The sequence below is a fragment of the Momordica charantia genome, assembly GCF_013281855.1.
Source record: "Momordica charantia cultivar OHB3-1 chromosome 7 unlocalized genomic scaffold, Mcharantia_2.0 BLBB01000007.1, whole genome shotgun sequence".
Lineage (NCBI taxonomy): Eukaryota > Viridiplantae > Streptophyta > Magnoliopsida > Cucurbitales > Cucurbitaceae > Momordica > Momordica charantia.
This window is the reverse complement of record NW_028275165.1, coordinates 1,806,795-1,950,973: the sequence shown is the minus strand read 5'-3', so window position 1 is coordinate 1,950,973 and position 144,179 is coordinate 1,806,795. Positions and strand designations below refer to the sequence as shown.

Genomic DNA, 144,179 nt, shown 5'->3' with positions numbered 1-144,179 from the left:
GGCTTCATGATATATTATTTTCCTCCGTTAGAACTTGACTCATGAGAATCAATCTAGTATTATCTATATGATGGAGATAATATGGATTTGTAGCAGCCTTAGATGCAGATTGAGGCATAGTGACAGAAACTTCCGGTGAATCGATAGGAACGTCGAAGGCCATGGAGACGAAGAAGAATCGCGAAAGGAAAAGGCTCGAAAATCAAAGAAATGGTCCAAATAAATGGCACGAAGTCAAAATTCATCTGATACCATTTTAGTAATGCGAAATGCGTGACGAATTCTCATTAACTTGATAAAATAATACATCCAGAAGTCTTTATATACAAAAGACTAAGCACACTAAATACAATGTGAGCATAACTAAATACGTAATTGATCAACCAATCTAGGTAACAGTAATAATAAGTTTAACCTCTAATAACCGAAATAATTTAATTTTTGGTCGAGAATATATGTCATAACCGTTAAGTCATATTCATAGTTATTTATTTATTTATTATTTTTTTGTCATTGGATTTTGAAAAATAGAAAAGAATTATATTTCATATAGCAACATTGAAATAAAAAAATAAAAAAACCTTTTCTTTTGGTGCTTAAATCGAGAAAATTGTCCATTGGTGCTTAAATCGAGAAAATGTAGATGACAATAAATATATATAACGAACCATATGGACGTGTACAAGTGCTTATAAATTGAGCAAACATTTTTTTGTTGGTGCTTAAATCAAGCAAATTAGAAAAAAAAAATTGTGCTTTTTGAATAGGTACATTTAAACTAAAGCGTTTGATAACTATTTCTATTTTTTATTTTTTATTTTTCTATTTTTTTTTTAATTTTCAAAACCATATATGTTTGATAAGTGTTTTTGTTTTTTAAAATGTGAAAACTAAGATATGTTTGAAAACCATGTCTTTAAAAACTTAGAAAATTGAGAAGGTAGGTTATATATAGAAATATCAATGTAAAATATTAGAGATGACAATAGTGTGGGGTAGAAGTTGGGATGCCTCTTCCACAAAATTTTTAATTCTCATCTCCAACCTGTTCTTTGATTTCGGAAATCAATGTCCAGATTTAGCATCCTTATTTGGAGGTAATGATCTTCATCAGAAAAATTATTGTTTTAATAATTAATTTAAATTATTTTTAGAATTTAAAAAATAAAAAGTAATAAAGATATATAATTTATATTATTTTACTAAAAAATTATTATTTACTAGAATAAATAATTAGATTAATATTTATTCATAATTTAGTAAAATAATCAATAAAATATATATTAATTATTTAAAAAATAACATGGTAGATGGGACACAATGAGAAATTCATTCTTTGTTCATAAAGTGAGAACTCGACCCTACGAGAATTTTTGTCGTCCATACATGAAATAAAAATTTAGAGAGATAAAAAAAACTATTAAAAGAGAAATTTGACAGAGAATAAATTTTACAGAGTTAGACAAATGTTAGAAAAACAAATTAGCGAGATAAAAGTTAAAGTAAAAAATATAAAATTCCAACATGTTAAAGAAAGAAAAAAAATTAGAATGAGAAAGAAAAATTATAGTGAGAACAAAATTGTATTAAAAAAGTTCAAAATATATTTGTTACAAAAGGTAAATAAATAAAAAGAGAAGGAAAAATGATAAGTGAAAGAAAATCGAATTAGAAAACATTTAGAAACAGAAAATTTGAAAATATATATATTAGAAAAAAAAATGGACTAGATAGATAAAGAAAAATTGTAAAATGGGAAATTTGAGAATGATAAAGGTTCGGAAAAAGTATTAAATTGTTTAAAAGAGAAAAAAAGAGAATAATATGTTAGAAAAAAGGAAAGAAATATAAATATATACCAATGAAAATTTTGGGGAGAGAAAAATATTTTAGAGATGAAAATTTTAAAGAGAGAGAATTTTTTTTAGAGAAAGAAATTTACTAAGGATTTAAAAACGATTATAAAATACAGAAACATAAAATTGAATCGGTTATAAACAAGTTGTTTTCAAAAACTAAAAACTGAAAACGAATTGATTATCAAACTCTTAATTATAAATTTTTTAGTAAAAAAATGTTTAGTAACAAATCATTCCAATAGTTAATTGGTTAAATAATAAATTTGGTCGGCTAATATAGAAATCAAAATATATTAGAGATTAAATTAAAATTAAGCTCAAGCTAGTATACCAACCAAATTTAATTTAACCTTGAACTTATTTTCAATAAGTTATTAAAGAATGTATTTTAACGTAAAATCTTTATTTTACCAATAAATCTTACGTTTTATAATAATATTTTTATTAATAAAAAAATCTAATAAACTAAGAATTAAACAAAATTCGTAAAAGATTAAGAGAATAAAATTATATTTAACCCACAAAATATATAATTACAAAATGTTTGACAAAGAGCCCCCGTGGTTACTTTTTACTTCTTTTTAATTTCTATTATTAAATCTAGTTTCCTTTTCAATTATAAGTGAAGTAAAATCCCTGTTAAAAAAAAGGAAAAATAAGTAAAATAAAATCAAAGAACCCATTAATCATAATCCATTCTTAAACAAAAAAATATATAAAAATATAAAAAAATATTAAGAAATAATAAATTAGCAAAACTTATTATTTTAATCTATCAAAATTAGTGTTTCAAATATCGCTCCGTCGACGCGTGGACCCATATAAGTATATATATCTTACTTTTTCGTTTTTTCTGTTTTTTGTTTTTAATTTCTATTATTAAATCTGTTTTTCTTTTCAATTTTGTACATAATTTTTCAAATATTCCTCCAACCTACCAAATTTCAAAAAGTGGCAGTTTTGTCTAGAAAATAGTTCTAGTTTCTCAAGTAAAAAAATGTTGATGTGGCAATGATGAGTTGGATATTTTATAAATTTTATATTATTTTTATTTATATGGAATTTTTTTATACAGTAATTTTTCCCCCTCTTTCTCTCTCTTCCCCTTCTCTGTTTTCCCTCCCCTGTTTTTCCCTCTCTCCACAAAAATATGATTCCATGACTTCTATTTGTAAATTTTAAGTTTAAGTTGGTTCAATCCTTGATTCACTTGCATATAATAACTTATAAAATGATAAAATGATTCATTGTTAATTTGTTGTCATCTACCTTAAAATCCTTTCCAAGATAATCCATCCTGTTTATGCAAGAATATGCACAACAGTGTTTGTTCTGATCATAGCTCGAACTCGGTCTCCGGACCGATCTGAACACTTGGGCGAACCTACACAAAAAGGTGAACACTCCGACGATCAAGTCAGTATAGGTCGGATTCCCAGTTTAGTTTGAGGTCAAAAACCATACCTGAGGGTGGAGTGAGGTCCTCTACTTATGGGTGTTAGTCTCGTTGATCTCGCTACGGTTACACCTGCTGATCTCGGGACCGACGGTTACACCCGGTAATCTCGGGACCGACGGTTACACCCGGTAATCTCGGGACCGACGGTTACACCCGATAATCACGCCACTGACAGTTGCTCACATCGGACCTGCTGAGCTTCCCGGTAGATTGGACCTTGACCAGGTCGCACCTCGGCCCTTATATTTAGCACCTGTCAATGCTAGTGGTGGTAATTTCGGTGGTTCGAGTTGGGCATGACTCATGAGTCACCTTGAAACACCAATAGCCGTCCTCCACGTGTCCAGGGTATTTTCTCCCCCAAACATCGGCCCCCTCTCTGTCCGGTTCGATCTCGACCTGGCAGAGAAGTTCATTCGATTCGCTTTGGACACGTGGCGACTTCCTATTCGTGGAAAAATACAACTGTTGCGGTAGATTTATCGTCGGAATATTCAAATATTCCGACGCTTCGGATTTTGGGAAGATCCCAGCCGCTCGTTGATTACACGTGTACGGTGGGGAAAGTTTTCCGATGAGTATAAATACCCCCAATCCCTCAGGTCATACCTTACGCTTCCTGAATTTTTGGAGTTCGATCTGAAGGCAGCTCGAACCCTTGGTAGGTCGGTCTCTTCCCTCTCACTCTCTTTCGAACATAGTTTCCATGTCGTCCTCTTTTAGTAGCGACTTAGGATCCGATGAGGATTTAGCTCGTAGGTTAGAGTCCGAGCTCGAGGAGATAGAAAACTTTAGGTTCTCCGACGACGGGGAGGATAGTGATGCTTCCACCTCGGGTCAGGGTTTGGAATACCCTTCTAGGTTACCTGAGCACTACTTTGGACCCCTTCGTAGGGGGTTCGCTATCCCTGAAAACATCCTCCTTAGGATCCTGGAGGAGGGGGAGAGAGCTGACAATCCTCCAGATGGATGGGTCACTCTCTACTTCAAAATGTTTGAGTACGGCCTCAGACTTCCCCTTCACCCTTTCGTCCAAGAGTTTCTTTTCCGAACTGGGCTGGCTCCGGCTCAAGTGGCCCCCAATGGGTGGGGTGTCATTTTTGCTTTGGCCATTTTTTTTTGGTTACGAGCTCGGGACAATGAAGAGGCCGAGCTATTGGATGTTGACCAGCTCCTCGCGTGCTTCGAAGCGAAAAGGATAGCCAAGAAGCCTGGTCGGTACTATATATGCGCAAGGAAAGGCGCAGGAGGTATAGTTAAGGGGCCGACCCCATCAAAGGATGGGTGAGGAAGTGGTTCTACGCTTCTGGGGAATGGCTAGCAAAGGACGAGTCAGGTCGTTCCTTCTTTGATGTTCCCACTAGGTTTGGGAACCTAGGTACGGAGTAGTCCTTGCTTTGTATGATAAGCCTCCTTTCTTGTTATTCAGGTCTAACTCGGATTTTGTCTCGTGCAGTATCAATCAGGCCAGTTCCCGAGCTTACTCAAGCCTCCTTCGACACGCTGAAATATTACAAGGAGCACTTTCCGAGGGGCATGAAGGTCGGAACCTTGGTGACCGACAAGCTGCTGCTCGAGTCCGGGCTGTTAGATTACAACCCTGCAGTTCGTCCCATTGAAGCTTCAAGGCCGAACTCCGAACTAGGTATGCCGAGCTCACTACCCCCCTTTTCCTCTAACATTGTGCTGACTTTCTGTTCTTTGTTTCGCAGCCATGGTTTGCGGATTTGCGAGTAACGTAAAGCGCAAGTCAAAGGGCCGAGCCCATGCTCTCGAGGCCGCCCAGAGTTCGGAACCTGCAACTCCTGCTGTGGCAGGGCCAGCCTCAGAAGATCCAATCCCAGTGATCGAGCTGGAGGTCCTTCACGGGAGAAGCGCCCAAGAGGTCAGACCGAGGCGGTGGACGCCTCGCCCTTGGGCGAGGAAGTGGGGGAGGGGGCCCCTCTAAAGCAGAGGAAGAAGAAGAAGAAAACCACCTCCCCCTTGGAGGTCGGAGCTTGTGGGGTCCTGCCCGCGAGCTTCGCAGACCGGGTGGACGATCCTAAAGCCAGGATGGGCGGGACGTCCGACGTGACGGCACGGTTCAGAATTGAACCGTCAAGTTCTGGGGTGAGGGACCAGGTGTCCCGCATTTCAGCTGCAAGCTTGGACCGCTCTCAGAAGAGCGTCCAAGTTTGTAAGTGACCCGGGGTTCGTTCTGCAGAGGACCATTGACTACGCTGCTGAGGTGAGATCGGTCACTTTATTTTGCTCAATTTACCTAACAGATAACTCGGTCTAAGTTTCTTCTTGGTGTTTTTCTCAGGCGTTTGTTGCTTCCATTCAATCGGCCCTAGCTGTAAAGGCCGAGCTGGATGGGAGGGAAGTTCTGGCAGCGAGGGAGAAAGAGGAATTCTCTGCTGCCTTGGAGGCTGCTTCCTCCACCATGAAGGATGAGCTGCTAAGGGCTCACTCTGAGGTGGACATTCTGAAGGCCGAGGTGGAGGCCAAGGCCGAGCTGTTGAAGAAAGAAGAGGACAGACGCAAGGCCCAGCTCCGAGCTGCCCACGCTATCACCAAGGGCCTGGAGAAGGAGAAGTTCCAACTCCTCAAGGAGAAGGACGACATGCTTCAGGCGCTTGAAGCGAAGGACGAGGAGCTGAAGCGTGCGACTGCCGAGCTGGAGACGGCGAAGGAGCGTCTCGGCAACGGAGCCCTGCTGGAGGAGTCTTTCAGGCAACATCCTGACTTCGACGGATTTGCCAAAGACTTTTTTGACGCGGGCTTCAAGTTCCTCATGAAGGGCATTACTTCCGACATGCCTGACCTTCAGATCGATCTCAGTGATCTGAAGAAGAGGTATGCCGAGCAGTGGGCTTCTGGGCCTAACGGCACCCCTGGCCCCCAAGCGTTGGTGAATAAGTATGTCAGAGATCTGGACTCTGACTACTCCGATCTCGAAGAGGACCAGGTCGGCACCACTCAGGAGGGCGCTCAAACAGGCTCTTAGGAGATCACCCTCTTGGGGTCGCAAGGCGAACGGTCCCTTCACCTCGGGAGTAGCTGAGGCCTTTCTCTGTCTTTCTTCTCTTCTCTTTTTGTTTATAAGTGTTAGGGCAGAGCTGCAAGGTCTATAAGCCTTGGCTCTGCTCTCTATTCAATGAAGAAGCTCTTATTCATTTTTACTTTGGTGTTGGAAACATCGCTCCTTTCTTTGCTTTTTCTTTAAACTTTGTAGCCAACGTCACCTCGCACCTCTTACCTTTGAGGTTGCGCCTTCCATTAAAATTATTAAACATTTGAATTCGAATCCCTGTCTAGTATTCAATGCATTGCACCAACTCTGGACTTTTAACATCGCACCCTTAACTTAAAAACGTTAAAAGGCTAAAATCCTAAGTCCGTAGCTGTCCTTCATATCGCACCTCGTACCCTTAGGTTTTGGAAGATTGAATTTTAAGTTCATCAGTGGTTTTGACATCGCACCTCGTACCCTTAGGTTTTGGAGGATTGAATTTTAATTTCATCAGTGGTTTTGACATCGCACCTCGTACCCTTAGGTTTTGGAGGATTGAATTTTAAGCGATTGCTGGAATTTGATCGTGTGGGAGTCCGTGGCCCCCATTTAATTTCTGGTCGAACTCGGAATCATGAAATTAAATCATCTCATCTATTCCGACAATAATCCTATTGAAAAAGTTTGTACATGTCCATTGAGAACCATTTTGTCATTTCACGGGTAATAACGCTTCAGGTGCTCCGCGTTCCATGGGTGCTCCAAGACGTCTCCTTTCAGATCGGCCAATATGTATGTCCCAGGTCAGACTATTCCCTTGACTTCAAACGGCCCCTCTCAGTTCGGGTCAAGGGTACCCACATGGGTTTGGACCTTCCTTAAGACCAGATGTCCGACTCGGAAGGTGCGAGGTCGAACGCGGGCGTTGTAATGTCTGGCCATTCTGCCTTGATATTCCGCCAAGCGTAGCTGGGCCATTTCTCTTCTTTCCTCCAATAAGTCGAGGTTGAGGAGCAGCTCTTCCCCATTTGCTGTGGGCTCGTAATGCTCTACTCTGTCAGATGGCATGCTGATCTCAACTGGGACTACAGCTTCGGAGCCGAAGGCCAGGGAGAATGGGGTCTCACCCGTCGACACTCTTTGGGTGGTCCGGTATGACCATAGAACCTCTGGCAGCTCTTCGGCCCACCTGCCTTTCTTGGAATCCAGTCTAAGTTTGATGCCTCGCTTGATGATCTTATTGACTGCCTCCACCTGCCCATTCGCTTCCGGATGTGCAGGGGAGGAGCTAAGGTGACTTATGCTAAGCTTGCTGCAAAAATCTTTGAACTTTGCCTTGTCAAATTGCTTCCCATTGTTTGTTACAATGTCTTTCGGTATACCAAAGTGACATATGATATTTGTCCATACAAAGGACGTGACTTTAGATTCCGTTATGTGGGAGAGCGCCTCGGCCTCGGCCCACTTTGTGAAGTAGTTCACAGCAACCACAGCGAACTTGGTCTGGCCTTTGCCCAAAGGGAAATGACCAATAATGTCTACCCCCCACTGCGCGAATGGCCACAGGGCCGAGATGGGGGTGAGCAGCTCGGGAGGTTGGTGGATTACGTTTCCGTAGCATTGGCAATTGTCGCAAGTTCTAACGAACTTCTTGGCGTCCTGGCTGAGAGTCGGCCAATAGTATCCTTGTCGGACCACCTTGGCCGACAGCGACCGAGCGCCTTAGTGATTGCCGCATACTCCCTCGTGGATTTCTCTGAGGACGTATAGGCCCTCTTCAGGGGTTAGGCATCTCAGTAGAGGCAGGGAAAAACCGCGTCGGTACAACGCTCCATCTCGGACTACGAACCGAGCTGCCTTCCTTGCCAACTTTCTGCGCTCCTTGGGGTCTTGTGGTGAATTGCCCCTAATGAAGTCCATAATCGGGTCCATCCATGAGGGCTCTGGAACGCCAATCTCCATCAGATCTGGCTCCAAGATCGAGGGATTATCCAAGATCTCAACAGGAACCGCCGTGGCCAGGTCGGTCTCGTATGCTGATGCTAATTTGGCCAAGGCATCAGCATTAGAATTTTCTGCTCGAGGAACCCGGCTTACTTCGTAAGTTCGGAACTGGGCGAGGTACGATCTGACCTTGCCCAAATACTTCTCCATTCGGGAGTCCTTGGCTTGGTACTTTTCCTTGATCTGGCTCACAACCAGCTGGGAGTCGCTGAAGACCTTAATACAAGAGGCCCCCAACGCTCTAGCGATTCGAAGGCCGGCAATAAGTGCCTCGTACTCGGCCTCGTTATTAGAAGTCCGGAAGCCAAACTGCAAGAAATATTCAAATCGCTCGCCTCCTGGTGCGAGCAAGAGGACCCCGGCCCCGCACCCTCTCTCGTTGGAGGATCCGTCGACATAGATTGTCCACGCGAGGTCGGACTCGCTCAGCTCGGAAGGTGGCGTTAGCTCGGCTATGAAGTCTGCCACTGCTTGTCCCTTCATTGCAGTTCTGGGCTCGAACTGGATGTCGTACTCGCTCAATTCCAATGCCCACTTCATCAGACGCCCTGATGTTTCGGGCTTAAGGAAGATATTCTTCAGGGTCAAGTTTGTAAGTACTACGACCGTGTGCGCTTGGAAGTACGGCCTAAGTCTTCGGGCCGAGGTGACTAAAGCGAGGGCCAGCTTCTCCATTTGGGGATATCTGGTCTCGGCCTCGGTCATGGCCTTACTGGTGTAATAAACGGGGCTCTGGCTTGCACCCTCCTGCTTGATCAGTGCCGAGCTGACGGCGCTAGCAGATACCGCTAGGTACAAATGGAGTTTTTCCCCTGGTAATGGCTTCGCGAGTAGAGGTGCCGAGCAGAGATAGTCTTTTAACTGTCCCAGCGCTTGTTCACACTCTTCTGTCCATTCGAACGATCCCTTCTTTCTAAGAACTTTGAAAAACAGAAGACACTTGTCCGTCGATCTTGACACGAACCTATTCAAGGCTGCAATCCTGCCATTGAGGCACTGAAGTTGCTTTAGAGTCTTTATTTTCTCTGGGTTAGCCTCAATCCTACGGTTATTTACCATAAAACCAAGGAATTTTCCCGAGGAGACTCCGGAAGCGCATTTGGTCGGATTGAGCTTCATTTGGTACTTGCGTAGCACTCCAAAAGCTTCGGTCAGATCGGAAAGATGCGACTCTGACTGCTTGCTCTTGACAAGCATGTCGTCCACATACACTTCCATATTCCGACCGATCTGCTTGGCAAACATTTTGTTTACCATCATTTGGTAGGTTGCACCCGCATTTTTTAGGCCAAAAGGCATCACCTTGTAGCAGTACAGACCTTGGTCTGTTATGAACGCGGTGTGATCTTGGTCTGGCAAATGCATTTTAATTTGGTTGTATCCGGAGTAGGCATCCATGAAAGTGAGTAGCTCGTGCCCGGCTGTTGCGTCCACGAGATGGTCGATCCTCGGAAGGGGAAAGCAATCTTTTGGACATGCCTTATTTAGATTTGTAAAGTCCACGCACATCCTCCACTTCCCGTAGGATTTTTTAACTAATACCACGTTAGAGAGCCACTCAGGATACATAATTTCTCGTATATATTCAGCTCTCAAGAGTTTGTTTACTTCCTCAACAATTACATCACTCCTCTCTTTATTTACAGGTCTTCTTTTTTGCTTTATAAGTCGGAATGATGGGTCTATGTTGAGGCGATGCACCATGATCTTCGGGTCGATACCAGGCATATCCTCGTGAGACCACGTGAAGACGTCCGAGTTAGACCTGAGGAAGTTGATCAGTTCTTCGCTGTCAGTGGCCCCCAGCTTGGTTCCTATACTTACTTGTTTTTCGGGACTAAGTAAAGGAACGAGCTCGAGCTCCTCTATTGGCGGGGAGAACTGCCTTTTGCTTTCCTTTGGCAGGTCGGCCTCTGACTCCTGCAGCTTGCCACGATTCGTTTGTTCTTCCAGGGCGCATACGGCCGACCCCTTGAGCGCGGATGCATAACACTCCCGTGAGGTTTTCTACTCACCTCGGACCGTGCCCACCCCATTCGGGGTTGAGTATTTCAAGACTTGATGCAGTGTGGAGGGGACGGCCCGAAATGAGTGGATGACGGGTCTCCCGAAAATGGTGTTATAGGCTGATCTGCCGTCGATCACTACGAACTCGGCCATCTGCATTACTTGGGTATCATCTTGCCCGATAGTTACCGGCAAGTTGATGCACCCTTCGGGGGAGACCGATTCTCCAGAGAATCCGACCAAGGGTGTTGGACTCCTTTTCAATTGTGACCTGGTCCATCCTAATGCCAGATATGTTGGGAGGGACAAGATGTTGGCAGATGCGCCTTCATCGACCAACACTCTTCGGACCAGGACGTGATCAATCAGAGGGGCGATCACCAATGCATCGTTGTGAGGCAAGTGGACCCCCTCCAGGTTGGCGTTGCCAAAAGTGATGGAGCAAGTGGGCTTCTGCTCTCTGATGATGCATACCTCGCGTCTGGCCTCGCGAGCTAGCTCTTTCCTCTTGTTTCCAGACTGGCCCCCGCTCGGACCCCCAAAAATAGTATTGATGACCACAGGTCGGCCATCCCGGCGAGGCGGCGTTCTTGAACGCTTCCTTTCCTCTTTCTTTTCGACCGAGTTCACTCTCGGTTTGCCCACAAATTTTTTGAAGTAGCCGTCCTGAATGAGTTCTTCAATCTGGCGCTTCAATTCCCAGCAACCTGTCGTATCGTGGTCGTGATCTCGATGAAAGCGGCAGTACTTGTCTTTGCTAAGTTTTTCTAGGTCTCCTCGGAGCTTCTCAGGTCGCTTGAGGAGTTTTTCCATCCCGCTCTCTTCGATGTTCGTGAGTATCTCGGAGATGGGGATGGTGGTTGGGGTGTACCGTTCATAAGGTCGGCTCCGGGTAGGGCCGCTCTCCGTCCTACGGTACTCTGTTCTGCTACTGAAGGAGGATGGACCCTTATCCTTGGACTTGACATCAGGCCTCCTCGTCTCCTGGTTCAACTTCTTTTGGTCGATCTGCTTCTCAGGTCGGCCAGTTTTGGTTCGGAGTAGCTCCTGTCCATCAATGACTTTTTTCGCCTTCTGCAATACTTCGGCGAAGGTGGTTGGAGCCTCCTCTCCAAGTTTTACTGTCAAGGTCTCATCGGCCAGGCCGGTGAGGAAGTAGCATATGGCCGAATAATCGGAGCAGTGCGAGACCTTAAGTTGCTCCTCCTGGAACCGTGTGACATATTCTCTCAGCGTCTCTCCTTCCCTCTGCCTGATGGTGGCAAGGTGAGTCGCTGTCTTTCTGTCATAATGCCGAGAGGAGAACTGACTGATGAACTCCTTCCTTAGCTGGGAGTAGGTCGAGATCGACCTGGCCGGCAGTCTTCGGTACCACAAGCGCGCGCTGCCGGTAAGCGCGATCTGGAAGGCGCGACATTTGATCGCATCTGTCGCCGTTTGAAAGTCCATGAGGCCCTCGAAGACCTCAACATAGTCTTTAGGGTCCTTAGACCCGTCATAGGGCTTCATGGCGAGAGTCTTGAACTTCGGAGGGATTGGAGCCTCCAGGATGTCCGCGGTGAATGGCGATTCTCCCAAGTCGCCATCGTCGAACGAACAGTCTTTCTTCTCGCACCTGGCCTTAAGCGCCTCGACCTGCTCATCAAACTTGTGCTTCATCAGGTCGAACTCTTCCCTAGTGACCACAGCTTCTGGTGCAAGAGGCTTGTATTTTGATTGAGCCTTTAGGTTCGAATTGGAGAATTCTCGGGAGTAGGAAGAAGAGTCTTCCGGCTCCCAAGATGCTCTCTTCTTCTTTTCAGTGAGATGCTTTCTTAGATCGTTATCCCGCAAGCTGTAATCCACTCCTCCATCGTTGGGAATGGGCTCGCGATCGCCAGGTTGGATAGATGGAGCTCCCTTTTCTCCGGGTGCGCCCGGGGCCATAGAGGGAGACGCAGTTCGGTTAGCACGCTTTGCCTCGGCGTACATTTCTTCCATTGTGCGCAATCGATGGCGCATATCATCCAACTCGCGCTGGAGAGTAGACAGAGCTTCGGGGTCTGCTCCCTGACTGGCCCTTTGGGAGGTTTTTCTCGACGTCCTTCCTCGGCCTCTGTTGGCCTTTGAGGGTTTCGGGTGAGCAGGTGGTAGCTCTTGATTCGCATGACGGGCAGATCTGCGCGGCAGATCATCCTCTTGCCCTGCTCGGACCTGGTCCTCGACTACTCTCGCACCAAGGTCTCGCTGAGGGCCATTGTCAGCGTTCACACCCCTCTGTTCTGTCGTATTGGCAGAGTTTGCTGGATGCACCATCTTTACGTATGTTTTTAGGTCGGGATGACTTCGGATGTCCTTCCCACAGACGGCGCCAAATGTTTATGCAAGAATATGCACAACAGTGTTTGTTCTGATCGTAGCTCGAACTCGGTCTCCGGACCGATCTGAACACTTGGGCGGACCTGCACAAAAAGGTGAACACTCCGACGATCAAGTCAGTATAGGTCGGATTCCCAGTTTAGTTCGAGGTCAAAAACCATACCTGAGGGTGGAGTGAGGTCCTCTACTTATGGGTGTTAGTCCCGTTGATCTCGCTACGGTTACACCCGGTGATCTCGGGACCGACGGTTACACCCGATAATCACGCCACTGACAGTTGCTCACATCGGACCTGCCGAGCTTCCCGAAAGATCGGACCTTGACCAGGTCGCACCTCGGCCCTTTATACTTAGCACCTGTCAATGCTAGTGGTGGTAATTTCGGCGGTTCGAGTTGGGCATGACTCATGAGTCATCTTGAAACGCCATAGCCGTCCTCCACGTGTCCAAGGTATTTTCTCCCCCAAACACATCCCTTCACGAACCATAAAAAATTGATGAGTAAGTTGAATGAAAGAGAAGTTTCCGAGTATAGTTTGATTATTGAACGGTGTAGAGATCGGAGAAGAAAGAAAGGAAGTTGGTTTTCATGCACTACACAAGTTGGTTTTCATTGAAAGATATTTTATAAAGAGAGAAGGAGAGATCGGGGGAGGGAAAACGATGGGGAGAATGAAGGGGGAAGAGAGAAAGATGAAAAAAATAGATAGAAAAATGAGGAGGAAAAATGATTAAAATTTTATATATAATTAAAAAATAATATAAAATTTATAAAATATCAAACTCACCATTACCACGTCAGCATTCAACTGAAGTTTAACCCAAACCTTTTAGAACTATTTTTTAGAGGTCCGAAATTGAAACCTATCCTCAAACTCAGGGATCAAAAACCTTTTATACAACTCCCAAACACATTTTTAATATAATTTTTTACCTACTTTTCTTTTCAAAATTAAATATGCACCATTTCAAACATATTTCTAAATCAATTGAGGAACCAATATATAACCATGTGCAACTTTTGTAATGTTCTATTATCTTGGTATGGTCAAATAGAATACTCAAACCTATGGCAACCTTAACCGAATGTTTGTGTCATTCATCCCAATTATCTACCAGTAAGATCTATATGTGTATCTTTTGCACATTTGAGCAACTACCTTAAATGCTTTTAGTTTAGGATGATCCGAGGAACTATTGAAATTTATATTAAACTTATCAAGATACTACATTAGATCCTTTTTTTGGTATTAAATAAGTTACTCGTTTTACTTCATACACCACTACCTATTGTTTCGTGTTTATAAAGATTTTCAGTTTAGGTCGGAGCTGGTTGAAGTAAGTGACAGGAACGAGCTTGAGTGTTACTCAATGAGGAAAAACATGCATAAGAGAGATAAATACTCTGATGATCAAGTCAGTATTAGTTTGACGTTAATATTAAGAACGAGTTAGGATGAGATACTTGATTATAGAATATTGAGGTCATCTATTTATATATTGATCATCCAACAAAGTATTTGATGACGGTTTCTACTGTCAACCTAAAATCTAAGATATGTAGCTTAACTACTGGCTTGGTTTAACCTTCACTCGTTTTGAAACAAAATTTCCTAATTTTTTTACTCCAACAAGATTTTAGAAGATGATTATTGACTGTTGGAAAACTTTTTCAAAAGTCTAACGATGTAAACAAAATCTTCAAAATATCTTCACTCTCATTCTGTTTCACAACTAAATGTTCCGTAAAATTATATCCAAATCCAAATCAAATGTTAAACAGTTCCAGTTGGACTCATTCTTTTAGGATACAAATAATTAGTTCGAGTACCAAAAGGAAATAAATAAAAATCAATTTATCATGTGAGGGGGAAACAAAACATCATTATCTTGATTTTCTTTGAAGCAAACAAAATATTAAAAATTAAAAAAGAAAAATTCATATAATTATTGGTGGGCCCCATTGACAAACCAAAATTTTAAATATCTCAAAAAGAAAAAACAAAAACTCAACGAATATATATATATATATATATATATATATATATATTTTTTTTTTTTGGCAGAAAAATTAATTTCTATTAAATCTGTTTACAATTAGAATACGGATTACCTTTTCCTTTTTCTTTTCCTGATAATTCAAATTATCCTTTTATTTATTTAATTAATTAATTAAATCCGTTTTATAGATTTTTCCTACTCCTCTTACGACTACGCTTCGTTTTTTTCCTTCTATAAATACCGTCTTCCCAATCTTCGATCTCCATATCCAATTCCTCTCTCTCTCTCTCTCTCTAATTCTCCGATCAGATTCGTTAATTACTTTCTCTCTCTAGAATTTTTTCTTCGATGGCTCCCAACAATGGCGGCTTGATCGTGAGTTTCGGCGAGATGTTGATCGATTTCGTTCCGACGGTTTCCGGCGTTTCCTTGGCGGAGGCGCCGGGATTCCTCAAGGCTCCCGGCGGCGCTCCGGCCAACGTCGCGATCGCCGTCAGCCGCCTCGGCGGACGCGCCGCCTTCGTCGGAAAGCTCGGCGATGATGAGTTCGGGCATATGCTGGCCGGAATCGTGAAGGAGAACGGCGTCTCCGGCGACGGAATCTGCTTCGATCAGGGCGCCAGAACCGCCCTGGCCTTCGTGACTCTACGCGCCGACGGGGAGCGTGAGTTCATGTTCTACCGGAACCCTAGCGCCGATATGCTGCTCAAGCCGGAGGAACTCAATCTCGAACTCATCAGATCCGTAAGAATCTCTCTCACTTTCCTTCACATTCCTTCGCCATAAATTTTCTCATTGATTGAATTTTCCCGGAAAATTTCCCAGTTCTTAAAGAAATTGACTGAATCGAGCGTTTTAATCTCACGCGCCAGTTTTCAGTCTCATTAGTTTGCCACGTCAGCTATAATAAAGTAGGGCCCCTTGGATCAATGGCCCTACTCATAGATCTAGAATAGCAGTGATATGATCTCAATGATGGGTAATTTCGGGATTTCGTCATAACCTGACTGAAATTCCAAATTTACCCGTCTATGTGATGACGTGGGCGCCCCCTCACGTGCTTGCTGGACTTTATTCTCACGTGTTGTTGTTGCTGGCGGAGGGCTCTCTTATCTGTCACATATTTTGCATATGAATTGAATTTAAAACATTGAAATTTCGATTATTTGATCTTATTGGAAAAGAAAAGTATTGACTCTGTATTTTAGAAATTGGGGTTTTATGATATTGAAATTGATGTTGTGAATTACCAATACGAATTAAATGAATTAATGATCATGCCCATAAAAAGATAATTGGTTTTATGGAAATTAAGTTGTTAGTTCGTCAACCATATGATATATCATAATGATATAATTTTCCTCTTTCTTTTTGTTTTTTTTTTTCTTTTCTGCATTTCTGGATTGATTTATTATTTCCTTGCCGTATTCGGGGCGTGATATGGAAAAAAGTGAAATTTTGATTTAAGAAATGATTTGAGGGTGGGGACTCTGATTATTTAGTAACGTCACCGACAAAAAAAAGTCTTAATCTTCGCTCATAAAGATAGTGGTTCCTAGCAAGCCGCCGTGACGAGGGGGTGCGTTGGGTATTATTTTTCTGTTAATTATTTTATGGCGTTTTTGAACTCTTCAAAAATTTAAATCTTCTGACTTTGATTGAAAGCTAATCTTAGATTATTTTATTTATTTTGTCTTCTGTAATCCATGCGTCACGTGCAGATTTATTAAATGCCTTAGTATGATATTTCTGATAATTCATTGATATAAAGTTTTTCTCAATTTGAGAAATTATTCTAAATTGTAATATGGGTTGCTTCTAGTATGATAGATCTCATTGGGTGTTTCATCTAAAATTTGAGGAATTGTTGTAAATCAAAGATTCAAAATGTATGACTTTTGCATTTGGGTTCGTGCAGGCGAAAATATTCCACTATGGATCGATAAGTTTGATCGTGGAGCCGTGTAGATCGGCCCATATGAAGGCAATGGAAGAGGCAAAGAAAGCAGGTGTTCTTCTCTCGTACGACCCAAATCTGAGGCTGCCACTGTGGCCCTCTGAGGATGAGGCCCGAAAGCAGATCAAGAGCATTTGGGACAAAGCCGATCTCATCAAGGTCAGCGATGTGGAGCTCGAATTCCTCACCAAGAGCAACAAGATCGACGATGAATCCGCCATGTCTCTGTGGCATGACAAGTTGAAGCTCCTCCTCGTCACTCTCGGCGAGAAGGGCTGCAAATACTATACCAAGGTACGCTCATTTTGATCTCTTTAAAATGTACTTATTGAACTTAGTTCATCAATACATCTTGAAAGAAATAGTCCACGCAAGGAATTTGAGAGGCATATTCATATGATATTGTTTGCTTAGTTGGTGGAAATTAACATAAAAACTATGATGGTATGAGCTCTGAGCTATACATGGGTTATAGTTCGATGGACATTTTGGACTAAAAGGGGAGTTTCAAAAGTATAGGGGCAAAATGGTAACTTAATCTTACTTTAAAATTCACTCATCGTTAGTTGAAATTGTGGACTACTGGTTGAAAACTTGCAATGGGTTGGTGACAATTCTGTTCAAATTTCACTGTCCCTGTTTGTGTTTGTCTAACTACCCCCAATGCTTTGAAACCAAGAGTATTTGATTTCTTTTTTCTGAAATTTAATGTGAATTAGATGAATGTATTTTAATTGATATGTTGGTTTTGGTTTGGTTTTTAAATTTACTTCTGCTCTGTTTTGATCCTGTCATATATTTAAGATCAAATTCAGTATGGTAACTTGAGCCAATGGAACTCAAAGCGCTGTCAAGCTTTTGGTAAATTTTGTCTTCATCTTCATAGAATATTTCTTACAACAAAAGCCTGGTGATTGGCTTCTAGTGGTGGTTGGATCAAGGAATTGCATAGCTGTTTCCTGATAATCCCTGTGTTCTGATAACGTCAACAGAACTTTTTGCACAGATCTGTTAGAGTTTTAGTTTTGGCATCTTTATCCATCTCAATATTTCTCTTTCCACTTTCCCGAGAAAATTTCACATACTTTCCCATGAAAATTTTTACACCTACCAAGTTTAGATTCCTGAGTAACGCACCTTTTTCATATGGTGGACATTAATTACTGTGGAGCCATAGAGTTGTAGGCCAGGTGTGGTTTTTGATCCGTAGGGTCATTGTGTCCATAATTTCTTCCTGGAAAATTACCATTTTTTCTTTCTAATCTCTTACCTGTCATTATCATGTCTTGCCCATTGTTTCTTTGTCGAAAAACAGCCCAATTGCCAAATACTTGTCTACTGCTAGTTCTAGCATAGTTCAATCCGTCAAAATAGTTACTTTCTCTAAGATCATTACTTACCTCTCTGCAGATTAAAAATTTGAATCACCAACTATCAAATCACCAACTCCTATCTTAGTCGAAACAAAACGCAATTGTGAATGTTGAATCAGAATGTAAAGTTTGAAATGTTTTTTTGCAAAGTGCTTTATGAAGCAAATACTTCAATAGCATTGGTAGATAAGTGTTGAGATGAGTTTGGCATAGACTTTTGAATGATAAAAAGTATTCTTCTAATCAAGTAGAATAGAGAGGCAAACTATCGTTCTAATTCTCGTTTCACTTTGGCAAAAAATACAGAACTTCCGTGGCACGGTGGATGCCTTCCAAGTAAAAGCAGTGGACACAACTGGAGCAGGCGACTCATTCGTCGGCGCCCTTCTTTGCAAGATTGTAGACGACCAATCAATTCTCGAGGTACTATATCTTTTATAGTTATCAATCAAACGGGGTCTTAGAGTTGGTTTTGTTTGCTCGGGTTTTGAGAATGATATTGCGTTGCAGGACGAGAAGAGGCTGAGGGAGGTGCTGAGATTTGCAAATGCATGTGGAGCCATAACCACAACAAAGAAGGGAGCAATCCCAGCTCTTCCATCAGAGGCTGATGCCACAGCTTTGATCAAGGCTTCTTCTAAGTAGAAATCAGTTTCTTCTTTTAGCTTTTTTTTTTTTTTCTTTCCTTTTGGTTTGGTTTAGTCTTTTAGATTCTCATTCGCTTTTTGGTATTGAATTAAAAGAAAGGGAAGTGAAAACCCTTTCAATTTTCCCCCGTTAGAGTCTTGTGCTTAAGGTATTTACTAAATAAAAGTCTCTATATTTTGACTTTTTATTTTTATTTATTTCCCCAAGTTATGCATATCATTCTGGTTCCATTATATTTCAACTTTATTTTCACCAATGGGTCATTTTAGACTCTTAGGTTTTTCTGATTATTTAAACCAATAAAAAGGTATGAAAAAGTATTAGAGAATAAATGATGGAACGTAATAAAAAATATATTATGCAGACTAAGGCTCGGTTGATTAATAATTTTAGAAATATAATTTTAAATGTAACAAAATCAAATTGATTGTGTTTATGTTTCTAGCCTTCTTACTAAATATAAATAAAAGCACTATTATATTTTATCATTCTTAGACATACAAGATGCATCATGAATATTTAATTTGAAAATTAATTTTCATATAAAACTTTTTCTTTTTATTTTAACTTAAAAATTTTACTGAACAAAAAAATAGGTTTCTTTTATCAATAATAAAAAAAAGAATAATTACCGAATTTTTTTTTGACTGCTTTCAACAAATGAGGTGGAGATATGCAATGTCTGTTTCTATTCATCTCTTGTGGAAATGATGGGAACTTTACACTAAACCGGTCACAATTTACGAATTTCTCGTAAAATTCATGAATCCAACTCTTTATTTCTTTTTTCTAGAACAGCAAAATGTGGAACCCGTTGAAATAGGCTTAGGTTGTTAATTGGAATTGGAATGCAGTGAGATTGATTTAGAAAATTTTCATCTAGTAAAAAATTTAATTATTCAAGATATATGGATGTGACATTATTATAAAAATATGAAAATTGGTAGATCCAAGGTGAAAAGTGAATATAAACTATATATTATCACGTCTCATCTTATAGCCTATCAAATGGAAAGTGAAGGAAAAGTTTTTGGTTATTTTTAGCTGCGGATCCCCATACATTTTGTTCAAGATCATGACTTCATGCTCATTTACAAGTAAATAGATTAAAGAATTTATAAAAGTATGATTTTGAAGTGGGTCATTTTTGTAAATATACTCTACGAACTTGACATCCAATATTACAATCCTAATCAACAATTATACGGATGATGACCCTATTGATTTTCTTTTATAGTATCTCTTCATTTAGATTCTAAATTAAATCTTCAAGAACATTAATAAAAATAAAATAAAAAGCTATCACATAAAGTAGAAGGATAATAATTATCTTTGAAAAACAAAGAAGGATTATAATTATATGTATAAAATTAGTTGAAACATGACAATTTTATATTCTAGTCCAAGTTTTTACTAACTATATATTATATTTGAAATAACCTCAAATAATCAAATTCATAGTATATGATGTAAAGTTAATAAAAATGTATTTTAGACAAGTAATCTTCCAAATTATCGACTTGTTTAAATTCTGCAAAATCAGAATTATAAATGATATAAAATAAAATCAATTGAATCTTAAAATAATGTTTTAAAGAGAAGAAAAAAAAAGATATCAATACAGTATAATTTATTGAAAAAATATTAATATAGCTGTAGTTAACAATTAGACTAAAGAGAAAACAAAGGATGTATAAATTAAAAATAATTTTTAAGTTTCAAAGAGTAAGGGTGCGGCTACACAATTTAAACTAAAGTTTACATGTCCCACCAAATTATATGTTTTCTTCTTTTTCCTTTTTTAAAAAATGACATATTTATATAGAAAATTTGCAATTTTCTCTCTTTTTTTCTTTTTTCATTTTAAAAATTTTTTGCCTAATCTTTGATTTTTTTTCATTCTTTAAAAATATATGCTCAAGTTAGTTTAAGTTCGACCTTAGTATAAAGACCGAACTACAATGTGATACCTAATATGAGAGTGAATAGCTCTATTTATAGATAGGGATGTTCATGGGGCAGGACAGGGACGAGGAAGTCTCCATCCCCACCCTCCATTTAATTCTCCATCCCCACAAAATTTCCCACGAAATTTCATGGGGATCGAGGTGGGGATTCCCTGCGGAGAATTCATGGGGATTGAGTTCCTCGTGGTGACTTTTCCTCATTTATTATTTTACTTTCAAACTATTTTTAAATTAAACATTTTTTTAAGAAAATTTCTAATTAATTAATTAATTTTCAATGATAAAAACTTTATTTACATGGTCTAATCCTCCTCTATATATTTGGTGGCTAGAGAAGAATATGGTTTTATTGGTATATGTAAGTATAGAAGGGATAACAAGATTTTTTAGCGTGTGTATATATATATATATATATATAGTATAATATAATAAAAAATGCGAGGTGGGGCGGTCAACATTCCTCATCCTCATATCCATTTAGGTGATGAGGAAAAAACTTCCTCATCCCAGCTCCATGGGGAATTTAAATGGGTATTTCCCACTCCATTTAGGCGGGTCCCCACGGGGATGGGACCCCGTGAGGAAAATTAACATCTCTATTTAAAGATTGAGGATCCGACAAGCTGCCATTCGACCGACGGGTTACTTATATTGTCCCAAAGGTTACCTTGTCGGGTGCATAAGTTGGGGGTAGGTAAGACCTTTAGCCGAATGGAGGTTTTCCAATATAGTTTTTCAGATAAGTATGAAGGTTAATCATCTCTTAGATTGTCTTTAGGGGAGACCTGGTCCTTCCAACTTTCCTCTTTTCTTCCGTCTTTCCTCTTTCCTCCATGTATCAATGTTATTTTTTGTCCCACAACGTGTCATTATGGTTTTGGCTTTCACGACTACTCACTATCGTCAAATTTTGGCTTTCACGACTACTCACTATCGTCAAGTGTTGCTGTGGCTCCACCGTTGTCCATCGATAACAGAAAAGGAACCATTCATCTAGCCTATTGAATATCTTATATCCAATGTTGTCGACTCATCGCCGATAGAGTTCTGGCTCCATCTCACTTTACGATGTCTTGTTGTATAACACGACATGTATTTTGTTCGTTTTGTTGAGTTTGAGTACTTTATTTTTTTTTAGGTTTTAATACGATCATTTTTTACCACCAACCCATTAAAAAAAATCATTGTTAGTTTAAACAACATAGGACAACAGTTATCACATATACATGTATAAATCTAAATTTATAGAGTATATATGTGTATTTATTCTCTTTAATAACTTTTTCCTCCTAAAAAACTCCATCCATATATTTATAAAAATTGGGCCTAAACCCAAAAAGAAAAATAATAATAATAAAATAAAATATGGGCTTAAAAGAAAGAGTAAAGAAAAGAAAAAGAAAAAGAAATCATGTTCTAATCTTTTTCTCCCAAAAGGAGATTAAGATATTAGGTGAGAAAGTAGAGGTTTGGATATAAATAACATTAAAGGAGATCATGGAACAATTGAAAAGGAGGATAGCTTTGAAAGGAAGCAAATGTGTTTGTGAAATTATAAATAATGATTTTTATAAAGTTAAAGAGTACCATCTTTTAGCTAATTAATTAGAGTTGTTGCATCTTGAGATGCAACAAATTAATTCCATTACATCAATCCAACAAATCTTAACAACTTGTATAATCTTACTTGACTTTTGTTAAAGGACAACGGTAGCTCAAATATTACCACAGTGGGTGCTTTTGGTTTCGCTCGAAAGATCTTATACTAAATAAGATAATTGTCCTCGTCTATCATGATCACTCCCTTCCCTAGACAATGTGAGACTTTATTTGTACTCTTTCTAAACCGAACAACTTCAATTTTGTTTTGGTATATGTCTATGAAAATTTCTTAATTCAAAGCAAATTAAGAGATTGAGTGATAGAATTATATTATAGGTTAAAATATTATTTTGGTCCCTGTATTTCCAGTTTTTGTTCATTTTGATCCCTGTAGTTTCAAAATGTTCAGTTTGGTCTCTGAATTTTTAGCTTTAGTTTATCTTAGTCACTATATTTTTAAAAGTGTTCATTTTGATCTTGTAATTTTAAAATGTGATCATTTTGGTCCCTATTTATAAATTTTCAGACAAGTTCTACACATAACGGAAACTTTTAATATAAAGTCATGATTATATTTCAACAAATATATTGAGTGTGTTTGATTAAGAATTTGACCAAGCTACGAACCTCGGCTCATAAGTTAGGCTAACTTGGCGGACAAGCTGGAATCTACTGGACAAGTGACCTGCAAAATAGAGATCACTTCGATGCCAAAGTCAGGAAGAATCCAAGCTACTTCTCAGAGAGAAAAAGGATATGTTCGCGTACCTGAGATCGAGGTGAAATAAGATCTATTTATCGGTAAGATCCCTGATCGTATTCCCGACAAGGCCTCAATGACTCTTTAAGGTTGTCAAGAATCGTGGTGTGTTGTCGTGGAGTCTGTCGGAGACCGGGGCTGAGCTGAGGGTAAGCTAATCGGTTCAACCAATGAATGGGAACATGATTTCAAATGAGCTTGGTTGGCTCGGTCATGGGATACGAGGCCAAGGCAATAATTCTTTGAGGCTCAAAGCCATGTATGATTTTCATTATCCAATCAATACGTGTCACGTGTGTGTTGAAAAACACCTCAAACAAAGTTGGATTGTTGTGTTGAAATTATGATGGAATAAGTGAGATTAAAAATAAAACTAAATAACCAAAATGATCCTTCTTTAAAAGGAGAGGAACCAAAATAAACATTTTGAGAGTAGATTGACTCAAATAAACCAAAGTTAAAATGGTATATTATACCTACATTAATAGAAATCATGCAAAAATTAATTTATATATATATGAACCATGCTTGCTTTCTTTGAACCACAAATAATATTAGATTTGTTAGTGTGTTACCAAAGTGTGGTAGAAAAGGCCAAACTAAACATAGCTCAAGTGGTTAAGGTATCTATTACTACCTATCGTAGGGGCCATCGGTTGTTGTTTGAATTCGCAAGTCTACGAATCTTTATTGACTTTTAACATCTCTCGTTCTTGCACGTCAAGTCACCATAAGTTAGTTTTCTAATTCGAGTCTTTTTTTAACTCAAAAACTTTTCAAACACTAAAGAATTCACACACTATGACCATCCGCCCAAGCTTCAATTCAAGCATCTATATTGTTTGCATCATCGAGGATTAAATTTGACCTATAAACTTTCCTTCTATACTTGTAATTATTGGTTCATCTTTTTTTTTTCGCATTATGTAGGACTAATTCTATAAAACTTTTTTTGTATACCTCCACTAAATATAATATTGTCCTTGGTTGAAACTTCTTTTTGTTTTTTGTTTTTTTTTATTTAACTATTTTTTAACCGTTATGTATCTCTGTATTTTTCCTTTATAATAATAATAAAATAAAATAAATTATTTATATATATTCAGTTATATCAATGATTTGCACTTAAAATGGTTATATCAATGATATATTTAAAATGAAATATCCCACTAATTTATTTGATATATCAATAAAAAAACCTGCCATTACTAGCTTAAACTGAAATCTCCAACTCGAAAAAGATTTGTAAGTGATACATCCAATATGAAGTATATCATTCATATATTAATATTAGGTATATCAGTCAGTAGATGCGTCATCTTAGATACATTAGATATATCAGTGTGTTATAGTAACAAGTGCCGAAATCGAGAAAACAAAAATCTGATTTAAAATTTTTTGTCATATTCTCAAAACCACAAAGAATTTATATTTGAAGTTTGGAAATGTTTTCTTAGATACCCTATTTATTTTGTTTTGATTGTCAATTTTTAACTATTATTTTCTAATTTTTTGATTCCATAAAAAAACTAATTAATCATTCATCTTAATAATTAAAGATGTGAATATGGTCCTACCATCGATTAAAATTCAAGGAAGATGTTGACTATATGAGTAAGAATAACATGGACTTGGGAGATAGGGTCTAAAAAATACAAAGTGAATATATGATAGGAAAAAAATTTGAATGAGTAGCTTTATTTACTATTATTTCTTTTACTAATTGTAAATTAAAGATGTATTTTTTTTAATCACTTAAAAATAACATTTTAAAAAATATTATATATATTTTTTGATACAATAGGTAGAGGTGGGACAAACTCTTGGTTCTTTTGTCAAAAAATATATTATAAGTTAATAGTTGACTTAAATAATTGTCACTAATATGTTTTTTATTTTATAAGTATGTTACTAATGAGGAATGATGACATTACAAAGGTTGCATGATATTGGAGATGTACGTTTGAAAGTTTATACTAGTTACAAGATCATAGCCGACCAGTACCAAAACATTCAAATCTAGCCAATACAAACTCTTCGCTCTTTGAGATATCCTTGCAAATTAAGGAGAATATTCGTAACTAGCAACAAATCTTGAAAAAAAAATCAACTAGTAGATTAATCTCATCATTTATTCAAGTGTTGCAATGTACTGAAATAAAAATTTATGGGTCAAAAGTTGAAATGGAAACTTTTTACCATACTTTAATTAGGCTACTGTATTTATCATGCTAGAAATATAGTCTAAAATTATTTTTACAATTTTATACTTATGCCTGGAAAAAAAGAATGAGAATCTAAAAAACTAAACCAAACCCAAAGAGAGGAAAAAGAGAAAAGAAAAAAAAAAGCTAAAAGAAGAAGAAACTGATTTCTACTTAGAAGAAGCCTTGATCAAAGCTGTGGCATCAGCCTCTGATGGAAGAGCTGGGATTGCTCCCTTCTTTGTTGTGGTTATGGCTCCACATGCATTTGCAAATCTCAGCACCTCCCTCAGCCTCTTCTCGTCCTGCAACGCAATATCATTCTCAAAACCCGAGCAAACAAAACCAACTCTAAGACCCCGTTTGATTGATAACTATAAAAGATATAGTACCTCGAGAATTGATTGGTCGTCTACAATCTTGCAAAGAAGGGCGCCGACGAATGAGTCGCCTGCTCCAGTTGTGTCCACTGCTTTTACTTGGAAGGCATCCACCGTGCCACGGAAGTTCTGTATTTTTTGCCAAAGTGAAACGAGAATTAGAACGATAGTTTGCCTCTCTATTCTACTTGATTAGAAGAATACTTTTTATCATTCAAAAGTCTATGCCAAACTCATCTCAACACTTATCTACCAATGCTATTGAAGTATTTGCTTCATAAAGCACTTTGCAAAAAAAACATTTCAAACTTTACATTCTGATTCAACATTCACAATTGCGTTTTGTTTCGACTAAGATAGGAGTTGGTGATTTGATAGTTGGTGATTCAAATTTTTAATCTGCAGAGAGGTAAGTAATGATCTTAGAGAAAGTAACTATTTTGACGGATTGAACTATGCTAGAACTAGCAGTAGACAAGTATTTGGCAATTGGGCTGTTTTTCGACAAAGAAACAATGGGCAAGACATGATAATGACAGGTAAGAGATTAGAAAGAAAAAATGGTAATTTTCCAGGAAGAAATTATGGACACAATGACCCTACGGATCAAAAACCACACCTGGCCTACAACTCTATGGCTCCACAGTAATTAATGTCCACCATATGAAAAAGGTGCGTTACTCAGGAATCTAAACTTGGTAGGTGTAAAAATTTTCATGGGAAAGTATGTGAAATTTTCTCGGGAAAGTGGAAAGAGAAATATTGAGATGGATAAAGATGCCAAAACTAAAACTCTAACAGATCTGTGCAAAAAGTTCTGTTGACGTTATCAGAACACAGGGATTATCAGGAAACAGCTATGCAATTCCTTGATCCAACCACCACTAGAAGCCAATCACCAGGCTTTTGTTGTAAGAAATATTCTATGAAGATGAAGACAAAATTTACCAAAAGCTTGACAGCGCTTTGAGTTCCATTGGCTCAAGTTACCATACTGAATTTGATCTTAAATATATGACAGGATCAAAACAGAGCAGAAGTAAATTTAAAAACCAAACCAAAACCAACATATCAATTAAAATACATTCATCTAATTCACATTAAATTTCAGAAAAAAGAAATCAAATACTCTTGGTTTCAAAGCATTGGGGGTAGTTAGACAAACACAAACAGGGACAGTGAAATTTGAACAGAATTGTCACCAACCCATTGCAAGTTTTCAACCAGTAGTCCACAATTTCAACTAACGATGAGTGAATTTTAAAGTAAGATTAAGTTACCATTTTGCCCCTATACTTTTGAAACTCCCCTTTTAGTCCAAAATGTCCATCGAACTATAACCCATGTATAGCTCAGAGCTCATACCATCATAGTTTTTATGTTAATTTCCACCAACTAAGCAAACAATATCATATGAATATGCCTCTCAAATTCCTTGCGTGGACTATTTCTTTCAAGATGTATTGATGAACTAAGTTCAATAAGTACATTTTAAAGAGATCAAAATGAGCGTACCTTGGTATAGTATTTGCAGCCCTTCTCGCCGAGAGTGACGAGGAGGAGCTTCAACTTGTCATGCCACAGAGACATGGCGGATTCATCGTCGATCTTGTTGCTCTTGGTGAGGAATTCGAGCTCCACATCGCTGACCTTGATGAGATCGGCTTTGTCCCAAATGCTCTTGATCTGCTTTCGGGCCTCATCCTCAGAGGGCCACAGTGGCAGCCTCAGATTTGGGTCGTACGAGAGAAGAACACCTGCTTTCTTTGCCTCTTCCATTGCCTTCATATGGGCCGATCTACACGGCTCCACGATCAAACTTATCGATCCATAGTGGAATATTTTCGCCTGCACGAACCCAAATGCAAAAGTCATACATTTTGAATCTTTGATTTACAACAATTCCTCAAATTTTAGATGAAACACCCAATGAGATCTATCATACTAGAAGCAACCCATATTACAATTTAGAATAATTTCTCAAATTGAGAAAAACTTTATATCAATGAATTATCAGAAATATCATACTAAGGCATTTAATAAATCTGCACGTGACGCATGGATTACAGAAGACAAAATTAAATAAAATAATCTAAGATTAGCTTTCAATCAAAGTCAGAAGATTTAAATTTTTGAAGAGTTCAAAAACGCCATAAAATAATTAACAGAAAAATAATACCCAACGCACCCCCTCGTCACGGCGGCTTGCTAGGAACCACTATCTTTATGAGCGAAGATTAAGACTTTTTTTTGTCGGTGACGTTACTAAATAATCAGAGTCCCCACCCTCAAATCATTTCTTAAATCAAAATTTCACTTTTTTCCATATCACGCCCCGAATACGGCAAGGAAATAATAAATCAATCCAGAAATGCAGAAAAGAAAAAAAAAAACAAAAAGAAAGAGGAAAATTATATCATTATGATATATCATATGGTTGACGAACTAACAACTTAATTTCCATAAAACCAATTATCTTTTTATGGGCATGATCATTAATTCATTTAATTCGTATTGGTAATTCACAACATCAATTTCAATATCATAAAACCCCAATTTCTAAAATACAGAGTCAATACTTTTCTTTTCCAATAAGATCAAATAATCGAAATTTCAATGTTTTAAATTCAATTCATATGCAAAATATGTGACAGATAAGAGAGCCCTCCGCCAGCAACAACAACACGTGAGAATAAAGTCCAGCAAGCACGTGAGGGGGCGCCCACGTCATCACATAGACGGGTAAATTTGGAATTTCAGTCAGGTTATGACGAAATCCCGAAATTACCCATCATTGAGATCATATCACTGCTATTCTAGATCTATGAGTAGGGCCATTGATCCAAGGGGCCCTACTTTATTATAGCTGACGTGGCAAACTAATGAGACTGAAAACTGGCGCGTGAGATTAAAACGCTCGATTCAGTCAATTTCTTTAAGAACTGGGAAATTTTCCGGGAAAATTCAATCAATGAGAAAATTTATGGCGAAGGAATGTGAAGGAAAGTGAGAGAGATTCTTACGGATCTGATGAGTTCGAGATTGAGTTCCTCCGGCTTGAGCAGCATATCGGCGCTAGGGTTCCGGTAGAACATGAACTCACGCTCCCCGTCGGCGCGTAGAGTCACGAAGGCCAGGGCGGTTCTGGCGCCCTGATCGAAGCAGATTCCGTCGCCGGAGACGCCGTTCTCCTTCACGATTCCGGCCAGCATATGCCCGAACTCATCATCGCCGAGCTTTCCGACGAAGGCGGCGCGTCCGCCGAGGCGGCTGACGGCGATCGCGACGTTGGCCGGAGCGCCGCCGGGAGCCTTGAGGAATCCCGGCGCCTCCGCCAAGGAAACGCCGGAAACCGTCGGAACGAAATCGATCAACATCTCGCCGAAACTCACGATCAAGCCGCCATTGTTGGGAGCCATCGAAGAAAAAATTCTAGAGAGAGAAAGTAATTAACGAATCTGATCGGAGAATTAGAGAGAGAGAGAGAGAGAGGAATTGGATATGGAGATCGAAGATTGGGAAGACGGTATTTATAGAAGGAAAAAAAACGAAGCGTAGTCGTAAGAGGAGTAGGAAAAATCTATAAAACGGATTTAATTAATTAATTAAATAAATAAAAGGATAATTTGAATTATCAGGAAAAGAAAAAGGAAAAGGTAATCCGTATTCTAATTGTAAACAGATTTAATAGAAATTAATTTTTCTGCCAAAAAAAAAAAATATATATATATATATATATATATATATATTCGTTGAGTTTTTGTTTTTTCTTTTTGAGATATTTAAAATTTTGGTTTGTCAATGGGGCCCACCAATAATTATATGAATTTTTTTTTTTAATTTTTAATATTTTGTTTGCTTCAAAGAAAATCAAGATAATGATGTTTTGTTTCCCCCTCACATGATAAATTGATTTTTATTTATTTCCTTTTGGTACTCGAACTAATTATTTGTATCCTAAAAGAATGAGTCCAACTGGAACTGTTTAACATTTGATTTGGATTTGGATATAATTTTACGGAACATTTAGTTGTGAAACAGAATGAGAGTGAGGATATTTTGAAGATTTTGTTTACATTGTTAAGACTTTTGAAAAAGTTTTCCAACCGTCAATAATCATTTTCTAAAATCTTTTTATTGGTGTAAAAAAATTAGGAATTTTGTATCAAATAAATTCAGTTTAATCCCGCCAACTTGAACGTAAATTAACTTATTAATATAAATAGGACGTCCCACTCTAAAATCATGTATCAAATCCTAGTTCCATCTTAATATCAAAGTTGAACTAATATTGACTTGAGAGTTGGAATTTTTCCTTCTTATGCAGGTTTTTGTCGTCGAGTGAAACTCAAGCTCGTTCGTATCACCTACATTAACCAGTTTCAACCTAGATCTGAAACAATAGTTTCTATAGTTTGGAGTCAACTAATTGAAGTCAATAAATTTTAGCTATAGTTTTTCCTCTCCGAGTGATGCCTAAGCTCGTTTTCTTGCCACCTACTTCAACCAGTTTCGACCTAAACTGAAAACCTTCCTCAACACAAAACAATATTTCTATAGCTTGGAGTCAAAAAGTCAATAAATTTTAGCCTAAATATATACAAGTTAAAAGACAAGTTTTTCCTTGTCAAGCGACATCTCAAACTCGTTCCTATCACCTACACTAAAAATCTTTATATAACACAAAACAATAGTTCATGTAGTTTTGGAGTCAACTATTTGAAGTCATAAATTTTAGCGCGCATGTGTGTATATATATATATGAAAATAACATCATATTGTTTTTATTTTATGCATTTTTATGTAAATATATCATTATTGATTTACTTTATAAATACCTATTAAAATAAAATAAGATATTTAAACCTTCGTTTTATTAAATTTGTATCGATTTATGGAAATTTCGATGTCGAATTTGTCGACATATTAAAAAATCTAGGACTAAAATTTAATAATATCAATTGTTTTTTATATGGTAGTTTTGGTAGAATTATTTTATATGAATAAAAAAGTGGATTATGATTAATGGGTTCTTTGATGGAAAGTGACCCGGGTCCAAGTTGGCTGGCGACCATGGGCGTTCTTTGAAACATTTTTTAATCATATATTTTGTGGGTTAAATATATAATTTTTTTCTCTTAAGTCTTAATCTTTAGTGTATTAGTTTCTTTTCTACTAATAAAAGTATTATCATAAAACGTAAGATTTATTGATAAAATAAATATTTTACGTTAAAATAAATTCTTTTATAATTTGGTCATTTTATTTATAAAATAAATATTTGACGTTAAAATAAATTATTTTATAGTTTGGTTGAAAATTAGGTTAAGGTTAAATGAAATTTAGTTGGTATGGTTTGAACTTAATTTGAATTTGATCTCTATTCTATTTCAAATTTCATGATTAGAGGACCAAACTTGTAATTTAACCAATTAATTAGTAAAGGATTTGTTACCGAGTACTTTTTACTTAAAAGTTTTATAATTAAAATATTTTGACTTCAAAAGTAATTATTCAAAGCTCACGATCAAATATATTCATGTGATTGGTTATATATATTTCTCTACACCAATATTTGCTTGATTTAAACACCAAAAGAAGAAAAAAAAAAGAATTTTGATGTTACCCTACGAAATAAGTTTTTTTTCTTTTTTTTTTCAAAATCAGGTCCAACAATAAATAAATATATATATATATACACATAATTGGTTAAGACGTGTGTGTCTATATATATATATATATAAAACAAGTTAAATATATATACATATAAGACGTATATTCTTGATAAAAAATTAGATGTTTGAATTTCATAAAGTCAAGAGTCTTACACGTTATTCTTTCAATTAATGTTTCTAAAAGTAAAATATTTAAAATAGTTACAAATAATAGGTAAAGAATTAAAACATTGTAAGAGTAAAGAAAACATGATTCTTTTTAGGTCAAATTATAAGTTGGGTCCTAATTTCATATTTTAGAGTTATCTTTATTAAGTGTCTAAATTTATAATTTTGATGTTTAAATGAAAGAATTTTCAAATTTGTGTTAATAGATTCATAAATTTAATTGATAATAAAAATCAAAAAGTTAGAATGATTTATTAGATACAATATTGAATATTTTAAGGACCTATTAGACACGTGTATATATATCTTTTTTTTCTTCTCTGGACAACGATCTTCCAAATTTAAAGACAAAATTTGTAATTTAACCTTCTATTTTCATAGTTTCATTGTTATTTTGTTTTAAATATTATTTTATTCTTTTGTAATTTTTATTTTTGTTCATTTTGGTCTATGTAATTTCAAAACGTCTATTTTGATTCTTGTCCACTTTTATTCATTTGAATCCATATATTTCAAAACGTTTATTTTTGTTTCTATAATTTTAAAACATAATCATTTTGGTCTCTATTTTTAAAATTTTAACATGAAATTTTATACACAACGGAAACTCTTTAATACAAATCAATGGCTACATTTCAAAAGAATTAGTGAGTGAAGTGTCAATGTTAAATTTGTGATAAAAAGAAATGAGATACAAATGAGAATGAATACACAGAAATAGAAACTTTTTGAAAGTACGTGAACTAAAAAAAAGTTGAAAGAACACCGACTAAAATGTATGTTTGAAAGTACAGAGATCAAAATAAAAAAAACGTTGCAGAAAGCATCGAATACCGAATGATTAAACATCAATTCCTTCTCTAATAACCCATCGATCTTCATCATAACCAAACTTCATATCTTGAACCAAGTCCGAAGAGCCGAGGAGAGATATATATGAAATCATATATCGCCTTTTTTCATTTTCAAACTTTCCCTTCCTCCCCTTGAACTCAAAAACTTGGTGGAAAACGAATAGAAACCCATTTGTTAAGGTCTCCATGAAGAAAGACCTTCTTCACGTCAAGCTCATGGGAATAAAGTAGTATTTAAATCTTTGATGCTTATTGAAAAATAAATAAAAGATCTTTTAAAAAATAATAACATTGGAAAGAGAGATGAGACCCATAGTTTCCAAAGAAGTGTGAGTTAGTGGATTGCTAGTTGCCAATCACCCATGGTTTTGGTTTTTGCTTATTCTCTCTTTTATATATTATTCTTTTTTCTTTTATTTTTTTAATTTATCTTTATCCTTTATCTCGATTATGATGCCCATTCATTTATTTCTCCAACTAATTATTATATCTTTTTTACTTTAATCAATATTTCATTTATTACTATAATAATTAAATTCAGTTCTTATTGGTCCTATACCTCTACATTCCAACCAATATTATAATATACTTTTAATTTAATATATTGTTCTCTATATGTATAACTTTTTTATTTTGTGAAAGTCTATGGTGTCTTGAATCTTTTAATTATGTTTTGAATTCTCTGTCTTTAGTATTAAAAAAATTTATTTTTGTCCTAAACTATTATATTTATTCGGGCAGCGGCCGGGTAGATATAGCAAAAAAAAAAAGTTCGTTTATAATTTGTAAATATAGCAAAATAAAAATTAAAAAAAAAGAGCAGAGGCACAACCCAAACGAAGAAAGAATGAAGAAAAAGTTGGTAACATCTCTCACATTGATATACCTAATATCATATCAATGATATACCTAAAATGAAGTTAGAGCACTGATATATTTAAGGTAATTTATATATTTCATATTAGATATGTCAGTTATATTGGTAATATATATAAAATGAAGTATCTCATTCATATATTTGATACATCAATAAGAAATCTACAATTATTTAAACAAAAAATTTCAACTTGAAAAAGATTTATTAGTGATATATCTAATATTAAGTATATCATTTATATGTCTAGTGTATTGATATATTTCATATTAGGTAAATCAGTTTCATCAATTATATACATCATATATCAGATATATCAGTGTTATACTTTATAATTAGTATATCAATTATAATATACATAATATCAAGTATATGAGTCATCATATTAGTTATAACAGTGGTAACCAATTCTTGATATATATAATATGAAGTATAAAAATTTTATTTTAAACATATTTTGTCATATTTGCAAAATCGGAAAGTTGTTATAATTGCAAATATAGCAAAAAAATTTCTATTTATTAAAATACCATATTTATTTATTTTTATTATAGCTCATTTGTCAATTTTTAACTATTATGTTTTAATTTTTAAATTTACGTAAAAAACTAATTGGTCCATATGATAACAACTAGCTATTTTAAGTTTTTTTAGCACTTAGTATAGGAATTTGAACCCACAACCTTTTGATCGGAGATATATACTTTAACCATTTGATCGGAGATATATACTTTAACCAGTTTAACTATACTCAACTAACTATTTTGAATTTGAAAGATTATCACGAGTCAAATCATATGAATTTGGTAGGTTTTTAATTTATAAGTATGTCATTAATGAGTATAATGGTTGTTGGGGTAAATGCATAGATATGCAGTATATATAATCTATGTAACACTAGAAACGGAAAAAAAACATAACTGACTACAAACAATTATAGATGTTAACAATGTAAATCAAACTAAATACACTATATTTGTAAGAAACACATAGAACTAAAATTGAAGCAAAAGATAAATACATAAGCTGATAAGTTTGAAAATGATCCTAATGATAGTAGCAGCAACAACAGACAAACTGATCTTGTGGAACGCCAAAAGAGTGATGAAAGATAGTCGAGGCACGCTCTAAGCTAAGAGCGTTGTTTGGACACAATAATTGTTCATTCAACATAGGTTGCTAGCAGATTACAGCAGATCGTCTCAATAGGATACGATATCATGACTAACTCTAGTAGAACAACAACCTTGAACTATATGGATATGGTAGAACTTTTAGACACTTGCCCTCAACATAAACACGAGCAAAAGTAGAAAAGGAAGAAAGAATTCTTGTGGGAGGAAGAGTAACTTGGATTTGGAGTATTTGGAATACTACAAATGTTTAGTATACTTTTGGATCCTTCAAGTGATCAAATCTAATAACTATGTATAGATGCATAGATTTGTAACTCCTCATGCAAGAATTAACTCATGAAATTGAAGGGGTCGAATACTGCAGCGGAAGCGCGTGAATGCTTGTACTTCAATTTTGTTTTAGGAAAAACTACAAAGAAAAGAAATAAGCAACACAAAAAAGGAGAACCTACTTTTGAAGATCGTTCTTCAACGTAGACCAATCGAACACCGATACCACCACAAAGACTTCCTCGCTATCATCTGGACGAGAACCGACTTGTGGGAATCGTCTTTGAAACAGGGAATTTTTTAGAGAGATTGTGAGAGAAGCTAATTTGAGAGAGTTGTTCAAAATGCATAAATTATTCCATAATGCAAAGCCTTTGCATTTAAAGAAGAGTGGAGAGTGGGGAGCAAGTTAACTCCCCACTCTCCACTCTTCTTTCAAATTCTTGATCATCGTTTTACCCGTTGTGAGTTAGAAATGAGACCTAATATACCTACAGGTTAGAAGCTCCAATGATACAAGATTAATTAACTAAACTCATTAATTAAATTAATCAACATTCATTAACTGTGGGTCACTCCACTAAAGACCCACAGTTGCACTCTTCGCACCGTAGAATATTTTGTGCCCACAGATATTCACCATTAACAGTCAGTCAATCATACTAGTGTTCGTAACTTCAGTTGGGTCAAATTATCGTTTTACCCCTAAGTTACCTCTTTCTCCTTAAGTACTACTGATCCTCTAATGAACAACTTGTTTATGGTCTAACCATTAAACATAAGTCCCTCCACTACAAGAAATGTATTATTCAGCGAAACATAAGTGATGAAATAATTTTCATCGCATATTAGCGACGAAAATTGATTTCGTCGCAAAATAGGCAACGAAAATGCGTTTCGACGCAAATTTAAGCAACGAAATGTCGTTTCGTCGCGTAAAGACGCGACAAAATATTGTTTCGTCGCTAAACAATGCGACCAAACCAATTTTAGTTGCTGATATATGCGACGAAATATTTCGTGGCTTATATCAGCGACAAAAACGGTTTCGTCGAATTCGTTAAATGGAATGGCCGCGTTTCCTACACAAAACGACGTCGTTTTGGCTTACGACGAAATGGATTTTCGTCGCTAGCCCCATAAAATCCCCTAGCCCTAATTTCTTCCCCATTTTTTCTCTCCTTTTCGATTCTCACTCCTCTCTCTGCGTTTTTTGCTCTCTTCGTCGGCCATCGGTGACTACGCATGAATATTGAACATTTTTTTTTGAATTTTTCTTGCCGGAAGTAGCTCGGGTTTGAGTATATGGGTAAGTTTCTTCCTTTAAAACTTTATTTAGTTTGTTTTGTGTTAGAATCTCATATTTTTTTTTTTGTATATTTCTTTGTTCGTGGTTGCTAGAGTTTGCTCAAATCTCAATTTCGTGCTCGTGCTTGCTCAGGTCTGCTCTCTTTTCTTTTAAAATTAATTGAGGCAATGTAAAAAATTGATGATATTTATTTACATATTTGTGGATTTGGTACCCATTTTTGTGATGAATATGATGTTGAAACCATTGGGTATAATAGTGTCTTTATGAAGTTTTTGTGCTTTATTATTCTATTGCATAGTTTGAGATTTATTTTGTTTTAGTTTTTTAGGAAAAGTTTAGCATATATTATTCTAAGTTACTCTTGAGAACGAACAGTTCGAAAGTTTGTTTGAGTAGAAGAAATATATAGGAAATTTATTTGAAATTCATTTTCAAGAAAGGAAGATGACATAATTGTAATTTGAACTTTTCGAGCTTGAAGTTTTTACATTCACGGATGATTGAATGTTATGGGAAGATAAAAAGAGAAGAGACCAAGCAACGGGAGGCCGAAAGGAACCCAAGAAGAAAGCACGAGCCAGGAAAGGGGGCCGGCACCCGACGACCTGAGCCGGCCCTCGGCCGACTAGTGGCCTGCGCCGACCAGGCCTTGACGCTAAGACCTTCTCGGTGCCGAGCAGTTCTCGGCTCCCCGACCGAGAACTATAACAGTCCATCCGACCGTTTCGCAGTTACACTCGTATTAACTCGCCTTGATTCTCAATTCGACCTAAAACCGACAACGAAGGGGCCTGGAAATTTAATATTCGGCTAGGGCAAATCTGGAGAAGATTGAGATTGGACGACTATAAGTAAGAGATGAACCAAACCCCAAAAGGCAAGTCTAAACATCCTATTCTCTACACTCGACTTCTGATACTAACTTAAGCATCGGCCCGTGTGGTAAAAGTCACACCGATCCTAGTTTCAATCTGTTTTGCAGGTTACGTTGATCCGTAGATCCCTTTTTGTATTTAGAGGATTGGTGCACATTTGGCGAGATCTAGGGAAGCCAAATCTCTGCATTAACATTGAATAATAAATTTGAAGAGAAATTTGAGGTTAGTAAATCGATGACTTCGATATTGACGAATTACCGATATGGTATGTTATATTGTTTATGTATGTTTATAATTTATATTATTGACTAATTCTAAAATACTTTGTCCGACAAAGGATGAGACCATTATTGGAATGACACAAAGTAGGGAAGAAACTTGTGGCGATTTCTTAACAAGGATTGTGTTACATATGCTTCGTTTTGTATTTTGAGTTTATGGATGGAAGTTGATCTTATGTAACGAATTATGGTAACGAGCGATGGGTACTTTATCAAGGGGTAGTATAAGACTTAAGTGTGTAGTTATGAATTAAAGTTGAGATTTAGGTATGTCTGAATAATATCTTATTATTATCTTGGTGTTGGTGTTGAATCTTGCAAACGTCACTACCTTTTGTGACAAAATAGAACTTCAGATTTGCACAAAAGACAATTTAAAAATTGAAAATTAAAAAAGAAGAAAAAAGAAAAAAATGCGACGAAAACAAGAAACATCACAATTGAACCTTGCAATGAAATTTGTTTTCGTCGCTATTGTTGCAATGTTGGCGACACAAAGCCTTTCGTCCCAAATATTGCGACGAAAGCGCCTTTTCGTCGATGAAGACCTTCAGCGACGTTTCTTGCGACGAAAGCGTTTTCGTCGCTGAAGATCTTCAACGACGCAAAAAGACTTTCAGCGACGAAAATATTTCGTCGCTGAAAGTCATAATTTTTGTAGTGTTCTCGGGCAAATGAGAGGGTGTGGTCCCTTGTTCAAGTCCCAGAGTCGGCACTTAAAGAAACACTTATCTACATACCAAAAAGTGAGAAGGAATGAATTCCATCTCGTGTTGTATATTCCCAACTCCTCACTCGGTTTTGTCTCCAAAGTGGTAGGCTTGTTGAGTCGACTTAACACCAAGCCACTCTAACTTATGCAAATCAAGAGACATCGTAGGCAGGAGTCCACAATATTCTCATGATTAAGATTGAGTCACAAAGGTCATCGTCCTATGAAATATTAATCTAATTAGTTAACGGTGTTACAACTAAAGATTAATAATTTTGTGGTCCGATCTTATACAAACTCATTGTATAGGATACCCTTACTCGCATGTCTCCACATGAACGATTTTGATCGAGTCATCCGTAACTTTTACAAAGTGAGCCGTATCCATAGTGTTACCAGGATAAGGTATCCAACCTTATCCATATATTGTAGACCATTTAGGTTATTATTGGAACATGATCCGACCGTATATCCACTATATACCGTGTATATCAATTAAATAACCTTGAAGGTTAGTTTATTTGATTTAGGTCAATGCAATGTTAAAATAAACCTCAATAACGACTTTATTCAATAAATAAAAATTGTTAATCTTCATTCCACGAGTTTAGGGCATAAAACCCAACACAACTAAAGTAAGAACGGCCAGTGTAACAAATACATGTCTCGTAAATGTCAACAATTACATTGTAAATGTAATCAATAAGAACTGTTAAATGGTAACAAACATAAATACACAGCGGTTTCAAACATAAATAAAAGACGTTAACAATCAAAGTCAAAACTATTTAAATTCATAATGATTATAAATTTAATTTTTTGACATTAAATTATTAATTACTCAACTGTTTTCAATCTTTTACAAAATCAAACCACGACGCTCTTGCAATAAAATCAATGTGATTGAAACTTGTAAAATTTCATCTGTTTTTAAATTTTGTCCCTAATCTTTTTATTAGATGGCCTAAACTTTTATCAAATGAAATATAATTCATGCCATATTCGTTTAACAAGGAAAAAATGAGAGAACAAAAACTAGATTCCTTTTGGAGTGAAAAAAATAATCAAATTTGAAGTCTGGTATTTTCACCAACTTTAACGTAAACAATATTTAAATGCACATCCATCGAACTTTCTACTAACGGTCACTAAAAATATTGACAACTCTTTATTTGAAAAAAGAAAAATAGAAAAAATATCATATTTTTTGCATTCTTTTTCCCAATTTAATTGTGGTCAGCAAGAGATGAGTATTGATTGGGAAGTATACGTCAAAATATTATTCCTTTAACATAGCTTAAATGGTCAAACGTTAGTGCTTCCTTCCTATAGAAATCTTCACTCTCTTATTTCTAATGTACTCGACGACCTAGAAAAAATCGACCACTTTAAATGTATGCCAAGAACATTTTGGGTGTCCAAAAATGAAATGTGGATAATCTATAATCAACATTATCACTTAAGAATCTGATTCCAAATGATCATTAAGAAAAGAAAGAAAGTCTCTTCAGTTGGGAACCATCTCTCCCATGGATTGGATTTAATTTGCATTCAAGTTCCCCATGATTATTCCTACCTGTTTTTTTTTTTTTTGGGCGGGGTTGAACTCATGATCTATTGGTCAGAGATATGTGCCTTAACCACTTGAGATATATTCGGTTTGGCTTCCTTTGTATCTGTTTGATGGAATGCTCACCCTTCATTAGAATTATACATATATTTTTATTTCAATTCGAAACTATTGGCTTATAAAGAAGTTTGAATAAATGTTAACTTTTTTTTCCTCCGGAAATGTCGAGTTCTAAATTTTATAGAAATATCGATGGAAATATCGATAAAATGTCGATGTTGATAGATATTCTTGTAAAAGTTAGAAAAATTTAAAAATCGTAAAAAATATCTAAATGAGTTATCGAACTCACAACCTCTTAATTTGAGATATATGTTAATTACCGTTGAGCTATGCTCACTTTTGGCTTTTTATTTTCTTCAGTTAATTAAATATACCTTATAGGTTTTCTGAGTATTGATCACATTTTAATTTTGTCCCAAGTAATTCAAACAATTTCCTCTGCTTAATAATAATGTCATTGAATTTGAAATTAACATACAATGAACGTGTGATGTAATTTACATACACACATTGTATGTTTGTAAATTTTACCCATCAACTTCGTTTCACACAAATATTGTGTAAAAATGATATGTCTATATATATATCAATAATTTCTTACCCATAGAGGTCAAATTTGCCAAATTTGTTAGCAAGGTTCTCTTTTGCCTCTTTGATTTGATTTGTACATGAGTTTATCAATATGTTTTCAAGAATCCTATTTTATGATTTCAAAGGGCCTATTTGTGAGAGAGCATAAGGTTTCCATCATGTTCGGTAAAATCGAGGGAGGGAGAGAGAGACATATTGACAATCTCTTACGTGGAAGGCCAAATTTGTAGTAAAGAGAGGGTGACAGGATTTAGAGCTTTAGGAGCAAAATGTCAACATAACTGATCAACTAGTTTAGGTATATATTTTTTATTTTGAAAGTTTGGATGGACCTGTTGGGAATTAGATTCTCTTAAAACAATTTCCCTTTGGACCTGTTGGGAATTAGAGATGCTCTAAAACAATTTCCCCTTATATACTAATCACAATCACACCACAAATAAGGATTAAAGGAAAGCAATAAACAACACAAGAATCTATACGGGTTCACCCAACAGCCTCGCTCGAGGAACGATTAATCCTGTTGATCATATAACTGGGAGCCATGAGCCCCATTTACGAAAGCCTAAGCCTACGGAACAAACTTGCTCCTTTTGATTAACTCGTCGCTACTTTTGACCCCTCATAGTATATCCTTTCTTTCTCGCGCGGTTAGGAAGATTGGCCACAATCTAAGCAGTACCACCCACCCTACCCTACCACCTATAGGTGGCTGTTCGTAAAAAATGTCCAGGGAGAACTATGAGAGATGGTCTTCACATACTCGTGTATGGAGCCTGTTTGCTTCAGGCCGAAGGCAGAGCTAGTGATTGGAGTGAAGTCGTAACAAGGTAGCCGTACTAAAAGATACGGTTGGATCACCTCCTTTTCAAGTTTCCCATGTTGGTATGGTCCGACATAAAAGATCGTTAAGTTTGGTTTTTATGGATTACGTCAATTCTTTCGCTTAGATGTGGGTTCCACAGATTGGATACCAGTACTCAAATATCTCACCCCAATATCCAGAGCTCCCAACAAAAGCGCCCTAGCTTCTAAGATCTAAATTACCCAAAATAACGATTTCGATTTGATCCTTCTGCTGCCAATACCCCAACCACCATCATAAAATTGCTGCAAAAAAAATCTCTCAAAATTGGCGGCAATATAATCCTCTCACGACTGACCCTATTTTGTTTCACGGCCACACACCAATTTATTTTCTTTCTTTTGGCAAAACCTAAAAAAACAACTTATTAATATATATATATATAAGGGTGGCCCATTACCTTTTTGACCCATTATCCTTTTTAGCCCATTTCTTTTTGGCTCCACATCCAACAGGACCTCTTCTTGGGTCATTGAAACTAGAAGAAACCTGCTTCCTTTTGCAGTGAAGGTTAGGGGCGTTCAGCGGTTGGATTTGGTCAGATTAGGAAGATTTTTTATACCAACACGAATGTTTGGGTTAGTCAGTTCGTGTACTCGATGGAACCGAAGCTAAAAGCTAACTAACCCAATCCAACCCAACCCATATTTTTGGGTTGGGTTGGGCTGCCATCGGGTTAATATTTTTTTGAAACCGATTGCCAAAGCAACGACCTGCAACCTGCAGCAGTAACCACCAGTAACCTGAAGCGGCAAGCCAGCGGCGATGACCAGCGACCTGAAGCGACAAGCCAGCGTTCAATGACCAATAACGTGCAGCAATTTGTGACGGCTTGCGCTAACTAGCGATGACGAATAATAGCCTGCGGCTATGAACGATGGAGGAGATAAAGAGATGAGATGGAGAGAAGAAAGACTGAGACAGGTGGGAGTTTGAAAGAGCAAAGAGATGAATCGAAAGGAGAGGTGAGAGTGATAGGGAGATGAGAGAGGGAGGTTGAGATTGAGAGATACAGCAGAAGGCAGGAGGAGATTCAACATACTTTCACAGGTTATCAACCTACCCTCTAACTTACTAACATCTATTAATGTCTAGCTCGACTTGGTTCTCTTCCGAGACACCCCAAACATGAGTAAGTACAACTTCCGTTGCTAAATATCCAAAACAATAAACGCAAGCTCTAGGCATGATTAGGGGACCCAATTCCTGAGTATCCCTACAGCTATAGAAAAGCGCTAATCACAAATAAAGTAAATCAGCACCCATAAGCCCTCCCGTGTCAATACAACAGCTAGCAAACACGATAGAATGGCCAACAATGTCATGCAAGATTGAAGAAATACAAAACAACTTTATTCAAAAATAGATGTAGCGGCTAGAAGTTCAGTATCAAGTTAGTTACAACATGTGAATCTCCTCCAAAATGGGGTTTAGCTCATAATGGGTGAATAAAACAAAATGGAAGAAAGGAGAATACAACCCATTTTAGGGCAGCAGCAAAAAGAGGCAGAGAAGAAGAAGCAGACAGCTCGTCGAAGTAAGTGAGTCTTCTCTTTCTGTCGTCAGCTCTAGCCCCAAAAATGGAGATATTCCCTCCTCTTGTCTTTTTAGCTATCAAACTTTGTCTCTCTTGGGATCTGTATGTCTCTCAGCTAGGGCAAAACATCCTTTAAATATCGGGTTCCGTTTTTATGCCACCCGACTGGAGTTTGTACGGACATAGGTAAATCTCGTGTTTTGGCTTTAATTGTGCAATAACTACATGCTCTAGCACCACTTTGCTCCAGCTTTCACATGCTCTATCTTAAAAATGCCCTGACTACTCTTCACTGGTCTAGCACTTTCTTCCTACTTTAGCTTTTCTTTACAAACCTGTGCAAATGAACAAAAATTACGAGAGTTTATGCTGTTTTTGGTCAAACCTCTCAAGATTAAGGATATTTAGCTAATAATTCACGTTTTAACACTATTTGTGCTATTTATGACCTAAAACCAACACACTTTGACATTTTAATGCATATTTTCACCCAAATAATCACTAGAGTAACTCTCTTTTTTGAAGAGTTATCAAATACATGTTGATGTCTAGGGACCATTTTCTCATGTTTCGCATGCTGAATATTGTTTCTTTCTTACTATTGTGGATGACGGCTCTAGATACACATGGTTGTTCATGCTTCATCACAAGTCTGATGTTTTGAATATCATCCCTCGATTTTTCATGTTTGTTGAGACCCAATTTGGTGTCAGTATCAAGGCTTTCAGATCCGATAATGCACCTGAATTTCTTTTCAAATTGTTTTTCCTTTCCAAAGGTTTAGTCCATCAGTTTTCATATGTTGAGAGACCTCAGCTAAATTCTATTGTTGAGCATAAACACCAACATCTCTTGAATGTTGCTCGGGCTTTGTAATTCCAGTCTAGAGTTCCTCTTAAATTTTGGAGTGAGTGTTCTTACAGCCACATATCTTATCAATAGGACTCCTTCACCTGTTTTGGAATGACAGTCTTCTTTTCGAGTCCTATATAAATCTGATCCTGATTACTCTATGTTGAGAACCTTTGGATCTTTGTGCTATGCTTCTACATTATGTTCTCATCGTACAAAGTTTGAACCTCGAGCTCATGTAGCTGTTTTTCTTGGCTATCCACCAGGGATGAAAGGTTATCGGCTCTTTGATATTCAAGCTCAATGCTTAGGTCTCTCGTGATGTAATTTTGTAATTTTTCATGAGACTAAGTTTCCGTTTTTTGACTCCTCAGGTAATGATATATCAGTTGACCCTTTTCTAGACTTGGTTTTGCCAAATGCAGTTGATTTTCAACAAGTGGTATCAGAGCAAGTTTTGCATGGATGATTACTGGATCTCTAAGAGTTAAGTTAATTGTTCATTTAGTAACTTATTTATTTAAACAAAAAGTTATTAAAATTATTTGGATTGATAAGATGTTTGAACAATTTTCATATGATTAAAATTCTTAATTGATTGAAAATTGTTCGAATTTATCCCTGACTGATTTGATAAAGTTTATTTTTTTTATTAAAAAATTAGTTGTGATGGTGAATCTTTTGTTTTTATTAAAAGAAAATTTGAAGAAATTGCGGCACTCCAATAAGGTGTCGTTTGAAGATAACGGTTGATGCATGGAGATAATGCCCTAGCACCAACTAATTTTAAATGTTGCAGTGCAGTGCGCAAACTTACAGATGTTTTTTTTGTGGCTATTTATTTAATTTTTAATAATTATTTATTTAGTTATCAATTTATATTCTGTTTTGAATATTCTGGACGAATTTAAATATGGAGGTCGATTTAATTTTCCTTTTATGTTGTGCTAATTAAAGATTGTTGATTATGGTGATAAATTAACAATTTAATCAATACTTTGCACAATTTTTAAATTTCTATGAATGTTTTGATTTAGAAATATTATTGTTAATTGTTGAAAATAACTTAGGTATTTTATTTTCATATGGAAACAATTAATAATAATTAAGTAATAATTTTGTGAGATTTGGGTATTGTTGTTTATGCGAATTGTGATCGGCCTAAAGGAAGGTCACAATTTGGCTAAATAACAAATACACTTACAATTATGAAATTAATTATTGATATTAGATTATTGTGCTGCAATTAGTACTTCATAGCCTATGTTGAATTGTTGATGAGTTATAATATCAATAATATTCCTTTTGGGAAAATCCAGTTTTTATTTTTTATTTCTGGATTTAATAAATTGTTTAGAGGACTTTTCCCATTATTAAATTATGCATATAAAGATATTATTATTAATTTTGAAAATAATTTTGGTAGTTTTATTTTCATAAAGATAAAATTAATAATAATTAAAATTATATATGTTGCATAATTGTTTGATCCTTTTGGTTGGTGTTAATTTGATGAATTATGCTACCAAAGTAGCATCTGATTTCTGATATTGATATCTTTCAAAATTATCAGATGTTTTTGGATCTGTGTATTTATGCACTCTGTAGTTGGCCCAAAGGAAGACTTCAGTTTGGCCAAATAACAGGTGCACATATAGTTAGATGGTGATAAACATGGATAATATAAAGTTATGTCATGTGAGTGATTGCCGGCCCAAAGGAAGACTTTCACTTGACATGATTGATTATCAATGTTTGATCACCACATGGAGAGTACCACTTGCAAGTTGATATTGTCGGCCCAAAGGAAGGCTATCAATGTTGTGTTAGGTATCTTGTTGTCCTCATTGAGTTTAATTATAAAGTATTTTTATAAATACTTAAGGTTAATTTCGAGCATGTTTTATTATTGAATTAGTTATTGTTAAATATTATTTAATTGCCTTACTGTGTATTTAAGAATAATTTCTATTCAAGTTTGCATGAATTTTTGATAAAGAAAGAAAACACTTCAACTTTTGCAAATCAATATCCCTCTAAGGTTTAATTGGGATCTTGAAAAGTCGGAGTAACCTTAATTACATAAGTATTATGATGGTGTTTTGCAACATTCAAAGGGATTATGTTTAATGAGGAAATAATTAGGAAAGTTCCTTAAGGATTGTTTTGAAAAGTACAAAAGGAATAGACTTTAAATCTTTGTAAACTATTTCTTAATAAAGAACAAAGGAACACTAGTGAGTACACTAAAGGATCTAATGCACAAAATTTAAAATATTCAAAGATTTACTTGTGCATTTGATACCATTTGAGACATTATACAGTAGGTATGTAGTGGGTTATAATACTTATAACTGATGTTTCAAGGATGGGTTAAGTAAGAAAAGATAAAGTTGTACTCATTAATTGTTTATTTCCTTAAAGAAAGAAATTAAAGTTGGTACTAAAGTTTATTTGGAACATATGTTCGCCTAAACCACAAAAGAATCAAGCTTAGGACTTCTTCTGCTACTCCACCCATTTCATAAAGTATTCTACCTGGTTTAACAACAGCTACCCAATATTCGGGGGATCCTTTGCCTGAACCCATACGTGTTTCTGTAGGTCTTAGTGTAACGGGTTTGTCTGGAAATATACGTACCCATATTTTTCCGCCGCGTCGTGCATTTCGTGTCATTGCCCTTCGTCCCGCTTCGATTTGTCTAGATGTGATCCAAGCGGGTTCAAGTGCCTGAAGACTTCTCTTGATATTTTTAGGAAATTTGAACATATATAAGAAAAAACAAAAAAATTTTCCAAATACATTGCCACATGAGGTATAAAGAAAATTTGGCTTCTCACTTAAGGTATTTAACAAGCTAGACTTGCATATGAAAACTTATATTATGTGTTGAATAGACTTTGGTATTTATATTTGTTGCTTGTTGGTTCGCAAGATTAAATAGACATTCAAGTCTGTATTAGGAATGATCAAGGGGACCTAACTGGAATTGTAAAATTAGGTGCTATTGAGAGTTTTAGTATTTTAGAACATCAATTTATAGCCTATTCAATATGGTTTCTTTAAATGTTTAACAACATTGCATAAAGTTATAAGAAATTAAATTTACTCTCGTTAAGGGCACCGATATTTGATATAGGAGAGATATTTATTCCTGGATATCTTAAAAGTCATCATATATTAATTCACAGTAAATGAAATCGTTAGGAAATATGATGGATTGAAAAGATAAGGTCTAAGCCATTTTCTAACTCATTCAAGGATTTATAGAGCTAATAAGTAATATATATTTTCAGGCAAACCTGAGATGTATGTTGCTTATAAAATGATTCAAAGCTCAAAAAGGTGTGGTAGGAAATATGACAAATCATTTTTCCTTACCCTCAGTCTATTTGGAGAAAGCACTCAAGTTTGTTATAAAAAGGTTTAAGTGGTGTACCAAATAAAGAAACAACTAAAATCACTTGCAATTAAAGGTTTTACGAGACTTGGACTTAAGGTTTTTAGTTGTCACTCTAGATATACTAGTCTTTCAATATATATAATTTCTAAAGTTAGTTCCCACTTAAAGTTAATATGGATGAGATCTTAAAGTTTCTTAAGGATGTTGAGTTTGGAGGGAAGATAAAGTAAAGAATGTTGTATTTAAGAGAAATTTAGTTATTTTCTCATTATAACAATATTAGCAAAGAATAAAGATTCTCTTCATTTTAGTAAAACAAGCTCAACATCGTTAAAAATGTGATTAAAGTAAGTAGAAGAGATAGGAGAAATATGATTATAAAGATTAAAGTTTGATAAAAAAATGTATATTCTCTTTAGTTAAACAAAGTCTTATCTCTTAAAAGGAAAAACGAATGTCATAAAGAATGTGTTGAAACAACAAACAACGATGATATTTTACATTTTGTTATATTGCTTTTAAAAGGCAATGTTAACAAATATAAGGCTCATCTAGTTGTTATGGTTTCAAATCTTAAGGCTGACATTAATTTTTTATAGATGTTTTCTATGGCTTTTCGAAAAGTTATTTCAAGTAAATGACAATACTTATAACTTTTTGAGTTTTGTCAGATGAATATAAAGATTGGTTTCTTAATTGTATAATTTATGAAATCAATAAATTTGTATATTTTGGAAACTTTTGATCTAGTAACACAAAGTTTCAAAAGGTTTATATTCATCTGTGATCTCAATGAAGAATTTTTTATCTGCAATTTCATAATTTTCATTACATATTGATATTATCATATGTAATATCGGAAGGTAATAGGAGTAATAATTATGAATTACAAGTTTAGTGGGAGTAAATTTATTTACCTAGTGTAATATGCCTGCGACATAATAAAGGTATTGTTAGAGGATGAAAACTTGCATGAACATATCTCTTTTATATTGTGAAATAATATTGAAAGATTAATCTCAAGGAACATTGAGAATTCACAAAAGAACTATGTTGAAAGGTATTGCAAGTTCTCTAGCATAAAGATTTATGCACTAGGGGATATTGAATCACTAGTGAAGATAAACTCACTGTCAATAGAGGTCTCTTGAATAATAAAGTAAAATTAAAAAAATTCACGCTTAAAGTCTATATGCTTTGGTTGCAGTATTCATATCAAGAATGAAAGACAATTTTTGATAACTCTTAATTGGATCTAAAGAGTTATAAGGTGTTAAAAAAAAAAAAAAGTTGCATGCTCACTCATCATAATCATATTAATTAGAGATCATAAGGCTATTTGATTTTGATAATTTGAGTTGTCATCTAGATCCACCTTTGAGGCTATATTCACTAATATGTTAAAGGATACTACTATCTCGTGGTAGAGAGTCACTTTAGTCCCTTTCACCACTAAAGTTTGTGTTTATAGCATTTTGTATGTGGCAACGAACTTAAGAATATGGTTATCAAATTTTGTCATTAGGTTATTTTGACAAAGATTTGTATTTTTCCATATTACAGCAACAAAAGCTTTTGTATGAATATTTAAGCTTTAGTTGATAAAGAAAATTCAGAGTATTTTTGTTAGAAATGTAATTCCATCATTGCGGATCCGCTCATTAAGAATTTTCACAAAAGTTTACGAGCATAATGCTCATATAGATGTGAAAATTATGGTATGTCAGTTGAGTGAGAGTTTGTATTTTCTTAAATTAGACATGTTTTTCTTTTCTGCAGAATAAAGAAGATGATTTATTTTGTTACTCTGAATGATTTTCTTTCTAAATGTAGTTTAACATAAAGCTAGAAAGCATAAATTTGGATCTCTTTAAAGAATAAAGTTGGACCAATTGAGAATAGACATGTTTAGATCACATTACATGTAATTCTCATGCTGCTCTTCCACACTTGATCCATGTCATTGAGTATATTTGGTGTGGTGATCATTGAAGGTTGAGTCGTGATTATATATGTGACAACAACCGCTTTGGTTCTTCATCGATATACGAGATGGACCGGATTGTTATTAAAGGGAAGTTTGTTTTAATAGCATTGAGATGTGCACTAAAGAACTAAATTAATATAATTACTAATAAAGAAAATTGTTACCCAAGTGGGAGATTGTTGGAATTAATTTAATAATTAATTCATATGTGGGAAATTATATTTGGGCTATTTAATGGGCATAGCCCATGACTTCCCATTTAGTGGTGTGGCTTGCTGAGTAGAAACCAGCCCATTAATCGTAGGGATTATGGGAAACCCTAGGATTAACCTATAAATATATGGTTATGGTCCCCAATACACTATGCTTCTTGAGCCTCCTGTTCCCCATCAAATAGAGAGTATTGCCCATATTTGGTTTGGGTTGCATAGTTGAGGAACATCATAAACCACAACTTCTTGTAGATCATGATCAATCTATCTAATGGTTTCAAGTAATTCTAATCTCTTTATAGATTTTGGTTTTCTTCCATGCTTAGATCCTTGGCCTTGATTGTTCTAGAATTTTATGGCTTTTATTTTAGAATAATCATGAATTAGGATTTGTTTAAAATTTCCAACATTTATTTCTTCTTAGTTTTCCGATTCTTCTTTCATTATTTGTACTTTTTTCACACCTGTCGAAGTTTGTATCTTTGAAGATTTTTGTTTTTTCATTTGGTTCATTTAAGCTCGATCAAGAATATGCATCTGTTATTGCCAAAGGCCCAAAGTTAATAGAGGAAAATTCATTGACCAGGTAGAATTCACCCCAACGAGACAATTGCTAAAAATTGAATGGACATTCAAACCTAGAGAAAGATTTTTGTCCAAAGTCAATAGAGCATTGGCTTTATGGGATACATTTTTGTGCACTCAACTACCCTATAGACTTTACATTCTTCTTTTCAATCCCTCTTAGGTATAAAACTACCCCTTTCTTTAGCTGTTTAATTCCTTTTATTTGATTCAAACAAATACTAAACAAATTCTTGTAAGTCATAAATTTTAGTATTTATCTTACAAGAATTTTTAGTTTTATACTAAACAAAATAATATGGTACATAATGATTTAGGAGAAAATTACTATTTTAGTCCATACATTTTCATTTATAGGGTCACTCTCGTTCCTAAGTTTTCAAAAAATGCACTTTAGCCTTTGAATTATTAGAAATTATTTCAAGGGTCCCTTCACAAACAAAAAACTAATTACACTTTAAATAATAGAGCTAACGACCTAATGAGTTTAGTTGGAAAAAAAAATGATATGAAATTTAAAATTGAAAAAAATTAGTTTCTCTTCTCTCTAAAAATGATATACGTGGGAAAATTAAACCAGAATAAATTGAAATGACACTAGACAAACAATTTCGCAAAAGGAAAAAAAAAAGACTGAGATGAAGAGAAACGAACCTGATACATAAAATAATAAGGAAAAGAAATGGATAATAAAATGGAGGGATGTTTTGCATTAATTGAAAAAACATATATATGAAAAGTATCCATAAAAATAGTGCATGTGGACTGCTGAAATTAAACAAGGGTAACATATTAAAAAAAAAAATACTAATTCAAACATAGAAATCTAAAAGCCAGCTATACAAGAACCATAAAAGAAAATTGTGCACTAATGGCCTTATCCAACTGCCAAAGCGAGCATATCAGCGGTAATTGATATGTACCATTAATAACAACAATAATAGCAATAATAATACCTTTTGAAAAATGGCAAAAGTATTATATACTGTGATAATGACCAAGTTATGTAGAATCTTTCATTTTATTTTGAACAAATCTACTCCTAAAACAAAAAAGCTACACAAATGCCTAATTTTAATGAAAATTTCAGCAAAAAATACTAGCTAAAAACATGGAGAAAAATGGTAGGGAGACCAACTTTACAAAATAAAAATCAACTCAAATAACTTAGACTACACTATAGATATTTCAAAAAACTCAAGATATAAGAGTTGATTTGAATTTAATTATCTACAATTTGAAATCAAGAAAGAATATCAAATGTCTATTTGGATCTAAGATAGTGATAAGCATGACATTGAGTAATTCATAAAATAACTAGAAATTGATTTAAAGATTGTTCACTATAAAGAAGTTGTAAATGAGGTTTTTGAAAAGACATTGAATTAGAAAGGAGCAATTGATTGTTCGCCGGGAAGAAAAACCACTTAAACCTAATCTTAAAAAATCGTGGAGCTAAGCGGTAATTGACATATATTTCCAACCAAGATGTTGGAGGTGAACTCTTAGCTTATACGTGGCGTGTAACGATTGGGTGTTCAGTAACACACGTTTCGCTTCTCACTAGGATGTGTGCTTACCTCGGTAATGAGTCCTCATGCCGAGCCGAGGATATTGGATGGCCGAGTCTACCAAAATATGTACTTGGGCCACTTCGGCTCAGCCTAATCTCCGACAGACTCCGCAACATCACGCTGCACTTCACGGTAACCTTAAAGAGTTGTTGAGACATTGTCGGGAATGTTATCGGGGACTTCACCTATAAATAGGATCATTTCGCCCCACTCTCAAGTTGATTTGGATATTTGTTGACTTTAGCATATATTTTGTAGGTCTTCTGCACGGCATACAGAGCTCTCTGTTCAACTTCTATTAGTCGATCTGACGTTCGCAGGGTTGATATTTTTCTAATGTAAAAACAAGAGATAATTGTGAGTTCGATCCATTGCACATGTTGTGTATTAAAAAAAAAATCGTGGGGAATGGGAAGAAGAGTTTTGAACCACTCAATTTTGGATTACGGCAGCTCTCAGCATTTATTTCTGTACATGTTGGGCAGGAAGACGACTACTTTGCTCCTTGATGTTTAAAAATGGATTTAAAAAAAATTGTTTTTATAATAAAATGATTAACTCCTTTATGTTCTTTTAGGATTTGGTTAGAGATGCTGTGCTATAGGAACAAATACAATAGGACCCACGACATGAAAATATTGCAGTTTAGCTTTGTATCCTAAATATTTTGTATATATTGACAAATACATCACAAGAAGTCGACTAGATGATACAAAGGATTTCAAATGTCGAAAGATACGTCGACATGTGTGTTCCATTCCAGAGACCTTTCCTTCATGGAGATCTCAAAGAAGAGATCGAGGTGAGAAGGGTCTCGCCCAGGTGGCTCCTGCAAGGTAACAACGGCATACCCAAAAAATCAAGGTTGGGGGGGGGGGACGAGACTCATTACTTCCCACTGGACGAGAGGTGCACCTACCCACTCATCCGAGGTGCTCGACATCGACACGGAAAAAAATCGTTTACTTATATGCGTCATAAAATTTTATCAAATTTATGTTTTTATTAAATCTTTTAAAAACCAACTTTTCAAGATGCTCTATCGCTTTTTCAAACTCGAGAGTGATTATTGACTGCCAGACTTGAAATTGATTTGTTACTATTTTTATGCTTGGATTTGTTGGTGTTTGGGATTACTTTCATCTTCATTTTGGTATATTAATGAATTTGTTAATGTTTGGATATATTACTGATATTTCGTGCTTTGGTTTATTGATATAATTACTTTTGTTGACGGGTGTTGTTTAATATTGTAGTATAAGTAATTTAATTTAATTAAGAGCATGTTTGTGATTGATTTTTAGCATGACCAAAATTCACTTTTTCTATTGTCGAAATGACTTCCATTTTTATTGATTATTGATCATGTTTGGTAAATTAGAAAATTGATTTTAGAGGAGTTTAAATCACTTTAAATCAATTATACTTAATTTTTTTTTCTTTAAAATCACTCATTCTTAAATACACCCTTAATTTGTCCACTGTAATAATTACTACAGAAAATTATAATAAAAATTGTTAGGGTATAAAAGAGAGAGTATATACACATATCGTGTATATTATATTGTTTTATTAGAAAGGGATCCACAAATTAATACCCCAAAAGCCTAAATATAGTTGGAAAATAATATACTGTCTAAAACTTTAGAAACATCTAAAAACAATTAGATTTGAGAGTTCTCATCCAAAGTACGAGTTGAAATTTTTATAGAAGCACACATGCTCATGAAGAATAATTTGAATAGGCCCTTTCTTGAAGGGTCATATGTTTCGTGGAAATTTTAAGATTTGTTTTGCACAAAGGTAAGATGCCGAGCATCTTAAGATGCTTGGGTATCCTAGTTAGGATGTCCATATGAGAGACATCTAACGTATTTTAGATACCCTTTCGAAATATGAGTTTTCGAGATTCCAATGTCGAGGGCATCAACCTTTTACATTTTTTCCCATCATTGTTTTCTTCTTCGTATATTTACTTTTATCAATTTTTCTGGTTTTATTTTTTATTTTATAATTTAATAAATTAATGTACTAATTGTCAATTAAACTATACCATAGCTATATTTATTTTTAATATTTTAAAGGAATTATTATTAATAATATTTATTGTCATAAATATATAATTTTAAAGCAACATATTTAACCACCAACATACATTTGATATTTTTCATCTTAAAAATAATAGTGCGATAATATGATAAATAAATTCCATTCAAGATAAGACTAATTATATATTTCTCTTTTTAGAAATATTAAAGTTGAAAATAAAATTTATATTTAATATTAATTTTTTTTCAAAAAACATTATAATAATATGAATTAATTTGTTATAAAAAATATATATACAAAATTATTATAAAAAAATAAAATATTCAATTAATAAAAAAACGTATTGTATAAATGCAAATCGTAATAAATTAATTTATAAATTATATGAATATTCGTAAAGGCATTTTTGGGACATTATATAAATTTAAAACATTCATAAAAATAAATCTTGCAAAACAAAAATGGGTATCCAAATATTCCCAAACATCCTTATAAATTTTCCTACAAAATAAGCGTAAATCTCAGACATCTACATTCCAAAAAATAAACGGCCCCTAAGGGATCGATGTGTACGTCACTATAGTCAAGTGTGTGAGAAATCATATACGCATGTACAAGATATCTATTTTTTTTTTTAAAATCAATCCTGTGGCAAAATACATTGAGTTTAAGCTTTGTAATCATCCAAATTTATGCTCACATATTACATGGGAGTTATTTTGAAAATAATTCAAATGACTAAAAGTGTTTTTTTTTTATACAACATTTGGGGGTGGGGGTTCGAATTCACGACCTCTTGGTCAGAGACAGGTGCTTTAACTATTTGAGCTATGCTCGGTTTGATTCAAACAACTAAAAATTGATTTAAAATTTGATACTCTTTCATCTGAAATCTAAAAAGAAACACTAAGTTATAAATGAGATGAAGCTGAAGAACTCCATTTTTTAGTACAACATGTTGGGATAAAGTTCTCTCGTTCAGGTAAGCTTAAGAATACACATATGATAGTTCAGGTAAACTCTTCATTGAGTTTAAGGCATTCTCTCATTTTTTCCCAACTTTGTCATAACTAATATTAATATTGTTAGTTATGTGGTTATTTCGAATGTAGTCAAAATATGACGAGTACTACAATAACGCATCCAAATTTATGCTCACATATTACATGGGAGTTATTTTGAAAATAACTCAAACAACTAAAAGTTGATTTAAAATTTGATAATCTTTCGTTTGAAATCTAAAAAGAAACACTAAGTTACAAATGAGAATGAAGGTGAAGAACTCCCTATTTTAGTACAACATATGGGGTTGAAAGGATCGAACTTGCAACCTCTTAGTTGAAGATATATGTCAATTATCGCTAAGTAAACACTCGTTTTGACAAACTAAAGAACTCATTAAAGGACCAAAAATTAGATTAAATAATTTGTAAGTTGGTCTATATATTAAACTTTATATTATTATAGAGAGAACTAAATAAAACAAAAATGTAAATAGGTTTTATTGGACGTACCTTGTCAACCAAATACTGCAATTTTTCGATGTTTTCAAGATATGAACATTTTAAGATTATTTTGCTAAATTGATTTTAAGTAACATCGCAGATTTCTTATTGAAATATCAAGAGAATAAGTTATATACTCCATTTTAGGTTAGGTATTTATTGACATAACTTATTTATAAGTAGAATGATAGACTTCATATTCTATATATCCATTCATAAATCTTTTTAAGTTTAAGATTTAGATCAAGTAACCTTATAGATTTCTTATATATATATATATTATGAGACATATGTGTTTTCCATTTTACAAGATAAAGTCAAAGTGATGATGAACAGGATTAGAAGGCATAAAAGAATATCTTTAGAAAGTTTTGAAGAAAGTCAGGGTTAGATGGGCCAAAATGCAATTTGGATAAACATTCGAATCTCAACAATTCTATCTTATTTTCTTCCTTTCGCTTTGTAAATGAATTTGGTTCCAAATGTTTACAGTATTTTTCATCTTCATTCTTCAAAATAACTTTCAATTTTATGGTTAATGTGTAATAAAAAGGAAAAAGAAAATTTTATGGTTAATGTATCAGTCTATTTCAATAAAAGTTTTAAGTTAAAAACAATGTAAAGGCCGTTGCGACAGAACTTGACTTTAAAATTGCATGTGTTATACAAGGTTTAAAATGTCGAGTCTTAATTTTATGAAAATATATCAATGGAAATATAGACAAAATGTCGATATCAATGTAAAGATTATATAGAATTTTGAAGAAAATCATAAAAAATATTTAAATTAACAAATAAACATTTTTTCTATTTATTAATAAGTTAAAAATGATTAATATTCGTTTGCAAGAAAAATAAATAATTAATATTAATATTATGTATATATTAGTGATATATTATTGATATTTTTCATATTTTATCGATTTTTTTTGTACTATGATGGAAATGTCGATTTACCCATTATGTCGATGTCGAACCCATGAATATATGGACATGTCAATCGAAATATCGACGTGTGGATGCATATTTATATCATGGTGTTATATATATTGTTAGAGTCAATTTTTTATAAATTAGGGTGTGTTTGGTTGATGATTTGAAAATCGAGATTCAATATCTATGCTTTCAATATTTTAAATATTTTTTATACTTTGTGTTGTATTTGAAAATATATACTTATTTTATGCTATTATATATGAAAATGAATCAAAATCGGGAGAAACCGGTCTAAGTAAGCCACGTTCTCTCGACACATCTTTTTGTGTGAATTTGGCACACACTATCAAGCAACGTCTCTTTCTTGATATTATTGCTGATATTATTCCCCTTCTATTCCACTTACTCCATACCAATTTGCTCTCCTCTTAAGTAAGTTTTGGATCCGAGTGGTAGGGTGATACCTCAAGGCCCATGCTTTTGCCAATGGATCTGCCACTTGAGGCCACGTATATTTTAATATCATATCATACTTATGTTGAACATAAATTGATTAAAATTGGATAAGATAAAAAGAAAAAATTAAATGTATCAAAAAGTCTATAATTTTCCTAAATTATTAGAGACTATCTTTATACTTACCTAATAAAAAACTAAGGTTAAAAAATAATGAACAATTAAAAAAAAGAGTTGATTTAATTAAGGTTACTGTTTGTGCAACAAAATGGATGGTCTCGGCCGACCAGGTCGAGATGAACCGACGAAGAGAGTTGGGTGAAATTGGGTGAAATGGGGCGAGTAGGGAGATCAAATTGGCGAGAAGAGACTTGCACAAGAGAACAAACATCTGATGCTAAAATCAGTGTAAGAGTTCGACCTTGATATTGAGATCAAGACATAATGAGATACTTGACTACGAAGTGGGATCCCTATTTATGGTATCCGACAATGCATCTAACTAGCAGTTAAGCATGTCGTATTGAAGCTATTCTAGTCGGATGTGATCGTGCTGGTCGTGTAGAGTTTTGATAACTCTCTGCCCAGTATTCGACTAAATGTAGTGGGTCTTTCCTTGGGTGAAACGAGTGCCTAAGACCAACCTGGTGGTCGGTTGCTTGCTCATCTTGAACTGGTGAGTGATTTACCCACTCCCTGCTCTCCACGTGGCAATGTTGTTTTACACCTCCAATAATTGCTAGCTAGTCATGATGGTTCAAATTTATCAATCTTTTTTCTACTTTTTTTCTTTCTCACACAAATATATATAAATGTTGCCAACCCGAGCATGGTTCAACCAGTTAGGATATATATCCTTAACCAAAAGTTGAAAGTTAATGCTCACCCTTCAACTAAACTAATCTAAAAAATCTATACATTAAAAGTAATTAAAAGTTAAACCAGGTTCAAATTTAACCATTTAAGAAGTAAATTTGTATAAAATAGTATAAAAATGACATAATTACAAAAATAGTTTATAATATATCTAAGTTGAGTGTATATATATCAATCATTAATTATGATAAATCATTGGTTTTTCTTAAATCAAATTTTAAATAAACCAATCAAGGAGGAGGGAGAGGTAGTTCGAGCTTCCAAACAACCCTAATCAATTTAGGAAAACATAAAGAAAACGAATCTTTAAACCAAGGATTAATCCTTAAAATCATTACTCAAATGAATATCTTTGGTTAGATCCTCATCATTATTGTGTCTCTTATCTCTTGTCTACATATATCTCCCTACCATAATTTCTCAAAAATTCTTAATTTTAGTTTAATAAATAAATCTACAACTAATCTTCATGTCGAGAGAGAGTTAATACTCAAGCCAAGAAAGATCAACAATATAGTAGTTCAACTCAGATGGGCCTACATCCACTTTGCAAGATGAGCTAGAGATTTCATTCAATAGCTAAAAGCGTGGAAGAAGGATATGTTTAATAAACCTAGATTCTCAATATGCCCCTTAAAGATGGTGGCTCTTTTAGGGTTACCAATCTGGGTCGGATCATTTTTTAAGACTAGAGATTTGTTTTAGTTTGTTGGACTATGATAACTCCATTGATTTTTTCGACGTGAGATCCTTAAAATTAAGTTCATAAGAGTAGACTAGAGCTTAACTAGTATCGAGCCAATTTAAAATAACCTCTAGCTTATTAGCTATGGCATTTAAGAAGGAGCAATTGTTTAACACCGCTACAATCTAAAATCAATTTCTTAAATAGGGATTATTATTTGTTGGATTCCAACCGAAACATTACTATTTTAGTGATATTGAAATGTGCATATATAAAGGTGGGAATTGAGAATCTAATCTCTCACGCAAAGCAAGGGAATAATGTACTCTTTTTCATACTTTAATATAGAATAAAAGATAGGGAATCAACAAAAAGAAAAGAAATAGATGGATTATGTCATCGTGGGATTCCCTTTCCCTCCCTATAAAAGGCATATCTTGCAAGGGAAAAAAATATATAGCAATATCAACAACTCTTCTATTTGTTGTGAAAAACCTATATATTTTACTTATGGTGTACCTTCCAAGATACGTGGCATTCAAATCAAAATTCCATGGCCTTTACTTGCGCTATGTGAATGACGAAATTCCACGTACACAATCATTATTGTCGAGCTCTCTGGAGAATGTTGTAAGTCCATACACAAAGTTTGAATTGGAGACAGCAAAATGTAATCCCTCCTTAGTCAGTATACGATGTTGCTACAACAATAAATATTGGGTCACTGAGTCACCAGGTTCAGATTTATCGGTGCAAAAGCTATGAAAACAGAAGAAGACAAATCCAAATGGACGTGCACATTATTCCAGCCTATTTATGATAACACCGAACAAGCATATCGGTTTCGTCATGTCCATCTTGATCTTTTTGTAACCCTGTCGACGATTCCTGATGATGTTTTTATTAATTTTTTGTACACAGATGTTGCAGGCTTTCCTGATAAATATTGTGATCTTAGTACAATCATTGATTGGGAAACGTTGGTTACATTACAAAAACATGTTGCTTTCAAAGGTGACAATGGTTGCAACCTCAGGGCAAGATGGATGAATAACTATGGATTCTTGGAATTTGAAACCACCGACATTGGAGATCCTGCTGTTCCAATGGAAACCTTCACAACAAAAGATGGATGTATTTGCATAAAGTCAGATTATATCGGAACGTTTTGGCTGTGTAGCGACGTAACTAATGATATATTGGCAAGGTCAACTGATGTTACAGACGCGGACCCAAATACTTTGTTTTGGCCCATCAAACTTGATAACAATACCATTGCTCTACGCAGCTTGAATAACAACCGTTTCATAAAAAGATCCAGTTATCCATTAGTGGAAAATGGGCTCTGCCCTTTGGTCAAAACCATTGATCAATATTCAAAATTTCAAATAGAAGAGGTTGTTCTTTCACGAGACATATATGACGTACGTTTTCGACCGTCAGATGCTAGGATCTACGATCAAAGTTTACTGGTGATGGCCACTGGAACTGCTACTAATAGGATAGAAGTACCCAACACTGTGGGCTTGCATCTCAAATATACAGACACGAAATCTAGCACGTGGAATGCATCAGTTTCATTGAAGTTAGGTGTGAAAACAAAAATTCAAACGAAAATACCCTTCTTTGTAGGAGGAGAAGTTGAAATGTCTGCTGAATTGTCAGGAGCATATCAATGAGGGAAAACTGAGACGAAATCAAGAGAGCTTGAAACGACTTATAATGTAACAGTGCCGTCAATGACCTCTTTGATTGTCAACGCAAGGTACATGTGATGTTCCCTATTCGTATACTCAACGTGACGTTCTCACTGATGGAAAAATAGCTAAATCTCATCTAGACGATGGTGTTTACACCGGCACCAGTTGCTATAACTTCACATATGAGACCAAGAAGATACCCATGCTACCTGCATGAACAACAACAATAATGATAAATAAATAAATATATGAATGATGATATGTTTGCTACATGTGATAAACATAATCGCATTTTTTGGAAAATTGGCAAGGTTTATAATACTTTTACGTGGTTTTTAGTTTGTATTATGTAAGAGAATAAAACTATTACATTTGGGCCGGTTTTGCAAGACTTATAATAAGTACTTATATATTTTAATTATATATCTTTGCATTATGCTTTTGACTAACTCTTGTGAATCTTACCCCATGGCTGTGAATCAAATTAAATCTTCAATAAGGTATTGAAAACTTAGTAAATTTTGGAAAATTAGTATGCTGCACATTTATATTATTTTGTATTTCAAAATTTCAATAATGTCACCAAGATAAAGTTTTTAGTCACATATATAAACGGAGTACACCATTTAAATTATATATTTTTTATAATATATCTTACTATATATATCTCATTGACATGTTAAAATTTAGGTCAGCCCATTTAATTTCCTCGATGAGAAGTTTGTTCTAGATTGAACTATTCACCTCTACCAAAATACTAGCCAACTCCTCATCTTATTCTTCAAATATCTTTTCTCTTCTATCTCCTCCATATGTGACTAGCGTCTTACATTCTCTCTCGCTCTACCTTTAAATACTTCTACATGTAAGGATTAAAGTTTTCTAAATTATAATAGGAAGATCTTTTTTTATTTTTAAATATATATAATTGTTTTCATTATATATAACTATAAAATATGAATATTTATAGTTTTATTTTATTAAAAAATATAAATTTTATATGAATTATAATTCAATTTTAGTATACGTACTTATATATCTTGATATAAAATAAACTTAAAAATGTCAAATTTAAAAAATTAAAATTCAATCCTTTATTTAAATACTTAAATTTAATCTTAAAATCTTATTTTCTTGAAGAAAAATTCTCTCTTTTTTTTTCCTTATTAACAAATATGTCTTCTCCTTTTTTCTTTTTTTTTTTAATAAAAAACTCGACTTCTATTTTATCATATTTAAATAACGATAGAAAAATATATAGGTTTTAAAAAGTGATTTCAAAATAAAAAGAGTGGTTTATTTTGGAGTCATATAATGTTAAGGATCCCACATTGAAAAGAGAAAAGACATAATAATGGTTTATAATAGACATGTTTTATTCCTCAAATCTGACCAAGATAGATGAACCAAAAGAGCCACGATCTTGAGGGGACATGAACCCTTACTAAAATAAAATTATAAGCTTAATAATATTTAGTTTAAATAAATTATATTAAAGAAAGTGTTTATTTTTTAAATTAGTCGCAATCAAAATAACAAATATATAGGTTTGATCTTAATCATATTATTTTGAGCTCAACATAGTAAATTTAAAATAGTATTTTATTTCTAAGATAATCAAATTAAAATAATTACAAAAAATATAGAAATGTTAGTTTTATCGTTATTTAAATAAAAGTTAATATTCTTCTTCTTCTTAAAAAAAGGTGTTAATATTATGCAATAAAAACAAAAGTAAAGAAACAGTTAAATCATAACTCAATTTCATTTTCTAAAATATTTATAAAATAATATAACATAAAATTTTAAATTTGGAATTGAAGGAAATATAATTTTATTGAAAATTTGAACAAATTATTGAAACCTAACTTTATTTGTAACTTTACGAACCAAATCAGAGAGTAAAAATCAAACATGCGTAACTCCAAACTAAACTCTGCAACCCGAATACATATTATATAACTCAAGACTAAACGATTCTACACCTCAAATAGAAACTTCACAACTCTAGCTATTTAATTCCCCGAGTTTTCTTCCCCGTTATTCTTTGCACTTTGGCACGATACATTCTATTATTTTTTTTGTAGAGATAAAAGAAAAAGAAAGAAAGAAAAAAAAAAAGAATACTTCCAAACTGACTCTAGATTCTTCATCCTCAATTTATTTTTATTTCCTATAGTGATTCTACGTGGAAATCGAATCCCCATTCCACAAAAATTCTAACCCATTTTGGAGTATTCAAATGATAAAGTTTTGAATATATGCGAACTACTTTAGTCTTTGTCATTTTCTCATCCGATAGACAAAAATAATAAAAGATTATGGCTATATAATCAAGTAGAAGACTGTATTAGGTATTTTGACTAAAATCAAAGGCAAAACCATTAAAGCTCTTATCTATAATGGACAATATTATACTAGTACATAAATATGGAGAGGTTCGTTGCCCTTAACTGAAGGGACGTGAATCCCGGAGAGAACGGGTTCTTGAATTTCTTTTGAAATTTAAAAAACAGAAAAATATAAAACAGTGAAAATATTGGATTTTACCTTTGAAGACTCTTTTTCGTGTAAATCCAAGGAGACAACACCACTTGATCTTCCTCGCTGAGTATCTTGGTCGAGAATCCAGATTGTCGGATCCAATTGCAAAGGATTGAGAGAGTAAGAGAGTTGAAAGATTTTTTTTTTTTTTTTTTTTGCCTCTATTTGGGGTTTAGCTTTATATTTATACAGGAAAATCCTAATACCATCAGAATATGTTATTCTTTTGGATATAGGATATCTTATCCTGAATTTAGGAGAAATCCCAAGACCATAAGGATATCTTCCGTAGAAAATAGAGGTTTTTCCCATCCATAACATTAACCTCCACTCTAAAAAATACATAGTATTAACTTTAAATCTTTATCCAAAATTAACATATATTTATATAATGTATCAATGTATCAATATACATTATATACGTTCCTTTATGTAATTTGAACATTTTAAATTATTTCATAATTCTTTATGCTCGTTTTACCCATTGTGAGCTAGCTAGGAAACCTAATGGACCTACAAATTATAATCTCTAACGATACGAGATTAATCAGTCAAACTCATTAACCAAGTTAATCATTCGTTAGCTGCGAGTCACTCCATTAAAGACCCGAAACTGCGTTCTTCTTACTGTAGAATGTTTTCGTATCCACGGATGTACAACCATTAACGGCAAGTCAATCCTTCACGAGTGCTCGTAACTCTAGCTGGGTCAAATTACCGTTTTACCCTTGAGTTACATCTTGCTCCTTAATACCACTGCTCCTCCAATGAACAACCCAGTTATGGTCCGACCAATAACCGGAAATCCCTCCCGGGCCAGTGAGAGGATGAAGCCCCTTGTTCAAGTCCCCGAGTCAGCATGTAAGGGAACACTTCATCTACTACCCTAAAGTCATGAAGAAGTGAATTCAATCTTGCGTAGTTATGTTTCCAGCTCCCCACTCGGTCTCCTTCCCAAAATGGTAGGATTATTGAGTCGACAATCTGGGCCACTCTCACCCATACAAATCAACGGACGATCCATTATATGCAGGAGTGCATAACTTGCTCAATTAAGATCGAGTTACCTAGTCATCCTATGAGATAACAATTTATTGACCAACGGTGTTAAAGCTAATGATTAATTATTTTGCGGTCCGACCTTATACAAACTTATTGTATAGGATACCCCTACTCGCATGTCTCTACATGAACGACCTGGATAAAGTCTTTTGTAACTATTACAAAGCGGGTCGTATCTATAGTGTTACCATGATAAAGTACCCAACCTTATCCATGTACTATAGATAATTTAGGTTATTACTGAAACATTATCCATTTGTATATTGAATATATACTGTATACCAAAAGTATATACTGTTCTAGTTACATTAAATTACCTTGGATCTTAGTTTATTGGAATATTAGTAATGCAAAGAAATAATAAAATAACTTTTATTAATAATAAATAAAATGTTTACAAATTACAAACTCACGAGCTCAGGGCACTAAACCCAACATTAACATCATTAATATTTTTATCTTTGGCTAGATTCTTATATATCTCTTTATCTCTTGTCTACTTTTATCCCCTACAAGAATTTCTCAAAATATTTTAATTTAATTGAATAAATAAATCAATAACTAATCTTTTTCATTCGACCTTGTTAATAATTGTTGTGTAGAGATCTGAGTTAATACTAAACCTGAGAAATAACAAGACAACAACAATTTGATCCAACGAAGATTGGTCTACATCCACTTTGTAAGGTGAGCTAGGGATTTTATCCAGTAGTTGAAAGTCAAAGAAAGATCTTTATCATAAACGTTGTTAACTCCATTGATCTTTTTGATGCGAGATCATTAACATGTCGTGTTGAAAGTCAAAGAAAGATCTATATCATAAACGTGGTTAACTCCATTGATCTTTTTTATGCGAGATCATTAACATGTCGTCTCGAGATGGTGGATCTTTTAGGGTCACCAATCTTGGTCGGATCATTTTGTTTCGGTCCAGATGGTCGTTTGAGTTTATGTTGAGCACTAATACCATCGTAATATTTATGATGTTCTATCTCAAAATTAATTGACAATTGGTAAGCATCAAGGTTGCTCAAGCTTACGAAGCTATAGGTCTTTCTAGGATCCTTGCAAACTTTCACAAAAATAGCTAACCTACCAAATGATTCCAACCAATAGTAAGGTTAGAAGATGAGTCACTCTAAGATAATATCTAGAATCTATGATGGTCCCTCCTATATCTTAAGACGACTCACTCTATAGTTAGCTTGATCGAGAATAATCCAATGCAGAATCGGTTTAACATCAAACCAAAAGCAAGATTTGAAAGAAGCAACACCAAATGTGTTAAGGAACAAAAGTTCTAGATTTCAATTTGTTAAATCTACCGTAACAAGGTGATTACAAGCCTTTAAATAGGCCAAAGGAAAGTTCAACAAAGAAATACCAAAAGTCTTTCAACATTCTATTTAGTTCAAATTGAAGAAAATAAGACACGCAAATTAAAATTTGATTGCACATCCATCTATACGCTTAAATGCATAACAAAAAGCATAGAATGGTTTTAAATTGTCTTGGAAATCTAATGTAGGAGGCGCTTCACGTTTGGATGAGGTTTGACAAGCTTTTGACTTTACAAACTTCCAAGAGGTGCAATCTGCAAAGACACTTGTTCACAATTCTGCAAACTTTTTTTTGTTGTCTTTTACCATGTCTCAAAATAGACAACTTTTCCCGTGCCATCTTTGCTCCATTCTCTTCTTAACTCATTGACGTAACATTATAAATAATTTTGAGCTCAAAACTCTTTGTTGGTTCTTGTGTATTAATCAGCCTTTGAAGATGCAGTGTTAAAACCTCTTGAATCTTCTCTGCTTTGCTTCTTGTAATTATTCCCTCGGGTACATTCAATTGATGAGTGGTTGGATTTGCATCAGCAACTAAAGAAGTAACCCATGTATTTATAAACCTTGTTAACTCGATTATTGATATTTTGATGTGAGATCCTTAACGTTAAAGTACACGGCATAGATGAGAGCTTAACAACTAACTAGCCAACCGAATTAGTTTTAAAGTAACCTCTAGTTTCTAGCTATGTGACATGAAAAGGGGTCATTATTCCACACTACTGTCAATCTAAAATCATTTGTTCATGTAGGAATTGTTATTTGTTAGATTTGAAAGCAAATATTACTCTTTAACTGATACTGACATGTGCATAAACAAAGGTGGGAATTGAGAATCTCATCTCTCATGCAAAGCAAGGGAATAATGTACTCTTTTTCATACTTTATTATAGAATAAAAGATAGGGAACCATAAAAAGAAAAGAAAAGCAAAACAAAGAAAGAGAAAGATTATGTCATTGTGGGATTCCCTTTCTCTTCGTATAAAAGGCATATCTTGCAAGGGAAACTAATATAGCAATAGCAATTCCTCTCTTTGTTGTGAAAAGCATATATATTTATATATATTAAAACAAAGAGAGAAGGAAAATGGTGTACCTTCCAAGATATGTGGCGTTCAAATCAAAATTCCATGGTCTTTACCTGCGCTATGTGAATGACGAAGCTTCATCTATACACACATTCTTGGCGAGTTCTGAGGAGAACGTTGTAAGTCCATACACAAAGTTTGAATTGGAGACAGCAAACTGTGATTCCTCATTGGTCAACATACGATGTTGCTACAACAACAAATATTTGGTCAGTTTGTCATCGGACTCAAGTTTTATTGCTGCAAAAGCTGAGAAGATAGAAGAAGACAAATCCAAATGGGCATGCACATTATTCAAACCTATTTACGACAGTGCTGAGAAAGCATATCGATTTCGTCATATCTATCTTGGCTTTGATATATACTTGTTGAGAATCACTCCTGTTTATACTAATTGTTTGGTTGCAGATTCCTCAGGCACTTGTGTAAAACTTTGTGATCTTAATACAATCATTGATTGGGAAACGTTGGTTACATTACCTAAACATGTTGCTTTCAAAGGTGACAATGGTTGCTACCTCAGGGCAAGATGGATGAATGACTATGGATTCTTGGAATTTGAAACCACTGACATTGGAGATCCTGCCGTTCCAATGGAAACCTTCACAACAAAAGATGGAAGTATTCGTATAAAGTCAAATTATATTGGAAAGTTTTGGAGACGCTGCCATATACTTAATTCTATATTGGCAGAATCAACTGACGTTACAAACATAGACTCAAATACTTTGTTTTGGCCAACCAAAATCGATAATAATACCATTGCTCTACGCAACTTGGGTAACAACTGCTTCGTCAAAAGATCCAGTTATCCATTAGTGGTGAATGGACTCCGTCCTTTGGTCAGAACTATTGACCAATATTCAAAATTTCAAATAGAAGAGGCTGTTATTTCACGAGACATATATGACGTACATTTTCGACCATCAGATGCTAGGATCTACGATCAAAGTTTACTGGTGATGGCCACTGGAACTGCTACTAATAAGACAGAAGTACCCAACACTGTGGGCTTGCGTCTCAAATATACAGACACGAAATCTAGCACGTGGAATGCTTCAGTTTCATTGAAGTTAGGTGTGAAAACAAAAATTCAAACGAAAATACCCTTTTTTGTAGGGGGAGAAGTTGAAATTTCTGCAGAGTTTTCAGGAGCATATCAGTGGGGAAAAAGTGTAACGAAATCAAGAGACCTTGAAACGACTTATCATGTAACTGTGCCACCAATGACCTCTTTGATTGTTAGCTTGTTAGCAACGCAAGGTACATGTGATGTTCCCTACTCATATACTCAACGTGATGTTCTCATTGATGGAGAAATAGCTACCTCTCACCTAGACGATGGCGTTTACAGTGGCACCAGTTGCTACAACTTCACATATCAGACCAAGAAGATACCTATGCCTGCATGAACAACAACAATAATAAATAATGATAAATAAATAAATGATGATATGTTTGTTACATGTGATAAACATAATCGCATTTTGTGGGAAATTGTCAAGCTTTATAATACTTTTACGTGGTTTTCGGTTTGTATTATGTAAGAGAATAAAAATGTTATATTTGGGCCGGTTTGGCAAGACTTATAATAAATACTTGTATATATTTTAATTATATCATTGCATTATATTTGGACTAACTCTTTTGAATCTTGTCAAAACGAGTCTAACTTAATGATAATTGATATATATTTCAAACAAAGAAATTGTGAGTTTGATCTCCCCCTTCACATGTACTCAAGAAAAAAGAAAAAAAAAACTCTTGTGAATCTTACACCATGGCTGCGAATCAAATTAAATCTTCAATAAAGCATTGAAAACTTAGTAAATTTCGGAAAATTAGTATGCTAACATTTATATTATTTTGTGTGTGAAAATTTCAATCGTAATGAAACTTTTTTGAGACCGCTGCTGTTTACAAAAAAGACAATATCAATAACGTCGTCAAGATAAAGCTAGTCTCTAGTCACAATGTTTATAACATTCTTCACTTTGTTTAATAGGATCATATAGCTAGTTTTTCATCATTGTTTTATTGTTTACATAAATTAGTTTCAATTATATATAGTTATGCAATAAAAACAAAGTAAAGAAAAAGTTATAATCATAACTCATTTAATTTTCTAAAATATTTATAAAATAATATAACTCAAAATTTTAATTTTTGAATGGAAGGAAATATAATTTTGTTGAAAATTTGAACAAATTATTGAAATCTAACTTTATTTGTAACTCTAAAAACAAAATCAGAGAGCAAGAATCGAACCTACACAACTCCAGATTAAACTTGACATCTCGAATACATCTTTCATAACTCAAGACTAAACGATTTTGCACTTCAAATAGAGACTTCATAACTCTAACTTTTTAATTCCCCAAGTTTACTTTGGCATTATTCTTTCCACTCGTGGCACGATACATTCTATTTTTCTTATAGATAAAAAGAAAAAAGAAAAAAGAAAAAGGAATACTATTCTTCATCCTCAATTTTATTTTTATCTCCTATAGTGATTCCCCATTCCACCAAAATTCTAATCCATTCGGGAGTATATATTCAAATGATAAAGTTTTGAATATATACGAACTACTTTGGTCGAAAATGCAAACAATATTTTCTTTTCAGATAGACAAATAAAAGATCATGGCTATATAATTAAGTAGAGGACAATATTATTTTGAATATTAATTCTTCATCGGTACCAGGTCTTTTGAATTAATTCAAAAGTAAAACCATTAAAGCTCTGACCTAGAGTGGACAATATTATTATACCGATACATAAATATGGAGAGGTTCGTTGTCCTTAACATCATTAATATTTTTATTAATCATTTAAAAAATAAAAATCTATTTCACAATGAACACTTGGTCTATTACATGTAGATTTAAATATTTGTTCATATAGATTTCTACTTATCACATAAATGAATAAAATACATTACTACATTAGCTTTTTGTTGTATAATTTAAGAAAAAAAAAAGGAAGAGTAAGAACTAAAATTATTATATTCATGTGCATAAGTTTAAAATTTAAAAGAGAAAGTTTAAAAGTTTATGGACCAAAATAGATAGAATAAACGTGAAAGTTTGTGAGATCAGTGTATATTAGAAAGGTTGAAGGCGTTAGATATCCACATAAATCAATTAAATTTACCCAACCCATCAATGGTATCAGAGCGGGATGTCCTATGTTCGAACCCGTGCGTAGTTGTTTCTTTCTCATTTATATTGACTTCCACTTGTTAATTTACCCAACCAATCAACTTAATCTTTTAGGTTGAGTAGTGGTTTATTCATCCTTAGAGAATGATAATTATAATCATTGGAAATGGTAGAATGAATAATTTTCCTTTATAAGAGTGAGATATGAAGTGAGTGCAGTGAAGTAGATAGTTAATTTATAACATCTCATAGAAAAATCGTATGTATTAATGTGTTATGGTATTAAATATTTGTCGATATGTCTAACATTGACGAATGAATCATTAACTTATTCTTCCATATTTTCTGGTTGTATTATGGTATCAAAGTGAAACGTCCTGTGTTCGAACTCATGCATTATTGTTTCCTCTCCATTTATTATGATTTCCACTTGTTGGGTGTTGTTGCAATTTAAATGAATTAAATTTACCCAACCCATAAACTTAACCTTTTGGGTTGAATGGAGTGCACCAGGCCTAAAGTTGAGCACATCGGATCAATGGGTAGAGCGCACTTGAGCATATGAGAGATAGCCAACAACAGAGGCACTGACAACTTGCGATTGAATTCGGACACATTCTAGAGTATTGTATTGGACAACGTTGTGCCCCTCCGCGGTACGTGCTCAGGGAAAGATCATAGTGCTGGTTGTCCCCACACCATACTTGAACGTCCTCTTTTTCTCTCCCTCCCTTCAATAAAAGCAACACCTAGAATCTCAACAAAAGAATGCAACAAATAATCCAGACACAACCTCTTGCACAAATTCTTACGGAAAAACTATATCTACGCACACTCTTACGCAAATTATCACTGTGGTTCTTGCAATTACTTTAAGTAACTCCACACTTGTTTGTTCCCGCCTTAAGTACTAACTTAAGCATTAGTGTACAATCTGTAAAGCACCACACTGGTGCTATATTTTTGGCCCAAGTGAAGCTAGAACTCAAAGAGGAAGGCGTACATGGTGTTAAGGACCCCACATAAAAAATAGCAGAAATTTGGCCTCCTAGGATTCCGCTAAATTTGTACCAATCTTCTAGAATAAAAGGGATCGAAACCTGCAAAACAGAAGAGCACTAAAGATCGGTGTGGCTCTTGCCACACAGACTCCGATGCTTAAGTCATAATCGGAGTAGTCGAGTATGGAGAGTAGGGTATTTTGAGCGTAGCAAATAGTAGTGACTTCTAGCATATTTTAGCGTACTTTTAGTGTTTGGTTCATCCTCTTATTTATAAAAGTCAAATCCTAATCCACTTAGGAATTATATAGGTCGAAGACTAATCCTTTACATAAGTCGAATGCTAGTGTGGTCAAGAGATCTAGACTCCTAGGCCCATGTATTTCGTCCTGGGCCTAATGTCAGATCGAGGGTTGAGATAGGGCAAGTTCGGATCGAGCTGCACAAAAGTTGAGGAAAACCAAAAGAGGGTTCTTGGCGCCAAAAAGGTATTGGCACCGAGCAGTGCTCGACGTCGACCACGGGTCGACCGTACAGGTTTCGGTGCTTACTTGGTTCTTCCTCGGCCAGTCTCTGCTTCTGTCGCTTGGTCCGTTCTTCTTTTATCTCCCTATAACACAAAGGATTTAACATGAGTTTATAGTATGAGTGGGCTACTCCTCTCATTGTCAATTGATTTTGAGATAGAACCATGAATATTGATAAGGGACCTAAAAATGAAAATCAACCCTTCATATAATTTTATAATTTTAAAAAGAGTTAGAAAAAATTAAATAAATAGATAAAAACTAAAACTATTAAACCGAAAAAGAGGAAGAATGGACGTATTTCGAATGAAAAAAAAAAACATTTTAGCTCCATATTATAATTTCTTTTCAGTTTTTTATTCTTTAAAAGTAAACTTGTTTAAATTACAAGCATGTAATTAATCAAACGATTAATTAAATTTTGTAATGCTTAGAGGTCTAGAAATCATTACCGTTAAGAAACCATGGGGTTGTCTTAAATTATATGTGCTATCGTTTTCCACCTTATGTTTTGTAATTCAATGGAATTTAATTTTTTAAGAAAAACAACGTCTAGGATGAGTGGAAATTCGAACTCAAGATTTTTTTTTTATCGGAAAGAGGTGCCTTAGCCAATTCAGTACTATATTCTTATTGTCTAATTATTTATTTTATACACACTACTCATTTAAAAAGTTATTAAAACAGTAACTTATAAAAAAGATTGCAACTCTTTCTAAATTGAAGTTGTCGTTGAATGATATTGAAAGAATTCTAAACAAAAATTGATATAAATTGTGAGGTTGATGGTAAAAATTGATTTATTTTCCTTGAAAAAGTTTATTTAGAATGACAAATGTGAAACGGAATTAATCTTAGTCAAATTCATGAGAAAGCAATGTTTGATTCTTTTTATTTTCTTCAAGAAATAAATAAAAAGGTAGCGTGGAATCTCATCGTGTGATTTTGTAGAATCTCATGAATCCCCATTCCATCATACTTCTGATCCATTTGGAGTATTATTCGAAAGTTAAAAGCTTTGAATATCCCAACTACTTTAGTCTTTGTCATTTGTTTGGAAGTGCAAACAATAGTTTCTTATCTTGATTAGAAAAGCAAAAGATTTCGAGTAGATATACGTAGGAGATAATATTTTCATTAGTAAGAGGTCTTTTCGGTCGACTGACTAAGACATTTATCTTCTACCAAAATGTTAGAAGTTCGAATTTTCACCTCACATATTGTTCAACTCAAAAGGAAAAAAAAAAAAGAAATATGAAGAATTTGACTCGAATTGAGTATAATACAATATTATTGTAGAAATATGGAGAGGTTGATTGTCCTTAACATCATTAATTTTTTTTTATTAATCACTTAAAAATTTTAAAATCTATTTCAAAATGAACACGTGATCTATTACATGTAGATTTTAATACTTGTTGATATAGATTTTTCTATCACATAAATGAACAAAATAATAATAATAAAAAATAAATAAAAGAATGTAAGGACTAAAATTATTGTATGCAAATTTAAGAAGTAAAATATAAAATTTAAATGTTTTAAGGACACAAATAGAATTAATGGGTGTAAAAGTTTGTGAGAGAGTGTGAATTTCTTTCCTATCCTAACTTTCAAATTGTGATATTCCACTATGAGTGAAGCTTAAAGATGTTAGTTGTTTTGTGTTAAATAACCTAAAAGTTTTTTTCCCCTTGAAAAAAAAAACCTCATTCAAACATTAAAGAGTACATCCTTTTTTGATAACATATCAAATAACCAATCGAGTTATAAACAAACCCCAGGCATCAAATTCATGTGTTTCAGTCGACATAAAAGTTTAATGTTATAGGTTAGGATAAATTGATCATTTATAGATATCTTAACATTAAAAACAAAAATACAGGAGTTTGAAAACTTACATCATACCTCTTATTCTCGATACCATTTTAAATATATTATCTAATGAACCCAAAGGTTTCAGCTTATATTATTACGACACATGCTACATATATCTAACTGATCCATTTCGAAATACCTAAAAGATAAGGATCGTCTCGAATCTAACATGTAGAGCTACCGATATCCTCAATAAAAATTCCTCATCCACACTAAAGGGCCAAATATGATGGAGATGACACATGGAATTTTATCCTTTTTGTTTTTTTCTTCTTTATTTCCTTTTTCTTTCCCCTTTTTGGAATATTTAGAATTTTTGAAGAAAGTTATACTTGAAGAGTTCACATCCAAGGGCCAAATATTCCAATAAACATTATTGCAATACTTTAAAATTTTAAAGAAGGTTAGAAAAATAAAATAATCATAATTAAGTAATTAAAAATAAAATTAAAAAGTGTTTTAAAGAGTGGTTACATTTCTAATGAGACAAAAGTACAATACATTTTAGCTCCATATTATATTTATTTTCACTTTCATATTCTTCAAAATTAAACGTGTTTAAATTACAATAGGCATATAATCAATGAAATAATTAATTAAATTCTTTAATGCATATTTAGATATTTAGATTTTTAAAATTTTATTATTTTTTTAGATAGATTATCTCATGAAATGAATTGTTTCATTTTGATATAGCATGTGCTACACATATTAATAAAACAATTTCTTTATTGAATATAATTCTCCAATGATTAAACCAATTACTTATGTTTTTAAAAATTTAAAATAATTATTTCAAATAGGAAAGTGTTACTTTTTTGCCTAGAGCATATGATAAAAAATTTTAAATTTTGGCTGGGATCCAATTCTCCGTCTCAAAAAATAATGTAATTGCTACTAAGTTATGTTGTGACGAAGAGAAGAGAACAAATAGGTGACGGAATTTAGACAATAATAATTCTCATCAATTCTAGGGAAATGATCCGTTCTTACCCCTAAACTTTATAAGGTGTATCGATTTTTGCAATAAACTTTCAAATTTTGTCACATTTGACCTTAGACTTAGATAATTATTGCAATTTTTACTGTTTTTTTTATTTATAACTAATTTACACCAACTAATTTTACGAATAGGCACCCTAAAAGTCTACAAAAACTCATTAATTTTAATAAAGCTTTGCATAAATTTAAATTTTGACAAAGGCACAAAATCAACCATTGAATAACTTTTACCAAAACTCACAAATTCAAACAAAGACAGTAGCTCTAATGCCTTTTTTTTGCTTCAAATCCTATCAGTTTCGTACCTACCATTTGTTTATAATTTATAGTTTATGCATAAGAATGATTTTGTAAGAAGTTATTCAATCGAAAACTTGTCCGAAGATAAAAGTTATAATCATTTTTCAAATTCAAGGCAGAGGTTACAACTCTTTCTAAATTTTGGGTGCAATTTGATGAAATTGAAAACTGAAAAATAAACACTAATATAATTGCACAGTTTAGGGTAAATTTCCATATTTTTCTTGAGCAATTTTTTAAAATTAAATAAGTGAAATGGAATCTAGTCAAATTCATGAGGAAAAAAAAGTCATGTTTTATTCCTTTTATTTTCTTTAAGAAATAAATAAAAAGATAGCGTGGAATCTCATGCATCAGAGGACAGATTTTGTTGGAAGAGAGAATTTCTTTTCCTTCCTATAAATATGATCTGTGGTAGGAGATACCAACATAGCAAACACAACTTTGTATTTGGAAGAGTAGCAAGCAAAGAGCAAGAGAAGAAAATGGTGCAACTTCCAAGGCATGTAGCTTTAAAATCAAAGTACAACGCCAACTATTTGCGTTATTTGAATGAAGCTTCACCAGTTCAGACATTTCTCCAGTATTCTGGAGACACAGTTCTGAGTCCATACACAAAGTTTGACATTGAGCAGGCCAAATGTGACCCTTCATTGGTCAATATACGATGTTGCTACAACAACAAATATTGGGTAAGTTTGCCTTCAGACCATAACTACATTGTTGCACAAGCTGACAAGACTGAGGAAGATAAATCCAAATGGAATTGCACATTATTCCAACCTATCTATGACAACACTCATCATGCTTTTCGATTTCGTCATATCTATCTTGGTTTCAATATTGTGTTGTGGAGAGTTGGCCCTCCATATGGGGATTGCTTGCGTGCACAATGGTCAGACCCCGATAGAGATCTTTGCGATCTTAGCACAATCATTGATTGGGGAACTTTGCTTTCCATACCTAAATATATTGCTTTCAAGGGTGATAATGGTTGCTTCCTTAGTTCTCGCTGGATTGAAGGCCATCAATATCACCAATTTGCTTCAAATGACATCGGAGATCCTACGATTGGGATGGAAACTTTCATCACAAAAGATGGGAGTATTCGTGTAAAGTCAAATTACTTTGGCAAATTTTGGAGGCGTAGTCCTAACTGGATTTGGGCTGATTCCACTGACACCTCAACAAACAATCCTGACACTTTGTTTTGGCCAACAAAAGTTGATAACAATAATGTTATTGCTCTACGTAACTTGGGTAATAACAACTTTATCAAGAGGCTCACAACCGAAGGCAAGACAAGTTGTCTCAATGCTGCCATCAACACAATTGACGAAACTGCACGGTTACAAATGGTAGAGCCTGTTCTTCGAAGAGAAATATATAATGTGAATTACCGTCTTGCAGATTCCAGAGTCTATGATCAAATTCCACTTGTGATGGCCACTGGGGATGCTACCAACCGAACACAAGTAGCCAACACGATGAATTTGAATCTATCGTATACTGAAACCAAATCAAGCACGTGGAGTTCTTCAGTTTCTACAAAATTGGGTGTCAAAACAACTTTGGAAACAGGTGTTCCCTTTATTGCTGATGGAAAGGTTGAAATATCTGCTGAGTTTAGTGGATCGTACCAATGGGGAGAAACTAAAACAACATCACAGACACTTGGAACTACATATCAAGTAACTGTGCCACCAATGAGTACTGTGATTGTCAGTTTGCTCGCAACTAAGGGTACGTGTGATGTTCCCTACTCGTACACTCAATGTGATACTCTCATCAATGGGGAAACAAAAATTTACGAAATGGATGATGGTGTTTACACTGGCATCAATTGCTATAACTTCAAGTACGAAGTTAAAAGCAAACCATTAGGATGTTAATATTACTATTGATAAGAATGTTTGTGGGTAACATTCTTCTAAAACCCTCACGAGACTTCACTCGTCCTTCTAAGGTATAACTTTGGAGGTTGAAAAGGCTTGTTGCATGTGCTAAATGCAATCGTGTGTTTCCTTTACTTATGTATGTTTCTGGCTTTAGTTTGTATTATCTATGTAAAAGAATAAAAGTATTGTAGAGCGATGTCTACAATATAATAATAAAGTGTCATGTGGGTTGTAATAATGTTGGTACTTCTCGATATTGAGAGTTAATAAAATTAAAGTATGCTTTATTTACTACTCTTCTCTTGTATTTCTACTTTGTTTGGATTATTTATTTATTTATGTTTGATGATATTTTTCTCTCTCATTCGATGAAACTTAGAAAATAAATGTTTCTTTGCAATTCACACGTTACATCTCTTCAAAGTATTAAACAATAATTTAATCTGCAACCAATGAAATAGACTTCTGTTGTTATGCTATTAATAGCATTGCAAGTTTAAGTTTCTAAGGTATGAAACTGAGATTTGATTTAATGAAATTATTTGATGCCGCAAGTTTACTTTAGATTTATGAACTTGTGTAAATTAATAGATAAGATTTTATCTTGCTTAATTAAAGGTGGAAACTATGACACGTGTGGTAACATCTCTAGTTTGAAAAGAAAAATTATAATGCACTTTCTCTCTCTCTTTCCTCTTCTACTAGTTACAATTAATGTCTAAGAAAATTTCAGCCTTTTTTTTAAGGGGAATATAATACATATGTGGCTAAAATTAGCCTTCTTATTCATTCAAATTGGTCGAAAATACAGAAGAAAAAAGAGAAAAGAGAAAAATATCAGAGTTTTGGCATTCATTTCTCACCATTTTTTTTGTGCTTTCGAACTTGATTTTCTATTTGCCAAAACTTTTTTTTTTTAATTTTTAATTTGGTTAGATTAGATGTGTTTCATCTACTCTTTAGGGGATTTTTTCTGTTGGTGTTATATTTATAAATTCTTTATAAGGATCGCTATTGAAAAAAAAGGGAGTTGTAATGCTTGATTCTATAAATATAGGAAATGATGAAGTTTCTTCTAGCTCTTAAAAAAGAACGTGTTGTAGTACTTATAAACTATGAGTCATATATGAAAAGATTCATCACTGAGATTTTTATTCCAAAAAGTTGCATGAACGGCAGTGATTCATGCTATATATGTGAGGACAATTATTTTCATTGGTATGAGTTATTTCAGGTGAAACCAAAAGTAAAGTCCCTTCGAAATACCGTTGTCAGTGTTTGATCGAATCACATTTCTCTATACATTAATTGCAAAAGTTAAAGTTGAATTTCTCTATGGATACCGTTGTCAGGTTTTATTTAATTCTTACCATTAAATTTTCGGTTAACATTAACTGTTTATAAAAACGGTATTAATTTGATCAAAGATTTATTAAAGTTTAATCTTTTGGTTTGCCATTTCGACCCAACACATTCTTGTGGAGCTTTGAGCTAAGCCTATAAGTACATAATGAGTGGACCTAACAAATAAATAAGCAGAAGTAAGAATCAGAAAGATGGATCACTGAAGGCAGGCCTTTCTCAATGAAAAAACTAGTCTGTCACACTTGTTTGTTTTGCTCTAAAAAAATCAATGAAATACAAAATATATTTTGATTGAAGAATAGAATGAATGGCACAAAATGACATAAAATATGTGAGGCGCCAAATTTTCTAATTTATGGAATAAAGAGAGAACTTTCCATAATTACTCAGGAAAAGTAATTAATCTCAGCCATCAATATTATTGTTTTTGATTGAATATTTTAAGGAAAGATAAACAGCAAGCAAGTCATCAGCAGAAGGACCTTAATTAATTGTAACTAACGGACATTAGATTTCAAAAATATCACCTTGATCAAACTTTGAAAGACAATTTTCATATCAATATTATGATAGCCATGACAGTTTTCCAATGGTTCAAAGGCTTGTTTTTCATGTACAACGTTTCAATTGTATTGTTGTATCGTTCAATTGTATTGTTGTATCTTAGAGGGGACATGCAAGAAAAGATACCTTATGCCCCAACATTTGATAAAGAAATGCATACTGCAAAGAGTTTGAATCTCAAGATATCAAGATATGCTAAATTTGGGAGGCTTTCAGGGAGGAGTAAAGATTGAAAGAATTACAAAAGATTATTTCAGAGTGAAGATTGAAAGAATTACAAAAGATTATTTCATATTTGATTTCTTACTACATCTCGTTACAACGTATCATCCTATTTATAATAGGATAATTCCTAATTATAATAGGAATGAAACATCTAAATCGAAATAATATCTAAAATTAAATGTTAAATCCCAAATCATATCAAATTGATTCCAAAATCATATCAATCTCATAACACTGATTCCTAAAGCATATCGATCTCATAACAAGATACCTACGAATCAACCTAATTGTATTTATGTGTTTGTTTCTCAAACAGTTTTAAGGAGACGAAGAGATTCATCGTGGAGCTTACAATTGAGAAGCAAAGCTAAAAGATTAGACATCTGAACAAGCGCTTTCGATTTAAGGGAGCACACCTTAAGACATGGAAGGGAAAAACGTTGTTCTACCTCAAATATGGAATTTCAACATCTGGTCCTACAGAATATTACAATTGGTTTATTGACTGAGGAGGAATTGTTACTCAACCGGTACAATTGCTGGTATTATTATTTTAAATTGTTTTGAGAGGGACTAGAGTGCAGCTCAAGAAGTGCCCAATTTTGTTATGGATGGTTTCACTAATTAACAATTCTGTGGTATTAGAAGGCTGCACCGACTTACCCATCACCTTGGGAGAAAGAGATACCATAATGAGTATAAGGTCGTTGAGTTCTTAAGTCGGCCTACAGTACAATATTTGACCGACCTATCATACATGCTCTTCAGCTATACCCTCAACAATTCACTAAATTATGAAGTATCCAACTGATCATGGGGTTGGAATAATTTGAAGTGAGTAGAAGACTTCTAGGTAGTGTTATACTATAGCACTTAAGGTTTCAAATATCTATGTTATAACTTAAGAAAGTGAGCTTTATAAGTATTCGACATGCCAACATTGAGGAACACGAACTGAAGAGTTGGAGCTTGTACCGGTACCGTTATTGAGCCCGGAGAAGCAAGTCAAACACCGGCACCAAACTTGGAGCTATTGATAGGCAGGAACGCATCCACTTCTTAAGAACCAACAATGCCAATGTATTTGTCTGGTCCCATGAAAGATACGTCGGGCATCGACCTAAAGATCATGGTCCATCATCTCAACATAGATACCTTATTTTGACCTATTGAACAAAAGCATTGACCTGTAAATGCTGAGAGGAGACCGATTATTGCTTACAAGTTCCAAAAATTGTTTAAATCCTTAATTCATAAAAGAAGTTTACTATCTCGAGTGACTATCTAACATAGTTTTTGTTAAGAAAGCTAACATTAAATGGAGAGCATCTATAGATTTCACGAACTTAAATAAAGCATGTCCTAAAGACAACTTCCCCCACCTTATGATAGACCAAACAAACTATTAACATTCATGGATTTATACTCGGGCTACAATCAAATCAAAATGTGTACATACTAGACCCTGGACATACCTCGTTTATAACAAACTAAGACCTTTTATTGCTACAATGTAATGCCATTTGGCCTGAAGAACACTGGTACTACCTGTCAACGAAATGGTCAATAAAATGTTCGTGACGTAAATAGTCAGAACATGGAAGTTTACGAGGTAAATAGGTCAGAACATGAAAGTTTACGTAGATGATACCGCTGGTCAAAAGTAAGAAAACGAGATCCCATATTGTCGACATATTCAAAGCATTTGAAGTCTTATGTCACTCTCAAACGAAGCTCAACCGAAGAAAATGTGTTCCTTCGGAGTATGATTTGGAAAATTCCTTGTATTATGGTCAACTAATGTAGGATGGAAGCACCCAAAAACTCAATGAAATAATAATAACTATATTATTATAATTTCCATTTTTGTTTATTATTCGATTTTTTATATCAAATATAAATAGATAAATGAATAAAAATATTTGTAAATTTTCAATAAATTATTTATGAAAAATGAGTCGCATAAGAAAATATATTCTTACAGACAAAAAAAGAGAAAAAGAAAAGTATACTTAACATAATTTCGAATTTCATTATATTTGTTTAGGAAAAAATGTGACATACATAAACAAACTAATATCAATTCAAAATTATCCTTATACGAATTCGTGCCCTGACATAAAATTGTTTATTTACCATCATTGCATAGCACTCCTTAATCACATGAATTCTAACTATTCGTGAAGGCACCCAACTTAGGAAAATTAAAAAAGTTGGGAAAATAAGCAAAATAGCAATAAGGTTTTCGTTTTTTAAATATAGCATTTTTTTTCAAAAAAATGGAGTCCCACCTTCTAAATTACAAATATACCCTGCAGGCCCGAACCAACAATAAATTACTTCTGATTGACCTCTGATATACTAATGATTGACAAATATACTCCTGATATATATGTGATATATGTTTCATATACATATGATATGAAATTGATTTACTTCTGATATAACTATTATATCTACTACTATAGGTGACATAGAATTGATTGACTTTTGATATACTATTGATTTACTTATGATATAACTATAATAGACAGATATACTCCTGATATATATGTGATATATGTTTGATAAGAAAGAATTCAAAATCAAAGTTTTAGCTTGTTGGACAAAACAAATGACAGTGGGCTCATATTTTCACTTGTGTCAATTCATCAAGCACCAAAATGTAAACTAAATACTGATTACACGAGAAAATCCAAAAAAAGGAAACCAACGGCTACTAAGGACACATATAGAAGGAATTGAAAAAAGACAAGAAAGGAAAGAGCATTCATTGTAATGAATGTTGAAAAGATAATTGTCAGTGTACCAAAAATAGAAGATTGCTAGTCTGTCATGAGACTCTGATCTGTACAAGCTGGAAATTTCTTTTCACGCTGAAGGCAAGAATGAGGAAGATTTCATTGGAGAGAGATTCAAGGAAAAGAATCAATTCCAAAGGATCTCAAGCTGTGTTGGGGTAGAGTATGGTTAGGCATTTGTCTCTTCCTCGACCAGAGTTTTTGGTAGGGTCGTTTCTAATTTTACATCTTCCTCAAACTAATGGGTATCTCATACACTCCTAGTTTGCTTCTAAGATCTTTGAAACTAGCCTTGGATAGAGCTTTTGTGAATATATCTGCCACTTGTTTTGTTGAGGGTACGTATTTTGTTACTAAGTGTCCAAGACTCACCTTTTCTCTTACAAAGTGATAATTTATTTCTATATGCTTCGTTCTTGCATGAAAAACAGGGTTCTTTGCCATATGAATTGCACTCATGTTGTCGCATAGGAGTTGAGGTGGCTTGAGCATTTTGATTCCAATGTCTCTTAAGAGAAACATAATCCAAGTGAGATCTGCTGTAGTGGCTGCCATTGCTCTATATTCGGCTTCTGAGCTAGATCTTGCTACTGTAGTTTGCTTCTTAGAGCTCCATGATATGCAATTTGGTCCTAAGAAGATACATGAGCCTGAGGTACTTCTTCTTGTGTCAGGACATCCTGCCCAATCTGCATCCGAAAAACCATAGAGATTTAGAGAACCATTTTTGTGAAAGATCAACCCATACCTAATGGTGCCTCTGATATATCTCAGAATTCTCTTGACATCTTTCAGGTCCTTGTATCTTGGTTCTTGAAGCTTTTGACATACTTTATTTACAGCAAAAGTTATATCAGGTCTAGTTAGTGTTAAATATTGGAGGGAGCCCACGATGCTTCTAAATTCCTTCTCATCAACTAGATTGTTGTCATCTATAGCTTCTGTGGTTGTTGCTGCAACTGGAGTGCTGAGATGGGATGCTTCTAACATCTTGGACTTTGTAAGAATATCTTCAGCATACTTGGCTTGAGACAGTGTGATTCCTAGGGGTGTGTGAGTCACCTCAATTCCAAGACAGTAGTGTAAGGTGTCGAGGTCTTTTAACGCAAACTCGTTGCTTAGTTGGCCAATGAGTTTATCCATGGCGTTTGTGTTTGTTCTTGTCATTATGATATCATCAACATAAATTAACATTAGAATAAGAGTTGAGTTATCTTTAAACACAAATAACGAGGGATCAGAGTATGGGCAAGTGAATCCTGTATGAAGGAGAAATTGTGAGAGCCTTTCAAACCATGCTCTCGGAGCTTGCCTAAGACCATATAAGGAACGATTGAGTTTGCAGACAAGGTGGGCCTTGTTAGGATGTTGGAAGCCTGGTGGTTGAGTCATGTATACATCTTCCTTAAGGTATCCATGCAAGAATGCATTCTTGACATCAAGTTGTCTTAAACTCCATCCAAAATGGACTGTTAAGGCAATGATCAATCGAATTGTTGTTGGCTTGGCGACAGGACTGAATGTCTCGTCATAATCCACTCCTTCAACTTGAGAGTAGCCTTGAGCTACTAATCGGGCCTTGTATCTTTCAACACTTCCATCTTCTTTCAACTTTGTTTTGAAGATCCATTTTGAGCCGACAATGTTGATATTAGGAGGAGGAGTGACAAGTTCTCATGTGTGATTTTCCTTGAGTGCTTTCATTTCTTCTTCCATTGCCATTTTCCAATAGGGAATTTTGAGTGCTGATTTAAAGCTCTTTGGCTCAGCTATCAAGGCTTGGCTGCACAGTATTGACTTGGTGCTTTGTAATTCTTGGTGTAGTTTAGGATCCAATCGTGGATTGTTGTAGAGCTTCCTCCTTGTTATCATAGGATGTGATGCCTTCAGAGTGGTTGAAGATGGTACTGCATGTTGCTCTTCATTTGATAAGGTTGAGGTTGTCAATTGATCAATTGTGGATGAGTCTGCAATAGGAAAACACAAGTCAATGAAGAGATTTTCACTAATGTCTGGCAACTCACTTACTTGTTGTGGGCTTAAATCAACTGCAAGCATGTCTGAGTGTTTGACAACATTTTCTCCCTCAGTTGCATCGTGCTGAGTATGTTTTGTTTCTAATTTAGTGTGTTGATCTTCCTCAATTGAGCATCCATCGGTCATTTCTTGTTGAGTTTGAGACTCTTCCAAGACTATAGTTTTCTTCCTATGATTTGACTGGGCTGCACAATCCTTTTGAGCTTCATAGCTAACTTGCTTCTTGTGTGTTGATTCTGCTTTTGTATTTAGTCATTCTTCTTATCCTGTGAATTCAGAAACTACAAGATTTCTTCCAATATTGTTGTCAGTTTTGCTTTTTTCAAAAGGAAACACAATTTCATCAAAAACAACATGTCTAGAGATGTATATTCTATTTGTGGTCATGTCTAGACATCTATATCCTTTGTGGATAGGGCTATATCCAATGAACACACAATGATAGGTTCTTTTAGAGAATTTGTCCTTGTTGTAGTTCCTTAGATATGGAAAACACCTGCACCCAAAGACTCTTAATGAACTATAGTCGGGATCATTTCCAAAAAGCTTTGCAAACGGAGTTTTCATATCAATAACTTTGCTAGGCATTCTATTTATCAAGTAAACAGCAGTTAAGAATGCTTCTACCCAATATTTAGAGGGTACTTTTGATTGGAAAATAAGAGTTAAGCTGATTTCAACAATATGCCTATGTTTTCTCTCCGCTATTCCATTTTGTTGTGGTGTGTGAGGACAAGAAAATAAGTGTAAAATTCCATTTTGTTCAAGGAGATTTTTAAAGGCTAAAGATGTGAACTCTCCACCACCATCACAATGAAAAATTATTTTTCTATCAAAGTGATTTTCAACAAGCTTTTGAAACTTAATGAAACATGCTAGAAAATCAGATTTTTTCTTTAGAGGATATAACCAAGAGTATCTAGAAAAGTCATCTACAAAGCTTACATAATACTTAAAACCTTGACAAGAGGATATAGGGGCTGGACCCCATAAGTCACAATGGATCTTTTGTAAAGGAAAAATCGAAGTATTATTGCTATAATTAAAAGGCAGTCTACAACTCTTGCCTAATTTGCATGAAACACAAACAGAATCATCCTTTTTCCAGCCAGATATATCAAGATACTGATATTTATTTAAGAAGTTCAAGGTAATATCATTTGGATGCCCCACTCTCTGGTGCCAAATGGAGTAAGTAGCCTTATTTGTACTTGTTATAGCTGCAAAAGCCTTGGAAGCCTCTTGATTTTGTTCAATCAGAGCATAAAGCCCTTCTTGTTTAGCTCCCTTGCCTAAGATCAGGCCCTGTTTGTTCTTAATAACAAAACCATCAGAGTTAAAAGAGATAGAGCAAGCATTTTCCGTAGTTAGTTTGCTGATAGATAGTAGGTTTTTCTTAATTTTTGGAACAACTAACACATTGTTAAGATGCAACTTGTTTTCTCTAGTATTTAGTGAGCAATTGCCTATATGGGTAATATCTAATCCTTTGCCATATCCTATGTATAATTTTTCATTGCCAAAATATGATTTGATATTAGAGAGCTTACCAGTATTGCTAACTACATGGGCCGAGGCTCTAGAGTCTGCAAACATAGTAGGATCTGTGGCTATACTTTCATTGAATGAGATTGCAGCAAAGGCTTTCGGCATCTCTTCACTTTGATAAGAGTGATCAAATCTGTTCCAGCATTGAAGGGATGTATGATTGTACTTCCCACATATCTGACATTGCACATTTCCTTCTTTGGCACTTAGATTTGAAGTTTTTTGTTGTGTTGATTCTAAAAAATGTCTTTGAGGGGATAGATTCGTTGCTTGTTGAGGAGTAATGTTTGGACTTCTACCTTGAAAACTTCCTCTTCCTCTTTGATTATAATTTCGTCCTCTGCCACTGGATCTCCCCCTTTTGAGTGTAGAAAGCTAGATTTTGATCAACATGAGAGGATTTTTCTTCATATATTTCAGATACCAACTGAAGTTCATGATTTCTCAACGATTGAACAAATTGATTATAGGTAGGATATGGAGCTCTGGATAACATTGCTACTCTAAAGTCCTTATATTTGTTACCCAAGCCCCTTGCCAAGTGAAATATCTTTGTTGTTTCATCTAAGGGCTTCTTCATTGCCGATAATTTGTCAGTGAGGGCCTTGAATTTCTTCAAATATTCTTTAAGGTTGAGATTCCCTTTCTTCAAGTTGAGTAACGCCTCGTTGAGATGAATCTCGTTTTCTTTGGTCATTGTGAGAAGTTGCTCCTCTAATGATCTCCACACTTGATAGGCAGTTTCTGTGCTTTCAATCATGCACAGCACATCTTCATTGATAGTTCCTAAAAGCCACGAAGTCAGGAGACCATCATTGTTTATCCACACGGTATATTGTGGATTAACAGATTTGTCTTCCTTGCTGCTTCCAACGTGTTCTTCTGGTGGCTGATCATTAGTAAGATGTTGCTCCATTCCCATAGTTCTAATGAGGGGCAGGATCTCAGATTTTCATAGAAGATAGTTGTTGGAATTGAGCTTAATAGAAATGAGGCTGGAGCATTGATGAAATAGTTAAATAGTAAGACTATTTTCTGTTTTGGCCATTTTGAAATCCAAAGCTAAAGATTGATTAGAACTTTTCTCATGTAATCGTATGCTCTGATACCAAGAAAGAATTCAAAATCAAAGTTTTAGCTTGTTGGACAAAACAAATGACAGTGGGCTGATATTTTCACTTGTGTCAATTCATCAAGCACCAAAATGTAAACTAAATACTGATTACACGAGAAAATCCAAAAAAAGGAAAACAACGGCTACTAAGGACACATATAGAAGGAATTGAAAAAAGACAAGAAAGGAAAGAGCATTCATTGTAATGAATGCTGAAAAGATAATTGTCAGTGTACCAAAAATAGAAGATTGCTAGTCTGTCATGAGACTCTGATCTGTACAAGCTGGAAATTTCTTTTCACGCTGAAGGCAAGAATGAGGAAGATTTCATTGGAGAGAGATTCAAGGAAAAGAATCAATTCCAAAGGATCTCAAGCTGTGTTGGGGTAGAGTATGGTTAGGCATTTGGTTTATGCTACTGGTTCATTTTGATGTTTAAACCTTTAAGTTTTTGGTTGAAAGACTTTGCTGCTGATTTGATGTTTATGTTAGTACCCAAGAATGATGTTTAAACCTTTTAAGAATGACATTGTTGCTGATTTCGGTTTGATCTTTAAAATTTTAAATAAAACTTAATTGTACTATTGATATATGTACGATGTATACTTGATATATCACTGATATATTATTGATATACAGAAAAACTCTAAGTTTCTATTTACCTCTAATTTCTAATTGATTTCTCATTCACAGTAATTTCGAAAATCACCATTGACATTCACATTCACGTTCCTTTCAAGTTTTCTTTCTCATTGTCAGTAAGTATCTAATTTTTTCCTCATTTTCCATGCATGTCAATACCTACTGATTTCTAATTGATCAAAAATACAAAACAAAAGGTTAAAGCAGGTAAAATAGTGATTTACTATTATATAACTGATATAGAATTGATTGACTTTTGATATACTATTATTTACTTATGATATACTAATGTTGTCAGATATACTCCTGATATATATGTGATATATGTTTGATATATAATAACGAAGCGATAATTGAAAAGGGCAATTTGGGAATACTGAAAATTTTAAGATCAGGATTTTCAAAAAAATGCTATATCTTAAAATATCAAAAAGGCATGCTATTTTGCTAAATATAAAAAACATATATGCTACCGATTACAAATCCTCAAACTTTTAAGAGTTTTTAAGAGTATTAGAAAAATAAAAAAATAAAAATAATAAACAAAATAAATAAGTGCCCGTTTGATAACCATTTCATTTTTTGTTTTTGGTTTTTGGTTTTTAGTTTTTCAAAAACAGGATTGTTTGATAACCAATTCAATTTTCTATTTTTTGTTTTTCAAAAAACCATTTTGAAATTCTATGTAAATTTCAAAAACAAAAAAAAGGTAGTTTTCGAAAACAGGTTTTTGTTTTTCAAAATCTTATTTTTTCTTCTAATAGTCAATTTTTTTCCTTTCTCATATTTATCTCTAAAATTTTTATTTTTCACTCTAAATTTTTTTTTATTTCTAGATTTCTAGATTTCTTTCCATAAACTTTATTTTTCTCTCTCTAAAATTTTCATATTTTGAATATTTATTGTTATTTGTCTCTCTCCAAAATTTACCGTATTTTTGTTTTTTCTAATAGATCGGTTTCATTTCTCTCCCTAAAAATTTATTATTTTTCCTAACTTTTTTCTCTCTAAAATTTCATATTTTATAACTTTTATTTCTTTTCGTAATCTATTTTTTCCTCTAAAAATTATATTTTATTTTCTCGTTCAATTTTCTTTGATTGTAACTTTTATTTATCTTTGTATTTATTTAATTTCTATAAAAATTATATTTTGAATCTCGCTTTTATCTCTAAATTTGTTGCCACTATAGTTTTTCTCTTTCTTTATAATTCTTTTTTTTCTTTACCATATCCTTTCCTCTCGACTTTATTTTTTTCTCCTAAACTTTTCTCTTTTTGTCTTTAACTTTTCTTTCACTATTTATTTTTTCTAAATATTTTTATTTATCTCTCTAAAATTTATGTTCCAAAAGTTTATTTACATGCTATTTTCATGTCTCTGGGGAAGACAAAAATTTCCGCAAGGTCGGGTCCCAAAAATATAAAACGCATGTCTCGACTCCGACCCTATCCCTGTCCTCGATTCTATTTTTTAAATAATTACAAACAATTATAAAAAACCGATAAATTTTCTCGAGAACATCTCTCGGACTCAAGAATGAGGTGAAGACAAAGACTAAAAATTTTCACGAGCACGACAACGGGGGATCATCCTCACTCGCACCCACACAATTGTCATCTCTACCTTACATAAAAAATTTTCTCTAATATGTGTTTTCAATTTTCTAACTTTTTAAAAACTAAAAACTAAAAATGATTACCAAACATGTTTTGGTTTTTTGTTTTTTAAAAACAGAAAACCAAAAACCAAAAACTAAAAACACGAAAAACTAAAAACCAAAAACTAAAATGGTTATCAAAACCCTAAATAAACAAAACATATGTTTTAAAGAATGGTTATATTTCGTGAAATACATTTTATCTCCATATTATAATTTATTTTCAGTTTTGTATTTTGTTTTCTATCAAAGAAATACTGCATTCAAAAGAAACAAAAATCCGCCAAAGGTTACCTCACCCACCGCAAGAAACCGGAAAGGAAAATAACTCCCCCAAAGAACTGAATACAGGTTTTGTATTTTTTTAAAATTAAACTTAAATTACAATATGCACACATAATCAATCACATCATGTATTAATAATTATGGAATGCATATTTAGAGTTTTGAAACTGGTTTTAAAATTCAGATTATATGCCTCACCAAATGCATTGTTTCATCTGATATAATAATGTGTGTTATACATATTAATGAAATAATTAAGTTTAGTGAATATAATTATTTCAAAAGATTAAACCAATGCTTGTCCGATGAAAAAGGTTGTGTCCTCTAGGATTGGGTAAAAATCTTCTGTAACTTTATTCCGATGAATCAACTAATTTTGCATTTTGAGTATTTTTAAAATAAGATAAAATGATTAAAATAAGTTTAAAAGCCTTGTACAGATTTCAATTCACCTAATTAATTTAAAAAATAATTATTCTCTCATGATTTGTAGGCAAGAACTCTAATTAATTTATCAACTATATCTATCCCGAGAAAGTTTGGCCATATCTCTAATTTCAATTCCAATATCCCTATCTAGCATTAAAAACTATAAATTGATTAGAACAAATTTATGCGCGATTTTGGGATCTGAATTCAGTATCGAATGGCCCCGAAATTCTCCTCCATCCTCCGCAACCTGAATGCTCACCTAGTTTACCTGGAAGAGAAAAATCTCTTAGGAGGGCACCCAACCTAAAAACATTATTCCAAGCCAAACACGTTTAGCTTCGAAGCTCTTATGTGCAAATGAAGGTACGCCTTGTTGGATTTGTAGGAAGAATGCAAATAAAGTCTCACGTTGATTAGGCAAGAGAATGATCCATGATATATAGATGAGGACTATTATTTCGATTGGTATAAGGTCTTTGAGGTAAAACCAGAAGTAAAGCCGAGTGCTAGGTGAAAAACTCACTCATTTTAATAAAATCAACTAGTGCATGCAGAAATTCTCTCAGTTTTGTACCTATCATGTGTTTTAGTTTTTTACCAATATATCACATGTTTTATAATGGATGAAATACACAAGACAATACCTTTTCAAAGAAAAACTTATCCGAAAGTAAATATTACAATACATTTACAAATTTAATGTAAAAGATTACAATTTTTTCTAAATTTACGTTTCAATCGGATGAAATTAAAAATTCCAAGGTCAAAACTAATAAAAATTGGGAAATTGAGGGTAAATAAATTTTGATTTTTTCTTTAAAATTTTATTTATAATTACATATATTATATATTAAAGGGAATCCAGAGAAAGTGGGGAGAAATCCATATTTTATTCTTGTTATTTTCTTTAAAAAAGAAATAAAAAGATAGCGTGGAATCTTATGAATGAAAGGAAAGTTATGGATGAGTGGGATATTCTTTTCTCATCCTACAAATAGGATAGCTTGTAAGAGTTACCAACATAGCAAACACACAACTTTGAATTTGGAAGAAAGCCAAACAAAGAGCAAGAGAAGAATATGGTGCACCTTCCAAGGTACCATTCAAATCTAAATTAAAGAACGACTACATAAAAATCGGCTATTTGCGGTATGTGAACGAAGATTCAGAAATAAAAACATATTTGCAATACTCTGGAGAGGCCGTTCTAAGTCCATACACAAAGTTTGAAGTAGAACGGGCTAAATGTGACCCCTCATTGGTCAATATACGATGTTGTTACAACAACAAATATTGGGTTAGTTTGGCTGAAACTAAATATTCTTATTTTACTGCTGCAAGGGCTGAAAAGCCCGAGGAAAATTAATCTAAATGGAATTGCACACTGTTCCAACCTGTTTATGATAGTTCTCATCAAGCATTTCGATTTCGCCATGTTTTTTCTAATTATTTTGTGACCTTGTGCCGAGATGGTTTTGCTCAAGGGAAATGCTTGTATGCAAATCTTCCATTCCCTAACGATTGGAATCTTGGTGATCTTAACACAATCATTGATTATGAAGCCTTGGTTTCAATACCTAAGTATGTTGCTTTCAAGGGTCATAATGGTTGCTACCTCAGTTCTCGTTGGATTGAAGGTCATCAATATCACCAATTTTCATCAAGTGATATTGGCGATTCTAGGGTTCGAATGGAAACGTTCATCACAAAAGATGGAAATATTAGAATTAAGTCAAATTACTTTGGAAAATTTTGGAGACGTAGTCCTAATTGGATTTGGGCTGATTCGACTGACACCACAACCGACGATCCTGATACTTTGTTTTGCCCAACTAAAATTGATAACCATGTGATCGCTCTTCGTAACTTGGGTAATAAAAACTTTATCAAGAGGTTCACATATGAATACAAGACAAGTTGTCTTAATGCTGCTACGGACTCAATTGATGCATATTCCCGATTACACATGGAAGAGCCTATTCTTGAAAGAGAAATTTATGATATAAATTTCCATCCTGCCGATTCAAGAATCTATGATCAAACTGTACTTGTTATGGCCACTGGGAATGGTACCAACCGAACAGAAGTACCCAACACAATGAACTTGAATCTATCGTATATTGAAACCGAATCAAGCACGTGGAGTTCTTCGATCTCTATTAAATTGGGTGTTAAAACAAGTATTGAAACAGGAATTCCTCGTATTGTTGATGGAAAGGTTGAAGTATCGTCTGAGTTTACTGGATCATACCAATGGGGAAAAACTATAACAAAAACGCAGACAATTGGAAGCACATATCAAATAACTGTGCCACCAAAAACTACTGTGATTGTCAGTTTGTTGGCAACTACAGGTAAATGTGATGTTCCCTACTCGTATAGTCAACGTGACACTCTCATTAATGGGGAAATAAAATATTATGAAATGGATGATGGTGTATACCACGGTGTCAATAGCTACAATTTCACATATGAAACGAAAAGCAAACCAGCAAGTTAATTAATACTACTAGTGATAAGAATGTTTGTGGGTAACATTTTTTAAAAACCCTCACGAGAATGTTGAAAAGGCTTGTTGCATGTGCTAAATGCAATCGTGTATTTCCTTTACTTACGTATGTGTGTGGCTGTAATTTGTATTATCTATGTAAAAGAATAAAAGTATTGTAGGGATGTCTACAATATAGTAATAAAATGTCATCTTCTCCATATTGAGAGTTAATAAAAGTTTGCTTTATTACTTATCGTTGACTAATAAATTTTGGCGAATCACAAATTGCCACGTAATTATAATGACAAAAATTATGTCATTAAATTGAGGCCAACTAAATAATGTCACATATTATTTTTGGGCATTTGAATTCGACCAATCAAATAATGTTATAAAGATATTATGACATAAGTTGATCTAATAAGATTGGGCCACATATAACATATAAATTGGTCCAATCAAAATTTGCCATGTCTATTTGATGACATAAGCTAACCCAATGAAATTGTGCCACGTGGCGACGAACTTATAATCAGATGGGTCCAAGCCCACCTAAGGCCTATGAAAGACCCTATAAATAGAGAGGTTCATTCACAATCTAATTCATTTTTGAAAAGATCAAAATCCTCCATCCCATCCTGTAGAGGAATAAAATTCTTCATCCTCCCTAGGAACAAAATCCTCCCTACAAAAGAATATCAAGATCATCATCAACAATCGGGATCAACAAGTCCATAAGGCCTAGCCAATCAAGATCATGATCAAGCAAGAGGTATTTCAAGATCAACATCAAGTCCGAGATCGATCAAGATCAGAAAACCACTGATAGGCCGATCAAGATCAACAAGCCACCGATTGGCCGATCAAGATCAACAAGCCACCGATAGGCCGATCAAGATCAACAAGCCACCGATAGGCCGATCAAGATCAACAAGCCGCCGATAGGCCGATCAAGATCAACAAGCCGCCGATAGGCCGATCAAGATCAACAAGCCGCCGATAGGCCGATCAAGATCATCATCATGCTGAGGCCGATCAAGATCAACAAAGTCGTCGATAGGCCGATCAGGATCAACAAAGTCGCTGATAGGCCGATCAAGATCAACAATCCACCAATAGAAGATCAACAAAGCCACCGATGGGCCGGTCAAGATCAACAAGCCGCCAAGAATTCAAGGCAAAGAATCAGAGGATAAATATTAGAGATTGTAAGAACCCAAAATATTAATACAGATTGTATTTAGTCCACGAAATAGAATTTCTAGTGTGAACAAATTGGCACGCCTAGTGGGACCTCGGCATGATGATGATCTTGATCGGCCCATCGGCGACTTGATGTTGATGTTGATCTTGATCGGTCTATCGACGGCTTGATGTTGATGTTGATCTTGATCGGCCTATCGATGGCTTGTTGATCTTGATCGGCCTATTGGCGGCTTGATGTTGATCTTGATCGGCCTATCGATGGTTTTGTTGATTTTGATCGGCCTATCAGTGACTTGTTGATCTTGATCGGCTTATCAGTGGCTTGTTGATCTTGATCGGCCTATCGGCAGCTTGATGTTCATCTTGATCGGCCTCGGGCTTGATGATGATCTTGACCGGCCTCTAGCTTGATGATCTTGATCGGCCTCTAGCTTGATGACGATCTTGATCGGCCTCTCGGCGGTTTGATGTTGATCTTGATCTTGATCGGCCGGCCTATCGGCGGCTTGATGTTGATCTTGATCTTTATCGTCCTATCGATGACTTGTTGTTCTTGATCGGCCTGTCGGCGGCTTGATGTTGACTTTATCGGCCTATCGATGGCTTTGTTGATCTTGATCAGCCTATCGGCGGCTTGATGTTGACTTTATCGGCCTATCGACGACTTTGTTGATCTTGATCGGTCTATCGACGGCTTGTTGATCTTGATTGGCCTATCAGTGGCTTGTTGATCTTGATTGGCCTATCAGTGGCTTGTTGATCTTGATCGGCCTATCGATTTATTCCGGTTCGCCTTTGTTCTTAGAAGAGCGAATTCCTAGCCCAGAAATTAGAACATGAAGCTCTCCCCAAATGTGAATTTGTGGTTTCTCTCCAGCTCCATAAAATTTAATAAAATCAAACTCCCCATAAAATTTATTTTTGATTTGTTTTAGTTTTTTTACCTATATATCATATGTTTTATAATCCATCAAATACACATGACAATACTTTTTCAAATAAAAACTTATCAAAAAGTAAAAACTACAAAACATTTTCAAATTTAAGGTAAAAATTACAACTCTTTCTAAATTTAAGTTTTAATCAAAAGGTACAAACTAATACAAATTGGGAAATCGAGGGTAAATTTTGATTTTTTTTCGTTAAAACTTTATTTAGAATTACATATGTTAAAAATGGAATCTAGTCAAGTTGATGAGAAATCCATTTTTTATTGTTTTTATTTTCTTCAAGAAATTATAAATAAAAAGGTAGCGTGGAATCTTATGGATGAGAGGAAAGTTTTGGATGAGTGGGATATTCTTTTTCCCATCCTACAAATAGGATTGCTAGTACGAGTTACCAAACATAGCAAACACACAACTTTGTCTGTGGAAGAAGGCGAAGCAAAGAGCAAAAGAAGAAAATGGTGCAGCTTCCAAGGTACGTAGCATTCAAATCTAAATTAAAGAACGACTACAGAAAAATCGGCTATTTGCGCTATGTGAACGAAGATTCAGAAATAAAAACATATTTGCAATATTCTGGGGAGGCTGTTCTAAGTCCATACACAAAGTTTGAAGTAGAACGATCCAAATGTGACCTCTCATTGGTCAACATACGATGTTGTTACAACAACAAATATTGGGTTAGTTTGTCTGAAACTAATTATACTCATCCTACTGTTGCAAGGGCTGAAAAGCCTGAGGAAGACAAATCGAAATGGAATTGCACACTATTCCAACCTGTTTATGATAGCTCTCATCAAGCATTTCGATTTCGCCATGTTTTTACTGGTTATTTTGTGGCCTTGTGGCAAGTTGGTTTTGCAGAAGGGAACTGTTTGCGTGCAAGTTTTCCATACCCTGACGATTGCAGTCTTGGCGATCTTAACACAGTCATTGATTACGAAGCTTTGGTTTCAATACCTAAATATGTTGCTTTTAAGGGTGATAATGACTGCTACCTCAGTTCTCGTTGGATTGAAGGTCACGAATATCACCAATTTTCTTCGAGTGATCTTGGCGATTCCAGGGTTCGGATGGAAACCTTCATCACAAAAGATGGAAATATTCGAATTAAGTCAAATTACTTTGGAAAGTTTTGGAGGCGTAGTCCTAATTGGATTTGGGCTGATTCCACTGACACCTCAACAAACAATCCCGACACTTTGTTTTGCCCAACTAAAGTTGATAACAATAATGTTATTGCTCTTCGTAACTTAGGTAATAACAACTTTATCAAGAGGCTCACAACCGAAGGCAAGACAAGTTGTCTCAATGCTGCTACGGATTCAATTGATGCATATTCACGGTTACAGATGGAGGAGCCTGTTCTTGAAAGAGAAATCTATAATATAAATTTCCATCCTGCCGATTCAAGAATCTATGATCAAACTGTACTTGTGATGGCCACGGGGAATGGTACCAACCGAACAGAAGTACCCAACACAATGAACTTGAATCTATCGTATATTGAAACCGAATCAAGCGCGTGGAGTTCTTCAATCTCTATTAAATTGGGTGTTAAAACCACTATTCAAACAGGAATTCCTCGTATTGTTGATGGAAAGGTTGAAGTATCGTCTGAGCTTACTGGATCATACCAATGGGGAAAAACTATAACAAAAACACAAACAGTTGGAAGCACATATCAAGTAACTGTGCCACCAAAGACTACTGTGATTGTCAGTTTGTTGGCAACGACAGGTAAATGTGATGTGCCCTACTCGTATAGTCAACGTGACACTCTCATTAATGGGGAAATCAAATATTATGAAATGGATGATGGTGTTTACCACGGTGTCAATAACTACAATTTCACGTATGAAACTAAAAGCAAACCAGCAAGTTAACTAATACTACTACTGATAAGAATGTTTATGGGTAACATTTTTCAAAAACCCTCACGAGAATGTTGAAAAGGCTTGTTGCATGTGCTAAATGCAATCGTGTATTTCCTTTCCTTAATGTATGTGTGTGGCTTTAGTTTGTATTATCTATGTAAAAGAATAAAAGTATATATTGTAGGGATGTCTACAATAATATAATAATAAAATGTCGTGTTGTAATGTTGGTACTTCTCTATTGAGAGTTAATAAAAGTTTGCTTTATTACTTATTTTGTTTTCTTGTTTATTACTTATTTTGTATTTCTTCTCGGTTATATTTGGTTTGATATTTTATTTATCTATTTATATTTGAAGATATTTTCCTCTTATTTGTCAAATGTAGAAAGTAAATATGTGCTTGGTTGCAATTCACTCGTTACATTCCTTCAAAATATTAAACTATAATTTTTTACTGTGTATTAAACTATAATTTTTTACTGTGCAACGAATGAAATATATTTCTGACATTTATGAAATAACGTTACATGTTTTATGCTAAATTGAATGTATCTCAACTCGTAAGATATATATATCCTAGATCAAGAGGTCGAAGATTCAAATTTCTAGTTCTACGAGTTGTTGAACTAAAAAACGATAAAAAACAAAACGTTACAAAATTTGTCCATAATTATTAATAATAACTTTAGTTTAGAGTAGTTGATGATGATCTTATACAAGATAAATTGGAGACTCTATAACTATAATTATAATTAAGGCAATCAGCTCTACAAACAATAATACTAAGTATTGTGATAAATGGTAGGTTATTTGATTATTTCAATAGGACTAAAATAGTCCGTAAAAAGAATAAAAAACCCACTATTCCTTGAAATTTCTACTATTCAGCCTGCGAAGGGGTGAGTATAGCATTAGAGCTATGAATATGGCCCATCATCATCGAAACAATTTCCGTGAGATTTTTTCACAAATTGAGAAAAAATATGGAGGATAAATTGAAACTATGTTGCATGCTATCAATCTAAGATTCAAACAAACCTCAAACTAGAGGCAACCTTTACCGAGAGAGATGAAAACCACGCAGCACATGCGGGGGCAGATCCACGTTAGGGCATGGGAGCACGCCTCAAATAAATCAACCTGGATATGAAAATAAAATGGGCAACGCTGCAATGTGTTGTAGCACATAATTCAAGTGGTCGTTGGGGTGTGTAGTTGCACAGAATCACCAGGGCAGCAGGGCAATGCTTTGGCAGAGTTATAGAGACGAGATCCTGGGGTTGTAGTGCATCATCGACAACCTATTATCGTGGGTATTTGGTGAGGTTTTTCATTCTTGTTTCCTAGGATTCTATAGTTGTAGTTTCTCGAAGCTAGGTGGATTTTGTGGAGACCTATAGATTTGAGAGATTGTATTGCCCATTGTATTTATTCCAATATCATAGTAGAACAAACCCATTGTCGCGGAAGACTGGACGTAGCCTAGAGTTTGGTGAACCAGTATAAATTTGCTTGTGTCCTTTATGTGCTTTTCATACTTTCTCTTATTATTGTGGTTGATTGTGTTTTTCACTGACGAACTGTGGAAGGAGAAAAGTTCATGGTAAGTAATTTTCCCAACTAGTGGTATGAGAGCTGTAAAGTTGCAGTATCATGGGATCCCGTGGAAAGTCACATCACTACTTCAGGGGAGTTTTGAGATTTGATGGGGAAAATTTTGGGTTTTGGAAGATGCAAGTGACAGATCTTCTTACATACAAGAAGATACACAAACCCTGAAAGAATGACCACCTATTGGGATGACATACAAGGAATGTGCGGAGATTGATGAATAGGTCGTAGGGATCATCAGGTTGTGTTTGTCAATGAATGTGGCAAGTATCCTGGTGAGTTAGAAAACGGCGATGGGAATCATGAAGGCACTGACAGATAGGTATAAAAAAACCCTAGACCAACAGCAAGGTGTATCTCACTACGAGATACTTAAACATTCATTTGGAGGAAGAAACGTCGGTGAACTCCCACATCAATGAGGTGACTAAACTGATAAACCAGTTGGAGTCGATGTAGATCACTTTTTTAGAGGAGGTGAAAGTTATAAACTTGTCTTATTTGCCTGATAGTTGGGAAACGATAAAGATGGCGGTGTCAAATTCATTGGGGGACAAAAGTCTGAAATTTTCAGATATCTGTGACACTGCAATTGCTGAGGAGATTCGAAAGAAAAGAACTGGAAAGAATTTTGAATCCACTTCTGGTGGTAAGAACCATTTGGAGTGACAAAAAGAATATGAATTATGCGAAATAGCAGAGACATGGCCAGAGAGGTGGGAGTGGCAAGATTGAATGTTTCTACTGCCAAGAAGGGTCACTTCAAGAAACACTACAAGAAGCTTAAAGAGGATAAAGCCAAGAAAATACAGACAATGCTTTATCAAATGACATGTTGTTAGCATCCGTTGAGAGTGATACAACTTTTGTGGATTCGTCATCATAATGGGTAGTCGACAGTGCAGCTTTGGTGCATATATCTTCAGATAGGAGTTTGTTCACATCCTTAACTGCAACAAATCATGGCGTATTGAGGATGGGAAATAGGAAGCTCTTAAAGATCATAAGAATTGGGGATGTTCGTCTCAGGGCCGACAGTAGGACCGAGCTAGTTTTGCATGGTGTGAGTTATGTACCCAGTTTCGGGTGAATTTGATATTAGCGGGGAAACTGGATGACGAAGGCTAAAGAAGTGAGTTCGTAGAGAACAGGTGGAAACTCATGAAGGCATATGAGGTAGTGGTTGTTAGCTACAGAGAAGCTTTAGTGTATGTGTTGCGGTTTGGCGTTACCAGAGCATCTGAGAAACGTGTTATGCACAAGGTTGCAAATAGTTCAGGGGGAGATTTGAAAAAACTAGTAGTATTGATAGTTAGGATATCAGTTATACCCTTGATACCCTAACAATATCTCTAATCTATCCTAATAGCAAACCTATCACAATTCTCAAGGGAGTGGAAACTGGAAACAAGCATAATAGTTTTGATAATCACTATTAGATCTAATTTACTAATGGAATATCTAATATATCAGTTAACAAATATAATCTTAAACAGCAGACCAACCAAACCAGTGTTCAATAAGACTGTAGTCTTGTAAAGGCTGAGTGATAATAGGTTCTGCAGCTAGTTCAATATCATTGTCTGGTTCATCAGGATTATCTGGTTCATTAGGATTCTGTACTTGATCAACAACATCTGTCTTACTAGTTGGAAGTTCCAACTCCATTTCAAAAGTTTGTCCAGTGACACTTTCCTGATTATCCTCTAATGTTACGTTTTCATAAGCCATTTTAGACTCATCAAAGCTTACATCTCATGCATTTTTCTTCACCTTTTTCAACGCACCACAGTTTATAACCTTTGACACCATGAGGATAACCTAAGAATAGACACTTCTTGGCTCTATTGTCCAACTTACTGTCTTTGCTGTGTGCATAAGCAATGCAGCAAAAAATCTTAAGATTATTCAAGTCTGGAAGGTGTTTGGACCACTTTTCAATGGGTGTTTTAAATTCAATGGCAGAGGATGGACTTCAGTTTACTAAATAAGTTGCTGTTGACAGTGCTTCACCCCAAAATTTCTTTGGCAAATGAGCATTTGACATCAAGCATCTTATATTTTCAAGCAACGTTCGATTCATCCTCTCGGCCAACCCATTTTGCTGTGGAGTTCCTCTAACAATTAGATTCCTATTGATCCCTTTCTTTGCACAGAAAATTTTGAATTTATTACTCAAGAATTCCAACCCATTATCAGTCTGCAAGTTCTTTACCTTCCTTTCAATCTGTTTCTCTACTAATGTTTTCCATTAAACAAATTTTCTGAAGGTTTCATCTTTAGTTTTAAGTAGATATGTTCATACTTCCGTGAAAAATCATCAACTATTGACAAAAAATACCTTGCTTCCTTATGGTAGATATTTTTTCAGGACCCCACAAATCAGCATGAACATACTCCAAAATCCCTCTTGAGCAATGTTTTCCTTTGCCAAAAGAAAATCTAGTTTGTTAACCATAGATGCAATGTTCACAAATGTTAGGTGAATCTATGGTTGTTTTCCCAAGTAGTCACTGCTTTGACAGCTCTTTTAATCCCCTTTCACTCATGTGGTCAACCTCATATGCCACATTTTTGTATGTTGTTGATCTTTTGAAGAGGCTACTGCAAAACATCCAATAATTGTATTTTCATCCAAAACATAGAAGCCATTTTGTAAATATCCTTTGGCCTTAACCATTGTTCCCTTAATAATTTTCATTGTTTCATTCTCAAGTTTGCATATGTAGCCACTTTTATCAAAGACATCAAAGGATATTAAGTTTCTTTTCAAATCAGGCACATATGTTACTGAAGTAAGCTTCTTGACCTGATTATCAAACATTTTAACAAAGACACTCCCAATCCCTTTAATGCTACATTCATGGTGATTACCCAGTAGCACTTTTCCTCCTTCAATATCTTGAAATTTCTTAAACCAATGTTTATTAGGGGTCATATGAAAATTACATCCAGAGTCTAAGATCCATTCAAAGTTAAAACTCCCTTCAGATATTGTTAAAACCTTAGCAGTATCATAATTTTCTTTCACATTTGCATTATGTGACTCTTCATCTCTTTTGTTTTCATTTTTCTGCTTGTTTTTCAACTCAAAACAATTTCTTCTTATATGACCCTCTTTGTGACAATAGAAACACTTCTTAACCTTCCCTTGAGATTTAGATATGTTTCTATTATTGCTTTTATTTGGTTTTTGATCTGTTTTGTCCCTAGCCATCAATGCTTTAGAGTCTTTGGCTTTGTTTTTCTTAATTTCCAGATCTATGGATCTCAAAGCATTTAACACAATGTCTAATGTTAAGTTATGCCTTCCATATTTTATAGCAGTTTTCACCTCATTGTAGGAGTCAGGAAGAGAATTAAGCAATATATGGCCTTGTTTTCATCAGACATTACTTCATCTATATTGGTAAGGTCAAGAACAATCTTATTGAACCCATCTAAATTCTGTTCAAGGTCTTTGCTAACATCCATCTTGAAACCAAAAACTTTTCCTTAATATAAATCTTATTGGTTAATGATTTTGTGAGGTAAAGTGAGTCTAATTTGGTCCAAAGTCCTTTACAGTCTTGGCTTCATGTACTTGGCGCAAAATATTGTCAGCCAAATACAATATTATAGTACTAAAAGCAATTCCTTTAAATTATTCAATTTCCAGGGGTGTTAAAGCTTCAGGCCAAGTAGAATTATCATCTAAAAGTTTTAGAAACCTTTTGTTGAAATAAGATCACATTGATAAAGATCTAACCAAAGATATAGTTTGAGTAATGATTCTAAAGAATAATTTGTTGGGATAAAAACTTAATTTTATGGATCAATTTGAACCAAGTAGGAAATAGCAAGTAAAAATAATTTAAACAAGCAAACCTCCTCAAGACAAGGAGTAAAACACTACGGACTGAAGTCAAAATCTCCACTATAATCAATGGGCTACAACAAGCTCTCCCATAGTCACCACTAGAGGCGTACAATAATAGATATCTCTAGACAATAAATATCGGTAAACATAGAAATAATACAGAGAAGAAAAATTAGACACATCTCACTTAAAAGTGGCACCCAACCACCCACTGTATCTATGTTTTTTAGGTTATTTGATAGTTTTTCGTTGGATAGTTTTTTTGTTTTTTGTTTTTATTTGTTTTGTAGGAGTTGAATTAAAGAAGCAGAGAAAAAGATAAATTTTAGAAGAAAAAGAGTTATCGTTCCAGCATGTTGGTGCTTAGGCACCAATAGGTGGTGCCTAGGCGCCAAAGTTGGCAGAAAAAAAATGACGGAATGGTCGGCGCCTAGGAGCTACGAAGTTGGAAGCGGAGTTTTTGCTGGCACGTGTTTGGAAGTCTAGGCGCTGCGAACAGAACTTGCGTTTTTAAGCTTATTTTTAGCCTAGCCGAAAAGGGAAGGGATGAGAGTTTTAGAGAAAAAAAAATGGAGGTGATCCAAAAGGAAGAAGTTTTTTTGAGATTCAAAAGAGAAAAGCGACGACAAAAAGATTGAAGATTCACAAGAGAGTGTTTAGGATTTACTCTCTTCCTATCTTTTTCCATTTTTCTTTCTCATGAACATTGAGATGTAGATTGTTCTTCTTAATTATAGCATGAACTAATTACACTTTTTCTAGGGCGCTGATGTAGCCTTTATCAAAATTTATTCCTCCTTGTTCTTTATTTGATTTCTAGTCTAAACTTATTGGGTGTGAGAATTTTTCTTTTCTTAATACATTGTTTGGATTTGACCAATCTTTACATTGATTCTTTGTCATAAATCGAGGTTGACAAACAAGATTATTGGCTAGGCTTGAATAGTTCTCCTTTATTTGAGCAAGAGATAGAGATATTCTTGCAAAATTTTATTTTCCGGTTGCCCGTCTCAAGCAAGGTTCGTTGTCTTTTATTTTCCCGTTGGTTAAATAGAATTTGTTTTAAAACAAACGAATTTTATTTGGTAAATCAACCCAAGTTTTAAAAAGCAAAAAAAAAATTTATTTTAAGTTTTTAAATGTAAAATAAATCGAATTTTGGATTTTTAAAGAAAATATATTTTTTAAAAGTTGGTTTTCCTAAATGATAAAAAGAGTAAAAGATTCTGGGATTTTTTTTTCAAAAATTGTTTTTCTAAAGGAATAAAAAGAGTAAAAGATTTTGAGATTTTTAAAAATTTGTGTTCGTAAGTGAATAAAAAGAATAAAAGATTTTTGGGAATAAATTTCGTTTTAAAAGTAATTGAGTTTAGTAGAGTTCAGTTAAAAAAAAGGAAAAAATTCTTTCTTTTTCAAGGAGAGTTTAAAAGTAAAGCTTTTTTTTTTTCTTAAGTTTTAGAAAATAAATTAAAATATTTGTTTTTTAAAATAAAATCATGTCTTATCCTAGGGCGTTAATGCAGGGTAAGAAGCTTAAGGATTAATATCTATGATCCAAATTTGAGTCTTTATGTGTTCAAAATAAAAATTATTTTGTACTTTTTTTTTTTTAAATTGATTATTATTTCAAAGATTTCAATAGAAATTGTAACCTTTCAATATTCTCGAGTTATTAAATTTTTTCTAATGGTCTTCGTGCCACTCATGCCTCAAACAAAGTGTAACATGAGATATTTAAATTAAAATACAAAAACAATTTTATTTTGGACTAAATAAAATAGGATAATTTATGGCAAAATATGGTACATAGATGTCGTAGGGTGTTAACACCTTCCTTATGCTCAGTCGACTCTTAAACCAAAAATCTGTTTTTCGCATATCGTTTTTATTTTTGGGTGACCAATCACACCTTGTGGATGATTGGTGGCGATTCCAAACCTTTATCTCGAAAGAGACCCATCATCGACTACTTCGCATCGCAATGACGTTGCGACAGGACTTATAAGATATAATATAACCAATATAACTTAAATAGTCTACTGATTAAAGACCTTTATCTTGGTAAAATTGTTGATATTGTCTATAGGAGACATTAGAGTATAGGTGTCATGTACAATAATGTGATTGTAAATATGATTGGACAGTGATGTATTTGTAAGTATATGAATGAATGAATCTCATAGCAAAAGTTTAGGGCCGTTTCATAACTTTTAAATTTTTTATTTCTTTATGTTTTGTTTGTGTTTCGTGTTTCTTTGTTTATTATTTTTTAAAAAATAAAATTAAAATTGAGTTTTGATAACGGTAACTTTGTTTTCCTTTTTTTTTTATATAATAGAAACATGTTTTTTTTTTTTACAAATAATAGAAACATGTTTCTAAACTATTTATTATTTCTCAATTAAAATTTTTATATGGAATTTTAGTTTTTAGATTAAATATTCAAATTTTTATGTTATTCATTTTATAAGTGAAGAATTATAAAATAATATTTTTCATATATCTTGGAAAAACCTGGAAATGGGAATAAAAACCAACAAACTTGATTTTGTTATTTTTAAAACTTTTTGTTTCTTAAAAATAAGCAGCAACAAAAGAAAAAAGTTACTAAACGCTCGTGTTTCTAAAAATTAGAAACAAAAAATAAAAACATTACAGCCTTTCGGAATCAATGTAACTCATAAACTTTTAAGAATAAACAACGATCTTGATTTAAGCACAAGCAATCAACTCCAAAAAGTGATTTCTACCTTTTACAATGAATAAAATGGAGAGGTAGAAGTGACTTTAACAGTGAAATGGAACTGTTGAATGGGTGATTTATAAATTAGTATTTATAAATTTGTCATTCCTACTCAATACACAATATTAATTAAGTCAACTCAAAAAAGTTCTAGCAAATTCTATTAAAATTTAAACACTAAAAAAAGATAATAGATTTACGGCATACTAATTTCCAAGATTTGATTGGTAGCCATGGTATAAGATAATCTCACAAGAGTTAGTCAAGCATAGATTGTTAAGGATGGATAAATTACCATCCAATCCAAAAACTAAGCTGATGGGTTGGGTAAATTTAATTCATATATATGGATTCTCAACACTTCCCTTCACTTGTGGGGTTGGTTAATTGTACAAGACCCAACAAATAGAAATCATTATAAATGGGGAGGAAACAACAGTGTATGGATTTGAATACAGGACCTCTCCCTCTGATACCATGTGTCATGATCATACTTTTTTCAATCGTGTGGTGTCATGATCTAAGCTCGATCATGGCCAGCCTTACAGAGAATTCAAGTCCCAATACACTTTTTGTGTCCTTTGTGACTTCATCGGACCTTAGGCAAGGTTTTTTGTCAATTATGGCATGCATCTCTGAGGAGAGTGGCACGACCAAACATCATCCCAGAAGAAAATCAACTTACCAATGCCAGTGGGGTTGTGTAATAGTGTTGGGTTTGTAAGGAGAGTGCAAACAAAGTCCCACATGACTAGGGAAGGGGGTGATTCATGGTATATAAGAGAGGACAATTATCTCCATTGGTATGAGAAATTTTGGAGAAATTTTGTTCGTTTTTTTCTTTTTTTGTCAAATAAATTAAAGAGGAGAATTTGAATCTAAGTAATTCAATCCACCTTGACATTTCGTATATGTGGTCAATGACATTTGCTTGTGCAATATTTTGGTTCCTTTTCGAGTTTGTCTAAAGTCATGTGTTTTAAATCAACTCTTCTTTTTTTTTAATATTTAAATTCAATAATTTTCTATAGAAAAGACTCGTTTTGCATGCCAGTTTAAATAAATAAATAAATAAAATGAATAGAACTACCTTAGAGGTTAATTATAATATCACACCCTCGAACTCCTAATTTAATCAATCGTCCCTGAATTTAAAAAATTGTTACAATTAAAGTCTTAAATTTTGCAAAATGGACCATCTATTCCTCAACTATAACAAGTATTACAATTTAACACAAAATTTGTTAGTTCTAATAGAAACTTTAATATATTTAAGAATTAAGAAATTGTTGTTTTCAAATCAATGTTGAGCCAACATCTCAATTTAGAAATTATGTAAAATAAATTTTGGGTTGATTGTAACAATTTTATACGTCACGGTTTTACTGTCACTATACTATAGTTGAAAGGTGGTTTCTGCACTAATATATTTAAATGTTTATTTGCAACATGTTAGAGTTGAAGTAGGAAAAATTAGAAGAAAGCAGATTAGTAGATGGAGAAAGTTTAGAGAGAGAGAAGGAGAAAGAGAAAAATATGGTAGACACGCCATGTAAGTGGTTCGGTCAAATTAGACCTACATCCACTGAGAGCAGTATTACAAAGGATTTTTTTTTTTAAGTGGTTCTCATCACTCTACCCTTTTAACATCCCGAAGCTATATATAGGTTAGAGTACAAAAATGTTATTTTACACTAATGCTCTTAAGTGATAGATGGTTTCAACTATACTTGCACCACGTGAAATATCAATTCTCCACCTTTGGAACCTTCTGGATAGTGAAAAACTGCCCCCCCCCCTTTTTTCACAACTTTGTTTCAGGGTTAGCGATTCCGGCCAATTTAAGACAGTGTTCGAATTCGGCCTGGGTTACAATCTTCGTCAACATATCTGCGGCGTTTTCTGAGGTATGTATCTTCTCCACCTCAATTAGACCTCGTTCTATCTGTTCTCTTACGAAGTGAAATTTTATGTCGATATGTTTCGTTCGATTGTGAAATTGTTGGTTTTTGGAGAGATATATTGCATAAAAGGAGGAGAAGTAGTGGCTGCGGCGCATCAAGGCACTTCTTCGATGGTCCCCGTCCGCCCGGCCTGCCGGCCCGCTCTGAAGAATGAATGGGCACTTTGATTGTCGCAATATATTCTGACTTGCGGTTGGTTAACTCCAAATTCTTTTAGGAGTCCTTTTAGCCATAGGGCTTCCTTCACTCCTTCAGCTAGGGCAATAAATTCTGCTTCTGTAGTAGATAAGGCAACTACAGGTTGAAGTGTTGATTTCCAACTAATAATATTTTTCCCAAGTAGAAACATATACCCTGAAAGAGATCTCCTTTGGTCTAGATCTCCTACATAGTCAGCATCTACATAACCATAAAGCTCTAATTTTTCAGTTATGTTTTCCGTGTATAGTAATCCTGTCTCACTAGTTCCTTTTAGGTACCTCAAAATCCACTTTACTGCTTTCCAATGCCTTTTTCCAGGTCTAGACATATACCGACTGATTAAGCTAGATGAATAGGCCAAGTCAGGTCTAGTACATATCATTAGGTACATGACACTGCCTACTGCACTTGTATAGGGAACAGTTTCCATATACTTGATATGTTCAGCTTCTGTTTCAGTTGGAGAGTTTTCTGTGGATAGCTTGAAGTGTTGGGCAAGGGGTGTTTTTACAGGTTTAGCCTCAGTCATTTTGAATTTTGAGACTATTCTTTTACAATATGGACATTGGTTTACATGTAAAACCCCTTCAGTTTTGTTTCTCAAGATTTCCATACCCAAAATTCTTCGGGCTGCCCCTAGTTCTGTCATCTCAAATTCATTTTTCAAGCAATCTTTGACCTCAGTTAAGTCATTTTTCTTTCTTCCTGCTAGTAGCATGTCATCCACGTACAAAAGGAGATATATTTTCTCCATTAAGGGTGTTGTTTTCACATAGAAGCAACTGTCATATGAACTCCTTTGGAACCCATTTTTAGTCACAAAATTATCAAACCTCTGGTACCAACACCTTGGGGACTGTTTTAGTCTATACAGAGATTTGTGTAGGAGACACACATGATCCTTTTTATCTTCCTGACAGTAGCCTTCAGGTTGCTTTAAATAGATTGTTTCTTTCAAGTAACCATGTAAAAAGGCTGTCTTTACATCTAACTGATCAAGTTCTAAGTCCTTTTGAGTTACCAAGGTTAGAAGTAGCCTTATGGAGGTGTGTTTTGCTACTGGTGAGAAGACCTCTGAGTAGTCTATACCTTCTCTTTGTGAGAAGCCTTTTGCAACAAATCTTGCTTTATACCTTGGTTTTTGAACTCCGGTATTCCCTCCTTAAACTTATATATCCATTTTGATGATATGGCTTTCTCTCCTTTAGGGAGAGGTACAACAGTCCATGTATTGTTTACTTCTAGAGATTCCATCTCCTGATTCATTGCATTTATCCAATCTTTGGCATGGGATCCACTTACTGCTTCCTGAAAGCTTGTAGGTTCAACATCATTGAGTGAGTGAGCCACACTCAAGGCAGCAGCAATCAAATTAGTGTCATCATATCTTTTTGGAGGTACAATTCGCCTATTCTGCCTATCCCGAGCTAGAGAGTAATCAGAAAGGTCTTCTGATTGCTGAGGTAGGTCCTCTAGGTTTTCAGCTCCTTCTTCCTCAACCTCTTGATGCATTTCTTCTATAGTGTTTTGGTTTGGTACCAAAATAGGTAGCTCCACCTCAACTGTGGTACTCGTACTCTCCTTATCACTATTTTCATTTGTGGGCTGCTGTAACATGAACATTTCCTCTTCACGAAACACCACATCCCTACTGTTTATACATTTGTTTTCTGTAGGTTGCCATAATCTGAAACCTTTAACACCTTCTGTAAAGCCTACAAACATGCATTTAATAGCTCGTGGTTTCAATTTTCCTTGGTTTATGTGGGCATACCCAACACAACCAAAAACCTTTAGGTTTATTAGTTTAGGAGGATGTTTGGTCCACTTTTCTTCGGGTGTGAGGAAATTATTTGCAGTGTGAGGACATCTATTCACTGTATATACTGCATAAGAGGCAGCTTCTGCCCAGAATTTTTCAGGGAGGTTTGCATCCGTTAAGAGACATCTCACACGTTCCATAATTGTGCGGTTTAGTCTCTCTGCTACTCCATTTTGTTGGGGAGTGTGTCTCACAATCTTATGTCGGATTATTCCAGCCTCCTTGCAGTAGGAGTTGAATTTTTCTCCACAAAATTCTAACCCATTATCAGTTCTTAAGTATTTTACTGATCTATTGGTCTGATTCTCTACCATCTTCCTCCATTCTTTAAATTTTTCAAGTGCTTGATCCTTAGTCTTTAGAAAGTAAATCCAAGATTTCCTTGAAAAATCATCTATGAAGGTTAGAAAATACCTCGAATTACTCAGAGAATGTGTTTGTGTTGGTCCCCATAGGTCAGAATGTATGTAGTCTAAGATGTCTTTAGTTGTATGTTCTGACTTTTGGAAGCTCTGTCTCTTGGATTTACCAAGAATGCATTGTTCACAGAAACTGACTTCTTTGTGTAGACCTTGAGGTAGAACTCCTTGTTTTTTCAAGTTCTTGTAGTCCTTTTGTGCTGATGTGAGACAACTGCTTGTGCCACAAGTCTCCTTGAGATAGTTTATTTGTAGTTGTCATAAGTGCTGATCCTAATGAAGCAATGTCTTTCACCACATACAGACCATTGTTTTTCTCTCCCACAAGAACAATCTTTAAGTCCTTTTTAACTTCTAGAGTTCCTCCTTGGCTATTATAAGTGCAGCCAATTGCATCTAGCATTCCAAGAGAGATTAGGTTTCTCTTGAGATTAGGAACATGTCTAACATTTTGTAATAATTTTGATGTTTCATCCTTCATTTTTAAGACAACTGATCCAATGCCTACAACCTCACAGATGTTATTGTTTCCCATATACACTGATCCACCATTCCATCTTTTGTAGGTATGGAACCATTCTTTCAATGGAGTCATGTCATATGAGCAGCCGGAGTCTAGTACCCATTCTTGATTGTCCCGAGAGCTTCCAGTACAGGCACTGTGTCCTGTGGCTGCTAAGACATCAGAGTAAGTACAAGCCATTTCTCCCACCGATGCTTCCGCTTGTTTTGACTTTTTATTCTTCCAATTTTGCTTCTTTTTGAGAAATAAGCAATCTTTCTTGAGGTGTCCTATTTTGTGACAATGACTGCATCTTATTTTTGATTTTTCTCTCTCATCCTGCTGTGGTTTCGAGTCTTTCCAGTTATTTTTTAACTTGCCTTTCACAAAGTGGCCTTCTGCTTGTGTATTATCTCTTTTCAACGAAATTAGCTCGAGTTCTCTAGTCTTGACAGCAAATATGATTGCTTCTGTTGTTATTGGCTCTCTGCCATATTTTAATGCTACCTTGACTTCTCTGTAGGCTTCTGGTAGAGAGTTTAAGAGAATGAAGGCTTCATTTTCATCCCCAATCTTTTCTCCTAGGTTCTTGAATTCTGATGACATCTTCTTGAAGTCATCAAGATTATCAGATAATGATTTTGTATTATCCATCTTGTAGGTAAAGATTTTCTCCCTGAGATATACTTTATTTGGGAGATCTTTAGAAGAAAAAATTGTTTCTAGCTTTGTCCAGACTTCATATGCTGTCTTCAAATCTATAATTTGCCTTAAAACACTGTCACTTAAATTCAGAATTAAAGTTCCATATGCGATTTCCTCCATTGTTTACTTTTCCTCTGCTTTGATCGACTGGGGTAACTTGGTAGGATCTTGAATTGCCTTCGAAGCCTTTTGCTGTCCAATTACAACTTTAATTTTGACTTTCCACAATTCAAAGTCGCCCTTTCCATCGAACTTCTCCATTTTGAATCTTGCTACAACCATGATTTGAATCTTGATTCTTGCAGGTGACTACTGTTCTTCTTCTAACTTGTCTCTGATACCAGTTTTGTTAGAGTTGAAGCAGGAAAAATTAGAAGAAAGCAGATTAGTAGATGGAGAAAGTTTAGAGAGAGAGAAGGAGAAGGAGAAAAATATGGTAGACACACGATGTAAGTGGTTCGGTCAAATTAGACCTACATCCACTGAGAGCAGTATCTTCACTATATCAGGTAAAGAGATTACAAAGGATTTTTTTTTTTAAGTGGTTCTCATCACTCTACCCTTTTAACATCTGGATGCTATATATAGCTTAGAGTACAAAAATGTTATTTTACACTAATGCCCTTAAGTGATAGATGGTTTCAACTATACTTGCACCACGTGAAATATCACAACAATTTTGTAAGTTTAGAGAATGATTAATCAAATGGAGAGTTTGAAGGTGTGATTGTAACCGTTAAGGATCCCACATTGAAAAGAGAATGGAACTTACAATGGTTTATAATAAACATGAACTACTCCTCTGATTACCAATTGATTTTGAGATGGAACCCCATGAATATTAATATGGTATCAGAACCCAAAATAGCTCAAATGAGGATCCGACCACAAACGATATCTATTATTTTAGGGACAAACTAATTCATTCATAATGATTAATTGTTTCTCCACTCATCCAAATTCCTTACTCAAATTAACCCACCCCAATAATCCTTTCTCTTCTTTTCTTTTTTATGAAAAGTTTTATCATCTGTTTAATTGAGTCCACTGTGGAATTTTAAGTGTTTTCTTTTTCCTCCCCTCCCTCTCCAAAAGTTATCATATAAGTATTAATTATGGAACTAATAAGGTTTTCTCTAGCTCTCTTTCTCCTTTTCTATATAATTCATGAGGAATTGTAAGTCTAAAGTTAATTGGTGATTGTAGAGTTTTCCTGTGGACGTCCATTATGCGATGGTCCTTTTAGCGAAGACTATAATGTGTCGCAATTTCTCCACTCACTTCACTGTCATATCAGCTTCTGCAAAATCATCGATTAACCTTGAGAAGGATAAATGTTCCTTTATATGATAAATTTTAGAAATTAGTGAAAATTGTCTGAGATTGGAATCTCAATTAACTGGGTTGCCTCACCATAGTTGTCGTGTGAGATGGTGGATGGAAGCAATTTTGTGGAGGAGAAGAGGATGAGAGGGATTAGGACGACGAGATATGAAAGATAGGTTAATTCGTGGCCATCGTCAAAAATTTAAAAAGTAGCAACACATCCCTACTATTTTTCTTTTTATTCTTTATTTATTCATTTATTTTTTTTTCTCTACAAATAAAGAAAATAATAATTTTCTAAACTTGGATTGTGATTTGTATATTATAATGTTTTTTTTTGAAACGTTTGTATATTATAATTTTGAATCATAGTCGATAGATAATCAAATAAGGTAGGTATATAAGGTAGGAGATAATTAAAGTTTAAGTGAATCTTTTTTTTTATGTTCTTAATAGTATATATTATATACTATATTATTTCAAGGGTTGCTTGCAAATATGACAAAAAGATTACATAAAATTAATGAAACAGCACTCACATTCTAAAATTTCAAATATAGCAAAATTTTATAAATTCACGGAGGCCCACATTGTTAAAAGTCTTAATTACCCTACAAGCTCAATATTAACATGCAAAGCCCAAAGATGGAAGCCCAAACCAAAAGAAAACCTAATTTTTCAAATTCCATCGCATTTCCGTTCGACTTCCATCCTTCACCACCACTCTTTCCATCAAACCATCAAAACAAAACCTAATTTTTCAAAATTATTCTGCTTTCCATCAATTTCCATCAAGAATTTCATCCCCAATGACTATTTTCATTCATTCGATTCTCATCCAACCTTCGAGCTTTTTATTCCAGCCCAAATATCGTCTGATTTTCGTTTGATTTCCGTCAAGAATTTCATCCCCAACGACCATTTTCGTTCGTTCGATTCTCATCGAACCTTCGAGCTTCTAATTTACTTCTAATTTCCAGCCCAAATATCGTTTGATTTCTGTCTAATTTCTTTCGTTCTCCACCATTGTATTTTGTTTTCCCGCCCTTCCCAGTTTTTAGTTTAAATTCGACGGTTTTCGATGTAACCTCCTTTGACGGTGTTTGGTGTAACCTTCCATCGACTTTGATAACTGTAAGTACATGTAAGTAGATGTCCACCTTTCGAAATCTTTATTTTGGCCTCATTTTATTGGGCTTTCAGTTTTCAGTATCGATTTACATTCTTCCATTCCATTTTTGCTTCCAGTTTCTTGCAGTAGATGTATATTTTGAATGAACTACTACTATTACATTCATCCATTTCATTAACATGCACTGATTACGATTTCTCCCTTGTATTTGATATCTATCATTAATTTCTTCATTTTGTCATTAACATGCACTGATGCCGCACTTGTTTCAGCCCTTGACCTATATAATATATGAGAATATATAAATGATTACATTTGTTTTAACTTAAAGCTTTTGTGTCTAGTATTTATTTCATAGAATGCAACTAAATCAAGGAAATTTTCTACAAGTAACATGGATTCTGGGCCTTTTTTTTTTGTCAATGTGATATATGTTTGATATACGTATGATATATAACTGATTTATGTCTGATATAACTATGATATCTACTACTACAGCTAGTATATAATGATTGACTTCTGCTATACTATTGATTTACTTCTAATATACTGACAGATATACTCCTAATATATATGTGATATATGTTTGATATACATATGATATATAACTGATTTACGTCTGATATAACTATGATATCTACTATTATAGCTGGTATATAACTGATTGACTTTTGCTATACTATTGATTTACTTTTGATATACTAATGATTGACAGATATACTCCTGATATATATGTGATATATGTTTGATAGACATATGATATAGAACTGATTTACTTCTGTTATAACTATGATATCTACAAATTATTTCAAATATATTACCTCTAATATGTTTCTTAATATACTACTAATATATCAACTAAATTTTTTTCAAATGAAAACAATGGTCCAAATAAGGAAAATGAAAACTAAAGTCATTGTAGAAATTGTTGATGTCGTGCGTCCCAAAAGACAGCATAAACCAACTCCAAAGGTGTTGTCTATGGAAAAACGAAAAGCTGCAAAAATATCATCTCCTAAGACGCGACAATCACCGGGAACGAAAATTGATCATATTGTCCAAGCTTTGACTTGAAGATTACTCAAGGATGAAGAAAGAAAACTTTTGGAACTTGTGCTTTTGGAACTTGCTTCTACTTTTCTAGACTTTTGGAACTCATACTTCTACTTTTATAGACTTTACATTGTCAGTCTACTTTGTGTTTATGAATATGACAATCTACTCATGTTTAGATTACAAGACAATATCTTAAAGGTTTTAAATGATATGCCAATTTTTTTGGGACAATATTCTTTTGATATGAATATCTTTGAGTTCATTTTGATGTTTAAACCTTTAACTTTTTGAGTTCATAGTGATATTACTTCTCCTTGATACATCTTAGTTGGCTATTGCAATACTTAGTTATCGCTCCAAGGTGCTAAAACTTTAAATCAAATTTAATTGTACTACTGATATATGTACGATGTATACTTGATATATTACTGATATATTACAGATATACAGATTTACTACTGATATAATTCTGATATACAGACTAATGTAATGCTCTAAATTATGTCATCAACTTTAACTTACAAAAGCAAAATCATATAACCAAACTCCATTGGATATACACATTGTTTTGTAACAAAGAGACTACTTCATTGTAAATTCAAATCATAAAAGTAATGTTTGGGTATACATCCTTGATATACATCATTGTTCAATAGGTGCAAATTTACAAGTTCTACGATTGTGTCCAACATGTTGACAACGTCCACATTTTGTGTGCTTTCTCACCTCACCAATTGAAGGAATCCTTTGTTTTCGAGGCCTTCTTGCTGGACATTTAATGATAGGAGGTAATACAATAAAATCAATTGCTACGGATCCCTAATCCAAATGGTTACCAACAGGACGAATTGAACCATTATAAGTAAATAACAATCTACTAAAGGATATCTTGTGCTGTCATCCTTTCATCTTTATCTTCATTAATCTCAACAACAATTTGAACTCCATTACTACCAAACTTTAATAAAACTAAAAATTGGACAAAACAAATTGATGGATCCAACCTCACTTCATTCAATATCAAATTCCTAAAATTCTGAAAATTCATACTTTCGTCAACCAAAATCCCAATAGTTTTGTAATTCATATAGCAGTGACTATTATCCCATTCACCACTGTGAAAAACAATTATTGCAAGCTTGCCCATAACTACAAATACTGTAAAAATATAAAATATTGATGATATTAGTACATCAATCAACAAATAACATCAAATAAATAGCAATGATAAAATATATCAGTTAATATAAGCAGCTGATATACCATATATTTAGTATATCAGTTGCAAATATACCCTATATTTAATATCTATATTGAGTATATCAGTTATAGATATACCTAAAATATCAGTGTGATATACCTCATTGATATACTTCATTCAATGGAAGTATATCAGTGTGATATATCTCACTGATTTAGGTGATATACCTCACCTAAAATTCACGCAGGTTCTCCACAATCTTAATGGTGATCCTTGGCCCGAAATTAGACACCAATAACGCCTAAAACAGTTTCAAGGCTACGATTAATCATAGTTTTCCATTGGCTAACGAGTGATTTTTCGAAAGGCTTTTGTATTAAAAGAACTACCTATATTAATACATAAAGCCAGAAAACAAAAAATTCGAGCCACAGAATTTCTCTGTTCTATAGTTTTTCAAGCTTAAATTCAAGCACAGAAACCAAGACCTTGGAACAGTTCATGAAAAGAGTGAAACGTAAACTAAAATCCAATTTCACCTCGTTTCAATCCACATTCTGGAAAAGAAAGCCGAAAGAAAATTGTGGATTAATCAGGACAAATTTGAGCATAAACAATCCAATAATTTCTGGACAGTGACTATTATCCTGGCTGGAACGAAAGATAATACAGAAAAATAACAAAAGGCCTACCTTTTCGAGTTCACAAACACTACATAAAAATTGAAAGAAGAAGAAGAAGCTTCACGAACACTGAAACCAAAGCTCAAAACGAACAAAATCGAAGAAAAATCTGCTTAAAAAACAAACAGAAAAATCGAAAGAAGAAGAAGAACTAAAATTGAAAGAAGAAGAACATAAAAGTAGGAAGCTAAAATCGAAAGAAGAAGAAGAAGAATTAATACTTGAAGAAGACGATGAAGAAATAATCGATGTAACGAAGAAGACGATGATGCGAGAGAGAACGAAGAAAATCTCAATAATTGCGTGTGAGATATGAGGAGGGCAATTTGTGAATACTCAAATATTCAAAATCAGAATCCTACAAAAATTGCTATATTTGAAATTTTGATAACCTGGTGCCATATTGTTAAATACAAAAAACTTATTTGCCACCCAATGCAATTACCCTTATTTCAATGATATATTTCATAATTAATTTATTTATAATTGACCTTAAATTATAATTATAAGATAAATTATATTAAAATGGAGGGAGTGTAATCTTTTTTTCGAAAAAGTGTGAAGTCCTCATCTATATTTAAAATGTAACAAAAAAAAATGAAATTAGATATAACATTATATATAAAAGGAATCACAAAAGAAATATAATGTAAAGTTTAACATTCATATGTGTTGAATTAAATGTTGTATGAAAAAATTTCTTCCTATAATGTAAAATTAATTTTTAAATAGCTAATGTAAATAAGAATAATAAAATATTAAAACTAATGTCTTATACTTAAAAAAACTAATTAAATTATAATTTTTACTAATTTATCATTTTATATTATTTTTATACTTTAAAATAGAACTACAAATTTCACCTGCACCGTACATGTTTCTTACTAATAAATTAAAAACTGTACATGTTAAAAAAAATAATAGCATTTTCTAAAAAATAAGTTAAATAGCATTTTATAAAGTATATGAAATGGAAAAATATGGGCAAGGCGAATAGCTCAACTTTGTAAGAATTTTCTAATATAAATTTTTTTTTAGAAGTCTAAACATGGGAAAATTTTCTACCTACAATATAAAATATGAGAATTGTAATGGGTGGAATAATTTTTGTCGTTGCAAATATAATACAAGAAATAAGATCGGTAAATATGGTAATTTTGTAGGTCAGACGTTTATCAATGATATTCACCATAGATGTCTACTAATTATGTGATCTATCATACATCGTTTACCAGTGTTTATTAGTTTGATATACGTCTATCAATATGTCACTGATAAGGGATACCTTACATGGTCTATTATCACCAATAGAGCGTGCGATATTAAGATATGAGTTCATGGATTATATTTTAAAAAGTTGTGTGATATTTATAAATTTTAACTTATACTAGATTTGCTATTATTTCAGGCATGCTTTATGTGTAGCTGCCTTTGGTAGAATATAGTGCATTGATGAAATATATATTAATCAAACTTGCTAGGTTGGTGAGGAATTTGTTGGGTTTGTAACAAGAGCGCAAACAAAGTTCTGCATTGATTAGGGAAATGATTGATCCATAGTATATAAGAAATGGACAATTATCTCCATTGGTATGAGACATTTTTGTTGAAATCAAAAGTAAAGTCGTGAGGGCTATGTCCAAAGCTGACAATATCATACCATTGTGGAGATAACTCGAGGTAATTGGGGTACCGTTGTCCTTAACAAGTAGTATAAGAGCCTTAGGTTTGTAGTTTCTAGAATTTATGAGTATGTTCTGTGGTTGCAGCATTGTCTGAACTTCCACATCAGAAAAGATTTCTTGAAATGAGCTACGGTTCTGTGAATAGTGTGGATTGTTCACTATTTGCAGATTTACTAGAAGTGTGAAGCTTTATGAGTCCAATGAAGATTGACGTGGAATTTGACGGAATGATCAACTCTGGCTTGTGGCAAGTGCAAGTCAAGAATGCGTTGATACAACCTGGATTACACAAGGAATATTGAGTTGACGATCGGGCCACTCTCACCCATATAAATCAAAGGATGATTCCTTATAAGTAGTAATCCATAACTCACTCAGGATTGAGATTGAGTTACCTAATCTTCTTAAGAAATAATTATATATTAGTTAACGGTGTACAACTAAAGATTAATCAGCGGTCTGGTCTTATAAAAACTCATTGCATAGGATATCCCAACTCGCATGCCTCCACATGAACGATTTGGATTAAATCGTATGTAACTCTTACAAAATGGGTCCTATCCATAGTGTTATTAGGATAAGGTACCCAACCTTACCCATATAATAGACCCATTAAGTTATTACTAGAACATTATCCACTTGTATATCAAATATATAATGTATATTAAATATATATTGTATATCAAATATATACTTTGTATATTAATTATATATTGTATATCAGTTATATACTGTTCTAGTGACATGACATAACCTCGAATGTTAGTTTATTGGATTTGGGTTAATACAATTCTAAAAAGAACTTCAATAATAGCTTTTTGAATAAATATTTGTTTTACATTTACAAACCACATGTTTATAGCATAAAACCGAACAACTAGTTCAGAAAAACATAATGGTTGCTCCATGTAGACTTCTTCCTTAGGATCCAGGAATGCGTTATCCACGTCTAATTGTCTTAGGCTACACTCTGCACTCACCGCTAAGTCAAGAACTAACCTTATTATGGTTGGTTTAACCATGGGGCTAAATGTCTCTTCATAGTCCAATCCCTCTATTTGGGTGTAGCCTTGAGCTACTAATCTTGCTTTAAGTTGCTTTATTGTGTCATCCTCTTTTAATTTTGTGTTGAGGATCCACTTGGAGCCAACAATATTGATGTGATTCGGCCTTAGGACAAGCTGCCAGGTCTGTTAAATTTTAAGGCATTCACCTCTTCCTCCATAGCTATCTTCGAGTTGGGAATGATCAAGGCTATTTTGAAATTTTTTGCTATGCAGTGGAGCATTGAGCCATCAGGGAGAGTGGTTGTTGTTTGTATTTTTTAATAGCTTGAGCTTCTCTAGCAAGTGTGGGATAAAGAGCTGGATTTAAGGCCAATTTCCTTCTTGTTATCATTGAGTGGGATGAAAGTCTTCGAGGGTCAGTCACTCACAGAGAGAGATTTTGTTTGTTCTGCACATAAAGGAGTCAAGTCAATAACCAATTGATTACTAATGTCAGGAAGTTCATGAGAAGAGTGACTAAGTGAAGGATTAGGGATACTTTCAATGTTGGTCGTGGTGTTTGTCAATTGCTGATTTATTTCTTCTGAAATCCTTGATGGAGAACTGTCATGATCACACCGTCTTGTATAGGTAGTTTGCATTACTTCTTCCTGACTTGGTGCAGAATTTTGAACAGGTTGGAATCTCCTTCTTGTACAGTGATTGATTGGAGTTCTCCTTCCTGCATATATGTTGTGGTTGATTAAGTCCTTTCAAGTTCTTCTCGGTAATTCTTTATCTCATCCAACGTGATGTCTCGCAAGTTTGGTGTAGCCACTTCAACATTGAATTTTTATCTAATAGATTTGTTTTCTGAAGTAATGTCTTAAATACAATCATTTCCTTGAACCATGCATTCTTCTAAACCTGAAATATCAGTCACTACGAGGGGCTGCACATATTTGTTAGCACAATTATTTTCATAGGGAAAATATTCTTCATCAAATATGACATCAAATATGACATGCCTTGATATGTAAATGCGATTTGTGTTAGGATCTAAGACATCGAAAACTTTTATGTGAACGACTATATCAAATGAAAATACAAGGGTATGTCTTTTTGGAGAATTTATTTTTAGCATAATCTTCTAGATATGAGAAGCATCTGCACCCAAATACTCTAAGATTTTTGTAGCTAGGTTCCTTCCGGAAAAGTTTTAAGAAAGGAGATTTCATATTTAAAGATTTTGATGGCATTTAGAAGAAAAGTTAGAGTAAGAAATACATCTACCCAATATTTTAAAGGAGTATTAGATTATAAGATGTCTATGCTTTCTCTAATCTAATCTACCTCGTTCTGTTGAGGAGTGTGAGGGCAGCTAAATTGATAGTGAATTATATTTTCTTCCTAGTGTTTTTGAAGAGTAAAAGATTTATGAATCCTCCTCCTCCATCATTCTGGAGGATCTTTATATTCCTTTCTAATTAGTTCTCAACCATCCTTTGAAATTTCAAAAAACAAGTAAATAACTCAGATTTCTTTTTTAGTGGATATAACCAAGTGTATCTGGAGTAATCGTCCACAAACACAACAAAATATTTAAATTGCTGATCACATGATAAAATAGGAGCAGACCCCTACAAAGCACACTAAATTCTATCTAAAGGATGAGTACTTAAAAGATACTTTATCAATGAAAGGAAGCTTGATTTTTACTAAGTTGACAATTGACACAAATAGCATGTCCTTTCTTCCAATCATATATTTAAAAAATTGTCACTCAAATGCCCCAATCGCTTGCGTCAGATTGAGAAATTTGATTTATTGGAGCTAGTTGTAACAGACAATGCTTATAGTAGTGGTTGTTGACTTCCGAGAGCTTATAAGCCTTATTGTTCATGGCCTTTAGCTAGTATTTCTTCTCGTTGATTCTTCATAGTAAACTCATTAGCAGAAAAGATGATTGTGCAATTGTCATACTTAGTAGTTAAGTTTAGTCATGGAAATTAAGTTATTTTTCGTATCTGGAACCACTAGTACATTTTTAAGGTTTAATGGTTGTATTTAACTTTGTGTTTCCCGTGTGTGATATATCCAAGCCTTGTCCATTACCTACAAAAAGTCTTCCACATCCATTATAAGTTTTAACGGATATGTATTACCTAAATCTGTAACAATGAGTTTTTGCCCCTAAATCAGCGTTCAATGTTGTATCATTCTCCTCATTTAAGTACATAGCGGTAAGTTCAACAGGGCTTTCTTCAAGCCAATAAGAATGATCAAAGAAAATTGGACTGAATAACCTTTTTCAAAGGCCAACTATGAAATGTATCACCAACTCCAAATTTTATGTTTTCTAACAATTTGCTTACGTCACTTTTGCGTGAAATTACAAATTACCCCTTGTTATCTTATCTCTCATTTTCTCTACTATTTCCTCTTCCTCTCAACTCTCTCTTTCTTTCTCTTTTTCATTCTTCCATTTCTCTGCAGATCTTTTTCCTCTCTCTCTGATTTGATTTTTTTTTTCACTATCAGATTTTTCAAGGACGTGCACTCCTCTCTCTCCCTCTTTATTTCTTCCATTTTTTTTACACCACATCCCATTCGATTTTTTGTTTTCCTCTGATTTTGGATTTTTTTGTTTTGATTTTGAAGGCATGCACTTTCTCTCTCCTCTCTCTCTCTCCTCTCTCTTCCTTATTTTTCATTCATCTCCTCTCAATCTTGCTTGACTCCATTGTTGGAGCTTAAAATTCAAAAAACAAAATAACAAATACATAGCACACAAAAGAACGGGTCACACCTAAAAGAGAGGTAAAAATTCAACAAAGAACACCAACAACAAAGAGTTCACGCAAACCCCCCCACATAAAAAAAAAAAAAACAGAACACACAAAAAAAGGCTATCGCTCCTCTCGCTCTCGCTATCGACTTATGTCTCTCATAAGAAAAAAATCGTAAATGAAGCTTGTTGCTTGTTTTTTCAGAGAAGGTGAAGAAAAAGAATGGGAATGGGAAGAGGCGGCTTAGGAGTGATAAGGAGAAAGATAGGAATAAATATTTAAGGTTTTTTTTTATGGTGAGTAAATAAGAGAGAGAAAGTTGGTTGAATTTTTCAAGAAAGAGAGAATCTGTAAAGATATGAGACATGAAAGAGGAGAGAGAAAGGGAGAAGAAAGTAATAAATTGGAGAAAAAATGAAGAGGGTGAATACGTATTTTCACACAAAATTGATGTCAGCAAATGTTTACAAAACATAAAAACGAGGAGAGGGGCCACATTTCATAATGGGTCTTTGAAAAAGGCTATTTAACCCGATTGCCTGATGATCAAACCTTTTCCAGTATTGGATGGCCGTGTGATTTGACTTTCCTCAATTACCTTGTTGTTGAGGGGAAGAGCTAAATTTGCAAAGTTTGTTTCTCTTCCTCGATTTCCACTCATTTTTCCTCCACGATTTGAGAAGGCATGATTATGGTTCATTTGACTAGATTTTTCCTTTTCCTTCCTCAAATGACAGCGGTTATTCATATTCTTTAAAGTCATGAACAAAATCGTTTTAAGTGGAATAAGGTGGCTTTGTAAGTATTGTTGTACGACATTCTTTGTATTTAACTCCCAATCTTCTAGCGAGATGAAAAACTTTTGTGATATCATCTAGAGGTTTGCTCAAGGCTACCGACTCCTAAATACTTTTGAAATTCTTTATATATTCATCTAACGTCATGTTTCTCTTCTTCAAACTTAGTAGTTCTTCATTGACATTAATTTCACTTTCCTTAGTCATTTTTAAGAGTAATTGTTGCATCCTCACAACTGTGATAGATACAAGTGCAAGTGTACACTATACTCGTCAATTGTAGTGCGAACGGGATCGAATCCACAGGGACTAAGGATATTACTCTAAACATGCGTTTAAGGATACCAAAAATGCAAATAAAAGATCATGGATATTTGTATATGTAAACTAAGTAAAATACTATAAAAATGCAGAAAGAAAATCCAAGACAGAAATACTGTAATAACAGATGCTGGGGCAAAGAAATGCTTTAGCACATAATGCCAATAAGAGGTTACCAGATATGGGGAAACAGGGGAGATTCCTTATGCTTTCACTAAATCTCAACCTCTACTCTAGCATGAAATCGACTGCTATTGCTAAACTTGACGTCGTTCCCTTTCGAGATACACAAACATGAATACCCACAACTCTCGTTGCTAGATACCCAAACAATAAAAATGAGTTCTAAGCATGATTAGGAGACCCCATTCTTGAGTATCTACGAACCTACTAGAAAAAAGTAGGATTTTTGGGCTGAGTAGCCCTTTCCACAAGCCTATTTTGAAATATGTCTCCACCCCAAAACTTATGTTTTCTAAACATTTGCTGACATCACCAAACAAGCCAAATGACCATTACTACCCCCACTATCTTTGAGTTAAATTTTTCCTTTCCCTATTTTTTTTTCCATTCCAATCTTCCAAGTATTCATTTTCTCTCTCTTCTCCTTCTCTTTCTACCCCATTTTCATCTTCTTCTCTCTCTCCCTCATCTCTCTTCATGTTTCATTCTCTCTCTTCCCAATCTTTATTGTTCTCTCTTTTCAGATTTTTCTCCATCTCATAAAACATAACAAAATCAAAATTTACAGATTTTTAGGTTTCCCTCCCCGTCTCCCTTTCTCTCTACAAGATTTCCAGAATTTTAGGTTACGGATTTTAAACTCTTTTTCTCTCTCTTCAAATTTTCCCAAAATTAAAATATACAAAATTTTCCCTACTTTCCCTCCATCTCTCCTCCGTTTCACATTTTTTTTTTTGCATGAATAACGATTTTTTTTAATATTCATTAACCAACGAAGTAGATAGGTTCTGTACATGAGGAACTTCACTTTTTTTTTGTTCGAAAAAATTAAGCACTGGAGCTTGGGTGTGGGAGAAAATCAAAGCGAAATTGAAGGAGAGAAGAGAGAGAAGAGAGAGAGAAGGAGCGAGACAAGAGAGAGAGGAAAGCGAGACCGAGACCGAGACCGAGAAGAGAGAGAAAGGGAGTCCCAATTTTTTAAATTTGATTACCAATTTCAATGCAGCTTGGGTGTAGGAGAAAATCAAAGCAAAATTGGAGGAGGGAAGAGAGAGACGAGAGAGAAAAAAAGAGATAAGAAGGAGCGAGAAAAGAGAGAGATAAAAGAGAGCGGGAAAAGAGAGAGAGAAAAGAGAGAGAGAGAGCGAGAGCGAGATCGAGACCGAGACCGAGACCGAGATCGAGACTTAGATTGAGACTGAGAGCGAGACCGAGACCGAGAAGAGAGAAACGGAGTTTCGATTTTTTAAATTATGTTACCAATTTCAATGCAGACGGAGATTAAGGAATACCGATTCGTAAACGTTACGATTTCGTTTTTCCTTTTTTAGTTTACAAATTATAAAATAAATAAATAAATTTTGAAACAATTTGATCAAATTTAAGTTTGAAATATTAGCAAATAATCCAGATCCATAGATTAAAGATTTTATTCAAATTTAAAATTTAATCCAAATTTGTTTCTTTAATTTGTTTTCTTGTCTCTCATTTATTCTCTCCCGTAATTTTTATTATGATTAAAGTTCAAATTTAAAATTTAACATCTTTTTAATCTCTCAGCCAAAACTTTTTTCTCTCTCTCATCTATCATTCTATCTACAATTAATTTATTCTCTCTCGTAATTTATTTTAATAGTAAATTTGGTTCGGGGGAAAAGTTTTCCAATAAATAATTAAAAAAAAACTAAATATCAATGGTGTTTCAAATCTATTAAAAACAGAATTCAAAAATCGGGATTCCTTTTATCTCTCGGTCTCGGTCTCGCTTTTCTCTCTCTCTCTTTCTCGCTCTCTTTTCTCTCTCTCTCCTCACTCCTTCTCTCTTTTTTCTCTCTCTTCTCTCCTTCAATTTCGCTTTGGTTTCTCCCACACCCAAGCTCAAGTTCTTGATTTTCTTGAAGAAAAAAAAAATTTGTTGATTCATGTAGAAAGAAATGTGAAACAACGGGGAGGGAAGGAAAGTAGGGAAAAATCTGTACATTTTAATTTTTGGAAAATTTGAAGAGAGAGAAAGAAAATTTAAAATATGTAACGTAAAATTTTGGAAATTTTGTAGAGAGAAAAGGGAAAAGTTTGAATTCCATAAATATTTGGAAAATCCTAAAAATCTAGAAAATTTGATTTTGTTATGTTTTACGGGGAGAAAAAAAATCTGAAAAGAGAGAAGAATATGAAAATAGGAAGAAAGAGAAGGAGAAGAGAGAGAAAGTGAATACTTGGAATATTCAAATGAAAAAAAAGAAAGAAAGTAAAAATATAACTCAAAAGACTCAAAGTTACTGGACGGGTAGTAATGATCATTTGACTTGCTTGTTGATGTCAGCCTATGTTTAGAAAACATCAGTTTTGGAAGTGGAGACATATTTCAAGGTGGGCTTGTTGAAAGGACTACTCAGCCAAAAAATCCAAAAAAGTAGCTAAACACAAATAGAGCAAGTCAATTAATCATAAGCCCTTCTGAGTCATACACAAGCTAGCATACTAAACAAGGTGGCCAATAATGTTAAGTAAAATGAAGGAAAATACATACAGCTCCATTAAATAGCAAAAAGAAAACAGCTAGAGTGCTCGTTGTTCAATAGTTACAACATATAAATCTTCCCCAAAATGAGGTTTAGTTCACAAGGGAAAGAGAAAACGAAATGGGTAAAGAAAAGATACAACTAATTCTAGAGAAAGAGAGAAAAACGCAGATATGGAGACCATCAGCAAGCAAGGTCCAGCAGCAGCTCCTTCCCGTCGTCAGCTCTTCCTTGAAATAAGTCTGCTCTCCTCAACTTGACCACCATATTTGGAGTATTTTCTCTCTTGGGATCGATTCCTCCTTGGGGAATGATGAAGAGACAGCCCACATCTTGTTGCTTTTATAACTCCCTCGAAAACTAGGGCAAAACTCAGTAAAGCGCGCGTTGTATGGACATAAGTGAAAATCCCGAGTGTTATTGTGCTGCCCAGGAATTTCTGCAGCAAGCAATGTTCTAGCCCTACAACACTTCGGCATTTCCTCTCTATTCGGTTGCACTGTAGCAACTTTTCCATATTCTGCAAAATTAAACAAAAAATAGGGGATATAAGGAGGAACTTGTATAAATTCAGCAACATGAGAATTTAGCATATGATAATTAACTTTTCCATTCAATTCCTCACTTTAGCATTCTTCTTAGATAAATATCCTCACATTAAAGCACGAATTAACACAATTATTTACTAAAATAATTCTCTTTTGGAGAGTTATCGGCAATCCTTCCAAGGAGGACCATACTTGTTGAGAAATTTCAGGTCCCTCTATCATTGCCAACACATCTTCTATAATGATTCCTAGTAGCTAGCCAAAATCTCAGCCGGTCTCGTTGTTCTTCCATGAGTTGGATTGAAGATTGTTCACCTTGGTTCCATTTTCATCTCCATCAGTTGCATTTTCTTTCTCCAGATGATCTTCAAGACTTAGAGTCCTAATCAAAGGCAGGATTTGTGATTTCCACAAGAAATTATTGCAGAACTTCAAAAGATGAGGCTAGAACATTGCTCCAGTATTTACTAGGATTGAATCTCATTATAAATGTTTGCTCCAATATTTTCTCATTATAAATGTTTGCTAAGATTGTCCATAGCTTTGAGTCTCATTACTGTTTGCTATGAGAGAATCTCTCTCTAACTTAGACGTGTAAGGTTATTACAGTCTGGTTATATATAAAAATGGATAGATTTCTAATTTTTGTGAGTGGACATTGTTTATTTTAGGAAAATAAAACAAAATAAAATATATTTTGACGTTACATAGTCATTTTAGCAATGACGAATTTTAATGTTTTTGCAAGATTTCGAACTTAGATTAAAAAAATCCACATATATATAATTAAATTGACGTCATTACAATATTTTAAAAATAAGGAACTGACTCTTACGAAGTACTTGAATTTCTTTTCTTTTATACTTTTTACTATTAGATATAGTACCCAAAATCTCATGATGGGTACTCAAAGATTCATAGTGAACTTCGATAGGACTTCTATTGAAGCAATAACGCGTTGATCTAGTCGCCATCCGAACCATCTAAATTGATTAATTTATGATGATAAGCTCCAATTGCATCATAGGAATTAAAAAAAAAAAGGTTCTTTGGTATATTTATAGTTATTATTGTAAATTTTTTCATTTTTATGATTTTTGAGATTACATAGATTATACCGATTTGCACAAATACCTTGGTGATTCCCGCTCGTTAATATATAGAGCCCAATAAACATATTTTGAGTTGGTACAAAAATAGGATCCCAATAACGAAGATAAGAGATATGTTACTAAAAAACTGGAATTGAAAAATTGAGAAAATAATAAATGAAAAACGAAACCAAACAAACTTTTATGAATCAACTTTAACTTGTAAGTTTTTAAGAATAAAAAACAGTTGCTTGGATCTTGATTTAAGCACAAGCAATCAATTCCAAAACGTGAGTTATATCCTTCACAATGAATAAAAAGTTTTAGTAAATTCTACTAAAATTTAAACACTCAAAAAATATTATAAATGTACAGCATGCTAATTTCCAAAATTTACCCGGATAAGTTCTCAATACCTTATAATAGAAGATTTGATTGGGACGTCCAAGCATAATGCAAATACATAACTAAAATTATTATAAGTATTTATTAACTTTTTTTCCCAGATACAATTCTCAAGGAAGTGGATGAACTGGAACCAAAGTACAATAGTTTTATTTTCTTACCTAATACAATCCGAAAACCACATAGAAGTATTATAAGCATTGCTTTATAAGAAAGAGAGAGAGGGAGAAGTGAAGTAGTGTGAGAGTTTTCAGAACCCACAAACAGCATCATCATTTATTTATTTATTATTATTAATATTATTATTATTCATTATTGGTATATGGGTATACTTCTGGTCTGGTAGGCGAAATTGTAGCAATTCATGCCTCGGTAAACGCCATCGTCAAGGTAAGAGATAAGGGTGCTTGAATCAATGAGAACGTCACGTTGAGTATATGAGTAGGGAACCTCACACGTACCCTTGGTTGCTAACAAGCTGACAATCACAGTAGTCATTGGTGGCACAATTACTTTATAAGACGTTTCAACCTCTTGTGATTCAGTTTTAGTTTCTCCCCAATCACATGCTCCTGAAAATTCGGCTGAAATTTCAATTTTTCCGTCTGCAACCAAGGGCACTCCTGCTTGCATTGTTGTTTTCACACCTAACTTCATTGAAACGGAAGAATTCCATGTCCTAGTTTTGGTTTGTGTATATTTGAGACAGAAGCTTACGGTTTCGGATGCATCTGTTTCATTAGTAGCGTTTCCAGTGGCCATCACCAGTAAACTTTGATCATAGATCCTAGCGTCTGATGGTCGAAAATGTACGTCGTATATTTCCAGTGACAAAACAGCCTCCTCCATCTGAAGTTTTGAATACTTATCAATGGTTCCGATAAGAGCAAAGGGTCCATCCTGCACGTTATTATAACTGAATCTTTTGACAAAGTTGTTGTTACCGAGGTTGCGTAGAGCAATGATATTAGTATCAATTCGGATTGGCAAAAACAAAATATTCGGGTCTTCATCTGTAACGTCAGTTGAATATGGCATAATAAAAGATCGCATGTTCTTCCAAAACTTTCCAATTAAATATGACCTTATACGAATACTTCCATCTTCACAACCCATTCGAACACCATGATCTCCAATATCAGTCGTATCAAATCGCAAAATTTCTGCCTTGTTAAGTAAGCTCGCCCTAAGGTAGCAACCATTGTCAGCTTTGAAAGCAATATGTTTTGGTAATGTAAGCAACGTTTCCCAATCAATGATTTTAATTAGATCACCACCTTCTTGAGTAGGGCTTGAGGGATCTGCGTACAAGCAATAAGCAGGAGTAGGAGTTGATGATCTGGTCGAACATAAATTGGAACCAAGATAGACATGACGAAATCGATAGGCTTGTTTAACAGTATCATAAATAGGTTGGAATAATGTGCATGTCCATTTGGATTTGTCTTCTTCTATCTTTTGAGTTTTTGCTACGATGGGAACATCCGATGGTTTTGATGACTCAGAGACCCAATATTTGTTGTTGTAGCAACATCGTATGTTGACTAATGAGGGATCACATTTTGCTATCTCCAATTCGAACTTTGTGTATGGACTTACAACATTCTCCTCGAGCTCACCAAGAATTTTGGTATATATGATCTTCCTTCACATATCGCAGGTAACGGCCATTAAATTTTGATTTGAACGCCACATATCTCGGAAGCTGCACCATTTTCTCTCTCTTTGTTTTACTGAATATAACTATATATTTGCTTTTCACTGCAAACATAAGATTTGCTATTGCTATGTTGGTTTCCTTGAAAGCTATGCCTTTGAAGGGAAATGGAATCTCACAATGACATAATTTTTTCTTTTTCTTCTCCTTTCTTCTTCTTCTTCTTCTTTTTTTTTTTTGGTTCCAATTTATGCTATTGCTATCTTTTTTTTTTTTTTGCTTTTCACAGCAAACAGAAGATTTGCTATTGCTATCTTTTATTCTATAATAATAAAGTTTGGAAAGGAGTACATTCGTTTACTTTGATTTAGAGACTAGATTCTCAATTCCCACCTTTGTATATTCACATTTCAATATCATTTAAAGAGGAATTTTTTGGTTTCGAGAATCCAACCAATAATAATCTCCTACCTGAGAATTGATTTTATATTGTGGTAGTGGAAAATAGGGTCGTATCCAGTGGCATTGGTTATTCATTTATTTATTAACATAAAATTTGAAGTTTTAAGAAATAATTGCACGGAGATAATAGATAAAACAATATTATAAGGATACAACCATAGTTTTAGTAATGATTATCGCGATAATTCCCCCTACCAACCAACATGTGGGCATACTTAACTTTAGAGTTCTTATGAATGAGCCACCCAAAAAGAAGATGCACATTGTTGGTATAGGTAGTTTACTATCAATTCCTTTTAATTCTTCCTTCTTGAATGATCTCGGTAGTCATCTCATTCAGATGTGTTGTGGTTCATTCATGTACTCGATCTCATCTACTCGAGTGTCACGTATATTACAAACATTTGTTTGTAATTACATTATTTTAAACCTGTTTATGCGTGAAACAAAACGAGGTAAGACTTGGTCAAGGTTGGACACGTGGATTGGCTAACTTGCTCTGTCAAGGAATGACATGTACAAGAGAGGCAAACACTCTGATGCTCAAGTCAGTAACATCTCGGACTCAATATTAAGCTCAAGATAGAATTCAATACCTATATATGCAAAAGTGGGGCCCTCTATTTATAGGCTAGGAATTCGACAGGCCTTCCAGCAGGCGGTTATCAGCGTCGGATAGTAGGTCGGACATGTGTTGAACCGTGGGTCGGACCTGAATATTGTTCACACCGCAGGATGGTTCCTATGACATAGTTATGGTCAAGTATGCCACCTTTGAACCGTCTAGGGTGGTTCGACTTTTCAGAATGTCCAGGTGGACTTCTCTTCGTTCTCCACGTGCGATGTAATTTTACCCCCAAAAATTGGCCCCTCTCTGGCAGGTTTGAGGTCGACCTGGCAGAGAACATTTTCCTGGGTTTGAAAATTCGCCTATGTGTTGACTTCTGAGGTCGAGATAAGAAATATGATCGTTGGAGAAGACCGACGGTCGATATGACAGCTGTTAGAGCAATTGAGTGCTCTGACGCTTGGCATATTGCTCGATCTGTGCCGTGTACTTAATGACACATGTATGGCTAGGATGGATTTTCGCTCTACTATAAATAGATTTACAGATCCTGCTTCGCCCTTCACGCTTCATGTTCTTGAAAATTTATTGAGTATGACCTGTGCTGCTCGGAACTACGTTCTAGGTCAGTCCTTCTCTTTTGAATAAATTATTGTTGCATTTCATTTCAATGTCTAGCTCTAGTAGTAGCTCGTTCGATGGGTCAAGTTGGGACAATAGAACCTCGTCCCCAAGCTGATTTACCTCTAGCGAGGACTTAGTATTAGGTTAAATAACGAGTTAGAGGAGGTGGAAAGTTTTACGACCTCTAAGGGGGAGGGTAGTAGTAGTGACACATCTACCTTGGACCTGGGGAATGAGTACCCCCCCCCCCCCCCCCCCCCCCCAAAATGCCAGAGAATTACCTTGGCTGCCTTTGTATATGCTATAGCATTACAGACTCCATAGGTTTTCGTCTCCCTGTGGAAGTGGAGATGACCGCCAATCCTCTTGAAGAATATATCACCCTTTATTTAAAATGTTGGAGTTTGACTTTAGGTTGCCTCTTCACCCTTTTGCCCAAGAATCCTAAGTAGGGTTGCTCTCACGCCTGCTCAGCTCACCTCCAACGGGTGAGGTTTTCTTTTCGGACTAGCCGTCTTCTAATGGCTTAGGTGCTGAGAAACCGAGGATACTGTGCTTGTTCAATGTCGAGCAGCTTTTGGCATGCTTTGAGGTTAAGAAAATATAATCCTTAAGAAGCCTGGACGTTTCTATCTCTATACAAAAAAGTGTGCTCGATGTATTATTTAGGGTCCATCGTCTATAAAACTATGGAAAGGTAAATGGTTTTATACATTCGAGGATTGGCTTGCACTGGACGAGCAAGACCAACCCTTTTACGAAGTTCCTCGTGGGCTCGGAATTTAGGTAAGAAATTTGTATGGATTCATGTCTTATGATTAGACCTTTGACCTCTTTCTCTTATTTTGACTTCATTTTAACTTTGTAGTCACTATTACGCTGATTCCTGATCTGACTAAGTAGACCTTCAAGTTTTTAAAGTACTTCAAATACCTCTACAAGGGAGGTAGAAAGGTCGGAATCTTATTGACCGACAAGTTCTTGTATGTGTCAGGGTTGCTAGATTACAACAAAGCATCCAATCTGCCAGTCGAGACTTTACGACCCAACTCTAAACTACGTATGTTCGGCTTTAAGCAATTTGTTAACTTCTTCAACAATTACATCACTCATTTCTTTATTTACAGGTCTTCTTTTCTGTTTAATAGGTAAGAATGATGGATCAATATTAAGGCGATGCATCATCACTTTGGGGTCAATGTCTAGCATGTCCTTGCGACCATGCGAAGACATACGCATTAGCTCAAAGGAACTTGATGAGCTCTCCATTCTCAGTGGCCCCCAGTTTGATGCCTATTCTTACCTACTTTTCTGGCATTAGCAAGGGAACAAGCTCGAGCTCTTCCATCGGCATAGCGTGATCTAGATGAGGTGTTTTCAACAGGTCGATCTTTTGTTATAGCACACACGATCGAACCCTTGAGAGCTATTACATAGCATTCTCGTGAAGTTTTCTGTTCTCCTCAAACCACTCCGACCCCATTCAGAGTAGGATACTTCAGGCTTGGTGCACGGTCGAAGGTATTTCCTAAAGTGCATGGATGGCAGGTCGGCTGAATATAGCACTATAGGCGGACTTGCCATCCACAAAAAATGGTGTTAATGGCAACTGGTCGGTCGTCTCATCGAGGTGGCGTCCTTAAACACCATCCTTCATCTTTTGTTTCAGAAGAGTCTGATCTGGGTATGTCGACATATTTTTTGAAGTAACCATCATGTATAAGGTCTTCAATTTGGCATTTAAGCTCAAAGCAGCTCGAGGTATCATGGCTGTGGTCTCTATGAAAACTGCAATACCTCCTTTTGTCACGTTTTACAGGATCCCCTTGAGCAATTTCTCCATCACAGTCCCATCTATGCTAGTAAGGATCTCAGAGATTGGGATCGTTGTGGGGGTAAATCATTCATAAGGTCGGCCTCGACTTGTTCCAGAGTCTGAACGTCTATAGTTGGAGTTGCCTTGGGATGATTGGGATGCAGATCTCCTATATTTGGATTTCAAATCAGTAGTGCCCTTCTTAGGGCGGCTTTGCTTCTTTTAGTCAGACTTCTTCTTTGTCCAACCCGTTTTTGTTCTGAGTAACTCTTGGCCGTCAATGACTTTTTTGGCCTTCTGAAGCTTCTTAGAAAATGTAGCTGGAGCTTCTTCTCCCAACCTAACCATTAGTATTTCATCTGCCAGCCATGTCAAGAAGTAACACATTCATAAGTTGTCCGAGCAATAGGTGACCTTAAGATCTTCCTCTTGGAACCTGGTCACATACTTTTTTAGTGTCTCGCCCTCCTTTTGTCTAATAGTGGCGAGTTGAGTCGTTGTCTTTTTATCATAATACCGAGATGAAAATTGGTTGATGAATTCCTTTTTCAGTTGACTATAGGTCGAGATCGATCTGGCTGGCAACTTTCGGTACCATAGACGAGCACTTCCAATTAGAGCTATTTGGAACGCGCAACATTTGATGGCATCTATAGCTACCTGGAAGTCTATGAGGCCCTTGAAGACCTCAGCATAATGCTTTAGGTTCTTAGACCCATCAAAGGGCTTTATGGCGGGCGTTTTGAACTTAACAGGGATTGGTACCTCCAAGGTATCCTAGGTGAAAGACGATTTGTCCATCTTGACATAATCAAAGAGACTCCTTCTTCTCGCACTTCTATTTCAGAGCCTCGACCTGAGCATCGAATTTGCTCTTCATCATGTCAAACTCCTTCGTGCTAATCACCCCCTTACAACTTAAGAGGATTATACCGCGACTGGGCTTTATCGTTAGTATTTTTGTTTGACAAGCTTTGGAAGGCATCCACACCCTTTAGGATGGAACTCTTTCCTCTCTTGTCGGCCAAATACTTTTGCATATCACCCTCGCAGCGACTATAATCACCCTCGTCATTAAGGGGGTGGTTTTCATCAATGTCGTACTATTAGTTTCACCTTGAAAATGTTGCTCTTCGTCCTCTTCCTACTTTTGAGAAGGGGAGCCAGTTCTTGTTGCGCGCAGCAAGTTATTGTGTGATTCCTCCATGGTTCGTACTCTGATGCGCATGTCTTCGAGCTCGAGCTGCAGGGTTGCAAAGACACCACAATATACTTGGTGACGAGGCTTTTGTGTTGTTTTCTTCGTAGCTCCTCCTTGTGTTCAGTGTATATTTTCTCGTGGCGATGAGGAGCAAGAAGGAGAGGCAGGTGAGTGTTGTGAGCTGACCTGCGAAGTTGATCGCCTGCAGGATCACCTTGCACTCTATCCTCCCCACCTTTAGAATTCACCTTGGGCTGGGGATTCAGATCACCATTGTCAATACGACTGCTCGGGTGGCTCGACCAGTAGACACTACTGGTGGTGCCATTTGAGCTTCGGTAGTAGGAATGACTTAAGATGTCATTCCCACAGATGGTGTCAAATGTTTATGCATGAAACAGAACGAGGTAAGACTTGGTTAAGGTTGGACATGTGGAATGACTGACTTGATCTGTACCAGAGAGACAAATACTCTGATGCTCAAGTCAGTAACAGCTCGGACTAATTATTAAGCTCGAGATAGATTTCGATACCTATATGCTGAAGTGGTGCACTCTATTTATAGGATAGTAATCTGACAGTCCTTCCGACATGCGGTTATCGGTGTCGGATAGTATGTCAGACATGTCTCGAACCGTGGGTCGGACCTGAATGTTGGTCACCGTGGAATGGTTCCCTAGTTATGGTCAAATATGCCACCTCGGATCCGTCTGGGGTTGTTCGACTTTTCGGGAATGTCAATGTGGACTTCTCTTTTTTCTCCACGTGGCGATGTAATTTTACCCAAACAAAACCATATTATACAAATTTACTTCTTAAATGGTTACAGTTTAAAATTGGTTAATCTTTTAATGACTTTGCATTTATAGATTTTGTAGTGAAATCATACTTATAGTTTAAAGGTGGTTTGTGCTAATATATTTAAAGGTTTATTTGCAATAATTTTATAAGTTTAAAGAATGATTAATCAAATTGAAAGTTCAAGAGTGCGATATTGTAGCAACTGCTCTATATAGTTCAATAAGCATGAGTTTTGCAACCTTTACTATGAAATAAAAATAGGAGTAAACAAAAATAATGAATTCGTTGTTGCCAACTTACTGGTTTTTTAATTTTGTGATTCGAAGACTTATAAATGTTAGGCTAAATATATGTTTTAGTTCCTAATATTTAAAAGATTTCAATTTGGTCTCTTATATTTTAACATTTCTCGGGTCATACTTTTTCCATTGACGAATGTAAAAATTAACTGATAATAATATTTAGTGAGTTGGATTTTTTTTCTTTTTATAACAAATTTGGCTATCTAACTGAACGAAAATCAATTTATTTGCCAACTAAAAAATTTGGAGGAGACATTGAAAGCTTTCTCCCCTCACGTGGCAGAGTTGTTACTCTAAATTGATGTAATCTCCCGGAGTATCAATGTCAAGGTAAGTTGTTTGTCCACCAATTTGACATTCACCGATAGAAAGTATAATTTCAAATTTTAAAACATAAGAGACTAAATTGAAAATTTTTAAATATCAAGAATAAATTTAGAAAACAATCAAATATTCGGAAGGTTTTCTCCACCGCCTATCTTTCTCCTTTGTATATAAATTTTTGGGAATTCTAAGTCTAAGGTTAATGGGTGATTGTAGAGTCGTAGAGTTCATCCTATGGAAAGCCTCTCATCCACCAATTAGTAAGTGTTGATTGATAGATTTGAGCAAATCAGAAATTACGACGTAATTATAATGATAAAATTATATGCCATTAAATTGAGTCCAATTAAATAATGTCACATATTATTTTTGGGCATTTGAATTCGACCAATCAAATAATGTTATGACCATATGATGACATAAGTTGATCTAATAAGATTGCGCTGACATATAAATTGGTCGAATCAAAATTCGCCATGTCGATGACATAAAGTGATCCAATTGGATTGTGCCACGTGGCAATGAACTTCTAATTAGATGGGTCCAAGCTCACTTAAGGCTCATGAAAAACCCTATAAATAGAGGGGTTCATTCACCATCTAATTCATCGTGGAAATGATCAGATAATCAAAATCATTCATCTTGCAGATTATCAAAATTCTTCATCTTGCGGATGATCAAAATCCTTCATCCTACCGACGATCAAAATCTTTCATCCTGCATAGGATCAAACTCCTCCATCGATGATCAAAATTCCATCCTTGATAGGGTCAAGATTCATCATTCTGCATATGATCAAAATCCTTCATCCTAGAAAGGATCAAGATCCTACCGACAATCAAAATCATTCATCCTGCAGATGATCAAAATTTTTCATCCCGCAAATGATCAAAATTCTGCATCATGTAGATGATCAAAATCTTTCATCCTATAGACGATCAAAATCTTTCATCCTGTAGATGATTAAAATCTTTCATTCTACTCATGATCAAAATCCTACATCGAAGTCTAATAGGCCGATTGAAATCAACAAGCCGCCAAGAGACCGATCAAGATCAACAAGCCGCCAAGAGGCCGATCAAGATCAACAAGCAACCAAGGGAAATAATTAGAGGATAAATATTAGAGATTGTACGAACCTCAAAATATCAATACAAATTGTATTTAGTCCACGAAATATAATTTCTCCGGAAATCTCGCGTGAACAAATTGGCACTTCCAGTGGGATGATCTTTACCTCTCATCTCTTTCTTAAGAATCAAAATTTTACGAGATAAAGTAATGACAATATAGAAAATCTTCTCATTAAACTTTCTCCATGATAATGAGAAAAAAGTATGAAGAAGATTGCTCCTCATCGCAAGAGCTTAAACTGCATGGTGCTCCTTCCTCGCATGAGCACATAAAATAGGAGGTAAAATTTTTCTTTTTAATTGAACTACATTATGACTTGATCCCTCTTTTTAAAGGATACATATACAACGTAAAGAAAAGAAAAAGTTCAGTCTACCTGAAAAAAAGTGTGACTATATGAATTATAAATTGAACATGGTTATTGTTGGACGCTATATGGAGGTGATCACCATTGAAGTAGGCGAGCAAAGGATCCTTGCCAAGGATAGGCAATGGAACTGTTTATGCAAGGATTTGCACAACAGTGTGTTCCTGATTGTAGCTCGAACTCGGCCTCCGGACCGACCTGAACACTTGGGCGGACCTGCACAAAAAAGGTGAGCACTCCGACGATCAAGTCAGTATAGGTCGGATTCCAAGTTTAGTTCGAAGTCAGAGATCATCGTACCTGATCGGGGAGTGAGATCCTCTACTTATGGGTGGTGGTCCCGCTAATCTCGCGACGGTTACATTCGGTAATCTCGGGACCGTCGGTTACACCCAGTGATCTCGGGACCGACGGTTACGCCCGATAATCACGTCGCAGACAGTTGCTCACATCGGCCCCTACCGAGCTCCCCGGTAGGTCGGACCTGGGCCAGGTTCACCTCGGCCCTCATACTTAGCTTTCGTCGGCGTTGGTGGCAGCCATCTCGGCTATCCGAGCTGGGATGACTCATGAGCCATCTTGGAGCACCAATGGGGGTCCTCCACGTGTCCAGGGTATTCCCTTCCCCAAACATTGGCCCCCTCTCTGCCTGGTCCGATCTCGACCTGACAGAGAAGTTCATCCGACTTGCTTTGGACACGTGGCGACTTCCTATTTGTGGGAAAATACAACCGTCGCGGAAGATTTATCGTCGGAATATTCAAATATTCCGACGCTTCGGATCTCAGAGAGGATCTTAGCCGCTCGTCGATTACACGTGTACGGTGGGGAAATTCCTCCGACGGGCTATAAATGCCCCCAATCCTTCAGATCATACCTTACGTTCCTTGAGTTCTTGGAGTTCGATCTGAAGGCAGCTCGAACCCCTGGTAGGTCGGTCTCTTTCCTCTCTCTTTCGAACGTAATTGCCATGTCGTCCTCTATTAGCAGCAACCTAGGGTCCGATCTAGCTCGTAGGTTAGAGTCCGAGCTCGAGGAGATAGAAAACTTTAGAATCTCCAATGACGGGGAGGATAGTGACGCCTCCACTTCAGGTCAGGGTTTGGAATTCCCTTCTAGGATACCTGAGCACTACCTCGGATCCCTCCGTAGGGGGTTCGCTATCCCTGAGAACATCCTCCTCAGGCTTCCGGAGGAGGGGGAGAGAGCTGACAATCCTCCAGAGGGATGGGTCACTCTCTACTTCAAAATGTTTGAGTACGGCCTCAGACTTCCCTTCACCCTTTTGTCCAAGAGTTTCTCTTTCGGACTGGGTTGGCTCCGGCTCAAGTGGCCCCCAATGGGTGGGGTGTCATTTTTGCTTTGGCCATCCTCTTTTGGCTACGAGCTCGGGATAGTGAGGAGGCCGAGCTGTTGGACGTAGACCAGCTCCTCGCGTGCTTCGAGGCGAAAAGGATAGCTAAGAAGCCCGGTCGGTTCTATATGTGCGCAAGGAAAGGCGCAGGCGGTATAGTTAAAGGGCCGACCTCCATCAAGGGATGGGTGAGGAAGTGGTTCTATGCTTCCGGGGAATGGCTCGCAAAGGACGAGTCAGGTCGTTCCTTCTTTGACGTCCCCACTAGGTTTGGGAACCTAGGTACGGAGTAATTCTTACTTTTCGTAATTTTCTTCTGTCATTCAGGTCTAACTTGGATTTTGTCTTCGTGCAGTTTCAATCCGGCCAGTCCCCGAGCTTACGCAGGCCTCCTTCGATACTCTGAAATACTACAATGAGCGCTTTCCGAGGGGTAGAAAGGTCGAAACCCTGGTGACTGACGAACTGCTGCTTGAGTCCGGGCTGCTAGATTACAACCTGCAGTTCGTCCCATTGAATCCTCAAGGTCGAACTCTGAACTTGGTATGCCGAGCTTGTCTTCCCCCTTTTTCCTCTAACCTTGTGTTGACCCTTGTTTTTATCTCGCAGCCATGGTTTGCGGATTTGCAAGCGGCGTGAAGCGCAAGTCTAAGGGCCGAGCCCATGCTCTTGAGGCCGCCCAGAGTTCGAAACCTGCCACACCTGCCGGGGTAGGGCCTGCCTCGGAATATCCAGCCCCGGTGATCGAGCTGGAGTCTTTTGGGGGTCCCTCGAGGGAGAAGCGCCCTAGGGATCAAACCGAGGCGGCGGACGCCCCGCCTTTGGGCGAGGAGGCGAGGGAGGAAGCCCCTCCGAAGCGAAGAAGGAAGAAAAAGAAGACGATCCCCCCCTCGGAGGTCGGAGCTTGCGGGGTCTTGCTTGCAAGTTTCGCAGATCGGGTGGACAATCCTGCGGCCAGGATGGGCGGGACGTCCGACGTGACGGCACGGTTCAGAATTGAGCCGTCAAGTTCCGGGGTGAGGGACCAGGTGTCCCGCATCTCGGCTGCAAGTTTGGATCGCTGCCTAAGGAGGGCGTCCAAATTTGTGAGCGCCCCTGGGTCCGTTCTGCAGAGGACCATCGACTACGCCGCCGAGGTAAGACTAGTGCCCCATTATTGCTTGATTTCGCCCAACAGGTAGTTCAATCTAACTTTTTCCTTCTACCATTTCGCAGGCGTTCGTTGCTTCCATTCAATCGGCTCTGGCTGTCAAGGCCGAGCTGGATGGGAGGGAAGTTCTGGCAGCGAGGGAGAAAGAGGAGTTCTCCGCTGCCTTGGAGACTGCTTCCTCCACCATGAAGGATGAGCTGCTGAAGGCTCATTCTGAGGTGGAGACTTTGAAGGCCGAGGTGGAGTCCCAGGCCGAGCTGTTGAAGAAGAAGGAGGACAGGCGCCAGGCCCAACTCCAAGCTGCCCACGCTATTACCAGGGGCCTGGAGAGGGAGAAGTTCCAGCTCCTGAAGGAGAAGGACGACATGCTCCAGGCGCTTGAAGCGAAGGATAAGGAGCTGGAGCATGCGACTGCTGAGCTGGAGACGGCGAAGGAGCGCCTCAGCAATGGAGTCCTACTGGAGGAAGCGTTTAGGCAACATCCTGACTTCGATGGATTTGCCAAAGACTTTTCTGACGCGGGCTTCAAGTTCCTCATGAAGGGCATTGCTTCCGACATGTCCGACCTCCAGATCGATCTCAGCGGTCTGAAAAGGAGGTATGCCGAGAAGTGGGCGTCTGGGCCTGGCGGCACCCCTGGCCCCCAAGCGTTGGTGGATCAGTATGTCAGGGATCTGGACTCTGACTACTCTGATCCCGAAGAGGACCAGGTCGGCTCCACTCAAGAGGGCGCTTCCCCAACAGGCTCTTAGGCAACCGCCGTTCACGAGGCTTTTCGCTGTTCTTCCTCCCTTTTCTTTTTGTTTTGTAAGTGTCAGGGCAGAGCTGCAAGGTCTATAAGCCTTGGCTCCGTTCTTCATTCAATAAAGAGACTCCCATTTGCTTCCACTTTGTTGTTAGCAACCTCTTTTCTTTGCCTTTCCTTTGAACTGCAGCTAATGTCACCTCGCACCTCTTACTTTTGGGGTCGCGCCTTTAATTAACATAATTTGAAAGTTTTGAGTTCGAATCTCTTAATGTTCAATACATTGCACCAACTCTGGATTTTTAACATTTCACCCTTAACTTAAAAAGGTAAAAAGGGTAAAATCCTAAGTCGTAGCTGTTCTTCATATCGTTCCTCGTACCCCCAAATTCGGAGGCTTGATCATTTTGAACTTTTCACATCGCCCCTTTGCCTTGAAGGTTTGAATTTTAAGTTCGTCAGTGGTTTTGGCATCGCACCTCGTACCCTTAGGCTCCGAATGATTGAATTTGAACCAACTGCTGGAATGCGATCGCGTGGGAGTCCGTGGCCCCCATTTAATTTCTGGTCGAGCTCGGAAGCATGAAATTAAATCATCACATTTATTCCGATCATAATTCTTTTGGAACAGTCTTTACAGATGCATTGAAAATCCTTTTGTCATTTCAAGGATAATAACGCTTCAGGTGCTCCGCGTTCCACGGGTGCGCGAGGACGTCTCCTTTCAGATCGGCCAATATGTACGTCCCAGGTCGGATTATGCCCTTAATCTCAAACGGGCCCTCCCAGGCCGGATCAAGGGCACCCACATGCGCTTGGACCCTCCTTAAGACCAGATGTTCGACCTGAAAGGCCCAAGGTCGAACGCGGGCATTGTAATGTCTGGCCATTCTGCCCTGATATTCCGCCAGGCGTAGCTGGGCCATTGCTCTCCTTTCTTCCAACAAGTCGAGGTTGAAGAGCAGCTCATCCTCATTCGTCGTAGGGTCGTAATGTTTACTCTGTCAGATGGCATGCCGATCTCAACCGGGACTACAGCTTCGGAGCCGAAGGCCAGGGAGAACGGGGTCTCACCCGTCGACTCTCGTTGGGTGGTCCGGTACGACCACAGAACCTTTGGTAGCTCCTCGGCCCACCTGCCTTTCTTGGAGTCCAGTCTAAGTTTGATGCCTCGCTTGATGATCTTGTTGACTGCCTCCACCTGCCCATTTGCTTGCGGGTGTGCGGGGGACGAGCTGAGATGACTTATACCAAGTTTGCTGCAAAAGCCTTTGAACTTGGCGTTGTCAAACTGCTTCCCATTGTCTGTCACTATGGCCTGCGGTATACCAAAGCGACATATGATATTCGTCCATACGAAGGACGTGACCCTGGATTCCGTTATGTGGGAGAGCGCCTCGGCCTCGGCCCACTTGGTGAAGTAATCCACAGCAACCACAGCGAACTTGGTCTGGCTCTTGCCCAAAGGGAAAGGACCAATGATATCTACCCCCCACTGCGCGAATGGCCATGGGGCCGAGATGGGGGTGAGCAGCTCGGGAGGTTGGCGTATTATGGTTCCGTAGCGTTGGCAATTGTCGCAAGTTCTAACGAACTGCTTGGCGTCCTGGCTGAGGGTCGGCCAATAGTATCCTTGCCGGATCACTTTGGCTGACAGCGACCGGGCGCCTGAGTGACTGCCGCACACTCCTTCGTGGATCTCTCTGAGGACGTACAGGCCCTCTTCAGGGGTTAGGCATTTCAATAGAGGCAGGGAAAAGCCACGTCGGTACAATGCACCATCTCGGACCACGAACCGAGCTGCCCGCCTTGCCAACTTTCTGCGCTCCTTGGGATCTTGTGGTGAGTTACCCCTAATGAAGTCCGTGATCGGGTCCATCCCTGAGGATTCTAGAGCGCCGATCTCCATCAGATCTGGTTCTAAGATCGAGGGATTATCTAGGATCTCGACGGGGACCGACCTGGCGAGGTCGGTCTCATACGCCGATGCTAACTTGGCCAAGGCGTCAGCATTAGAATTTTCTGCTCGCGGAATCCGGCTTACCTCGTAAGTTCGAAACTGGGCGAGGTATGATCTGACCTTGCCTAAATACTTCTCCATTCGGGTGTCTTTGGCTTGGTATTCGTCCTTGATCTGGCTCACAACCAGCTGGGAGTCACTGAAGACCTTAACACAAGAGGCCCCCAGTGTTCGAGCGATTCGCAGGCCGGCAATAAATGCTTCATACTCAGCCTCGTTGTTAGAAGTCCGGAAGCTGAACCGCAAGGCATACTCAAATCGCTCATGCCTGGTCCGATCAAGAGGACCCCGGCTCCGCTCCCCTTCTTATTGGAGGATCCGTCGACATAGACTGTTCAAGGTAGGTCGGACTCGCTCAGCTCGGAAGGTGGTGTGAGCTCGGCTATGAAATCTGCCGCTGCTTGTCCTTTCAACGCAGTTCTGGGTGCGAACTGGATGTCGTACTCACTTATCTCTATTGCCCACTTCATTAGGCGTCCGGAAGCTTCCGGCTTGTGGAAGATACTTTTAAGGGGTAAGTTAGTGAGCACCACCACTGTATGGGCTTGGAAGTATGGTCTAAGTCGTCGAGCCGAGGTGACCAAAGCAAGAGCCAACTTCTCCATCTGAGGGTATCTAGTCTCGGCTTCGGTCATAGCCTTGCTTGTGTAGTAGACCGGGTTTTGCCGCGCTTCCTCTTGCCTGATTAGGGCCGAGCTGACGGCACTGTCAGACACTGCTAGGTACAATTGGAGCTTGTCCCCCGGCATGGGCTTGGCAAGCAAGGGTGCCGAACAGAGGTAGCTCTTTAATTGCTGAAATGCTTGCTCGCACTCCGCTGTCCATTCAAACGGCCCTTTCTTCCGTAAGACCTTGAAGAAAGGGAGGCACTTATCTGTCGACCTTGAAACAAATCGGTTCAGGGCCGCAATCCTGCCATTGAGGCACTGAAGCTGCTTCAGCGTTTTAGGTGCCTCCATCTCGATCACGGCTTTAATCTTTTCGGGGTTGGCCTCGATTCCCCGGTTGTTTACCAGGAAGCCAAGGAATTTTCCCGAGGAGACGCCAAAGGCACACTTAGCAGGGTTGAGCTTCATTTGATATGCCCTCAGAACCTCGAAGGCTTCGGCCAGGTCGGAGAGATGCGACTTAGACTGCTTGCTCTTGACAAGCATGTCGTCCACATACACTTCCATATTCCGGCCCAGTCGCTCCTGCGTTCTTTAACCCGAAGGGCATGACCTTGTAGCAGTACAGACCTTGGTCTGTTATGAAAGCGGTATAACCTTCATCTGGGACATGCATCTTGATTTGGTTGTACCCAGAGTAGGCGTCCATGAAGGTGAGCAGTTCGTGCCCGGCCGTGGCGTCCACGAGCTGATCAATCCTCGGTAGTGGGAAGCAATCTTTCGGACATGCCTTATTTAAGTTCGTAAAATCTACGCATATTCTCCATTTGCCGTTAGATTTTTTAACTAATACAACATTGGAGAGCCACGCGGGATACAAAATTTCTCTTATGTATTCAGCTTTCAAAAGTTTGTTAACTTCCTCAACAATTACATCACTCCTCTCCTTGTTTATAGGTCTTCTCCTTTGTTTCACAGGTCGGAATGATGGATCTATACTGAGGCGATGCGTCATAATTCGCGGGTCAATGCCAGGCATGTCCTCATGGGACCACGCAAAGACGTCCGAGTTGGATCTGAGGAAGTGGATTAGCTCCTCTCTGTCGGTGGCCCCCAGCTTGGTTCCTATGCTTACCTGCTTCTCGGGACTAAGCAGAGGAACAAGCTCGAGCTCCTCAGTGGGTGCGGCAAACTCCTTCCTCGGCAGGTCGGCCTCGACCTCGAGCGTCCCATCCCTGAGAGTTTCGAGGGCGCAGACCGATAAGCCTTTGAGTGCGGCGGCATAACACTCCCTCGAAGCGGTTTGTTCTCCTCGGACCGTGCCCACGCCATTGGGGGTGGGATACTTCAAAACTTGATGAAGTGTTGAAGGAATGGCCCGAAATGAGTGGATGATGGGTCTCCCAAAGATGGCGTTATAGGCCGACCTACCGTCAACTACCACGAACTCGGCCATTTGAGTGATCCGAGTTTGGTCCTGCCCCAGCGTGACCGGCAAGTCGATGCAACCCTCTGGGATGACCGATTCTCCAGAGAACCCAACCAGCGGCGTCGGACTTCTCTTCAATTACGACCTCGTCCAGCCCAAGGCGAGGTAGGTCGGTAAGGACATGATGTTAGCGGATGCGCCCCCGTCTACCAGCACTCTCCTAACCACCACATGATCAATCAAGGGAGCAATCACAAGGGCATCATTGTGGGGCAGGTGGACCTCCTCCAAGTCTGCACCGTCGAAGGTGATTGGGCAGGTCGGCCCCTGCTCCCTGATGACGCACACCTCGCGTCTGGCTGCACGGGCTAACTCCTTTCTTTTATGTCCGGATTGACCCCCGCTTGGCCCTCTAAAAATGGTATTGATGACCGCAGGTCGGTCGGTGCGCCGAGGTGGCGTCCTTGAACGCTTTCGCTCTTCCTTTTTCTCTGCTGAGCTGGTCCCGGGCTTTCCCACAAACTTCTTGAAGTAGCCGTCTTGAATTAGATCTTCAATTTGGCGCTTCAATTCCCAGCAGTCCGACGTGTTGTGGCCGTGCTCCCGATGGAAGCGGCAATACTTGTCCTTGCTGCGCCTCTCCGGGGCTCCCCGAAGTTTCTCCGGACGCTTGAGTAGTTTTTCCATTCCAGAATCCTCGATGTTCGTTAGGATCTCGGAAATTGGAATCGTGGTTGGGGTGAAGCGCTAGTAAGGTCGGCTCCTGGTAGGTCCGTTCTCCGCCCTTCGATACTCAGCTCGGCCGCTGGAGAAGGATCCTTTGGACTTGGGATCTGCCCTTTCATCTTTTCCACTTCTGCCCCGGCCGATCTTTCGTTCAGGTCGGCCGGTTTTGGTTCGGAGGAGCTCCTATCCATCGATGACTTTCTTCGCCTTCTGGAGCACCTCGGCGAAGGTGGCCGGGGCCTCCTCTCCAAGTTTCACCGTGAGGGCTTCGTCGGCTAGACCGGTGAGGAAATAGCACATGGCCGAGTCATCGGAGCAGTGTGCAACCTTCAACTGCTCCTCCTGGAATCTGGTGACATACTCCCGCAGCGTCTCCCCCTCCTTCTGCCTGATGGTGGCGAGATGGGTCGCTGTCTTTTTGTCATAGTGCCGAAAAGAGAACTGGGCGAGGAACTCCCTTCTCAGCTGAGAGTAGGTCGAGATCGACCTGGCTGGCAGTCTCCGGTACCACAATCGCGCGCTGCCAGTAAGCGCGATCTGAAAGGCGCGGCATTTGATTGCGTCTGATGCCGCTTGGAAGGCCATGAGGCCTTCAAAGACTTCAACATAGTCCTTGGGGTCCTTCGTCCCGTCATAAGGCTTCACGGTAGGAGCTTTGAACTTCGGAGGGATTGGTGCTTCCAAAACGTCCGAGGTGAAAGGCGATTCTCCCAAGTCGCCATCGTTCAGTGAATCGTCTTTCTGCTCACATTTGGCCTTTAAGGCCTCCACTTGAGCATCGAGCTCCCCCCTCAGCTGGTCGAACTCCTCCTTTGTGATTATCCCTGCGAGGTCGTGAGAGGATTCAGCCTGCTGGTTGGAGCTCCCGTGGGAGCGGGACGGTGACTGCCCTTTTCGGAGAGACGAGCCTCTCTTTCTGTTGAGATGCTCACGGAGGTCTTCCCTCTGGCGAGTGTACCCCTCACTCTCGTTGTCTTCGGGACGTTCTTCCTCGGGTGGGCCGAGGTGGGAACCCCTTTGCTCGCGTACGTCCATGCGCGTCACTCGATTTTCAGATCGGGACCCTGCGCCTGCAGCCAGCACCATTTCGTTATACATTGCCTCCATGGAGCGCATTTGTGTGCGCATTGCCTCCATCTCTCTCTGAAGCGCATCAAAATTCTCGCTTGTTGGAGCCGGGGCTGGACCCCGGGCGCCCTTCTTAGAGGTCCCACCTCGGCCACGGGTGGCCTTGGACGTCCTCGGGTGCGCAGGCGGTAGGGCAGGCGCGGTGATCCGCGCCGACCTACGGAGGGGTTCCATTGCTAGGCCGTCGTGACCTTGCCCCTCTACCGCCGCTGCTCCGACCTCCCTCTGGTGGGCATCGCTGGCAGCTAGAGTCTTCGATCTGTCGTATTGGTTGAATTCGCTGGTTGAACCATGTTCGCTCGCGTGTTGGTTTAAAGGAATTGGGATGACTTAGATTGTTAGTTGTCCCCACAGACGGCGCCAAATGTTTATGCAAGGATTTGCACAACAGTGTGTTCCTGATTGTAGCTCGAACTCGGCCTCCGGACCGACCTGAACACTTGGGCGGACCTGCACAAAAAAGGTGAGCACTCCGACGATTAAGTCAGTATAGGTCGGATTCCAAGTTTAGTTCGAAGTCAGAGATCATCGTACCTGATCGGGGAGTGAGATCCTCTACTTATGGGTGGTGGTCCCGCTAATCTCGCGACAGTTACATTCGGTAATCTCGGGACCGTCGGTTACACCCGGTGATCTCGGGACCGACGGTTACGCCCGATAATCACGCCGCAGACAGTTGCTCACATCGGCCCCTACCGAGCTCCCCGGTAGGTCGGACCTGGGCCAGGTTCACCTCGGCCCTCATACTTAGCTTTCGTCGGCGTTGGTGGCAGCTATCTCGGCTATCCGAGCTGGGATGACTCATGAGCCATCTTGGAGCACCAATGGGGTCCTCCACGTGTCCAGGGTATTCCCTTCCCCAAACAGGAACCATCAAATTTGGACCATGATTCACATCTCAATCTCATAGATGAAAAATCCAATTATTGTCGGTAAGCTGGAGGTACGTCTATTGCCTAGAACTCCAAATTCAAATTAAATCAAGATTTCATAAATTTGAATTTATATGGGCTTATTCCAAATTTTACCC

At 35.8% G+C, this 144,179-nt stretch overlaps 7 protein-coding genes across 7 annotated transcripts; 6 read left to right on the top strand and 1 right to left on the bottom strand.

Annotated features, from left to right (window-relative positions):
* The first annotated feature begins 14,945 nt into the window (after positions 1 to 14,945).
* On the top strand, positions 14,946 to 18,850 carry LOC148209992 (putative fructokinase-4). The gene is made up of 4 exons (XM_088126662.1): positions 14,946 to 15,426; positions 16,601 to 16,933; positions 18,319 to 18,435; positions 18,523 to 18,850. The coding sequence occupies exons 1-4, from the start codon at positions 15,031 to 15,033 to the stop codon at positions 18,655 to 18,657; spliced, it is 981 nt and encodes a 326-aa protein (XP_087982788.1). The 5' UTR covers positions 14,946 to 15,030; the 3' UTR covers positions 18,658 to 18,850.
* Positions 18,851 to 25,168: 6,318 nt separating this feature from the next.
* LOC111018577 (putative fructokinase-4) lies at positions 25,169 to 29,083 on the bottom strand. Its single transcript, XM_022294724.2, has 4 exons — positions 28,597 to 29,083; positions 27,089 to 27,421; positions 25,586 to 25,702; positions 25,169 to 25,498 (listed from the first exon to the last, which is right to left on the bottom strand). The coding sequence occupies exons 1-4, from the start codon at positions 28,990 to 28,992 to the stop codon at positions 25,364 to 25,366; spliced, it is 981 nt and encodes a 326-aa protein (XP_022150416.1). The 5' UTR covers positions 28,993 to 29,083; the 3' UTR covers positions 25,169 to 25,363.
* Positions 29,084 to 58,241: 29,158 nt separating this feature from the next.
* Positions 58,242 to 59,159, top strand: LOC111018558 (uncharacterized). The gene has a single exon (XM_022294689.1). The coding sequence runs from the start codon at positions 58,242 to 58,244 to the stop codon at positions 59,157 to 59,159; it is 918 nt and encodes a 305-aa protein (XP_022150381.1).
* Positions 59,160 to 65,217: 6,058 nt separating this feature from the next.
* On the top strand, positions 65,218 to 66,630 carry LOC111018556 (uncharacterized). Its single transcript, XM_022294688.1, has one exon. The coding sequence runs from the start codon at positions 65,218 to 65,220 to the stop codon at positions 66,628 to 66,630; it is 1,413 nt and encodes a 470-aa protein (XP_022150380.1).
* Positions 66,631 to 73,573: 6,943 nt separating this feature from the next.
* LOC111018555 (uncharacterized) lies at positions 73,574 to 74,980 on the top strand. The gene has a single exon (XM_022294687.1). The coding sequence runs from the start codon at positions 73,574 to 73,576 to the stop codon at positions 74,978 to 74,980; it is 1,407 nt and encodes a 468-aa protein (XP_022150379.1).
* Positions 74,981 to 89,128: 14,148 nt separating this feature from the next.
* LOC111018554 (uncharacterized) lies at positions 89,129 to 90,159 on the top strand. Its single transcript, XM_022294686.1, has 2 exons — positions 89,129 to 89,153; positions 89,222 to 90,159. Exons 1-2 carry the CDS (start codon positions 89,129 to 89,131, stop codon positions 90,157 to 90,159), a joined length of 963 nt encoding a protein of 320 aa, XP_022150378.1.
* A 2,535-nt stretch (positions 90,160 to 92,694) lies between these two features.
* Positions 92,695 to 94,454, top strand: LOC111018553 (uncharacterized). Its single transcript, XM_022294685.2, has one exon. It carries the CDS (start codon positions 92,762 to 92,764, stop codon positions 94,187 to 94,189), a length of 1,428 nt encoding a protein of 475 aa, XP_022150377.1. The 5' UTR covers positions 92,695 to 92,761; the 3' UTR covers positions 94,190 to 94,454.
* Positions 94,455 to 144,179: the final 49,725 nt, after the last annotated feature.

What these genes read in the sequence shown, in the direction of transcription:
- LOC111018558 (XM_022294689.1), top strand. Translation starts at nt 58,242, where the DNA reads ATGAAAACAGAAGAAGACAAATCCAAATGGACGTGCACATTATTCCAG.
- LOC111018577 (XM_022294724.2), bottom strand. Translation starts at nt 28,992, where the DNA reads ATGGCTCCCAACAATGGCGGCTTGATCGTGAGTTTCGGCGAGATGTTG. An exon ending in ATCTCGAACTCATCAGATCC is followed by an intron (nt 27,422 to 28,596) that starts GTAAGAATCTCT and finishes GGGTTCGTGCAG; the next exon opens with GCGAAAATATTCCACTATGG. An exon ending in ACGACCAATCAATTCTCGAG is followed by an intron (nt 25,499 to 25,585) that starts GTACTATATCTT and finishes ATTGCGTTGCAG; the next exon opens with GACGAGAAGAGGCTGAGGGA.
- LOC111018555 (XM_022294687.1), top strand. Translation starts at nt 73,574, where the DNA reads ATGGTGCAACTTCCAAGGCATGTAGCTTTAAAATCAAAGTACAACGCC.
- LOC111018554 (XM_022294686.1), top strand. Translation starts at nt 89,129, where the DNA reads ATGGTTTTGCTCAAGGGAAATGCTT. An exon ending in TTTGCTCAAGGGAAATGCTT is followed by an intron (nt 89,154 to 89,221) that starts GTATGCAAATCT and finishes TTGATTATGAAG; the next exon opens with CCTTGGTTTCAATACCTAAG.
- LOC111018556 (XM_022294688.1), top strand. Translation starts at nt 65,218, where the DNA reads ATGGTGTACCTTCCAAGATATGTGGCGTTCAAATCAAAATTCCATGGT.
- LOC148209992 (XM_088126662.1), top strand. Translation starts at nt 15,031, where the DNA reads ATGGCTCCCAACAATGGCGGCTTGATCGTGAGTTTCGGCGAGATGTTG. An exon ending in ATCTCGAACTCATCAGATCC is followed by an intron (nt 15,427 to 16,600) that starts GTAAGAATCTCT and finishes GGGTTCGTGCAG; the next exon opens with GCGAAAATATTCCACTATGG. An exon ending in GCTGCAAATACTATACCAAG is followed by an intron (nt 16,934 to 18,318) that starts GTACGCTCATTT and finishes CAAAAAATACAG; the next exon opens with AACTTCCGTGGCACGGTGGA.
- LOC111018553 (XM_022294685.2), top strand. Translation starts at nt 92,762, where the DNA reads ATGGTGCAGCTTCCAAGGTACGTAGCATTCAAATCTAAATTAAAGAAC.